The sequence below is a fragment of the Rosa chinensis genome, chromosome 1, assembly GCF_002994745.2.
Source record: "Rosa chinensis cultivar Old Blush chromosome 1, RchiOBHm-V2, whole genome shotgun sequence".
In the NCBI taxonomy this organism is placed as follows: Eukaryota; Viridiplantae; Streptophyta; class Magnoliopsida; order Rosales; family Rosaceae; genus Rosa; species Rosa chinensis.
Window position 1 is genome coordinate 53,954,370 of NC_037088.1, and position 141,707 is coordinate 54,096,076.

General features: G+C 38.3%; 15 protein-coding genes and 3 long non-coding RNA genes across 28 annotated transcripts; 12 read left to right on the forward strand and 6 right to left on the reverse strand.

The window, feature by feature from the left end:
* Positions 1-5,793: 5,793 nt before the first annotated feature.
* LOC121051015 lies at positions 5,794-7,138 on the forward strand. Its single transcript, XR_005804804.1, has 6 exons — positions 5,794-5,833; positions 5,937-6,055; positions 6,436-6,538; positions 6,660-6,756; positions 6,844-6,899; positions 7,015-7,138. It is a non-coding gene; the product is annotated as an uncharacterized LOC121051015 (long non-coding RNA).
* A 4,113-nt stretch (positions 7,139-11,251) lies between these two features.
* Positions 11,252-14,772, forward strand: LOC112189147 (tuberculostearic acid methyltransferase UfaA1-like). The gene is given in 7 exon segments (XM_024328422.2): positions 11,252-11,436; positions 11,511-11,604; positions 12,136-12,172; positions 12,175-12,271; positions 12,366-12,446; positions 12,614-12,719; positions 14,378-14,772. Coding segments are annotated over 7 exon segments (546 nt in total). The 5' UTR covers positions 11,252-11,377; the 3' UTR covers positions 14,450-14,772.
* Positions 14,773-16,530: 1,758 nt separating this feature from the next.
* On the reverse strand, positions 16,531-18,656 carry LOC112182297. Its single transcript, XM_024320734.2, has one exon. The coding sequence runs from the start codon at positions 18,534-18,536 to the stop codon at positions 16,758-16,760; it is 1,779 nt and encodes a 592-aa protein (XP_024176502.1). The 5' UTR covers positions 18,537-18,656; the 3' UTR covers positions 16,531-16,757.
* Positions 18,657-28,197: 9,541 nt separating this feature from the next.
* LOC112182298 (glycine-rich RNA-binding protein RZ1C) lies at positions 28,198-33,082 on the reverse strand. Of its 2 annotated transcripts, none has more exons than XM_024320735.2 (3): positions 32,885-33,082; positions 28,898-29,409; positions 28,198-28,701 (listed from the first exon to the last, which is right to left on the reverse strand). In XM_024320735.2, exons 1-3 carry the CDS (start codon positions 32,993-32,995, stop codon positions 28,470-28,472), a joined length of 855 nt encoding a protein of 284 aa, XP_024176503.1. In that variant the 5' UTR covers positions 32,996-33,082; the 3' UTR covers positions 28,198-28,469. The 2 variants fall into 2 exon arrangements, with proteins under 2 accessions (XP_024176503.1, XP_024176504.1); XM_024320736.2 differs by lacking the exon at positions 32,885-33,082 and adding an exon at positions 30,377-32,084.
* A 558-nt stretch (positions 33,083-33,640) lies between these two features.
* LOC112182299 (protein SEEDLING PLASTID DEVELOPMENT 1) lies at positions 33,641-37,481 on the reverse strand. 2 transcript variants are annotated; one of them, XM_024320737.2, is made up of 9 exons: positions 36,867-37,480; positions 36,278-36,492; positions 36,008-36,158; positions 35,700-35,891; positions 35,289-35,451; positions 34,928-35,172; positions 34,565-34,741; positions 34,326-34,487; positions 33,641-34,120 (listed from the first exon to the last, which is right to left on the reverse strand). In XM_024320737.2, the coding sequence occupies exons 1-9, from the start codon at positions 37,473-37,475 to the stop codon at positions 33,821-33,823; spliced, it is 2,214 nt and encodes a 737-aa protein (XP_024176505.2). In that variant the 5' UTR covers positions 37,476-37,480; the 3' UTR covers positions 33,641-33,820. The 2 variants fall into 2 exon arrangements, with proteins under 2 accessions (XP_024176505.2, XP_024176506.2); XM_024320738.2 differs by having other exon boundaries at positions 33,954-34,120; positions 34,249-34,487; positions 36,867-37,481.
* A 940-nt stretch (positions 37,482-38,421) lies between these two features.
* Positions 38,422-42,158, reverse strand: LOC112170780 (ACT domain-containing protein ACR10). 2 transcript variants are annotated; one of them, XM_024308140.2, is made up of 6 exons: positions 41,711-42,158; positions 41,127-41,348; positions 40,257-40,263; positions 39,550-39,886; positions 38,819-39,103; positions 38,422-38,686 (listed from the first exon to the last, which is right to left on the reverse strand). In XM_024308140.2, the coding sequence occupies exons 1-6, from the start codon at positions 41,862-41,864 to the stop codon at positions 38,549-38,551; spliced, it is 1,143 nt and encodes a 380-aa protein (XP_024163908.1). In that variant the 5' UTR covers positions 41,865-42,158; the 3' UTR covers positions 38,422-38,548. The 2 variants fall into 2 exon arrangements, with proteins under 2 accessions (XP_024163908.1, XP_024163867.1); XM_024308099.2 differs by having other exon boundaries at positions 40,257-40,362; positions 41,711-42,156.
* A 9,259-nt stretch (positions 42,159-51,417) lies between these two features.
* Positions 51,418-53,262, forward strand: LOC112169736 (probable cysteine protease RD19D). Its single transcript, XM_024306791.1, has 4 exons — positions 51,418-51,927; positions 52,314-52,433; positions 52,552-52,795; positions 52,985-53,262. Exons 1-4 carry the CDS (start codon positions 51,418-51,420, stop codon positions 53,260-53,262), a joined length of 1,152 nt encoding a protein of 383 aa, XP_024162559.1.
* Positions 53,263-55,069: 1,807 nt separating this feature from the next.
* LOC112183020 (stemmadenine O-acetyltransferase) lies at positions 55,070-57,452 on the forward strand. The gene is made up of 2 exons (XM_024321607.2): positions 55,070-55,877; positions 56,797-57,452. Exons 1-2 carry the CDS (start codon positions 55,070-55,072, stop codon positions 57,369-57,371), a joined length of 1,383 nt encoding a protein of 460 aa, XP_024177375.1. The 3' UTR covers positions 57,372-57,452.
* Positions 57,453-62,179: 4,727 nt separating this feature from the next.
* LOC121050955 lies at positions 62,180-64,371 on the forward strand. Of its 3 annotated transcripts, none has more exons than XR_005804508.1 (3): positions 62,180-62,546; positions 63,280-63,500; positions 63,885-64,371. XR_005804508.1 is itself a non-coding variant. In XM_040512565.1 (3 exons), the coding sequence occupies exons 1-3, from the start codon at positions 62,362-62,364 to the stop codon at positions 64,257-64,259; spliced, it is 612 nt and encodes a 203-aa protein (XP_040368499.1). In that variant the 5' UTR covers positions 62,181-62,361; the 3' UTR covers positions 64,260-64,362. The 3 variants fall into 3 exon arrangements, 2 of the variants coding, with proteins under 2 accessions (XP_040368499.1, XP_040368504.1); XM_040512565.1 differs by having other exon boundaries at positions 62,181-62,546; positions 63,280-63,331; positions 63,885-64,362; XM_040512570.1 differs by having other exon boundaries at positions 62,184-62,546; positions 63,288-63,331; positions 63,885-64,362.
* A 4,652-nt stretch (positions 64,372-69,023) lies between these two features.
* Positions 69,024-69,730, forward strand: LOC112169747 (mucin-7-like). Its single transcript, XM_024306802.1, has 2 exons — positions 69,024-69,108; positions 69,150-69,730. Exons 1-2 carry the CDS (start codon positions 69,024-69,026, stop codon positions 69,728-69,730), a joined length of 666 nt encoding a protein of 221 aa, XP_024162570.1.
* Positions 69,731-88,176: 18,446 nt separating this feature from the next.
* On the forward strand, positions 88,177-90,217 carry LOC112181708 (stemmadenine O-acetyltransferase). Its single transcript, XM_024320094.2, has 2 exons — positions 88,177-89,029; positions 89,549-90,217. Exons 1-2 carry the CDS (start codon positions 88,225-88,227, stop codon positions 90,094-90,096), a joined length of 1,353 nt encoding a protein of 450 aa, XP_024175862.1. The 5' UTR covers positions 88,177-88,224; the 3' UTR covers positions 90,097-90,217.
* A 6,845-nt stretch (positions 90,218-97,062) lies between these two features.
* Positions 97,063-99,083, forward strand: LOC112169753 (stemmadenine O-acetyltransferase). Its single transcript, XM_040512562.1, has 2 exons — positions 97,063-97,896; positions 98,415-99,083. The coding sequence occupies exons 1-2, from the start codon at positions 97,092-97,094 to the stop codon at positions 98,960-98,962; spliced, it is 1,353 nt and encodes a 450-aa protein (XP_040368496.1). The 5' UTR covers positions 97,063-97,091; the 3' UTR covers positions 98,963-99,083.
* A 1,299-nt stretch (positions 99,084-100,382) lies between these two features.
* On the forward strand, positions 100,383-101,775 carry LOC121051002. Its single transcript, XR_005804715.1, has 2 exons — positions 100,383-100,687; positions 101,362-101,775. It is a non-coding gene; the product is annotated as an uncharacterized LOC121051002 (long non-coding RNA).
* Positions 101,776-102,218: 443 nt separating this feature from the next.
* LOC112169762 (protein FAR1-RELATED SEQUENCE 5-like) lies at positions 102,219-104,377 on the reverse strand. Its single transcript, XM_024306818.1, has 6 exons — positions 104,374-104,377; positions 103,962-104,060; positions 102,889-103,646; positions 102,684-102,764; positions 102,528-102,590; positions 102,219-102,284 (listed from the first exon to the last, which is right to left on the reverse strand). Exons 1-6 carry the CDS (start codon positions 104,375-104,377, stop codon positions 102,219-102,221), a joined length of 1,071 nt encoding a protein of 356 aa, XP_024162586.1.
* A 7,229-nt stretch (positions 104,378-111,606) lies between these two features.
* Positions 111,607-115,009, forward strand: LOC112182317. 2 transcript variants are annotated; one of them, XM_024320781.2, is made up of 5 exons: positions 111,607-111,788; positions 112,721-112,966; positions 113,549-113,630; positions 114,350-114,416; positions 114,577-115,009. In XM_024320781.2, the coding sequence occupies exons 2-5, from the start codon at positions 112,843-112,845 to the stop codon at positions 114,628-114,630; spliced, it is 327 nt and encodes a 108-aa protein (XP_024176549.1). In that variant the 5' UTR covers positions 111,607-111,788; positions 112,721-112,842; the 3' UTR covers positions 114,631-115,009. The 2 variants fall into 2 exon arrangements, with proteins under 2 accessions (XP_024176549.1, XP_024176548.1); XM_024320780.2 differs by having other exon boundaries at positions 111,609-111,788; positions 112,738-112,966.
* Positions 115,010-115,560: 551 nt separating this feature from the next.
* On the forward strand, positions 115,561-118,044 carry LOC112182315 (vacuolar protein sorting-associated protein 24 homolog 1). The gene is made up of 6 exons (XM_024320776.2): positions 115,561-115,836; positions 115,972-116,048; positions 116,439-116,541; positions 116,779-116,900; positions 117,452-117,646; positions 117,732-118,044. Exons 1-6 carry the CDS (start codon positions 115,725-115,727, stop codon positions 117,810-117,812), a joined length of 690 nt encoding a protein of 229 aa, XP_024176544.1. The 5' UTR covers positions 115,561-115,724; the 3' UTR covers positions 117,813-118,044.
* Positions 118,045-120,073: 2,029 nt separating this feature from the next.
* Positions 120,074-121,368, reverse strand: LOC121052668. Its single transcript, XR_005809758.1, has 2 exons — positions 120,998-121,368; positions 120,074-120,749 (listed from the first exon to the last, which is right to left on the reverse strand). It is a non-coding gene; the product is annotated as an uncharacterized LOC121052668 (long non-coding RNA).
* An 8,017-nt stretch (positions 121,369-129,385) lies between these two features.
* LOC112182313 (cyclic nucleotide-gated ion channel 1) lies at positions 129,386-137,478 on the forward strand. Of its 5 annotated transcripts, none has more exons than XM_024320773.2 (8): positions 129,386-129,751; positions 131,002-131,061; positions 131,297-131,813; positions 132,011-132,196; positions 132,339-132,619; positions 133,347-133,461; positions 136,279-136,557; positions 136,726-137,478. In XM_024320773.2, exons 1-8 carry the CDS (start codon positions 129,660-129,662, stop codon positions 137,362-137,364), a joined length of 2,169 nt encoding a protein of 722 aa, XP_024176541.1. In that variant the 5' UTR covers positions 129,386-129,659; the 3' UTR covers positions 137,365-137,478. The 5 variants fall into 5 exon arrangements, with proteins under 5 accessions (XP_024176541.1, XP_040374011.1, XP_040374012.1 ...); XM_040518077.1 differs by having other exon boundaries at positions 130,861-131,061; positions 131,283-131,813; positions 136,726-137,445; XM_040518078.1 differs by having other exon boundaries at positions 131,283-131,813; positions 136,726-137,445.
* Positions 137,479-141,707: the final 4,229 nt, after the last annotated feature.

Genomic DNA, 141,707 nt, shown 5'->3' on the forward strand with positions numbered 1-141,707 from the left:
CCAAGATTCCATCGGCCTTGAGATGCTGGCAGATATCACGAACCCACATGTGATATTCAGAGCCAGTTGTTCCTAATGGAGCAAAGTCCAATTTATTCAGGTTACTCATCCTGAAAGAGAACAAGAAATTAGGGTTAGTTTCGGAGCGAAAAAAAGGCTACAACGAAAACAAATAAAATTTCTGAGCGTAGTCGCTTCCAAGAAATTAGGAATTTCCGAGTCTAGTCGCTTCCAAGAAATTCGATTCCAAGAGGGGTTGGATTAGATCGAAACAATGATGTTTGCGGTCGATCGTTTTATCTCAACAAACTGTAAGTGTAGAAGAATGGAGGTTGCAAGTCCCCGAAAAAGAAGAGAAATTAAATTTAAAAACTCTAAAAAAAAACGGGAACGTTTAAAAAAAATACCTCGAAATAAGTCGCCGGAAAATTTGACGGGAAAAAGTGGTCGGAAAAAGTCGTAGGAAAATGGCCTGAAAAGTCGACGGAAAAGTGGCCGGAAAAGTTGTTGACCGTCTTTGACCAGGGGTTGACCGTTGACTGTTGACCAGGGGCTGACCGAGCTGACGTGGTAGTGGGTCCCCCGGATGCTGATGTGGCTGTGCTGACGTGAATGATGATGTGGCTGTGGGTCAGGTGTATCAGTGGGCCGGGTCAGGTCAGTAGGCTTCTGGGCTCTTCTTCTTTGGGCTTGACTTCTTTTCCCTTTTTTTTTTTTTTCCTGGGCTGGGCTTGCTTTCTTCTCCTTTTCTTTTCTTCTTTTCTGCCGGTTCAATATGCAGCTGCTCAGGTGGCCGATTCACGTCTTTTTAGGCCGATTTTTGGACTTTTTCTTCCGGTTCCTGAAACTTTTGATCAACTGGCTTCTGCTATCAAAAGTTGGTGGAAATTGGAGGTCCAGAAGATGGTGAACCGGTGGAATATTTGCTGCAAGTTGTATGGAGCTTCCAGTGGCGGGTTCAGTAGGTTTCCGGCCGGTTCTTGGGGTGCCGCTGCCGGTTTTGGATTCCTGGAATCGAGTTCTTCAATGTGTGAGATGGAGGCAGAAAATGCTTCAAGGTTTTGTATTCAGATTCAAGGTTTTTAGCTTCTTGAATTAGGGTTTGGCTATTTGTTTCAGGGTTAGGGCTTCGTGTTGATAACGTGTTGAAGAGAAACTGAAATTGAGAGGAAATCGTTGTGTATTCTCATTGATAATAGGGGCCTCTTTCTATAGAGGATTACAATGTATAGAATCTCAATCATACAAGGAAAGTAATCGTACATTGAACAGGAATCTATATCCTTCTAATTTAACCCTATTACCACTAGGTCAAGTAACCTACACACCAAAATTTATCAAAATAATTATACACCCGTAACAAAATTAAATATTTACTTTTCTCATATTAATGACATAATATGTAAATTACCATTAACTACACTTCATCCGATTGTTTACCATGCCCAAAGCCTAAAATCTCTATTCCCTTGCAGGGGGAGCGGCCATATGGCCTAAGCGGACTCTTAATGTCCATGCGGAATTTTTTTAAAATTTTTCTGTTAGATAGTAATTGATGAAAACACCCCTCTAATCAACAATATGCTTCGCTCAGGTCTAATCTGTCTTCTACTTTACCCAGAAGAGGTGCCGAATATGTGACATGGTGCTAAAAGAGGTGCCGAATATGTTTCCATTCTGAGATTGGTCTCAAATTGAGACTGCAAGCCCATAGCAGGTGGGTGAGACATAAGAACTGGCATATCGTGTGCCCTATGCGCGACATACGTATGAAAGTTTCGGCTGCAAGCAGAGACTTTGCATTCATGTGGGTCAGACAACCTTGAAGCCCACCCCATAGTCCATAGATGGATGGCTGTGGTTCGTCTAATACAAAATGACGACCCTTGTTTGATTAAACTTTTTTATGCAAATTATATCAGAAAAAAATCACACAAAAAAAAAAGAACACCAAAAATTATAAATATAATTATACACCGGAAACAGTAAATATTGAGTTTTCTATATGACTTAATATGTAAAACACATTATTAAAAAAATAGTATTGTCAAAGGAAAAATTAATATGCCACCGCGTAGATGATACTTCCTATTGGAGATGAGTAGACGAATTATATGAATAATGCTCTAAAGAAGGTGTGAAAATGAGTTTAGCAACCCAAATGAAACTCTATTGTTGGAGTTGCCCTTAAGGAATATTGAGCAAATGAAATGGATTAATTGATTGATTAGAGGTAAGATTCACGAAAGAAAAAAATATACACAAAGGTAAGATAAGAAAATAAGAATTAAAGTGCAGGGAGAAAGATAAAATATGGAAAAAATAAACTCAGAATCTGGAGATTTGTCTATGATTTTTTTTTTTTTGGAATCATCAAATAAGAATTTTATTAGCAAAGGCCAGAACAGCACGAATACATATCAATCCCTGCCAACATAGGGCTAGTAAGACAACGATATGCTAGCACCATTCACTAGTACAATCTATGCTCACTTATTCCAAGTGAGCCTATAACCTATACAAAAGCATAGAAGATAGGCTAGGCTCAAAACAAAAAACAAAAAACCTAAATCTTCTCCTTGCCCTTCTCACTAGGGCTAGGAGGCTTGGTATGATACTCCAAGCAAGTCACCTGTGCAGTAGAAATCTTTCTAGACTTTGGGGGATTTTTATTTTTCAACCCCAGTGGTCTTCCTCTCTTCTTCTTTAGTTTCGGGATCTCCACCATTGGCTCTTTGGGCAACAAAATACTTCCTGGCGCCTCAGTAAGGCCAAGAGACCGAGCAGTAAACTTCCTAGGGAAGCTACGTATTTTTAGCTTCTTCAAAGGTGCATCCTGTAGCTCGATTTTTTGAAACAAATCCGGGAGCAGAATGTCGAGTTTTTTTAGAGAAGCCCCTGAGTTTGGAGAGCGGCCTCTCTTTTCTTTCACTGGCTCATTCTTGGCAGGGGCAGTGTTATGCTCTTGCCCTACATTCACTTCCAACTTCTGTGACACTATCCCATCCTTCACAATTTTTAGCAGAGATTGCACGGTCTCAGACTCCATGATCACCGTCTCTGCCAGTGCAACCACATCAAGTTCTTTCTTAGGGGGAGACGGCACTGCTTCAGGGACCATAATTAAAGCATTTTCTGGTGATGCAAGCACTTTCTTAGGAGGAGAGATTTTGTTTTTTTGAATAGCGACTGGGACAATTGCCAAAGAGTTATCATGTTCCTTGGCGAGAAATTTTTCCCACAGTATGACGGGTTTTCGTGGAGTTGTGCAATTCTGGAACAAAACACGATTGATCGGTGGTAACACCGGCGTTTGCACCCCATGAAAACGGAAATTACCCGCAGTGAAACTTAAAGATGGAGATCCAATCTCAAGTCTTCCAGTAGGCTGGAGCCTGTTTATGTTTTGCAAACTCCATGCTAACTGGGCAATTCTCTCCATCATGTATGAGAAAGTGACAAGAGTTGCACATACCAACCAGATTCTCAAAGAAGAAAGATATTTCCGGTTCCACGCCTGGCGCAAGACGGAGTTTCTTCAGGAGGAAGAAGGGCTTGGCTAGGTCATGAGAGACCCTAACCCTAACCTTCCCCGTCTTGTCAAACAATTTATCATCAAATTCCAAAAACTTACCCGCAACAGATGCGATGTCCTTGCTGGTATCAGGGTCCTCAAACGCCGGAGGAATATTCGAGATCTTCACCCAGAAGAAGAGCGAGAGAGTTCATGGCCACAGATTGGATCGGTGCCACTCCATCATATTCCTGCATCACAATGGGAGCATGATTGATCCTCCATGGACCTCCCAGGAGAACTTTGTTCTGATCTCGGAGTAGATCAAAACTCAGAACAAAATGGTTGTGTTCCCTTTCTTGAATCTTGAAACTCTTGTCGAGAACCCATACTCTCCTAAAGAATCTTCTTAGATCATTCAACACTGGTGGTTGTTTTGCCAGCGGCTTAGCCCGGAGGAAAGACTGCCTAGGGCGGCATTGCGCACCTCCTGTCCTTCGAGACAAATCAATGATTTTTTATTTATTTTTTGAAATAGTATCATGTTGATATATTAATACTCAGTTCAGAAATGATCATTACATACATATCCTCCCTCTACCATCTATGGGTAGATAAAAAGTTTGTGGTTCTTTCAAAAAAACAAAAAAGAGTTTGTGGTAAACTACAACGATACATAGATTAGGTCCGATCATTTGACGGTACTCATGCTCACTTATTTAAGCAAGCCTATACACTATGAAATAACATAGTAAATAAGCAAGCCTAAAGGATGAACTAAATCTGTCCAACCTGAACTATACTAGCTTTTAAGGCAGTTATCAATGCCTTAACGAACATCAATTTGGCTGAAATTTTTTAGAGATAATCTATACATTAGTACCTAAAAACTGAACGGTCGAGATGTGGATATATTCAGTTTTTCAGTCTCTATGAGTAGATCTCTTCTGCAAAATTTCAGCCAAATTAATAATTATTAAGATAACGAACTATATTAAATCAATGAACGAACCAAATCCGTCTAACCTAAACTGTTCATGTTTATAATAGTAAAACACGATTATGAATTACCTTAATAATTTTTAATTTGGGTAAAAATTTACAAAAATGATCTACTTATGGAGACATAAAAATCTAATGGTTAGTTTGCTGATATGTGATCAAAAAATGAATCTCACAAGCGATCCCTTAAAGTGGGGAAAAAAAACCGTTACTAAGTCCTCATAGATAGATAGGTAAATAATTGAGGAAGTTCTTATGATGCTTATTATGTAATCTGGGGTTGAGGTACCATGTTCCCTCATGTATTTTGTGATTTTATTAATCAAGGTTTGAGAATGCGGCCTGCACCGACCCTTAATAAAAATAAAATAAAAATAAAAAAAACTTCTTCAAATATGGAACAAGATCATTTTTTTTTAACTTAACAGATTTAAATGACTATTAAAACGGAACACATTACAAATTTCAAGCAGATATAGGGGAATAGAGAAGAAACAGGGGTGGAGGATTTTTTATTTATTTTTATATTCTATGCCTATAAGATTGGATCTTAACGCAGAACATATACAATAACACAATGTTCGACATCAAATACCCAATGCCACATTCTTCATCCACACAAAAAAAAAAAAAAAAAACCCAATGCCATTATGTGCAGTCACGGACCCATTTCAGTCTTTTCTACCACCTATATATTATTTGTATTTTAGGTTTTTTTTTCTTTTCCTGAAAGAGTACTGGACGACTGATAATCTCCACACATTCTGATTCACTGTAAGTCTGCAACCTAACTAATTAACTATATATCAAGTGGTAAACAAAATTTTCATCAGTCTATTCTGGTGGTAAAGAAAACGAGAGTGCAGCGTGTAGATATGAAAGAAAAAAAAAAAAAAAGATTTAAGCGCGAATATTATAGAGTATTGATTTCACATCTAAAAATTAAGATCTCGCAAATCTTAAGAGATGATTTAAATCTCTCTACGCTCAAGTATAAATGCAATGCTCAACGGTCACACGTATTTCGTATCGTCCAATGCAGAGGGCAGGTGGATGATGTGGAAACGGGATGTCTGAAAAACATGGAGTATTATTATATTATTACAACTACAAGTAGATGGCGGTGTAGAGGATTATATTGTTACAGGCTTACAGCCATGTGTGGAGTATTATATTGTTACAGCCATGAGTAGATGGCGGTGTGGAGTATTATACTGTTTATATTTAGCTCCAAGTAGACGGTGATCCAATGCTGTTGACTTTATACAGCACATATCATTTGGATAAGGGCGAACAAACCTGTTTTCCATCTCCAAGGTCTTTCTCCAGAATCTATCAAACCAGTGAATTTTTTCTCTTCAGGTAATTACAGAAGTAGTGGAATCCAGCTGAATAGGGAATTAGTGTTACTATTTTGCAGGTTTGAACAATGGCTGCAGCAACTGGTGTGCTTGGAAAAGGTTGTGCGCTCTTGGAGAAGGTCGCACGCCTATATGTTACTAGATTTCTGAGACAGTATATCTCTACAGGATGTTTAGTGTGAGTAATGCTATTGCTAGCTTTTGTTCTTAAATACACAACTATTTTCCTTGGATGATAAAATTTTCCAGCTAGCCAGTTAATTAGTTGCTTCCTTGGGGCACACTTGCACTAATGTTTTGAACCTTTTTCTCCGTTAATTAAGCTCAAGAATTGAATCATATAAATGACAAACTTATAGTTAGTAATCGCTCATCGATTTGCATTGCATTGCCATCTTTAGTTGGTACCCCTCTCTCTCTCTCTCTGAACTACTATGCATGAGTGATGAGCTCCATATGAAATCTCTCAAAGCACGTTGACAGAATTTGAGGCGATTCCCTTGTCAAAGAACTCTGATAAATGGTATATTGTCTGCTTTATCTTCTTATATATTACAGCTTATTAGAAGAAAGAATGGTGCAAACCTTTGAGGGAAGCAATAAAGGCTGTTCTTTGAAATCTGTTATTAAAGTTCATAACCCCGTTCAATTTTACTGGAAGGTATATATATGTATGCCTGCATGCATCGATCCTCTACTTTGTACTCATGAAGTTAAAATATACATGTATGAATTGATCAAAATTCCCTCAGTTTCACTAATGAGCAGTATCTATTTGTCAGGTAATGGACACGGGCAGATTTAGGCCTTGCAGATGCATATATCAATGGCGATTTTTCTTTTGATGATAAAGACAAAGGTCTTGAGAATCTCTTAATGGTAATATCATTCATCAGTTTCGGCTGCAAAATCGTTTGTTCATTTTGAAGATTAAATTCCGTCTTGCTAACCTTATTTAGTTTCCAGATTCTCATTGCCAACAGAGATTCAAATTGTTCCCTCTCAAAAATGAATAAGGAAAGGTACAAGCAATAACAATATTATCTGTTATGAATTTGCGTTTACTAAGGTATAGATAACAGTACGTCATCCAAATCATAACTACATCGAACTTGTTGGTTATATATACTTATATAGAGGAAGGTGGATGCCTTTGTTAAAGGAAGCTTGTTTAGCCCCAGCAAGATATCTCTTTCATCACGTTTCAAGGCAAAACTCTCTTACAGAGGCTCGAAGGAACATCTCTCACCATTATGATCTGGTAAACAATTTATGATCACCTGGATTTTTATTTTTATTTTTATTTTTTAAGAGGAAAACCTGGACGATACATGCCATGTTAGCTAGCATGAGACTCAAGCTCACTACTACTTTTTGTGTGTGGATCTAGAATAATGAATTTTTTTCGCTGTTCATGGACGAAACAATGATGTATTCCGCTGCTGTATTTAAGGTAAGAATAATAATCAGCTTCCTATAAGTTTACAGTAACTGATAGCACCATTTGCACGTACTGCATGCATGAAAGGAATTACATGTTTAAAGTATACACTTCCTTCTCCCTGTTACATCATTGAGTAGAAAGAAGATGAAGAGTTGAAGACTGCACAGCTAAGGAAAATCAGTATTCTCATTGAAAAGGTGAGTCTTCTCTGTAAAAGACTGGGTTTGACTTGTGAGGTCATCATCTACTTAAAGGCTATAATAATTTGTAGTAAATTACCCATATTTAAGTTAGTTTTCTTTTATTACTTTGATATTTGTGATTTTGCCTACTATTTTAAACAGTTCTGTTTTTGTTCCTTTCTATTAATCTAGGCTAGAATTACTAAGAACCATGAAGTCCTAGAGTTGGGCTGTGGTTGGGGAGGCTTCGCCATTGAAGTCGTCAAGCAAACCGGTTGTAGATACACTGGCATAACTTTGTCGAAGGAACAAGTGCAATTTGCTGAAAAGAAAGTGAATGATGCTGGCCTTCACGTACCAAAATTTATAGCTTTCGGGTTTTACATACAGGGGCGGAACCAGGATTTATAATCAGGGGGGCCCATACAAAATACAAAACTATTACCAATAAAATTTACAAAAAAATTTCTGTAAACATTACACATAGCAAGCAATTCATTTTTATGAATTATTTTAATTTAGAGTTGCTGAATCTCAAAATGTAAAAGAGCTCTAAAAATAAATGAGATATGTAAAAAAAAATAAATATATCAATCAATATATAAATATCTTAAACTTTTCGAGCGAATCTAGAGCCTTATACATCAATCTCCTTATATTATTTATTTTTCCCTTGCATATAAATGACTGTCATTAAATGAATTCTTAATAATTTTAGTAAATATCTAATGAGAGGTTTGTTTTTCTTTTTTAATTTTTTGTGATTTCATTATTATCTTCTATTTTCTTTAAACAAACTACTAACTTTTATAATAAAATATATTATTTATGATTACATTAATAGTATATATGCAATCTGGGGGGTCCAATCGGTTAAAAAACCTAAAATCTTAAATTTTTGTACAAACTCTAGTACTATTTAACTGATTTGTTTATTTGTTTAGGGGGGTCCGGACCCCTGCAGGCCTACACGTGGGTCTGCCCCTGTTTACATAATTGGTTTTTTTTTTTTTTTCAAGGAAAGAAATATATATCAGAAACACTTAGATGCATACATCAGCAATAAGTACATCGGAGAGCCATTGTGGCCCTTCCTCTATCCAAACTTGAAATGTAACAAACAAGTGTGTATTCCTAGCTAACGTGTGTGTTGTATGATTATATTTTCTAGGGTAATCTGTACAAACCACTGAAGGGAAGAGGTGAAACATTGTCTTCACCTCTTCAATTAGTTAAGACACTTTCTACCGAAAGATCAACCCCCTCTTTATTTAAATCAGAGATCACAGACTAGGCATCCAATTCCAGGATGATTTTGAAATATTGGAATCCAGCTTGAAGCAGTGCTTAAAGTCCCAAAGCAGCAGCATACAGTTCAGTAGCCTTAACACTAAAACATCCAACCATTCCTTTAGATACTGCAAGTAATAATTCACCATTTTCATCCCTTAAAATTCACCCAAACCCCTCAAATTTGAATCATCAGATAAATCACCATCTACATTTAACTTAAAGAAGAGGTATTGTGGTCTAATCCAAGAAGTGATAGGAGCCTAACATTCTGATTTCGAGCAGGAACAGCAGTAACAGAAAGAAATTCAAAATTAGAAGAAAGCATCTGAGATAGGATAAACTGAGCACTCACAAACTTGTGTTGAAATATTTCCTCATTTCTTGCTTGCCAAATTCGGCGACATAACCACACCAAAAGAGCCATCTCTGATTTAGATAGGAATCATAGGATACAGATCCTTCAATAACCCTTGTTGCCTACCTCCAATAGCACCACGAAGTGGGGAAAGAACCCAAACCATTTTTGCCTTTGGACAAGACCACAATGCATGAAGAATTGTCTCAGGAACCCTTTTACATCTGGAACAGAGTGGAGAAAGGAGCAGGTGCCTTCTGTAAAGGTTGTGTGCATGCACATGGCACTATGGCAGAATATCAGTCAGAGCTCTCCAAATAAAAAAAACGAACAGCAGTGGGAACTTTGATACTCCAAACATATTTCCAAAGAAGATTAGCTTGTGAATCCAAACTACCTTCTCCACCTGTAGACCAATCTCTTCTCTGAAGGACCAATCTGTAACCACTCTTGACAGTATAAAGGCCATGCTTGGTATAGTGCCAACAAGTTTGTCAAGGGACATGATGATTTGGTAAAGGCATAGAATGAATAATATATAAGCCCAAAATTTCACATCCCATCATTAGCAATTAGACAAGAGACCTGATTGTTGTTTACATATGGTGTCTTGAGTTTTATAAAATTTGCTGCATAATTAGGATAATTTTACAATACGGGTCCGGATCAAGGGACGACATATTTTACACAAATTTTGACACATCTTGTAAGTCATTAGATTTTAAAATGTTCAATGGTTTAGATTTGTTATTTGAATGATGTCAATACAACAACAAGTGATGTGGATAATGACATGACATTACATATTCCAATCTAAAATTATAATTGAATTTAAACTTTTCTTTACTAAAAGAAAAAAAAAATTAAATATTGTTCGTATTAGAACTGTACACAATCAAAAGAACAAAAGAAGAACAAGAATAGCAGAACAAACGCCAAGAGAAAGAAAAAAAGATTAAGGAAGAGTAGAAGAACAAAAGTCAAACACTGGAGAAGATCATCTTCTCCAACTCTACACTTTCATCTGTATCCTCCCAACTAGCTTTCCATTCATATAAAGTAGCCCACCCAGTTCTGATGTGTGTTCTTCCATCGTCATTAGGTGTAAAAAATTGAAAACAACCAAAATGAGGGACTTATAGGAGAGAAATTTCTCAATGGGTAAGTTGAGTAAAATCCACTTCATGGTGTTCTGTGGCTCGAGAGGTGTAGTACATACACCTAGCATTGTGGAAATATGCCTAGGATGGCTGATCATGGTATATATATCCTGCACATATCTCAAAACTCCCATGTGTATGCTAAGTGACACAGTTTCTAATTAGAAGTGATATTGATCACGATTCTTCATCCATAATAGTTTGGATATGCAATTGCTTCGATTATTCGATGGAGTTCTTCTTTCTAGCGTCCGACGTTTTTTCTCCTCTTCTTTATTTTTTATTTTTTTTGTTTCTTTCCTTCGATCGTGTATGTTATGTATTCTCTAAATTTTGACTTTTTTTTCTTTTAGATTCAATTATAATTTTAGATTGGAATATGTAATAATGCCACATCATTATCCACATCACTTAGTGTTGTGTTGACATCATTCAAACGACAAATTCAGACCACTGAACATTTTAAAATCTAATGACTTACAAGATGTGCCAAAATTTGTGTGAAATATGATGTCCCTTGATCCAAATCCTTACAATACATATATGTATGCCATATAAAAATTTACATACTTGACAACAAATTTTATTATTGGGTAACCATTTTACATTAAATTTGATAGTGTATTTTAGAAGGAAAAAAATTACTTAAATACAAACAATAAATAAATATTATTGTCAATTTTTTAAAGTATACGAAAATAATAAAAAAGTTGACTTCGAACCACTAGGGATAGTGGGGTGGTAGGAGCTCCCAATCTGGAACCCCCAGGTCTGGCTTTCGAATCCCCATGAGGCCTTGGTGGCCAGCTAATGGGTGCTTAATGCCCCGTGGCGTTCGAAAGGGATTAGTTCGGTCTGCTGGGATACCCCCCGAAAGGTGTGTGTGTGTGTGTTGCTAACTTTCTAATGCTAATCTCCCCCAATCAAAAAAAAAAAAAGTTGACTTCGACCTTTGTAGAAGTTTCAAGAACACCTACTAAAGTGAAGATTATGAATAACTCAAAAAGATTGAATGATTGATATGTGTAAGAAATAATTTTAATCAAACCAGGAAAGCATCAAAATTATGCTGCGTGACTACCGCGAATTGCCTCAGAACTACAAATATGACAGAATTATTTGTTGGTGAGTAATATTCCTAACAAATTTTTCCGAAAATATATTCCAAAACATACCTTGATCTATGTTGCAATTTTCAGTGAGATGCTAGAACATGTCGGCCATGAATTTATGGAGGAATTCTTTTCTTGTTGTGACTCTATGCTAGCAGAAAATGGGCTTCTTATTCTACAGGTAATATCTCATACAATATTATCTTAAGGTGGAATAAAATAGGGGCTGGGTATTCTTCTAATGGCTGGTTGTACCTCTTTTGAGTGGTATATGCATATAGTGCTGAACGTTTTGTGTGGCTTGATCTCGCCTAGTTCTCTACTTAATTTACAATCGAGAAAAATGTAGAATTTTAGCTATTGCGTGAGCTTGATATACATCTTGTTCAGTTTTGAGCTGTTGGGGCATATTTATTAATTGGCTTATATTGTATATACCATATGCCCCATTTAATATGTTGGATCGCAAGGTGTATATATGCAAGAGGTGATGCTGTCTCTGTGTGTGTGTGTGTCTACAGCCTTGAATATTTCGACCTCTCCATGTGAAGGATGAAGTTGCACTTGGAAGTTGGAAGAGAGTGTTGGCTTAATATATGATGTTTAGGAAATATTGGTTGCCTAACACTCTAATGTTCAACTATAACATTGATCAATACATATAAATTAATCAAGATTCTGTTAATGGTTAAGGGTGGTTGATCTTTCTCAGTGCACATTCTTTCCGGATGAGCGTTATGATGAGTATAGGGAAGTTCAGACTTCATAAAGGAGTATATTTTTCCGGGTGGATTGTTACCTTCATTAAGTAGGGTAACATCAGCTATGGTTGCTTCTTCCAGGTTCAGGTATGATCAGTTATTAATTAATAAGTACAATTTCGTAAGGTTTAATATTATACTGCAATTTCTATTTTGACTTATAAAGCTTCCATTTCTGCAGTGTGCAGCACTTGGAAAACATTGGAATTCATTATTACCAAACACTAGGATATTGGAGAAAAACATTCTCGGAGAGACATAGGTAAGAAGATGACCTAGTCAATTCTCATAATCATCCCAAACTTCCATGCTTGTACAACTATCGGTTTATATATGGTTTTTAACATTTTACAAATGGTTGTGATTCCAAGATGTTATAAAAGTTTTTTTAAGTTTTAACAATGGTGCAATGACTTTGTGTGTTTATAGTGAAATACTAGCTCTTGGATTCGATGAAAAATTCATTCGGACATGGGAGTATTATTTTGATTATTGTGCGGCAGGATTCAACTCTTGTACTCTTGGAAATTACCAGGTACATTTCTTTAGTATTTGGCATACATTCCTGCCAACCCCCAGTTTTCATGTTCATTCATTAAAATAGGGGCTAAAATTTATTTAGTCTGTGTATTCTACTCTAACATCATTTCAATTTTATCCAAAAACTCCTTGATCTCTCAATTTCTCTCCAATACGTTCATTCCGTTAACTATCCGTCTAAATACTCTGTTAAGTCGCTCACGCGACAAGCCCTTTCACGCCAACGAAGCTAGATAATTGTGAAATATTCAATATAGCTCTGTGCTTCTCCCTTCCTTTTTAGCTTTTAATTTCTTTAATTTATTTTTTTCTATTCTTTTCTTCCTACCTTCTTCACACCCAAAATCCAAAGCATAACACAACTGGATTCAAATTTGCTCACCACTTTTATTTTGTGGTGATATTACCACCCTATTAAAACTTACCACGTTATATAGAATTAATTAAATATTTTTTTTTAATAAAATATCATGATAAATTATAATTATATTTTATAACACGTGGTAATTTTGTATTAAGTGGTGGTATATATTTTAGTGGAGAGCAAATTTGAATCCCAATTTGAATCCTAACACAACTGCCACCACTACCACCATAACCACCACCAAGCTCTCTCTCTCTCTGAGCCCAACCACCAATCCCATTGCGGAAACCCCTCAACTTCCTCCAAAATTTCATTCCGACCCCAGACGATCCCCAACTTCTCCATCGACCCAAGAAACTGGACTTGATATTCAACCTAAACTTCTCAGCATACAAAACCCAAGCCCTCTCCGTTCGATTCAATTTCGAAAACAAACTCTCAACAATTCATTATAAGTCCTAGTCTTAGACTCTTAGCTAGGTATAACATTCTCACTCGTCATCAAGCTAAAGCACTCAAAAGCCTCATCAGCCCTCTTCATTTCACAGCAAGCACTTACTAGCAAGAATAGCGACGGCGAGGCATTGGGTTTCAATTTCGAGGCGGTGGAAGTCGATGTGGGATGTAACTTGATGGACAAGATGAGGGCTTTTGTGGAGGTCGAAGAGGGCGTGGGAGATTAGAGAGGCGGGAAGGTTGTGCGGAAGGTGTTCGATGAAATGCCACTGAGAAGTTTGGATGGAGTTAAGGAAGAGTGGTGGGTGATGGGTGGAGGGTCTGGTTGGCTAAGTGAGGAGAAAGGTGGGAAGGGAGATTGGTTTTGAAGGGGAAGATGGGTCTGGGAGTTTGGGGTTTAAGGGTCTGAGGGTTTAGGAGTTTGTAAGGTTTTATTGTTGGTTGAGAAAGATTGGGTTTTGATTTTGCGAACAGGAGAGAGAGTAATGAGGAAGAAGAGAGGACTTGAATGCAGGAAGAATAAAAGAAATTAAAGAAAAAAGGAAGGGAGAAAGAACACATGGCTATGTTGAATATTTCACAATTATTGAGCTGAGTTGGCGCGAAAAGGATTGCCACGTGGGCGGCTTAACGAAGCATTTGGACAGATAGTTAATGGAATGATTCCATTGGTGAGAAATTGAGAGATCATGGAGTTTTTGGATGAAATTAAATGTCAGGAACTGAAATGATATTGGAGGCAATGTACAGAGAGTGACTAAACAGATTTTAGCCCTTGAAATAATAAAAAATTATTCTTTTCATCATATACCCTCTTTGTGGTCTCTGTGCAGATTGTGTTTTCACGTCCCGGTAATGTTCTTGAATTCAGCGATCTATACAAGGGTTTCCCTTCAGCATATTGATTGTTCTGCAGAGTCTATGTTGAGAACAAACTGTTGCTGAACAAAAATGGTGTACAGATGGCTTATCTCTTGTGTTGGATTTGTATAAGCTTCCATGAAAAACTACCGTCTTTCTATATATTTTCTATTATTTGCTTTATCAAACTGTGGTCTTCTTGTATCATAATTCCATTGCTTGGAATTCAAGTTATCCGATCCATTAAATCTGGACAATTCTTAGGAAAATATCGATCCCACTTCCTTATGAAATGGATGGTATGGAACAAAACCAAATAGGAACTAATTTTCTTGAAGCATAAGAAACTTAAGGATGCATGTGAAGATTGCCTTCGGTTATGTTCAAGAGTACAAGAAATTCACTATGAAATGGAATTCTTCTTCTTGAGTGCCATTAATATTACCAAACAACAAGAAAAATAGAAAATAATGTCTTTATTGGAATATGAAGCATATATATTTGGTCCACCTAACATATGAGAGGACTGAACTCTGCTCCAAGCGATATTCAGCATAGATGTTATGTCTGTTCTGGACAACACTGTATGGCCTAGGCGGCATACTTACGATGATAAACAAATTGGGTCTAGTTGGCACTGGTTTGGGAAGTATAAGCACATTTTTGTCTCTCACAAGCATATGGGTTTACCTTGCAGATGTAAATTTGGGTATGATTTCAGAAATTTTGATCACAAAGTACAATAGCACTAGACCTCATATGCTTACTCTGCTTCCCTCTTGCTATCATGCATTGGTCACCGTCTCATTGAATTCAATGTCCCAAATGGTCTGTATATGCCATCAATAGTTGCAGAGTTTTGCGTTGGTGTTCAGTTCCCTGTGATTTTTGCAATTACTTCTGAAATCTTTGGGCTAAAGCACTATGCTACTTTGAACAATGTTGGGGTCATGGCTAGCCCAAAGCTTTGGGATTGGAAACTGGAAAGGAAGAGTGGTAATGGATTACGTTGTACTGGCGGCCGGACTTTGCTACAAAACTGTCCTGCATTACCATTACTGCAGTCAAATACTCACATTGCTTGGTAAGTTGGTGTTCTTATTTCCCTGGTTTCACAGCACTGACATTCATAAGGATTTCAACAAGGATGAGACAAGCAGCAGAGTCTGGAATTTTGGTGGCCTCAAAGTTGGAAGAGTGATCTAGCTCCAAAAATCTGTAATTTAATTGGAACGCAGCCCATGTAATAATTTAATTTGCTAGCTAAAAGCCAAAATTCAAATGATTGAGTTGAACACTGACAATTATAATAATCAGATTATTATAAGCGAAAGTCTCGTGGAAATTAACAGTTTATCCCAAAAGATCCATCTCAAAAACATGCATGCATGTGGAGTTTTACACGAAACAAGGATGGTGAAACCCCCAATAAAATGCAGAGAAATTTGTAATCTCTAGGAAGGTTCTGGTTTAATTGTAATTTAAACGATCAAATAGACTATTGCAATTGCAATTGCATTCATTTAAGAATACGATCGATGAAGAGGCGGATGCAAATGATGGATCCCTTAATGGATTGTCTCACTTAATTTGGAGCTAAACCAGTCGTATTGCATAGGATGCCTAATTTCCAATAGGAATATCTTCTAAACTAGTTTCCAATTGGGGTGGGGTGCCAATTCCGAGACCAAGTTACTGAGGCCTCCTGCATAGATAATGCAAACTAAGAGTTCTTCTATGTCATGTTCCACATATCCAAACACATAAAACATGAGAAATTAAGACCAAATAATCATACATAAAATACATCGCTAACTTATTGCTTTGTTTGCTATAAAATATCCAGGATTTTATTTGCAATCTTTAATATACTTCTTTTGTTTCTATTATACCTTAAAATTCAATATTCAACATTCAACATAAACCTGCTTAAAATTTTCAATGGGGAAAGCAACAGTTTTGTATAAGCCTAATAATCCACCGAAATTAAACCAAAAAAGTCTCCATCTTCTGAAAATTGTGAGCAAACCAGATTCTGTAGGCTTTGTAGCTTAGCCATGTATATACATGGTCATCCCTCATTTTTAGGGACCATAAAGATATGGACAAAGACTTTTCCGGTCAATTGTATATTACCAGTGCCCGACGCTCTCTATTTTATTGACAAGTTGGAGAAAAAGAAGGCTACACTGAAAATATCGACACTAATGTAAAAATCTCACACAAATTTGAAAGATCACACATGCATGATCTATATAGTTTCCTTTTCCCTAAACTCTAAACCTATTTCATGGGTTTCAACATGAAAAAATAACAAAAGAAAGCACAGCATATACATATATGCATTAATCTCTATGATCTTTCATTGGTTTGGTGATGGCCATTGGTGACACCATTTTCTCCCACGGCCATTTCAGTCTCAGCATTTTTTTCTGCCTCCTCTCTGAACTTCTTGTATATATCACTCTGGTAAAACTTCCTTGTCCTCATCACTAAAATCAGTGAAACCAGTGCCCCAAAAAATGTGGCAGCTGCAATTATAATAAAGGACAACTTGAAGCACTCTCCACCAACGCAATCCAACTCGTCCCCTTCTTTCCTAGTGAGCCCTGAAGCATCCAATTGCTTCCTCGCCTCCTTATCGTACACATGACCGGTGAGTTTCACGTTGAGCAGGTACAAGCCGACGGGGCTCGCGGCTGAACCGAAATTGTACAAGGTTGAGTAGTACTTGAGCCCGAAGAGCTCGGAGATTATGGCGAAGAGCAAAGGCCATTGGGCGCCGAAGCAAAACCCTATTATGACCGAGGCCAGGTAGAGGCCATTTTTAACATTGAAGGCAATGAGGAGATGACCAACGCAAGAGAGCAAGAGGGTTAGGGTTAGAATGAGAGGACGAGGGAATTTGTATCGTTTTAGTAAGAATTCAGAGTAGAATCCGGCAACTACTCGACCGAGATAATTCCATATGCTGACTAGGGACACGAAAGTGCTCCTGCTGCGGGTGGCATATCCCAACGAAGTCCCAATCTGACCCAAATTGTCAATTGCGGTCAATGTGCCCCCAACACCACATATGCACGCCATGAATAGTATGAGCATGTCAATGCTGAATAGAGCTTGGAGAATTGTGTAGTCCTCCCCTCTATTTGGTGGCTGAAAACAAGTTTTCCAACAAGATTGGGTAGGTTCCGCGGTGGACTCAGGAGCTTCATCCACTAATTGTTTATCGGTTGAGACGGCAGCAGGGATGGGCTTTTCAGTGACTATTTTGACGTCACCGTTCATCTCGAGTTTTTTGCTCTCCCAAATCTTGTACTCCTCAATTACAACCACCACGATGGGGAGGGCGAGCAAGAAGAGCACCATGGCGGTGCTGGCTCCGTACTCCCCTTGAGTGAAGTGCACCCTATTCTGTATTATGATCATGATCATCAGAAAGCCAGCGAGCCCGAGAGAGATGTACAACATGTTGTAGAACACCTTGACCTCGTTGCTTTGTCTGATCACCTTCATGATCCTAATAGTCTTCAGAAAGGCGAACGATATGGCAGCCGGAAGCCACCCGATGAGCAAAATCAAGGATCTGGTGTCGTCGTAGTAGAAAGCATAATACATCTGAGTGATGATGGCGCCGCTGAGGCCGACGTAGCCCTTGAGGAGGCCCAAAACGACGCCGCGGCTCTCGGGGAAGTTCTTGACGCACGTGACCAGCGAGCCGGTGTTGGCGAACGACTGGGAATTGGCGCCGATGCAAATGTAGAGACACATCTGCCAGACTTTTGGTCTGGCGATTTTCTTGGTGACGGAGAGCCAGATCATTAAGTATCCGAAGAAGTTGAGGACGGCGCCGACCACGAGGACCACCCACGGCGGCGTGACCTCGTTGAGGAGGCCGGAGAGGATGCCGACGTTGGAGCCCAAGTCTTTGAAGAAGCTGAGGAGGTTGAGTGTGCTTTGGTCGTAGCCGAGGACCTTTTTGATGTCGGGAGAGTAGAGGCCGAACATGTAGGTAGCGCCGGCAGCGGACATGATTAAAAGAGATGCAAAGACCATGAACCACCGGCCGTTGAGGACCTGGAGGGTCATGCCTTTGGTGTCGGCCCATCTGCCCGGACCGGAAACCGTCATGGCTCGATTGAGATCGATATGTATTAAGGTTGAACCAGAGAGAGAGAGAGCTGTGAGTACAGTTTGGTATGGAGTAGAGAAAATGTAAGGGAAATATATAGAGGGGAGGTCACGCAAAGAAGAAGGCAAGTGACAAACACAGAGAAGATAGTCACACCGAGACTTAGTTGACTAAATTTATAAAATGAGTAAATGGGAAGGAGTAACTTGCTGAGGAACAAGATAAGAAGGAGGAGCCCCTACTATAAATTTCATCTTATCCAGAGGAATATTATTGTGGGGAAATTAATTAGTGAATTTGTTTTTAGTTTGTGCAAGTGGATATAGGAGAGTTTCTTCCGTGCTCAAATTAAGCCGCCAATTTGGACAAAATCTATTTATCCAAAATGGATAAATAAAAACTAATTAGAAAAAACGGATAAAAATTCTAGCACCAAAATTTTGATCATTTATTAGAAAAATATTTATTTTGAATTTGGAACATTTACGTAATTTTAATTTTTTTAGCTAGATACACATCATATGAAAGATATATGCAGTATTAACTTTTTCTATATTGGTCAATTTCAATGATATTAAAGATGTTCTCAAAGGGTAGCTGCACCAGCCCCTTAAAAAAAAAAAAAAAGGGGAGATGTTCTTACATTAAACGTTTGCAATAGGTTTATTCATTAAAAATTTAGATTATACCCCAATCATTATGTATGACTCAATAACTTATCACTTTCTCACCTTTTTTTTTTTTTTACTCTTCTATGATTAGGGTCTCTCTACTCCTAGATATTATATCAAACTGTTGAAGTTTCCTTTCATTATACGAGTTATACTTTTTTCCAATACATCAACAAGATTTATTCATTTTTATCTTTTGGATATAAGCTTTTCTTTTCTTTTTTGTTGAAAGGTTGGATGAAGCTTTAACCAGGAAAAAGTCTCAACAATAATTAATTGGATTGATCAAAAAAAAAAAAAAAGTTAATTGGAGCGTTAGATGGTACTTTACTACCATCTATGATCAATAAGCTTTTAAATGTATCATTCCAAATGAGACGGGATATGTCAATAACACATGCACAATCAAATTCTACAACGTTGAAATTTCATAAGAAATGGAAACTTGTAGAATCTATTTACCTAATATGGTTACTTGCCCCCGGCCATTTGCTTTCTCTCAAAGAATGTTATACTAATTTTTTTATCACGTTTCAAATTTCTAATATTAGCGTCCAAAAACAAAAATACTCTTAAAATTAATCGCCGATGATTAAATAAAATATCAACGGCTATATCATTGATGATGAAATAATATGCTTAAAAGACAAACTTAACAGTTGAGCACATTTTGCTCATTCAAGGAATAGATTTTAGTAAATCAACCATATGTGTGGTTATAATTAGTTCTGTCCGAGTATTGTGTTTACCCAATTAAGTAGATGTTCAATTAGCAATTTTCGACTTTATAAATACATTGTACGTACGTTGTCTAATGAAAGAAAAATCTTCTAAAGAAATGAAAGTGATCGATTCGATAATGTTTCCCACTATTGTTTTGTAGGGTTAAGAAATTAACTAACGTAACCGTCTCTAAACAGTCGTGTACAGATACTGTAGATGGCAAGATATTTATAATGAGCATTCCCACACGTGCATTGCATCTGTAGAGATCTTCTCATCCTCGTAATCCCGGTATGAATCCGTTAATTAGTACGCACACGTCATAATTTATAAGACAGGTAATAAGCTGGTCATACATTTTACAATTTCTTTTATACGACTTACATATTTCAATTGTCATTTCTAAAATAATTTAATAAATGGAACCGATGCAAAACCCTAATATTAATATAATAAATAGAACCGGGCGTGGGGCGAGAGCCTCCCAGCTAGGCTGGGTTTTAAAAAAATAAAATAAAATAATCTGGAACGAAAGTGATAGAGCAATCTAGCAATAAGTGCAGATTGACCGACCAGTGATTAAATTCATCTATGAATCATCGTTAGTTAATTAACATTTTGAAACAAATCTCATGTCAATAAAAATTTGCACGTGCATATTCTTTGATGCTTTAATAGATGGGAAAGCATTACTACTTGCCTTATTTGCCATTTTATTACTTTTTGTAGCCCAGTAGGCCAGTATGTAACGTTTATACATGTACAAATAAAAGACGAAAAGAAAAAATTTCCACTTTTGTCTGCAGAAGAAATTGAATTATTGTGTAGATAGGCTTGACATTAAAATCCACCTAGTTGTTGCAATAAGGAGCATTTGTTACGTCCTCTAATGCTTGGTCACTCCTCTAATACTTGGTTACTGATACATGTTAATTAAAGATTAGCACATGCATGCAGCTCTAGTAGATGGGAAAGTAGTACTCCCTGGCGTCTTGCAGAGTTTGCCAATTCATTATCTGTTGTGGCAGATGCAAGTTTAATTTTTCGTTTTAGTGAGAGACGACGAATGTTAAATAATAATTACTGACACGTGTTTAGAGAACTTAATTTAGTAGCGGGATGTAATTGTAATTGGACTACTCACTGGAACCCTATTTGCCAATTAGTTGGGATTGTTTTGAAAAGCAAATATGTTAACACAAAATTTTGATTTTGTTTTTGCAGAAGAAAATTGGAATCTTTAAAAATATAAATGTCAATGCAGGTGCTGGATATTTTTATCTAGAGAATGCATAAGGACAGTTGGCGAATGGGGATGCATGCTTACCTGTTCGCGAGTAGCTGGGAACTCATTGCTGGAATTTTCAAAGTCAATACGATTGACCTTGAAGATAATGACTGATGGATCGTACAGATCGACATTCAAAATATCAATTATAAATTTGTATTTGTAATATAAACTATAAAGTGGGATTTGATTATACAAGTGACAACTAGCTAGGATAGTCGTATATATACTACGTAGTTGAATATTTCTCAAACTATTCATGGATGATTCCTATTGTCGTTGAAAAAATATTTTAAAAAATAATTAGAGCTTCTATGTTCTCACAACAAATACATTATCCATTAAGTGTCTAAACCCCTTCCATTAATGAATCTCTTTAAGTTTTTTTTATCATTTGTTCATATGGGAGGTTGACGGCAATGATATTTAATTTGAGAGCGGTATTTAAGTGTTTTTGTTACCTATTGTTGTTTTTTTAAAGAAATTATCGTAAGTTAAATGATCTCAATATTGACACAGAATATTTGTTATAGGTCTATAAGTTAGTTAAACGGGTGAAGAACAAAAAATATATAATTAGATTAGAATCAGATTAGTTAGAGCAGGAGTTCGGATGTGTGATCATACGGTCATACCCTTCAAATCTTGCTAATGTGTTGCGTGCCGGCCACCACGCGCGCATGCTTGTGAAAACTCCGGTCACATTTCTTTCGCCCTTCATTCTTTCCTTCGCTCATACAATCTTTGTACTCAACCCAAAAAACAATACAGCCTTCGTGTTTGTACCCTGTAATATATAATGAAGAACAATGCAGGTAGGAGTACATGGATACATATCCAAAAACTTGGTGGAACGACTCAAATGAACAACATTGACTAATTCTCCCTCATTGATTTTAGGATCTCTTAATTGACTTGGGCTTCTATATTGACGTATACGGTATGGTAATACTGACAATACATGAAAGAATTCAGCACTTTGCTTGTCGTGCATATACAAACTAAAATGGCTTGTCTTCACTATTCACTAGATCTAAATCCCTCTTGTCTAAAAACCAGTAGACACTTAATTTTTGTAGTTATTGCATATGGTGGAAGTGGAACACTGTGCACGCACAAATTAATGAAAACTATTAAAATGAGAGCTAGTTGAAGATTTTCTAATCAACAGTTATGGAACTCACTTTTCGATCACATTTCGATAAATCAACCGTTAGATGTTTCGATATTCATGAGTAGATATATCATTTCTACAAATTTTGAACCAAATTGAAAATCAATAATGCATTCATAATCGTGATTTATCATTTATAAACATGAATGGTTCAGGTTAATTTGACAGATTTGGTTCATCAATTAATTTGATCTAGTTCGGTACCTTAATAATTAACACTTTGAAAGAAAATTTTCAGAAATGCTCTAGTCATGTATACCTAAACATCCAAGTGATCTGACTGTTGATTTGCCAAAATGTAATCAAAAAATAGTTATCCCAAACTATTGATTAGAAAGTCTTTAAATAATCATCATTTTAAAGGTTCTCAATCATTAGAACTTCTCCCTAAATTATATATACATACATATACTTCTTGAGTTCTTGACGTCAAAAAGAAGAAACAAAGAAGTAAAGAAAAACTTTGTCAAGAAGATTCTCTCGGTTAAGGTGATGGCTAATGCCCACCTTTCCTCTCTACATTATGTCTCAAGCCTGAACGCGAGGATTAGCCATCACCTTGTACCAAACAATATTTACTCTACCTTAAGGTACAAATTTTGTTAGGTTTTAGTAGTAAATGAGTGTCTACGCCATTCTCATATTAACCTTAATCCAAAACCCAAACATGATCCATTTATATAATAAACTTCATACGCTGTCCATGTCTAACTCGTAAATACTTGCAATATTTTCATAATAATGACTATGTATTATATATATTGAGCTAGGAATTAGCACCTCCCTTATTCCACTCTTTAATTATTGTTGATTACTTTTTGCAAATATAATGCGATGTGAACATGGGTACTTCCGTCGCCGGTGACTAACAGATTGATTTTTTGACAAATAAATAGATCCTTATCATAGTATGTGTACGTGATTAACTAATTAAATAAAGGAAGAGTGCATTGTTATAATTATCAAATAATTGATAGCCAGCTTCATAAGAAACAATGTGTGAATGATAAGCCTTCAATAAACTAAATCAAAATCTAATTAACATCTCAAGGAATGCGATATATTGGATTTTTATCTTTATGATTGATTATTCAAACTTGCTGAAGGGCCAGCCTTGGCGGTAAAGATCCAACTTCTTCAATGGTATTTTAATCACCAAATTAGTTGATTAGTCGACCCTTAAGTTGAAGGGGAAAAGGTACAAATATAACTAGACAAATTGAGCCTATATATTAGGAAAGCGTCTTGGCAATTAATTTCCAATGGAACGAGCGAATATGCATGTCTATGTCAAACCCATATACCATTGTGAGGGCTCAAGATTAACCCGGTTAGTTTTGTAATACAAACTTGTTAAGTTTATTAAGCTTATCATACAATACTAACACAAATTCGAATCGATCTTTTGGTTCCCTCAGAGATTATCTGCATACAAATCAAGCAAATATGTAATTACTTATTCATTTGATTACAAGCACAATCACTTGAATGCTCAATCCAAAATATTTTTTTATTTTATTTTATTTTTTTCATTTCTTTGCTCAAGTAGATGATTCAACATATTCCGAATTACTTGATTTTTCGTATAGATTATTGTTAAGGGAGGCCTAAAAAATAAATAAATTTAAAGTATACAATTACATTGTCTGATTGATGAGCCTCATTAATTGGCATTTTCAGGCCTTCACTTGAGAGAAGTCAAAAGTTCTTACATTCGTATCAATAGTAAAAGTTAAGTTCTCATCATTCTTATCTCAAGGACTTTAAATGTTTAGATAAAAACAGAATTATTTGTTCAAAGTTGAGTGAGAAATTTGTCACAACAAAAACATATACTATATAAACGTACTCCTCTTGGGTTATGAAATTATTAAAAATATATAAATCGTAACGTACTAGAGAGAATTCTGCATTTCACACTATTAATGAATGAACAAGAAATGTCTTAATGGGATTAATTTACCTCAAGGAGTACCAGGTGGGTTGTCACAGCTGCGAAGTGCAAGGATCAGTTTAGTTTTGTGAACTATCTAACAACGAGTAGTCAAAGGATCAAAATCTTTGTCTTACCGAGGAAAATGTCATTCTCACTTTACTAATCTGATTGTACTTACTAATGGTTAGTTATAGTCATTTTTTTTATGCGAAGTTTTAGTCATATTTGAAAATACAATTTTCAATTTTCATTCATAATTTGACAACACATCATTCATTCGAGTACTAACCCTACGTTCTTGTTAAACGTAGGGTTAGTGAATGGATCGATCGAAAAGTGTGATCAAAGTCATGTGCATATGCATGTGCTGTGTGACTTTGATCACACTTTTCGATCGGTCCATTCAGTAACCCTCATAAGTTGTCATGAGGGAACAAAGAATAGTTTGAATATTAAGCAGACTAACTCGTCACCAAGTTCTCATACTATATACGATACAAACCAAACCAGAGGATTCATACTAGTGAAAGCTACAACATTTCATATATATGGAATCATATATACTAGTGTTTTCTCAGTACTCATTTTTTCACAGATTCAATCCGTCCATTGGTTTAAGCGAGTTAGATACCTTAACGATCATCATTTTGGCTGAAAATTTGTATAGATAATCTATACACTAATACCTAAAAACTGAACGGACGAGATGTAGATATGCGACCGAAAAGTGACCCAAAATTCAAACTTCACACGTTAATTTCAAAGCGTAGCTCCGCTCTAGATAGGATCTGTGTATATATATATATATATATTTTTTTTTTGGGTTACAACTATGTATTTTATATATTGACCCCTTATCAACTCTTTAATTATTGTTGGTTACTTTTTGCAAATATAATGCCATGTGAACATGGGTACTTCCAGTCTTCCATCGCTGGTGACTAACAGATTGATTTTTTGACAAATAAATAAATCCTTATCATAGTGTGATTAGCTAATTAAATAAAGGAAGAGTGTATTGTTATAATTATCAAATAATTGATAGCCAGCTTCATAAGAAACAATGTGTGAATGATAAGCCTTCAATAAACTAAATCAATATCTAATTAACATCTCAAGGAATGCGATATATTGGATTTTTATCTTTCTGATTGATTATTCAAACTTGCTGAAAGGCCAGCCTTGGCGGCAAAGATCTAACTTCTTCAATGGCATTTTAATTAATCACCAAATTAGTTGATTAGTCGACCCTTAAGTCGAAGGGGAAAGTGTACAAATATAACTAGACCAATTGAGCCTATATATTTGGACAGCGTCTTGGCAATTAATTTCCAATTGAATGAGAGAATATGTCTATGTTAAACCAAACTATGAGCGCTCAAGATTAACAGAGATTATCTGCACACAAATCAAGCAAATATGTAATTACTTATTCATTTAATTACAAGCTCAATCACTTGAATGCTGAATCCAAAATCTTTTTAGTCTTTTTTTTTAATTTTTTTTTTATTATGGACGAACATTTTCCCCCATTCCACTCCGATGTCAGTGAGATTTGAACCCATGACTTCTATGGTTGCTAACTAACAGGTCACGGCCTACTGACTATGCTCAATTAGATGATTCAACGTACATATTATGAATTACTTGATTTTTCGTATAGATTATTGTCAAGGGATGTCTAAAAAATAAATAAATTTAAAGTATACGATAATATTATCTAATTGATGAGCCTCCTTGGCATTTTCGGGCCTTCACTTGAGAAAAGTCAAAAATTCTTACATTCGTATCAATAGTAAAAGTTAAGTTCTCATCATTCTTATCTCAAGGACTTTAAATGTTTAGTTAAAAACAGAATGATTTGTTCAAAGTGAGTGAGAAATTTGTCACAACAAAAACATATACTATATACACGTGCTCCTGTTGGGTTATGAAATTATTAAAAATATATAAATCGTAAGAACTAGAGAGAATTCTGCATTTCACACTACTAATGAATGAACAAGAAAAGTCTTAATGGGATCAATTTACCTCAAGGAGTACCAGGTGGGTTGTCACTGCGAAGTGCAAGGATCAGTTTAGTTTTGTGAACTATCTAAAAACTAGTAGTCAAAGGATCAAAATCTTGTCTTACCGAGGAACATGTCATTCTCACATAGCTAATCCGATTGTACTTACTAATGGTTAGTTATAGTCGTATTTGAAAATACAATTTTCATTCACAATCGGACAACACAATATATCATTCATTCGACTACTAACCGTAGGTCGATTCTTTGTTAAATATTAGTTATATGCATGTGCATGTGCACGTGCCGTGTGACTTTGATCACACTTTTCGATCGGTCCACCCTCATAAGTTGTCATGCTTGAATATTAATCAGACTAACTCGTCACCTAGTTCTCATACTATATACGATACAAACCAAACCAGAGGATTCATACTAGTGAAAGCTACAACATTTCATATATATGGAATCATATATACTAGTATTTTCTCAGTACTCATTTATTCAGGGTCAATGCCGCTGTTCAAACGCAACAGTAGCCACAAGTACTTGCACATATATAAACTTTGGATAGAGATTGAATAATCTGATCGAGCATGATATGTTGACTATTTGAAGAAGCAAAGGTTTCCTCCTTGCACTGTGCCTAGTCAACTCCCTCGAACTTCAGGCACTGTTCTTTTCTGACGTGTGCTTTTGGAAATTTGACAAAGAAAATAAGAAACTGAGGCACAAAGCGATTCTGATCTCTTTGTTTTTCGCCTTTGAAAAGCAGACTAGATACCAAGTGTTTACACATTGAAACTGAAAGGGAAGAAAGATGGAAAAGTCTCAACCCACATGAATGTAATTCTAATCAGCCTAACATAAGGTTAGAAACGAATCAATAATCTTCAAAATTATGGAGCTGGATAGATTCGGTTCCTTGTATGAATTTTTTTTTTTGTTCTTTTTGTTGTCCTAGAGTGTTGTCATATCCAGCACGGAAAGATTCTAGTTGATGACATCTTAATCCACAATATATTTCTTTAATTGTAAGAAGCTTCTTGTTTGACTTTGGGGTTTGGCTCTAGAAGCGCCTCAAATTCAGACTCATGCTAATCTTCTTCCGGAGTTCTGGTTTTACTTGTAAAAGTAGAAAGTTGCTTGATGCTTTTCTCCTATAGCTACAACAGTGACAGTGGGAATTTTGACCCAACCTGGAATCCAAAGGCCCCTTGGAAAGCAGCTTCCAAGCTATCACCTCATGCTCAGTGATTCCTTTCATACATCCAGAAAACTCGAAAGAAATCATAAATACGCATTTTTACTACGTCGACGTATAATATGCCGCTTAAGCCTTAAGGGGAACTCTAGTCATTACAAAAGGCTGGAAACTTCTTCCGGCATTGTCTCCAATACGCGGGCGTTCTTCTTTTTCTGATGAGAGAAATAAAATTAAAAAGAAAGTTACAACAAACAAGTACTTCTAACTTACCTAATGAAATGCTGGTGACATAAAAAGCGACGAAAATATTACCAATTATCATAAAAAATAAAATAAAATAAAAGACATTTTTATCAAGTTCTTCAGCCACCAAGTTAGCCTCCTTATAAATATGCTTAAATTGGACAGACTCGTGATCTGTAGACTTTCTTATGGTCTCGTATTCCACAAGAGAACCATCCAGCCCAAATGAGTTAACCCGTTAAGAAACAAAGAAGTTTAAACTCAAAAACACCGCAGAGAGCCGAGCGTGTACCATTCACTGTTTTATCACAGTACGGAACTCAACTTCCAAATATCAATGCAAACACAAGGTCTCGGGACAATGGGGCTACAGAATTTCTAAGGAGAGGAAAAGATGAACACAAAAACAAATACCCAGGGCAACAACATGTCTTTTTTCCAATTAGAAGTACCCTAATTTCTTATCTTCCTTCATTTCTTTGTCAACAAAAGAATAAAAGATAGACGGAGAAAGGGTTACAAGTAATACTCAAACAGGCAACTAGTGAACGACAGTACATGCATAAAAATCCTCCTAAGCAAATTTTACTTTCAACATCCCACATCAAGAACCTAAAAGAGTACACAGAACACAGCTACAAGTTCCATGAAAACGACCATCCAACTTTTAGACATTAGTACTTAGTAGCGGTCAAAGGAAGATGGCCGCCCTCCCCTGCTAGGGCGGTCGTAAGGGCCAGCCCTGCTACGGTAACCTCCCTCATCTCTTGCTGGACCTCCCCTTCCATATCTATCACTGCCACCTCTTGCTCCACCATCCCTATCATAGCCTCTGTCTTTGCCATAGCCATTTTGAGGATAGCGATCAGAACCTCCATATCTGTCACTAGCAAAACGATCACCAGCTGGGTACCTGGAGAGAATAACCGCAAAAAGTAAAGCATAAGTGCTAATGTATAGTACTTTTTCTCCTACCATATATACATAAACACAACGTTTTATCTAAACAAAAGAGAGAATAAAAAAGGGGTTTTGTATACAGACAACTATAAGTCTATAACCAGACATAATGACAGTATGGAACAAAGCAGTGAAGAAGTAATTGATACCTGTCACTGACATAGCGATCACGGCTCCCATATTTGTCCTCCCTGCTGTCAAAACGATCCCTGTCTCCATAGCGCCCTCCATCATAACGGTCATCCATGTAGCGATCATGATCTCCACCAAAGCGATCCCCACGCCCACCAGCCCCGAACCTAGAATGTGAAGAGAATGAACCTCCCCCTCCACCTCTTCCACCACCAGCCGAAGGGCAGTCTCGAGCCCAATGTCCTGTACGCCCACACTTGAAGCATTCATCTTGGCCCACAGATCTATCACCACCTCCTCCGTAGCTTCTCCTGCCACCAGAAGAGTATCCTCCCCCTCCTCCTCCTCCTCTATAGCCATGGTCTAAATCTTCCCCTCCCATTCTGGGTTGGGCTTTGTTCACGGAGATGGTGCGGGCACCCAATTCCTGTCCATGCATCTCCCGGATTGCATCTTCCATTGCCCGTCGATCTCCAAATGTAATAAACCCAAAACCACGAGGACGCCGTGTATCTCTTTCCACCATGATCTACAGAAATTTCACATTAGAGATGCTCATACCCAGTGTTTACACAGATAGCAATAACATAAACAAAACAATTATAGTGTTTTGTTTTGAACACAATGATATTCGCAAGATTTGCAAGTTAGACAGCAAGAGCATCAAACAGCACAAAGACGGGATGCATTGCATTATCATACATTTAAAACCGTATGAGTTCATTACTCAGAAGATTAAGGATGCATTGCATTATGATAAGTATAAAACTAATTCCACGTTCTAATATGAATAATGCAATACCATTGAACTGACAAATGTTTTTCAAAGCATGATAAATACTGAGAACAAAAATCCAGATTAACAAATAGGATAGAACATTGCAAGTAGGGCATGATCCAGATTAACTGAGATTCACAAGCAATTGACAGTACTAAGGCAACCAAATTATATATAAAAGACAGTTTAAATTGGTACTCCAAAAATTTCAGTAAGCACAAAGGCAGAAAACTTCTACCAAAGCTCAAATAAATAGAACTTGGATGAGAACTGTCGTTTCCAAATTCCTATTACTGAAACTCACCTGCTTTAAGCAAAACTGACACAGCTATATACTTCGATCTACTACTAAAGAGAGATCTCATTCAGAAAATTACAATTAAGTCGCAGTAATTTCTCAAAAACTGGCAGAAGAATGAGAAAACTACGTACAAAGAAACAAACACACACATATACTTGTAAAAAGTGTTAAAAGGTATCAAGCAGTGATAAAGATCATCTTTTTATGCACCCACAAACCCACATCACCAACACACATAAAAGAGGAAAAAAATTTTAATTAGACCGATCAAGAACTGAGAGAGTAATTTCAGAATTTATTATCGTGCAAGTGACTAACTAAAAAACAATAAAATTGGAGACGAGATAGGGGTTTGTACCTAAAATACATTTTGCAACCATCTAACTGGTATTTAAAATTCAATGAGTTGATACTTACTTTCCCTTTGTAAATATCGATAACAGAGCACCTTGTTCATACTGGAATATTTCTGATATTAGAAGAATCCACATCTGACAATAGATGACCACTGACCTTGAATTCCCACAACATCAAATGAACTAGTTCCAGCATAAACTGATACCTAACCCGCAAACCCGCGACAAGGTTAATTGCATCTAGTCTCTACGCCCAGAACACTATCAAGTATGTCAGCAGTTACATTGACACCAGAAACATCCATCTTGTAGTCACAAAACCAATCTACCCTCAGGCAAAGCTACACAGATCAGCCAGAGAAAGGCAGCTCTTGCAGCATTTGATCTTTACACTATTCAAAATTAACAACTCAGAACACCAAAATACATCTAATTACCCGCAGCAACCATCTTTACTCTGCAAATTATAACCAACTTGTTCCATAGCTACCTAGCTCCATCAGTCTTTCAACAAATCAGCAAAACTAAACCAAAAGATTCCTAAACAGCCAAGATACTCTGTCCAAACAAAATGCTGATTCCCTTTCCAACATACAATTTAGTTATAGTAAACACCTGAAATTATATCCGTGTTCTGGCTTTTTTATTTTTAGAAATTCTGACAATTTTTTAGTACTTTCAAAATTCTTGCCCTCAGGTATTATGGAATCTTAAATCAAATTTGCAACTACAGATACACTAGAAACCACCGAAGATAGTAAAGCATTGATGTTGCTGAACTCAGACCTGTCCATGCGATATGATAATCAACACAATACTCTTTTCTGACACCTTCAAAAATGCAACTGATCTGAACAATGACTCAAAAGACCAACAGACTGCATTGCATAAACGTTGCCAAATGTGAATTTGCTAGACTGACAGTGTTGGAGACCCCAGAGCTGATGTCAAAAAACTCTACCAGGTCTAGATGATCTTCATTCCCCGCTAAACCAGCAACATTAGCTTAATCATCGCAACAAAACAATAACAACAAAAGAGTATTGAAGTAGTTCAAACAAAGTTCAAGTGCAAGGCTCAAAAGCAGCCCCATACTTCAAGAGTGCTCCACATTAGCAGATGAGAGGATCCCATTGCCGGCCAGAAGCAGTTAAGAGTCACTAACCCAGACTAACCCCCTCAAGCATGAACTACCTAAATTTGACACTTTGGAACCTCACCCGATCAGGCATCAGAAGTTTACTATATCTGAAAAACAAATTAGCAAGAGACAACAAAGCTTTGTGATTTAGCAGCCACTAAGAAACTCCCCACATAACAGATGATGAGTTGAAGTAGATCACCCTCTGAATTCTATGAGAAAAGAAACATATGAACATGGAGGAGGAGGAGAAACTATCCGGCTCAAAAATCATTCTCACAAGACAGACAACCTTCACCATCATGTTTTGAATCAAACCAACCAAAAATATTGGCAAGCAGATAGATATAGGGGCCTTTGGTCTACTTAGAAAAATAAAAAACCTTCTTGCAGCAAAAGAACCAAATCACTGGTTCAAGCAATACCATCTGAGGCTTCGGCACTTGATGAAAAGAACCCAAACAGAAAGCATAAACTTCAGTATGAGAAACTTCTCAAATTTGACACGTTATTTGACTTGCTGATTAGTCGGTCGATCCTCTAAGCAATACTTATGGTCCAACTTTCCAACATTACCACAGGACTTTTCTTGTGGAACCCAACCCCATCTCTTCCATGAATGAATACTCTGTTACAAAATAGCAGATGACACTAAATCAGGTCGCTAAGCTTAGCTGCCTTGAACCAAACTCCACAAATCCCGAGGCCATCTGCTAATGTTTCTATTTCCTGGCTTGAGATTTGTTGTCCCACCAGCTATAATCTACTACCAAAAATGACACAAAGTCTGGGAACTTGATGCAACCAACAAAAACAGCTCTACGTAAAACCCATCTATCACGGCATCAAAAGATCATAACCAGCACTCCAGAAAAACAAGAAAACAAATAAGGAGCATTAATATACAAAGTAAAAGGAAAAAAAAATTGTTCCAGACAGAGAATCATCAAACAGTATCAAACAAGTATATGATCTACAGTAGTGTACTATATCCATAGGATCTCACTGCTCAAGATCCCAAAACTACAGCACCTTGGTTTTGAACAGTAAATGCACCAAAACCAAAACAAAGATAAGCCATTTTATACTCCAAATACCTTTGCAAGTTTCAAATTTCATTTCAAAGAGAGAGTACAAAAAAGCTAGAACTTCAAAAAATGCAGATGCTTTATTTTTATTTTTATTTTTACGAAATAGCCATGAATTTTTCAATCAATGAAGCTAAACGAAAGCCTCAAATCGATTAACGGAACCATCCTTGAACCTTCTTTTTTTCTAAAATCCGTGTAAACATCCCTAAATTGAAACCGATTTTCATCAAAATAGTTCAAGGAAACAAAATTTTCATACAGTTTTCAAGCAAAGCAAAGCAGCTTAGACCTAGCAGAAAGAAAATTTAAGCATCGGAGGAGAAGGAATTGAGGTTACCTGAGATTCATGGACTTTGCCAAAGCGAGCAAAAGCGCTCTCGAGCTGATGCTCTGTGACGTCCCAGGCCAAACCTCCGACGAAGATTCGGTACTCTTCTTTTCCGGCCATCTCTCTCTTTTTCTCTCTCTCTCTCTCTCTCTGAAACAAAAAAACCCTAACCGCTTCGGCCTCTTCTTCTATTGCCTCGTCTACTTTGAATTTCTTTTTACCCTTTTCTTTTTCTATTTATTTACTTTATAAATTAGGACAGGCCCCATTTTTTTCTGTATTCTCACTTTAGTCCTCCAATTTTTGATTTTCAAGTTTGGTGGCCCTCCAATTTTTGCTCTATCCCATTATATAACCATTTCACTCTCTCAAGTCCAAAAGTTTTGCAGTACGCCGAAGTCAGAGGTAATAGAGTCCTAAAAGCTCTTCAATGTTTCCGAGTATTGAAATTTTGTAGTCGAGAGTTGTTAGAATTCGTTTTGTATGAAACACAAAACAAAATGTGACTAATTAAACGACTCTCAACTCCACAGTTTCAATACTCCAGAGCACTATAAAAGAGACTTCAAAGCACTATAGAGATAAATGTGCTATAGATTCTTTTAGAGTCTATACCTTTTTGTAGTCAAATAGTATTTCTCTATTCTTTTCAATATTAGGACAAGTTTCAAGTTCGAATGTCTGCTCCCTCCTAGGGGTCTGTCTAATTGGGCATACAAAGCACGGTAGCTGAATGAAAAAACGTCATGAGCAAAGACGAGAAAAGGAAAAAAAAACTGATCTTGATTCACTATATCAATGATGGAAGAAACAATTGCAAATAGTTACAGCTGTGAAATAATTACATAAATGGACGTACATAATTTGCAGGACTGTACATGAAATGGCACAGGTATCAACAAGTGATTGAAGTGTGTTAAAACTTCAGGCTTTTCCTCCCTAATTCTATTGTTCTGATAAAAGGGGGAGCCTAGTAACACTGCTACCTCCGCCACCACCGGTTAGTGATTTAGAGTTAGTCGGTTTCATAGAATTGGATTTAACAGGTTTCGAAGAACTCTTCTTGTTTATCCTCATGGGAAGAATCTGCAACCTTGGATTGCGCTTAGTACCTGAATTTTCAGCAGCCAACTGATAACTTTCCACCAGCTCCAGCTGTCTGGCAATTATTTCGGAGCGTCTTGGAAGGAGCTCTACGGGCTCTCCACCAGGAATCACTATATACTCGATTGCAAGTCGAACCTCCTAACACAAACAAAAGGAAAAATGGTGGTACAGTTAAGCAGATGATATATGTAAGGATCAAATGAATAGAAAAAATTGACACTCAAAATCAGACGTATTGAAAGCGAATGTGAAGTTGCATGGCGTACAACAGAGAGGACAATTTCTCAGAAACTGCCGGTAGAGGTATCCATAGAAAATAGGTGGGATGGGAAAGGAAATGCACCTCCAACGCATCGATCTCTTCTAAAGATGGTTTTCTTTTGGGTGCATCATCTTCAATTTCAATGTCAAAGGAATTATTGACAAGCTGCTTTGGCAAAGAACCAACTGATTCCATTTCAAGAATCGTACGAACTGCCTTCACGATTTGTGCCATGGTATTTGACTGCAAGATTAACATCAAATATGTGAATGAGCCGCAGCAAGCTTACAGGCAATAGAGATAAAGTACAGAGACATTACCTTCATGACAAATACAGGCAACTGGTGGAATTTTGCTACACCACGAATCCATGGGTTTTGCTTCATCTCAGAACTGGATGCTATAATTGCATCTGCTGTTCCAATATCATCAGTTACCTCAATTTCATCCTCAAGCCCCATCACCTGTGCTACTTGCAGTAGGTCAGCTTCAAGGATCTGCAGTCAAACAAAAAGGAAAGGATCAATAAAGATCATCTGCCTAGTCAACAACTATCCACAATACAATTTCTTTGGGGGGTTTGGGTCAAAAGACAAAGTGTAACGTTTGTCCTTCGTGGGTGTAGATTTTCCAATTAAAACAGAAAGTGAACCATGTGGAAACCAAGTATTTTACATTTTTACCTTGTATGTATATATACACACTGGTGAACTTCTCTTCTTCACAGATTTATCACTGCTCAATCTTCTAGACACATTGGGTGAAGGATCTAGATCTTCCTCGTCAGACTCCAAAACACTAGCAATAATGTCTTTAGTAACACCAAAATCTGATACTTTTTGATAGTTCGGTTCGGATATTTGAGTAGACATGCAAGAGTCATCAGCATCCGCATCAATACGACGAACTTCAAACAGAGGAGATTTCCCTATAAGCCAGAAACCGTCAAATCAGATAAGGTGTTCCCTAACAACTTCACTTCCAAGTGGAGTCTCTGAAACTCAGGTAATAAGTAGAGGTTCTAAATGAGAAAATGTAGAGTACCAGCTAGTATAGCATCCACGGTCGCATCTAATCTGTGATGAACTCGAAATTCTGTTTTAGATATAATCTCAACAGCACATGTAAATGTAGGAGGCCCCTTTCTTTCAAGAATTGTCTTTTGAACTTTCCTCTTTCTCGCTTCTTCATCTCCCAGGGTCACACTCTGCATTTACATGAAGAATTCCTTTAATCTATCAACATTTCTTATCCGGGAAATTCTTAAATTGGTAAGACCATCACTACACAATAATCATTGCAGTGGAAATGATGATTCATACAAGATAGCAACTTGCACGACTAATGGCACTTTTTACAATTATAAAATGAAAAACTTGATGCATAACAGAAACTTAATTGAAATATATGTATATAAATCCAATTCGAATGAATATAGAATGGATGGCATTGTACCTCTATACCACCAACAAGGATTTGTAAAGAAGGATTCTTTATTATATTGTCTATCGTCATTCCATGTGCTGTTCCAACTAGCTGAACTCCTCTTTGAGCAATAGTACTGGAAGCCAATGCTTCAAGCTCTGTCCCAATTTCATCTATTATAATGGTTTGAGGCATATGATTTTCAACTGCTTCAATCATAACCTGCATTAAAGGAAAAGGCAAAAGAGATTATAAACCAAAAGAGTTCCAAAAGTATAATACTACTTGGGAACTAAAGCAACAGTTGCATAAATAAGCCATATATTGTCAACACTCACATTATGCTGCATGTTCACATTAGGAACTTGCATCCTCCTTGCACGCCCTATTCCCGCATGAGGTACATCTCCATCTCCCCCAATCTCATTCGATGTATCCACAATGACAACACGCTTCATATGCTCATCCGCCAACATTCTAGCAATTTCTCTGCACCAACATATCCACACTAAATTCAAAACCACGTTCGCTCTTGATTCCAAGTCACAGTAGGAAAACAAGGAAAGTTCCAATGTGTACTGAAATTTGCTTTCGAGTAGGACATATACCTGATCAAGGTTGTCTTGCCAACTCCAGGAGGTCCTATAACCAAGATTGAACCACCACCCTCAACCAAGTCGCGGATGATCTCAGCACTTCCCGACACAGCTCTCCCCACCCGGCAAGTAAGTCCAATGATTTGCAGCTTTCGGTTTCGGATAGCACTTATCCGGTGTAATGAGTTATTAATACCAGAACGGTTGTCATCTGAAAACTCACTAACCTGGAAACCAAAAAAAAAAAAAAAAGTTGCAGCTACAATAAGTAAACACATAAATAAATAGTTACATCTCCATCTTCACAATAAACATATTCGTCAATCCTTTTCCAACTAAATATTAAAAAAAAGTTGAAGTATTGTTTAAATAAAGTAATTACCCAATTACTATTAAACCAATAAAAAATAATAATTAACCATCACTAACCACCAATTGATGATGCTTTATTAGATAAAAAATAAAAGTCTCAGTTTTCATAACATGATTACCCATGTCTCATATATCCTGCGGTTTCATTAATTAAAGTATTAATTAAAGTTTGAGGGCAGTTGCAACGGCGCTTATTAAAAGAACAAAAAAAAAAAAAAGACATGATCACCTTGGATACAGCGAGCCGGAGATCTTCTTGGCTGACAGGATATTCCGAGATGACCCAATCGCCGGTGGGAAACCTGGCAATCGGAGGCCTGCCCAAATCCATGACGACCTCAATGAGCCTGCCGATCTCCTCATGCCTGTACAGCTCGCTCTTCATCCTCTCCGGCAACAACTCCAGAAACAGCTCCAGCTCCGACGCGGCCTGGGTCTGCGACGTGGAAGCCGAGCTCCCCGGATTCGACGACGACCCATTGCCGGAGAAGAACCGATCCGACGGGCGGCGAATCGCCGGCGACGAGGAGTGTTTGGAGGAAGAAGCAATTCCCCTATGCAGGCCACGTGTTCGACGAAATGAGGAAGAGAGTGTGGAGACGAAGTTGGAGGTCTGGAGAAAACAGAGGGTGGAGATGGGGAATTGGGTGGCGGAGTGCCATGAGTTCTGGAGATCAAGGAGCACGAGTTGGGAGGTCAGAGCTGTCATCCTGTAACAGGGCTTGGATTTGGGAGTGATTGGGTTTGAGTTAAGGAACGATCGGCGAGAAGATTCGGAGGTATCTCCAGTGGGATTGGAGCATATTATTATTTGGAGGGAAAGTGAGGCCCACCACATAGCTTGAGGCTTGAGCAACCGTTAGAAGTAATGGAGTTCATCCACGTGGGGGCTGCTTCAACAGCCACACAATTTTTCTCCCCTTTTTATTTTATTTTCAGACATATTTTTCAAATTCCAAATTGATTTCTTTTTTTATCCAAAGGGAAAACATCACAACTGGTGTATGAATTTTAGGTATTTCTACACTTTGGTGTACCAACTTTCATAACTATCAGAATGGTGTATCAAGTTTGCTCCAATATTTCATTTTGGTGTACGCCATTAAATTTTCAGTTATCTTAAAAAAAAAAAAAAAAACTAACAAAGCTAAAGGAAAGATAAAGGAATTTTTTTTTTTTTTGCAAAGATAACGGAAAATTTAACGACCTACCAAAATGAAAGATTGGAGCAAACTTGATACATCATTCTGATAGTTATGAAAGTTGGTACACCAAAGTGTAGAAATGCCTAAAATTCATACACCATTTGTGAAGATATCCCTTTTCCAAATGGATGTCATTTATATGATAGAGAAAAATAGTATGTGGCCTGAAATGAGAATGAAAAAATAAAAATTGCACACAAGACTGAATGGCAAATCTCAGCACGCTTCCAGTCCCATCGGAACGGTCCCAAATGGGAGGAAATTTCTTCGTTCAATTTTGTATTTGGTTGACGGTAGAAACTTTGAATTTGCACCGACGTAGAGGAACAGTATCTCAGCCGTGCAAGAGTGCAGGTCACCAACGAAGCCTGCTCTTGCTGAGAGGTGAGAGCTATACAAAGCTCAAAGTACATCGCTCTGGCTAACCTAGAATGCAGAACTATGTACATACACTACTATTTCAGAAACTCATCTATGGTCAAAGATCAAAGAGAGAAGGAAATGCTGAAACATTTGTTATCTACTGAGCTGGCTAAGTATCTCTGATTAGCAATGCAAGTCAAGATGGAGGTATGCAACTGATAAACATTTTTTTTATTTATGCACAATTGCACATCATGATTTACACTTCAGTGTACACTTGATGCTCAGAAACTATTGCTGTACAGCGATGGGGATGCAAGCCGCTAACTAAATTTGGCTCAATCTATTCCCAACCCATCAGTATATTTCTTACACCTTCCTCAATTTTGTTCTTTGGCGCTGAAGGACAGACTCCTTCATCTAGCAGGAATCTGTAGACCTCCCACTCCCGATCTCGGATCATGTGTCTCACTATCTCAGCCTGAAATAAGTTGGTAACAAAACACCAATGAATGGTAGAATGACGAATTAAATTGGTATCACTCCTCATTACTGCAAAAGATGTAGGATATCATTGGCATAAGACACTCATAATGTTGGTTAGAGCTAATACCGAAAAGATGCGCGTGCTCAGATCTTTGAGGGCAAGAGAAATATCATAAAAGACAAGAGGCCGACCCTTGCCAGACAACTCAACTGGGTTAGCTACCAACAGCTCAGTGTCAGGGCCACGGTTCACCACAGCCACTCGAAGGGGACACAAAAGCTCCGTTCTCAAGCGAGAACATAATGCATCTTGCTTATTGGGGTCAACAATCTTCTTGCCATCTGCTTGCATTATGAACAAGTCCACCTCACAATTCCCTTTTGTGTTTTCATAGAATCGTCCATAAGAAATCTGATATTGAACCCAAATTTTACATACAGTGGTCAGTGTTGTTCACTAATATGGTAAAATATATAAACAAAAATAAAAATAAAAAAAACAGGAGGAAGATTTAATGGAATTTTATCGGCCAGAAAAGGCATGACCTCTTTTCTGCCGGAACTCACTACCAAATAGGTCTCGTGTAATATATCAAATATACCAACTTTACTTTATATATCTCTCTCTAGTATGATTTTACCTGAACTTTATTGAGCATGCAAAGTTTATAAAAGTTCAATTAGAAGATTGAGAGTCTACATCAAGCATTTAAGGTTCATCAAACTAATTAATTTTCCGCAAACTAACAGTTATTGTTGACAATGATGACGTTTGATGTGAATATTGAAACGGTAAATTGTGAAACAAAACCCAAAATATTTTTCTCCCCCAAACTACATAGCTTAAAAAACATGTACCTGAATGTCATAATCCTTTAGTGTTCTCATGATGTCATACACTAGACCTTTATGATCCGGACAGAATATTTGAACTAGTGTGTGAGAGGGGCTGAGGTTATTGTCCACTGTTATTGAAATGGGAATGGAGGCAACAGGTCTTTTTAGGCGTCCATTGGTCCGCTCTAAACTTAACATTTCTTCAGTGATTACAGAAGGAAGATAAGGAGAACCCTGTGAACATGCGGTAACTTTTGACTCAGCCAATTCAATTTCACAACCCAACAAGACATTCCCCAAGACAGCTTTCAGGCAATTAATTGTTTCATCTTGTCTTCTTTTTGTATGCAGCAGTTCTCTGATTGAAAAAGAGAAAGAATATGATTAGTCATATTTTAGGAGGAAAGATGAAACAATCTCAGTAGCGACTCTCAACTGATGTGCCCTCACACAAACATGATGATACACCAACACCTAAACTCCTTTAGTAGTAAGCACCAGTATAAAGTAACTGAAAACACAAGTCTAGAGAACCTAATTGAAAATGATGCAAACAAAAACTTGAAGGAACCACATGGAGGAACTGGTTCTCTTTTATTAGCAGTTACAAGTGAACACTGGCAATAAGTCTAGAATGAAACTTGGGAAGTAGATCTACCAAAAAGAGAAAAGGAAGGCAGAAATGATGCACCATTATAGATAGGGAAATGATGTCAAGAGTGACAAACCTGGTATCTGTAACAAAAAAAAGGTCCATCACTTTCCCATCTGGGGTAGTAGACACCTTCACTCTCTCTATTGTGAGCTCAAGCTCACAAAGAACCTTAGTGACATCTATTGGGTAAAAAGTATTAATAATAATCTCAACTAAATATATAGCAGCATACAGAACAATTTTTGCTGAAGATTCAGATGCATTAAAACAAGTAGGCAATGTAAAGGAAATAAAAACAAAGACACAGATAGAAACACCACTTCTACACGAAGTTACCCTTATGCACCACTTGTTCATTTCAACAGGATCCCTTGTTTGATCTCTTTTCTCTAAATGGGGATAATACAATTACTGATTTAATGTAGTCATCTATCCATAAAAGTATATTTACAATGTTAAGGCTTTAAACTGTTTTCTTTTCCGTCTAGGCCAGTCTGAAGAATAGTTGATAAGTTGTCCCAAGCTTTCATAAATTACTAATTTTGGTAATTCTAGTCTATTTTATATAAGGGAAATGAAAATTACTGATTAAACTCATTTTCTCTTATACCTAGAAATCAATAATCTTCAATCAATGCTCAAACACCGCTCTATAGTCTATATCAAGAACTCACAAACACCAAATAGAGATCATCGACTCTCTGTAATCACAGACAAAAATGAATTTCCAGCTAAACTGGTACTGGGATAGTTGCATTGAAGATTGAACAAGTTTGATGAATCATTTAGCACTAGCAAAGAACTGAAATTTTTTTGTTTACACCCAAATGAGAAATTTGAAATTTCTGAACTTTTGTCTATCTATGCAAAACTAAGCTATGAACAATCAATTCAAAGATAACAATTAATCATGCAAGTGACAATCTTGGAAATGAAAGTTTACCATGCAATAGGCCTTCCTGTTCATAAGAGCACCAGAATTTCAAAAGGAACACATCTAATGGCTTGGGCTGCTGGTTTTCCGGCCGGTAATAGTATATTCCAGAAGTTGTAAAATGTGAGGGACACACTTCTAACAATCTCTTTGTCAACAAATCCCACCTTGTTTCCGGTTTTCCCACCACCCAAAACACTACGTAGCACCACTTTCCATCCGTCGAAACATCTTCAAACACAAAAGCAACAAAATTGTAATTTGCCATTACAAATTCTATGATCCATAAAGAATGACCCATTTTCTGTTTTACAACAAAAGAGCCTAGACTGAAAGACGCATTCTTTGTTTCTCTTTAAAAGCTTGGATCCACCAATTAGTGTTCAGCAAACTTCAAGAAACTAATTACATGCATTCTCAAGAATTTCAGATCCAAATAGTAAACTTTCCAAGTAAAGACCTTTAAAACCTATAAACATCAGAACAAACCACGCTACTTTCCCAGCTCCAAATCCAAAACCCACTTCCAGAAAAACCTCAAATCACTCAGAGAACAAAGGAATTAAACTACAAGCAAAAAAAAAAAAACTCACCTCCTCTGCAAATGCTTATCCCAAAGAGCAATATGACCCTGCACAGATCACAGCCTAGCCCAGTTTTGTCAGGGCAATTCACAGTGACCACGGTAGGATCTCCAGCCTTCTCTGCCTGGCTAATTACCACCATGTCCTCATGCAAAATGCCCATTGCCGCCGAGCTTCTCCTCTGTTTTTTGCTCTGTTTTCCGGTGACTAGAAAACTCAGCAAAGGATAAAGAGATCCCAAAAGACCCAACTTGGGTCTGGTGGGTGTCTTCGGATTCTTGCTCCTGTTTTTTATTGAGCTAAACTAGTGCGAGATTCCAAATCATACGGGAGGATTTTTAGATCATATAGAATCCATACAAATAGAAGATAACAGATGCTGTTGGTCTCTATTCCTTCTCTGTTTTTTCCTCTCTTGGAATATCAATATCTCATACTTATTGTTGGGAGAGTGAGTGAGGTTAAACTATAAGGCTATGTTTGTTACATGGGACTGGACTGGATTGGAGTAACTTATATAAGAAAATAAGACTCATCCCACGTTTGGCACACATGAGGACTCAATTAAATGAGATTAGAGAGTCCCCGCATCAGCTCCCGACCTTCTTACATAGAACCCCCAAAACTCATCGGACTGTGGAAGCACGGGCTTCAACAACGCATTAGTCTCTCCTTCCCTTTTGCGCGCTTCAACCTCGTCTCTCCTTCTCTTTCGTGCTTCAGCCTCGTCTCTCCACTCTCGATCGCGCATCATCCTCCTTGAACTTCTATGTTCAATTTCTTTTCTATGTCATGCTCCTTTTGCTTTGATTCTGATTCCCTCTTCCCTTCAACCCTGTCTAGCTTCTTCTTCTCATGTATCTACTGTGATTTGTTAAATTAAAGACTATGGATTGATTTTCTATTAACAATTGTTTATGGGTTGTAACAATTGGTGTCTGGGTAGCTTGATTTGCTAAGAATTGATCAATTTCAAGATTGGGTTTTTTTTTCTTTTAACAATGTCTGTGTTTTTATCTTCTTCTTTGGTTGGTTGTTTTCATTGATTTTGAATGTTGATCAATTCTGGGTTTTTTCTTTCTTTTAACAACGTCTGTGTTTTTATCTTCTTATTTGGCTGTTTGTTTTCATTGATTTTGGATGTTGATCAATTCTGGGTCAAGTAACTGTAACTAGTCATGTAACTGGTCACGTAACTGAACATGTCACTGACCAAGTAACTGACCATGTCACTGGTCAAGTAACTGACCATGTCACTGACCAAGTAACTGACCATGTCACTGACCAAGTAACTGACCATGTCACTGACCAAGTATCTGTAACTGGTCAAGTAACTGACCATGTCACTGACCAAGTAACTGACCATGTCACTGACCAAGTATCTGTAACTGGTCAAGTAACTGACCATGTCACTGACCAAGTAACTGACCATGTCACTGACCAAGTAACTGACTGACCATGTCACTGACCAAGTAACTGACCATGTCACTGACCAAGTAACTGACCATGTCACTGACCAAGTATCTGTAACTGGTCAAGTAACTGACCATGTCACTGACCAAGTAACTGACCATGTCACTGACCAAGTAACTGACCATGTCACTGACCAAGTAACTGTAACTGGTCACGTAAGGGATACAATTTCTGGATTTGTCTTCAGCTTTCTCATTCCAATTTTCCTTTCTTCTCACAAACTCATAAAATTGTTCATGTCTCTACAAATTACCAACTTTTAGTCCAATACACAAACAAACATGAGATAGGACTATTTTGACTATTCTGCTCTTTAGTCCTAAGCAGTACCAAACATGGGTCATGTATTAACATAGCATATCCCAGGTTAGAAGAGTCCTAGACTATTATAGGAAATAAGGTGGGGGATAATAGTCCCACGTAACAAACACCACCTTAAGGTCTTCGAAACGTGGGGATTAGGTGGACTCGAGTATAATTGAGACTGATTTTCGAAGCCAACTTTTTTTGTATTAGTTTTCGACCGTCCTTAATTTTCTGCTATTTCATGAAACTAAATATTTAGTGTTTGGTAAAGCTCAAAGTAGACCACTAGACCTTATTCAAAAAAAACAAAAAAACTCAAAGTAGACCGGCATCGTCCACACAATATGGGAAGACCACTTATTTTGCATAAGCAATTAAACATATGTTAATAGATCGTGGGGCAACTGGATTTTATCAAATCCTCGAGAGTAAGACATTAATAGAATATTAAAATGGGAATATTCATTCAAGAAATTTTAGTATTAATAATAATAATGTTAGTGTTCAAGAAAAACCTAATTTGTGTTTAGCCCAAACTCTAGGTTACTTGACCTAGTGGTAATAGGATTTAATTAGAAGGATCTAGAATCCTAATCAATGTAGAATTACTTTCCTTGTATGATTGAGATTCTACGCATTGTAATCCTCTATATAAAGAGGCCCCTATTATCAATGAGAATACACAGCAAATTCCTCCCAAAATCAGTTTCTCTAAAACACATTATCAGCACGAAGCCCTAACCCTGAAACCCTAATTTCGTAGCCCTCAAATTCCAACATCCACCGCCCCACATATTGAAGCCCTAGCCTCAAGGAACCCAGAACCGGCGGCGGAACCACCGGAACCGGCCGGAAAGCCCCTGAACCGGCCGTCGGAAAAATCGGACCGGCCTCTGCCCCCTGCAGACACCTGCCGAGTCCTGCCGAGGTCCCTGCACATCCCTGCCGAGATCTGCCGAGTGCTGCCGAGCCCCTGTCGACAGTCCTGCAAGCATCTGCCGAGAGCTTTGCAAGCTTCCTGCCGAGATCTGCCGAGTGCTGCCGAGTCTCTGTCGACAGCCCTGCAAGCATCTGCCGAGAGCTTTGCACGATCCCTGCCGAGACCTGCCGACAGCCCCGCACACACCTGCCGAGCTCCCGCGCACACCTGCCGAGCATCTGTCGACATCTGCCGACAGATCCCCTGCACGCCATCGACAGCTGCCGACAGCCCCTGCCTAGCACCTGCAGGAGCCGCGCAGCAGCCCTGCAACAGCCCTGCAGCAGCCCCGCACAAGCCCTGCAAGGCTCTGCCACCTCCGCCTGCAGCCACCACCAGCTCAGCTCCGGCCACCGGCGACCACTGTCCGACCACCACATTCCGGTGATTTTTTCCGGTCAGCTACAGTAACTTTCCGGCTACGACTTTTCCGGCCATCTTTTAAGGTAAAATTTTCTAAAAGTTCCCGTTTTTGAAGTTTTTTTTTTTTATTTCTTCTTCTTTTCTCGGGGACTTCCGACATCCCTTCTTCTACCCCCCCCTTTCTTCTTCATGGGGGAGACCAATAGCCGAACTGTGGGGGTTCGTGCTCACTCCAAACTTGGAGCTTGTAGAGTCCTCCAAACTTAGAGTTTGTTGAGAAGAAAACGATCGACCACATACATCATTGTTTCGATCTAATCCAAAACCCCTCTTGGAATAGGATTTTCTTGGAAGCGACTACGCTCAGAAAAATCCCTAATTTCTTGGAAGCGACTACGCTCAGAAATTTAATAAGTTTTTCGTGGTAGCCCTTTTCGCTCCGAAACTAACCCTAATTTCTTGTTCTCTTTCAGGATGAGTAACCTGAACAAATTGGACTTTGCTCCATTGGGAACAACTGGCTCTGGATATCACAGGTGGGTTCGTGATATCCGCCAGCATCTCAAGGCTGTAGGAATTTTGGATATGATTCTCGAGCCTAGCCAGGACGTGATAACTGTTGAGCAAGCTCAAGCTTTGGAAGCAAATAGAGCAGCCTTAGAGGCAAATAAGGCGAAAGCCATCATCCTAATGACTCGTCATATGGATGATTCGCTCAAGTACGAGTATATGAATGAAGAAGACCCCAGAAGGCTGTGGGTCTCACTCGAAGAAAGATTTGGCAACGTCCGTGACTCCTTGCTTCCTGACCTAGAAGTGAGATGGCATAGCCTCCGCTTCTGTGATTTCAAGTCAGTTCTTGACTATAACTCGGAAGCACTTCGCATTAAATCCTTAATGGAATTCTGTGGTAAAGAGATCACAGATGCGATGTTGATTGAGAAGACTCTCTCTACCTTCCCCGTCTCTGCATTGATGGTTACTAAGAACTATCGAATCGATGTATATGCAAGACGGATCACAAGGTTTCATGAGCTCATTGGAGCTATGAATGTCGCTGAAAAGCATGACAATATCCTTGTGAAGAACTATAATTCGAGATCCGTGGAAACAGAGCATATTCCGGAATCCAATTATAATCGCACCTCTAAGAGAGGGCGCCAAGAGCGAAACCCTAATCTTAGGTATACTTATGGACATTCTGATCCATATAATCGCTCTACTTGGGAAGGTAACCGCCAAAATAGGCGAACACGGAACCGAAGAGGTAAACGTGGAAAGAGAGAGGGAGGCAACGCCTCTGGCCATGTTGGTGGCGCCACCAACACTAAGAGCCATCTAAATGACGCTTTCAAAGCGCCTCAATTAATGGAGTTCGAGCAGAGAGATGTATGTTCTCGATGTGGAGTGTCTGAGCATTGGGCACACATTTGTAGAGCTCGTGAAGAACTGGTCACCGCCTACAAAGCATATTGTGAAGCAAGAGAAGCTCACTATGTGGAACAAGAAGATCAAGAAAATGATCTAGAGTGAAGGGTTGCAGACTACAAATCTGGCTGGGATCAATAGATCGCCAATTCTGTTAAAGTCTTTATTTTCCAAGAGATGTAAGGCGATTGCCATATTACCTTTATTGGATTAGATTTTCTTTGATCAAAGAAACAATGATGTACTCCGTTGGCTTATGAATAAAATTTCGAGTTCTTTTCATTATGACTCAATTTTGATTCTGAGCATATGACTTTGTGACTACGATGGCTGGGTCATCAGTATTAATTCAAGGACATGGAATAGCCCAAGTTCCACTTGCCAAATGGCACCTTGATTATTGTCGCAAAAGCTCTCTACGCTCATAGGGAAAATCACACCTATGAATAGCCAACGCATTCCATGCGAAAATGCATGTAGAGAACGGAAATGAGTTCCTTTGCATTACCTCTAATGATTGCGAACAAAGACGCATCTTAGAGAAGTTTATGTGTCGCTCTAGTGGACTTTATGTCACTATTCGAGCTATTAAATCCAATAAAGTTATGAGAGAAGATCTCTTGGATTTAGACACATATTGGCTTTGTCACGACAGGATAGATCATCCTAGTCCTGATATGATGATCCGTCTACAAAAAGACTTCACATGGACATCATTTCTTTCGAGCGAAATGAAGCATGAATCAAAAGTTGATTCATAGACTAAGTGTGACCAACGCTGTTGCCTAGGGCACCGCCTCAGTCCACCACCAGCCTAGGGCTGGCGTAGTCCCTATCCATGACTCCATGGATGGCATCCATCATGGTGATGGCGCCCTAGGTGATGCTGCAATCACCAACTTGCTTCAAAATAACGTTTCAGACGCTCAGGCCTAACCAAAATTCTCATTGGTTGCTTCTAAAGCCTCTCGCTCGTTTTACTAAGCCCGTTCCTTAGGGAAATTAGGACTGAGACCGTCCTATGCAAAGGATATGACATTACTCATTCTGTTCTTACAAAGAATCCGTAGGGATTTTGTGGATTGATTTAACCAACTTGCGGACGCTTAAATATTTCATGATGTTGGTTGACACGCAAACACGCCGGTCACGTGTTGTGCCATTGTCCACCTATAAATGCTACTTATGCTACACTCCTAGCATATATCATGTGACAACGGGCTCACTCCCCGAATCATCCTATTCAGTCAATTGGATTTGACTATGCTAGTAAGTTTACATCGACGACTTTCGATGGATATTGCAATGGGTTTGATGTTGGACATCACATTCCCATATACACACCCAATTGGTCTCGCGGAAACGACTACGATGGTAGTCCGAACATTGGTAATGCGCACCAATCTTCTTACATCCGCTTGAGGTGATGCAATATCGCATGCAGCTATGCTAATTCGTCTACGACCTACCGCCACTCAATGTACCTCTGCGTTACAGCTAGTGACTGGGTACACGTATTTTGTACTTACGCATATTTGAGTGAGCCATTTATGTGCCAATTGCGCCGCCACAGCGCTCTATGATGGGTCCTTACAGACGAATGGGCAACTACGTTGGATTTGAGCTTCCAACAATCGTCCGCCACTTAAATGCCCTTGTTAGGCGATCTCTTTACCGCTAGATTTGCGGATGTCACTTTGATGAGACAGTCTTCCCGTCGTTAGGGGGAGATAAGAACACGAATGTTCAACAGGAACGACAGGAATTGTCGTAGTCTGTCCCCACTATGTCTCATCTTGATCCCTATTAAAGTGACGAGATCACACAAATATGCTGCAAACATGCCTGCAAGGAAGGACGTCCCTACGAGAGGACGTAGCGCCACCCTACACGGAGGTAGGCATGGCGCCAACGCCAAAGATAGTGGCACTCTGGCGTTACAGGCCATGGCCCCAGCTAGGATGCGTGGGAGGCCCGTAGGTTCGAAGGATACATTGGCACAAACCAATCCTCGATCATTGACACTCAAAATCCGTCTCATGAGAATCTTCCGGGTTATGGTTATCGTTGGGGGACGCCTCAACGTCAAACCCTATTCCTGAGAATATAGAGCTCTATGAAACTTACACTAGTGTACATGAGACGTGGGATAGAAACTCCATCAGAATTGATGATGTAGTTGCGTATTTTGTTACGCATGAGTTTTTGAGTTAGATGATATCGAACCACGCTCCGTTGATGAATGAATGCCAACGTAGAGAGTTTTTGGCCTAAATGGAAAGATGCGATCTAGGTTAAGATGGATTCTCTAACGAAGAGGAAGGTTTTCGAGCTAGAGATGCCAACACCTCCTAATATAAAAACCTGTTGACTAATGGGTCTTCGTTAGAAAGCGTGATGAGAAAAAGAGATGGTAATCTCGCCTTATGGCGCAAGGCTTCTCACAAAACGCCCTGGAATCGACTACGATGAGACATATTCTCTCGTAATGGATGTCATTGCACTCCACTACCCTGTCAGTTTGATAGTTTCCGAATAACTGAACATGCAGCTTACAAATATGGTCACTACGTATCTCTATAGGGATCTAGATACGGAATATACATGAAGGTTCATGGTGAACTTCATTTACCCAAGTCAAGTGGCTCTAGACCATGGAGCGCGTTTACAAAGAGGTTGAAACGCTCACTAAAGTGACTACTTGATTGGGAAGGGATATGCCCACGCATTTCTATAACAAGTTTCGGATTCCATCACGGTTCATGTTGGACATGATCTTCATTAGAAGCCCTTAAAGAGTTAAGGGAAACCGCTGAACACTTGAAATCTGAGTTTGAGATGAAGGATTTTGGGAGAACACGATTATGTCTCGGTTTGGAACTTGAGCATCGTGTCGATAGATGCTTAGGCATTTTGACAAGGTCAAGCCTTCAAGCACCCCCATGATCGTCCGTAGTCTTGATCCTGAAAAGGACCCTCTTCGTTGGAAGGATGATGACGAAGATATGCTAGAGGCAGAAGTGCCTTACTTAGTACAATAGGCGCATTATTGTACTTATCTCAATGCACAAGACCGGACATCTCATATGTTGTGAACTTGTTAGCTAGATATAGCTTTGCGCCAACGCGACGCCATTGGATTGGCGTAAAAGATATCTTTCGATATTTGAGATGTACGATTGATATGGGCTTGTTCTATCCCTATGAAGAGATGATGGATTCGGACCCATCGCACACCAGGTACGCCGCCAACCCTGGCTTGCATCCATTATCCCCATCCCAAAACGACAAGTGTTTTGGAAGGTTTTGCTGATGTTGGGTATCTGTTTGTCTCACACAATGGTCATTCCCAATCCGGTTAAGTGTTCACCATGGGAAAAGACCGTGATATCTTGGAGGTCTACAAAACAGACCGTAGTCGCTATATCTTCGAACAATGCAGAGATCATTGCTCTTCACGAAGTGGTTCGTGAATGTATATGGATTGGATCCATAATTACGCATGTTCGAACAATTGTGGTTTGAAGTCTACCACAGATGAGCCTACGAGCATTTAGATAATGCTACTTGTTTTGAACAAATGAGGCAAGGCTACATCAAAAGCGATAACACCAAGCATCATCAGCAACAACAGACACTCCTCGAGATCAAAGTGAACTAGGTTCGATCTGAGGATAGTGAGGCAGACTTGTTTACTAAGTCATTGCCCAATACCACGTTCGAGAAACATGTGGCAAGAATTGGCTTGCGGAAATTATCTGAACTCCCATGATCGTAGTCATCAGGGGGAGGTGCAGACATCAGGGGGAGATGTCTACATGTTTGTCTCGAATCGTGAAGGGTGTGTTGTGCTCTTTTTCCCCTTCGACCGAGGTTATTTTTGTCCCACTGGGTTTTTGTTACTCAGCAAGGTTTTTAACGAGGCAACGAGAGAAGCACCGCGTTTGGGCAACACAAGGGGGAGTGTTCAAGGAAAACCTAATTTGTGTTTAGCCCAAACTCTAGGTTACTTGACCTAGTGGTAATAGGATTTAATTAGAAGGATCTAGAATCCTAATCAATGTAGAATTACTTTCCTTGTATGATTGAGATTCTACGCATTGTAATCCTCTATATAAAGAGGCCCCTATTATCAATGAGAATACACAGCAAATTCCTCCCAAAATCAGTTTCTCTAAAACAGTTAGGACTTAAGGCCCATGCTTTTAGAGCTTTTTATAAGAAACGGTCGTGAACCTCCTCTAAAAAGTAAAAAATGAACCTAATGACATTTTACATTCATCAGTATTTTTAGATAATAACTTGATAGTTCATTGTAAGAATAATAAGTCGACTAATTTGGCACTCATCTCAATTAAGGTTCAACAAGAAGTTGTAAAATGTGAAAGGTTTATGATTCCATTTGGAAAATAGGACCTTAGACTCGATCCAAGGACTACCCTAATGTGAGTCATGTCCTAAATGTAAACCAACATTCCAAAAAGAACAGAAACCCTAGATCAACACATTCGAGAAGAGCACCCTACTTCACAAGCATAACTCTAAATCATAAAGGACAGTGATGGTGCACGTTTATTCTCGATTCTAACGTACTATGTTTGAAGCTCTAACAGTCCAAACTCCGTCACCTTTTCCACAAGTATTAACGATGCAACTACATAAGGTTTTCACAATTGATTCCCCTAGTTCCTATCGGGAAAAAAAAAAAAAAGTAACTATTAGTTTCTTTTTGTTAGATCCCTAAAGCTGTGTTCCCACTCAAAAATATATATTATTAATAACCCCAAGATACATTGGGCCGGTGTTGGATCAAACAAATTGAAACTTTGAAAGAAGAAAAGGACGATACAACTACGGTTGTTTTGGCCCAACGTGAATGCCTAGTTTTGGGCCAATGTTGGATTTTAAAAAAAACAAAAAAAACTAGGGTAACCAATTGTGAAGCCACACAACTAGGACTTTGCTGCGCAAAGCGACCTCCACGCGTTACATGCAGACGTTGGGTCCTGCATGCAACTCCGCCGCCCGTAAATGTCCTATTTACACCAAGACCCTTGGATTTGCAAATATCGATGTATAATCCGGGGACAAAACGGTAATAGTCGATGCTCAGAGCTGGACATAAAAGTAGCTAAAGAGAGAACAAAGAAGAGCCACCGAAGGAAAAATGGCCGGACCACCTCTACCTCCACCTATTCTAATGTGCTTGGTTGGTGTTGCAGTCTTAACCTGCGCACTAACTCTCTGTGTAGCCCTAGATGTCACCGCTCAAGACTCAATCATCCACCAAGTCACAGATCATGACAGCTCTCGAAAATTCTCGAGTGGTAGTAACCTCCTAGGAACCGAGAAAGAGTTCAAGATTTTCATGGAGAAATATGGGAAGAAGTATCCAACTAGAAAGGAGTACATGCACCGCCTCGATGTTTTTGCCAAGAACATGATCAGAGCCGCCGAGCACCAAGCTCTGGATCCGACGGCGGTCCACGGCGTCACACCGTTCTCGGATCTGTCCGAGGAGGAGTTCGAGGGGATGTACACTGGCGTAAGAGGTGGGGCCGGCTTAAACGACTGCGGTGGCGGTGCAGATAGTACGGTTGAGAATATGGATGTTAGTGGGTTGCCTGAGAGTTTTGATTGGAGAGAGAAGGGAGCTGTTACTGAGGTCAAGATGCAGGTGATTGGTTACATTTTTAAATTTTTAAATTTATGTGATGAGCTCTCTTTATTCTAGTTTGTTAATTACAATTTCGACATAGATTAAATCCTTATCTCGATCAGTGACTGCACATATGCTATAGATGTGTCTGGGTTGGTCATTCACGTACATTGTGTACACCTGAACTCAATTAACTCATGAAGGTACCACCGGCGCGTTTGTTTGATTGATTCTCTAATCTAATGCTTCTGAGATGTAAAATTTTGAACAAAAAGACCTGTCATTAATGGAGGGTGGTTGTGGAATTTGATTTTTTGTTATGGCTCAAACTAATCTGTAGTAAATTCTAAAAAAACTAATCTGCAGTATACATATGAGGCCTCTAATTAACTTTGTGGATGCAGGGTGGTTGTGGTGCGTGCTGGGCCTTTAGCACAACAGGAGCTACTGAAGGAGCCAATTTCATTGCCACAGGGAAGCTTGTTAGTCTCAGTGAACAGCAGCTTGTGGACTGCGATCATGTGGTAATTAGGCCTCTGGAATATTGTAGTAGTCAAGTTTAAGGGGATGATAAATTAAGCATACGTATATGTGGCATGCCTACTTAATTAGTTTTGTTTAATGTTTGTGCAACTAATCAAGTGCGATGCAAAAGAGAAAGATGCGTGCGACCGTGGTTGTGGTGGCGGACTTATGACAAATGCCTACAAGTATCTAATTGAAGCAGGAGGGTTGCAGGATGAGGCTTCATACCCTTATACGGGGAAGAAGGGTGAATGCAAATTCAATCCTGAAAAGGTAGCTGTGAGAGTGGCCAATTTCACCAATATTCCACTTGATGAGAACCAAATTGCAGCGAACTTGGTCCACCATGGTCCTCTTGCCAGTGAGTATTAAACTTGACAATATGCGATATATGAATACGCCTCTATATATCTGTCCATACATATTATTGTGCTAAGGGTCTTATTATCTGAATATGACGTACCATGGTTTGACATATGTAGATTTGTTATATGTATGAGGTATGTACACACACCCACTAAAACAAAAACCTTTACTGATGTGTATGCAGTTGGGTTGAATGCTATGTTCATGCAAACCTACATTGGTGGTGTATCATGCCCTCTTGTTTGTTTCAAGAGATGGGTGAACCACGGTGTTTTACTTGTTGGATACGGTGACAAGGGCTTCTCGATCCTCAGGCTGAGCAACAAACCGTACTGGATCATCAAGAATTCATGGAGCTCAAAATGGGGCGAACATGGTTATTACCGGCTTTGCCGAGGCCATGGCATGTGTGGGATGAATACTATGGTCTCTGCGGTTGTGACCAGTTCTAGAGCATCCTAGCGGCATTTCCCAAGATTAGCTAGTATAGGGTATATATTATGTGCACCTCTTTCTTTCAACCAAATTTGATGTTTCCGTTTCTACGTACAACATTATTGGCTTATAGCTGATATATTGAAGTAGAAAGTCTTACTTACATCATGGTAATAGCTTCCTTCTTGAACAATATGTTAGCCTTATTAGAGTTAGATAGTTCAGACTTCAAGTTTTAATTTCAGACTTGGAAGTTCAGACTTCAAAAGAAAGTGATTTGCATTTACCTCGCATGTTAGCTATTATATAATTTTACTTGTTATTAGGGAAAAGAGACCTTCAGAACACTATACTCTACGGTGATATAAGGCCCTAGCATCAGGCCTAGACAGCCACCTACGTCGACCTTGGCCATGCCCAACCTGGTCTTGAGGCTGATCTATTAATTTAACCCCATATTCCTCTTAATCTCCTTAATCAGATGCTTAGAAAGAAAGGTTTTATATAAAGCGATCATAAAAGTTCACAACTCTTCAACAACAATTTCAAAGCAAAAGTTGCATAGTAATTGGCGCAATAATTGCTAACTGTTACCAAAGTTGCATAGTAATCGACGTCGTCACCAAACACAATACATTTTTATAACACGTTTACTTAATTTGAATGGATAAGAGAATTGGTGAGTTAATCTTAATAGCTTCTATGATTATGGTTAATGCGTGAGTTCCACGGCAGGAAGCATTTCTTAAATATCACAAAGGGTGCGGTTATTGCCAGTTGCCACCCTAGCTATTAAACTCTTTGTTCATCTTGTAGACTCTTAGCACCCTAGTTATAAACTTTTAGATTACAATTTGCTTAGTTTACCCACTTATACTTTCTAAATTACCCTCAGGTGTAAAATTTCATTACAACTTTTAAAAAAATATATATATCATCTCATGTGTTCAATAAGACTGTTGAAACTTAATGAGATGTCCAGTAGTCCTTTACCAAATGGTCTCTCAGAGTTCGATAATCATACTGCTAGTTTTGATTTCGATTCAGGATAAATTGTAAACAATATCGCTTATGGTGAGTAACTAACATAATCAAAATGATTTATTATGGGAATAATTCATTTTCTCTCCCATTCAGGTTGTGTATAATTCAGGAATTTCTTCATTCTAAGTAAATGAACGTGCTTGATAGCCAATATTTTTATTTTATTAAGTTTTTATTTTTCGGTTTTAATTATAGTTTTAATAAGTCTCTCCTTGACGAAGTAGTGTTAGCTCAGTGGTTAGAGCACCCACTACCTATGTACGAAGTCATGGGTTCGAGTCACCATGGGGGCAGGAGTGAAACCCTTTGATCCTCTTTTTTAAAAAAAAAATATTAAAAAATAAAAAAAAAAACTCTCTCCTCCATTAACAACTAATATCCACATTGAAAATTGGGGCACAAGTTCTCAGGTGATTGGCCAATAGAATAACAAAGTGACAATCCAAGTTCCAGATTGGAGACTTGGTAACAATTCAATTGAAATATTTGTGGTGGTTTAGAGAATTTAATCTGGGTCCATGACATGCTTGAGTGGGAGTACTAAACCATAGGAAGTAGCTCTTTTCATTAAGGCTGCTCTTTAGTCAATATATGCAGCTAAGCATTGAAAAACCTACCTATTAAATCTGTTAACAGTAATTGAACTATCAATGAGCGGTGACAGCCATACTTGCTCCAACATTGACTCTTAATATTTGGTGGCTAATTAAGTAGACGTGTCATTAGTTTTCTTTATAAGGAAATCACCATATGCAATTGAAGTCTTAGATACTGATCCCACTTCGGCAAAATGGAGAAAATTGAGGTCAGTATCATTTCCAGAGACACCATCAAACCATCAGCTGCTTCCTCTTCACTACTTCACCCTCACAAGCTTTCCATCATCGATCAAATCACTCCCACAATGTATGTCCCGGTTATATTCTTCTACCCCATTACTGATCCCGTCTTCAATCTTCCTCGAACCTTAACCGACTTAAAAAACACTCTTTCCCAGACTCTCACTTTGTACTATCCACTATCCGGGAGGGTCAAAAACAACTTATACATTGATGATTTTGAAGCGGGTGTCCCCTACCTTGAGGTCAGAGTAAATTGTAACATGATTGATTTTCTAAAGCTTCCAAAAACCGAGTGGCTAAATGAGTTTGTTCCAATCCAACCATATCGCAAGGAAACAATATCTGAGCTTCTCCCCTTGCTTGGAGTTCAAGTCAACATCTTCGACTACGGAATAGCAATTGGTGTCTCCCTTTGTCACAAGCTCATCGATGGCGAAACAGCAAACTGTTTTCTCAAGTCCTGGGTTGCTGCTTTTCGTGGGTGTCGTGACAAAATCATTCATCCGAATCTCTCTCAAGCAGCAGTACTTTTCCCACCGAGAGATGACTTGCCTGAAAAGTATGTAGCTCTGATGGAAAGGTGGTGCTTTTGCGAAAGAAATGTTGTTACAAGGAGATTTGTATTTAATGCGAAAGCCATATCTGCGCTTCAAGATGAAGGGAAGAGCGAGTACGTGCCCGAGCCATCACGTGTTCAGGCCCTCACTGGTTTTCTCTGGAAACATCAACTCGCTGCTTCTCGGGCATTATCATCAGGTAAATCAATTTAGCAGCAAGCCTAATAATTAATAAAACAAGTAATTAATAACTTATTATTTTGGGGTAGTCTCAGATTAACAACTTTGCAACATTTCTTCACCAAGTTCTTACTTCTTACTTCTTAGAAGCCAATTATAACTTCATCTTTAAATAAAGGCCCCCTCACAACGTCTTGGTGTAAATTTCAAGTTGATCTGATTGAGTACATTGGATTTGGCTTCCATCACATCTAACAACCAGTGTTGTCCTCCAATAATTAATTGAATTTGGATTTACCGAATTTTTGTTGGCATAGAATAATAATTCGGGAGATAAGAAATAACTGAATCTTTCTTGGCATAGAATTTATCCTCTATATTACAAGGTTTATTGTTTTCACTTTCATACTCAAGTATTAAATAACCCCCGACTACACACCCTGCCCTTCTTTCGATCTGGGTATGAATAACCTTAACCAAATTTTACTTAGATTACAAAACTACCCAAACTGTGTTTTATTTGGAACCCAAGTTGAGGTGGTGTGATTGTCACAACAGCTTACAACCTCCACCAGTATCGGCTAGAACAAGATAATCCAATAGTTTGGATCGTATGCTGTGGAAGCCTGAATGATACGTCAAAAAATTAAGTTCATTTAATATTTTTCCGCTACCGATTTCATATTTATTTTATATTTTTTTAACTATATCACAAACATAGGTTTTATAAATGTGTTGACATGTTGCTCACTTTATGAGAAAACTTATGAACTTACAGGTACTTCAACAAGATTTTCTTTAGCAATCCAATTGGTGAACTTAAGGTCACGAATGAACATGAAAACGACGTTGGGATTTTTTTAACTACATCACAAACATAGGTTTTATAAATGTGTTGACATGTTGCTCACTTTATGAGAAAACTTATGAACTTACAGGTACTTCAACAAGATTTTCTTTAGCACTCCAAGCGGTGAACTTAAGGTCACGACTGAACATGAAAACGACGTTGGACAATGCCATTGGAAATATCTTTTTGTGGGCTCCGTCATTCCTAGAGCTAAATTATACAACACCAGAGAGTAGTGATCATAAGTTGTGTGACTTGGTTAACTTGCTCAAAGAATCTGTCAAAGAATATAACAGTGATTACTTGGAGACTTTAAAGGGTGAAAAGGGATACGGAGGCATGTGTGATTGGCTAGATTTGATGGAAGAGGGGAGTTCTATAGAACCAGCACTAGAGATTTATTCATTCTCGAGCTGGACTAGAATGTTTGACCAAATTGATTTTGGATGGGGGAAGCCATTTTGGATTGGAGTCACGGGGAAAGTTCAAACTACATATACCAATTCCACAGTATTAGTTGAAACACAATGCGACAACGGAATTGAAGCGTGGGTGACTCTAGATCAAAAGCGAATGGCTATGCTAGAACAAGATCCCCAGTTTTTGGCATTTGCATCTCCAACCCCCGGGATTTCAATGGCCTCTTCCGTAGGTATTGATTAAGAAAGATTATATATGGCTCGTGCAATGTTTCCATTTTGTGGTGAATAAGGCTTAAATTAGTTCACCAGCCAATCATTAAAAAGTTTATAATAAAATACAGGGCTTCATATTGACTGAGATTACTGCATCGAACTATTTAACCAAAGATTTTGTTGAATTTTACATCGGTTGAAGATACGTAATAGGCTGAAGCATGTAGGTAGCTTGGAGGAAAATAAAAATGCTTATATCGATCAGAAAACGATACTTGGTACATTTTCAGCACTCACTTTCCTGAAGCCGCGCATTTAATTTCAAACAGATGAAGCTTACAAAACAAATGGCATAGCTTGTGTAAACTGGACTTAATTTTCCGCATTAACAACATGGCTCAAATTCCTTGGCATCAAGCAGGTTTTAAAGGACATCAAAACTCTGTCAACTTGTACTAACATCATGTCTTTCTTTCTACCACATTAAAAGGGAAGCTAATTTCCTAACTGATATCATTGCCAAACTTGGCCGCCAACTACAAGCTCGGAGCTGGAATAGATCTCTTTCCCTGTTAGCTTCCTCAGCTTTCCTTCTGGACAATTTAGGGTTTGGTTGTTGTTGTGGGTTTCAGTTGTAGATTTTCTTTTGCTTTTTGAAAAGAAAAAAAAAAGACTAAAATCTACCGGTAACAATTATAAAAAAATAATTTAACCATCAGAAAAAAAAAAAATATATATATATATATATATATATATATTTTTGAGCCATGTATATATATACATATATACATATCCTATCTAGAGCGAGGTCTCGCTCTGAAATTAAAATGCGAGGTTGGAGTTTAGGGTTACTTTTCGGTCGCATATCCACATCTCGACCGTTCAGTTTTTAGGTACTTCTACATAGATCATCTCTGCAAAATTTCAGCCAAATTGATGATCTTTAAGGTATCTAACTCGGTTAAACCAATGGACGAACCGAATCTGTCAAACCTGAACCGTACTAGTTTTAAGGCAGTTATCAATGCCTTAACGACCATCAATTTAGCTGAAATTTTGCAGAGATGATCTATACATTAGTACCTAAAAACTGAACGGTCGAGATGTGGATATGAGACCGAAAAGTGACCCTAAACTCCAACCTCGCACTTTAATTTCAAAGCGAGGCCTCACTCTGGATATGATATACATATATATATATATATATATATATATATATATCCTATTCGGAGCGGAGCTCCGCTTTGAAAATTAATGTGTGAAGTTCGAGTTTTTGGTCACTTTTCAGTTGCATATCCACATCTCGACTATTCAGTTTTTAAGTACTAGTGTATAGATCGTCTCTGCAAATTTTCAGCCAAAATGATGATCGCTAAGACATTGATAATTGCCTTAAAGCTAGTACGGTTCAGGTTGACAGATTTAGTCCATCCATTGGTTTAAGCGAGTTAGATACCTTAACAATCATCAATTTGGCTGAAAATTTGCAGAGATGATCTATACACTAGTACCTAAAAACTGAACGGTCGAGATGTGGATATGCGACCGAAAAGTGACCAAGAACTCGAACTTCACAAGTTAATTTCAAAATGGAGCTCCGCTCTATATAAAAAAAAAAAAATATATATATATATATATATATATATATATAAATGAGTATAACTCGTTACATACACGAGTGGTCAGATAACTTAATATAATAATTCCCCTTTATGAGAGTAATTAACTCATAAAGTGCATGCTTTTAGCTAAAAGAATAGGGGCACACCCTAGTAAATTAACTCATAAAGTGCGTGCTTTTAGCTAAAAGAATAGGGGCACACCCTAGTAAATCTATAAATACTAGGTTATATAGTTATGTTCACCTCACTATATTTACTCATCGAAAAATTATATTCAATCACTTTGAATTTAGATTCAATGGTGAAAAGAAAAGTGACAAGGCAAAAAACTCTGAGAAAGGTCGATGAAGGCTGGAAAATGTACGTATTGTATTGGCTTGCTATATATATATATGCTTTTTACAGTAGAATTCATTATACAAAGATATGTAAAGAAGACCACATGTGAAGCACCCCAAACTTGAGGCATGACTAAAGTGATGGATTAAGTCGAAAATGTAAGTTTGCTGGATTTTTTTTTCTTTCTCTCAAGCTGAAGACTTCTAGAAAGAACTAAAAACGTAACCACCAAAATTTTAGTTGGGTTATCTTTAAAGGAAGAACACTTTTAAAAATCAAACTCCAAATTATTGAGAAATAGCTTAAACAAACAGACTAGTGAAAGAGTAAATTGAAACTTAGGAAAAGCAGCTCCATATAGAGGGAGAATTTCATATTCTTGAACAATGAAGACTCATGGTGAATTCTCTTCTCTCTTTTGTATTGGTAGCGAGTAGTGGGTTGATTGTCAATGAATAAAGAGTATACTCATTAGAAACAGAAAAGAACAGTGTAGAGAAAAGGAGGAAGAGGAGAAGAATACGTGTCTAGTTGGAAGAGGAGAATACAAGGGAGAGACAGATGGACGGAGGAGATTAAGCAAAGTGTCTCATAGCAAATTAGGTGGCTGGATGCTTCCAGTACTAAACTAGGTATTCAAGAAAATTAAACACATTTTTTTTTTTTTTGACAAAGCTAATAACCCAAACTAAAAATAATAAACCAATTTAAACAATACAAGTAAAACACAAAAACAGATGAGAATAAGGAAAACAATTTTCCTAAATTTAATACTAGGTCATCACAAGCCACGTACTGATGTACAGTTGAGTATGTGGCCAGGCTTGATCTTCTGTGCATATATATATGTATACTTTTGTCTTCTTGAGCACCTGAGTTGCAACTTGCAAAGCATCTTGCATTGATACTGCATTGTCGTTATCAACTGCGTTTTTTAGCTAGGTACACTGATGATCGAGGAAATAATCTAGTAATTTTGTCAATTTGGGTTAAGGACCCTTTTCTTTTCTTTTTTGAAACGAAGGACCCTTTTCTTATACCTATAAATTATACGAACCCTCTTCATAATCTAAAAAGAGCAACACGAGCAATTCAAGCGTGGTGAACACATGGAGCTCAGTATCATTTCTAGAGACACCATCAAACCATCCCTCGATTCCTCTTCACTTAAACATGTAAGCCCTTTCAAACTTTCCCTCGTCGACCAGTTGACTCCTGCAACTTATATGCCACTAATCTTGTTCTGCCCCGTTAGTGACCCCAAGTCATCGTTCAATCTCCTCGAAACCCTAACCCGGTTAAAAAGCTCCCTCTCCGAGACTCTCACTAGAACGGGCCATTTTCGGAACGGGCTAAAAACAACCTCTACATTTTGACACCGGTATTCCCTTCCTTGAAGCCCGAGTCAATTGTCCAATGCTCGATTTTCTTAAGCTCCAAGAAACCGAGTTACTGAACTGTTTCGTTCCATTCCATCCCATTTGCAAGGAAACTGGTGATGAGTCTCTGCTCCCGATGATAGCTTTTCAAGTGAATGTCTTTGCTTGTGGTGGAATAGCAATTGGGGGATCCGCTTCTCACAAGCTGTGTGATGGGTTGGCCGTGAACTCTATCTTTAGTCTTGGGCTGCTATTTTTCGTGGGGAGATTGACAAAATAATACACCCTAATTTCTCCCAAGCCTCATCTGTCTTTCCACCAAGAGATTTGTTGCCTAAAAAGTATCTAGATTTAGCAGATAGCTTTTGGTTCAAGGAAAACAATTATGTTACAAGAAGATTTGTGTTTAGTGTCAAAGCCATAGCCACCCTACAAGAAAAATCGAAGAGCAAATGCGTGCCCAAGCCATCACGTAATGAGGCACTCAGATGTTTTATTTGGAAACATGCATGGCTTCTTCTCGGGCACTATCACCAGGTATTGTCATATTAAATTATGACATTATTCCAACTCCATATGGATATTTTAGAACATATGAATTTCATCAATATTACAACATTTTCAGCGCAATCTTTGGTAATTTCGTTCATATATAGATATTTATTATATATATATATATCCATATCATGTTTCTTCTTCGGCATTCTCGATCATATAGGTACTTCACCAAGAACTTCCATAGTAGCGCAAGCAATGAACATGAGATCACGGGTGAAGCCACAAACGTCGTCAACTAATATCATTGGAAATTTCTTTTGGTGGGCAACAACAGTCGCGGACTCATCTAAGCTAGGAGAAGATCATGAGTTATGTGATTTGGTGCACCTGATTAATGAATCTCTCAGGGAGAAGAGGGATTTGGAGCCATTTCAAAGTTCAAATACTTTAATCAACTAGAACTCTAGAAGTCTTGCTTTCTTCAAAATCCCCACCAGAAGTTTATTTATTCACCAATTGGACCAGCATTTTTTACAAATTGGATTTTGGATGGGGGAAGCCTTTCTGGGTAGGGCTCATGGGGAAAGTCGGGCCTGAGTTTAGGAATTCACGGTGTTCATGGAAGCACAATGTACGTGGTAAAGGAATTAAAGCGTGGGTGACCTTGGAGGCAAAGCAAATGGCTCTGCTCGAAAAAGACCTTGAGTTTCTAGCATTTGCTTCTCCAAATTCTGGGATTTCAAGCATGTGACTCAACTTCTAATATGTTTTGGTTTTCAGATGAATCATTAAGGCAACAAATATTAATTAGTTCTTTCATTTTACACTACAGTAAAAATGATTAGTCATGACACGTAATTTACTAGCGTGCATTAATACGTGTCGTAAATGAGTATCATTTAAGGCGTGCATTTAATACACGCCATAAAACTCGCAATTTTAGAATAAAATTTAAGGCGTGCGTCGAAAGCACGCCGTGTTTATGTAGTAAAAAGCATTAGAAAATTTGTTAATTATCTCTCCCTCTCATGTCAAAGGCTTTCCCTTATCTGGTCTCTCTCTCTCTCGTCCGATAAAGGACGAAGATTAAGCCGTCGAGAGCCATCGATTTCTTCTTCTCCCAAAAGCCTTGAGTGCCGGACCTTCCTTTGTCTCATTTCTCCTCCCAAGCACCGCCGCGATGACGTTGACCGAGACGGAGGACGCCGTCGCACGGCCATCACCGATTACCAAGAGCTCGAGTCCTGAGTTTGCGAAGGTCAGATTCGTACTCCAAATCTTCCTTGTTCATGTTCGATTCTGCAACCGGAGAGCGTTTCTCTCTCCATCGGCGAACCAGTTCACAAGCAATTCGAAAGTCCAGAGGTAAGCTTCGATTTAGGTTTTCTGATCTTTCTGTTGAATTTGATTCTGTATTTGGATTTTGCATCTTTGGACCTTGAAATTTCCTTGTTTAATTTTCGATTAAATCGATTTCTGCTCTCTCTCTCTCTCAGAATTTTCGATTAAATTCCACTTAAGCTCTGTTTGGGGGTTTCAGAATAGAATTATCAATTGAAAGACTTGTGCTTAGCTGCTATTGGAATTATCAATTGCAATGCCTTAGCCATTATATTGTAGTATTCTCTTAAATGGTTGTTCTCTACTAGCTTTGCATCAGAAGGCATGTAATGTTATATATTTAATGTTCTCTAACATAAGCTTAATAAAAATGAGAAATGATACGGAAGTGAGACAAAAGAAAATCTAGTTCTCCTTTTTATGTCTTCTATACCATACATGCTTTGAGGTAAAGTCACCTGTCAATGATAGTTACCTTAATGATTTCTTGATAATGATTCGCTGATGATTAGAATAAGGTAGGTATATTTGGCAAAGATACCAGTGTACATCTTATATATCAGACCGTGCAGTTTATAAAGGTAGATGGATAAGAAGTTTTAGGAAATGAGTGTCATAGAAAGTTGTGTCTTTATGCATCTCTAAAATTCTGTAATTTCTAGGACTACTATAATAGCAGCTGGTATGAATTACCACTTTGCAGATTGACAGCTCTTCTAGTAGTATGTTTCTAATCTCATGTGTGGATGATGGTAAGATGTGTAGGCTTGCATTGGACTACTCAACTAAGCCGCGTGTCTTGGAAAGGGGTACGGTGAATCCTTCATTTCAGATCTGGGTCTGCTTTAGAACTGGGATGATAGGAAGAAAACCAAAAAAAGTTGCTGTTTCTTTTGTGCCTGATGGGGAATACTGGAGCTTGAGTTGGTTTTCCTTTGTTCTTCAATGATATCTGTTATGGCGATGTATATGACTGAGGTGAAATTGACTAATAAGAAGTAAAGGAATTGGAATTAGTGGGGAATTACGTACAAGTTTCCATAAGGGGTGCTAGTTGTAAAAACTGCTTTTTTGTTAGTGTGTTTGATATGAGTGAGTGAGTACTTTACAATGCATTGTAGAGTTATGTTAAACAACCGTGTTTTGCTTGTGGAAAGATTGTTAGTTTGATCTCTAATTCAGTAACTGTTTTGTTCTGAATTTTGAGGTTCATGGTTATATTTATATGTTCGGACTTTGGAACTTTGAACTAAAGAACGAACCAAGAATGGTTTATAGTTGATGGTAGAGGATTTCATAATAAGCTAACGAGATCAGGTAGCTTAAGAGTCTGGTATTAACTGGTTTCAAATCTTATCTCAGGTGGAAGAATCAAATTGGATGAGCAGAAAGATGGAAATGCAGCAATACTGTGCACATGAATGGAAGTCCATCTTAGGTGCAATAGCCGATTCCGAAAATTCTAAAGGCGGCTTTGACTGCAACATCTGCTCAGACTTTGCACACGAGCCAGTGGTCACCCTCTGTGGCCATCTGTGCTGCTGGCCTTGCATCTACAAATGGCTTCACGTCCAGAGCGCCTCCCTTGCATCTGATGAGTGCCTCAGTGCCCTGTTTGCAAGAAACAAGATTTATTTGAGGTGGAATGTGGCAATGTGCAGTGAATGTTTTGAGGCAATCCACCCCAGTGGCTTTACACTACCACTGTTCATTTTATTTGTATTGGTTTTGCTATAAGGTTCATTTGTGATTGCTTCCACAGCATTTGTTTGTATACTGCTTAACTTTTTATACAAGTGAAGGTTCTCTTGTGAAATTGCAACAAGCAAAGAATTAGACATATTTGTTATTCGTTTGGGTTATTATCGCAAATGGTACCTGAACTATATCTCAATCTTATCGATGGTACCTGAACTTCAATTTTGATCACAACCAGTACCCGAACTTTTCGATTTCATTTTAAATGATACCTAGAGCCACCTCCGGTCACTATTCCGACTAAAAATGGCATGGGAGGCAATCATAGTGATGATTTTTGATGATTTCAAGGGTTGCAATCATATATAGTGATGATTTTTTGGTAATAGACTTGTCTTGAACTTGTTTTTTAATTTTTTAGATTTGGCTTTTTTGGCCGGAATAGTGACCGAAGGTGGCCTTAGGTACCATTTAAAATGAAATCGAAAAGTTCGGGTACTGGTTGTGTTCAAAATTGAAGTTCAGGTACCATCGATAAAATAGAAGATAAGTTCAGGTACCATTTGTGATAATAACCCTATTCGTTTTTATTTATAAAGTTTTTGGGTGACATTGGAACAACAAAGAAATTTTTTATTTTTTTTATAAATTGAATTTACGGCGTGCAAAGCATGCCTTAAACTAAAATTTATGGCATGCTTTAAGGTCATTTACGGCGTGCATATCAAGTTTAACGGCGTGCTTTTAGGTCATTTACAGCGTGCATACGAAATTTTACGGCGTGCATTTAAGACAAAAAAAATTCCTTTTTTACGACACGGTCTATAAGGGCGCATTTTTGCCCGAGTTTGCACGTCATAAATTGTCATTTACAGCGTGCTTTGCACATCGTAAATGGCTTGTTTTCCTGTAGTGTTACTAAGAAAGGCATTATTATTCTTGTATTGCACTTACCATTATATATTTCGTCATAGAAGTTGTTGGCACGCATCAAATGCAGCTCCATATATATAGTGATAACGGATCAGTCTTAATAAACACACAATATATATAGGTATGGATTTGTGACCAAGAAAATAATGTTCAACCACCCTTGAATGTAAATCCAATGCCAGAGAGAATTATTATTAAGTTGAGGTGTTTTGTTTTCCACCATTGGATGTAAATTTAAGGGTTATTGAGCATAAATTCTTTGGTCAGCAACTGACCAGGTGAACACTACTGATGGATCTGCAGCTAAAAGGATAACCAGATGAGAAAAGTGACAATTACCTTAGATCGCTTGTATTGCACTTACCATTATATATTTCATCATAGAAGTTGTTGGCACGCATCAAATGCAGCTCCATATATATAGTGATAACGGATCAGTCTTAATAAACACAATATATATAGGTATGGATTTGCAGCTATGAGAAAAGTGACAATTACCTTAGATCGGGTCCAAAGATTGGGTACTACCTACTGATATGAGGAAATTTTCAAGTCATACACGTGAACAACTTATATTGAGTACCTAGGTTCTCAACACATAAGACACTGCTCAAACCAGTTTTTTTTTTTTTTTTTTTTTTTTTTCAAATGTGAGATCCATGTTTTGTTTTCACATTCTGAATAAGCCATTTGTCAAATGTTAAATTTATGTTTTGTTTTCACATTCTCACCACGCCGTCGCACATGTAGTGATTTCTCAAGCCATACACGTGAGGAAGTTATATTATTGGGTGACGGCGAGCACATGTGACGATAATTCAAACCATGTATATAGGTAACCCACTCTTATCATGATAAAGTTATATGAGCTTCATAACCAAAATCAATTAACAATAAATGGAGTTTACGTACCCAAATGAATTCTTATAAACATACAGACAAATCAAGTTATATTTTACTAATACAAAATTTATATTATTGTTTTTACATTATCATCAACAATTGTCACCCGATATTACAAAATCATTGAATAATTAGGCACCAAAGCGTAACATGACTGATAAATGAGTCTGTACTATTGACATGGAAACATGACCAATCTACTCCTCGCTGATTGATCTGGTCTATATAACACATAGAAGAGCCACGTACACACTAGCTGCTAGTTAATTAAAGTGGTGAACATGGATATCACTATTATCTCCAGAGGCACACACGAGCTTAACCATGCTATATATTAGAGGGGCATTTAATCTGCTCAAGTTGTTCGTCTAAACCATAGCAAATAACGACCTAGTGTTTTTCGTTAAGGTTGCTCTTTAGTCAAGTCAATGTATGCAGCTGAGCATTGAGAAACCTACCTAATTAAAGTTTAATTATTTTGAAAATATAAAATAAAGCATTGGTGGAATTGTCATGAGATTTTAAATAAAAAGGTCTCATATTCAAATCTCATTATTGTAGTTTTTTAATATTTTTAAAAACAAAATGAAATTTTGTGTTTGTAACGGGCCGGCCCACAATATATCGTGATCGGGCCTGGCCGGGCCCATTACGGGCTCGGGCCGGGCCGGGCCAATGGGCCAATATTCTTAGGCCCAGCCCGACCCGTTATTCTAACGTGCTCGGGTCGTGCCGGGCCACTAACGGGCTTGGGCCGTGCCGGGCCTCTTTTAAGCGTGCCGGGCTCGTGCCGTGTTCGTGCTTAGTGGCCCGTTTGCCACCTCTAAATTAAACTATCAATGAGCGGTGACGGCCGTATTAATTTACTCCTTCACGAGACTTAATCATTGGTGGCTAATTAGCTACCCACTGATGGGAGCAGCTCAGTTGTGCTATTTTTGTTTGTGCCACCCAGTTATGTCACTTCCATAATCGTTGTGGAAGGTGTTAGGGGAAGAAAATTGAAAATGGCGCAGCTGATCTCCTTTTGTGTTCGATGTAATCTAGGCCTACATTCTATGACAATTAATGTTTCTACATTTATAATCTTCTCTAGTTTACAGAGTAATTGATGTAACCTAGCCCTACATGCTATGACAATTGGTGTATCTACATTTATAATCTTTTCTAGTCTACATAGTAATTGATGTAAGAGAAATTCTTGCATAGGGGCTGCCACACCACGTGGCGGTGTGGCCCTCCAATCAGAAGAAAGAAGTTTTTCTTTTCCTTTCTTTTCAAAACTGCTCTTGGTTTTTAATGTGAAATACCCAAAATACTCGCTGTTTGGGCACTGATTGGGCCGCCGCACTGCCACGTGGTGCGGGTGCCATACGGAAGTCTCTCTCTATAATATCTAGCTAACTGTTACCAAACTTCAATTCTTTATAAACACTACATGTGTAACGAATTTTAAGTCGTACACGTAAGACTTGGATTATATCTACATGTAGCTACAATATCACTTAGTTCTATATATCTACATGTAGCTACAATATCACTTAGTTCTAAACACATTTGAGGTCTCAAATCATGCACGAGAGGTTAAATTTTTTTCAATGTGAGAAATATGTTTTGTTTTCACATTCCTACTCTGATAGCATGATAAATAATTTGAGCTTCACAACCAAAATTTGTTGACGATGAATGAAGTTGACCTAAATTATCATAAACTCATATATAAAGTTATATTTTCAAATGTAAAATTTACGTTATCTTTTTGAAATTTTTTTCTATGCATTGGCAGTGTAAATGAACCAACAAATCCAGCAAATCTCAATCGTTGACATGCAATGTTTTTTTTTTTAATTAAAAAAAAAAAAATGATTGATATTATCTAACCGTCTATTTTTATTAATGCAAGTTTTCACATTCTCCGTAAATGTCATTTGATATTTAAAAATTATTAAATAATTATGCACCATTGGTATATATATACTATTAAGTTTAAGAATTAGATTAAAGAAACAGAGTTGCTGAACCGTTTAATGATTATGTGATCTATAAGTATTAATACTGTACATACCTCCAACAATATGAAGTATTTGCTATCTCACCAAGCATAAGTAACACCCTCTTTGGGACACCCACAAGCCATGGTGGGGCCCAACCGCTACTTGCATCTTGTAGCCCTATGTTCAAGCTACGCTACGGTATCCGGAAGTCGCAAATCCGTCGCCGGGAAGTCACCTTTCCGGCCTTGCCAAGTTGCCTCCACAATATGCTTCTCTAGACTAGAATAGTGGTTTCTTGTCCCACATCTAAGAAAATGTAAAGGAGAAGCATTCCTTCACCTATAAAAGGAATGCCTCCTCCCACTTAAACACCATTCCAATCCAACTCCATTACACACTTTGTAATGCACTTGGGCCGCAAGGCTCGACACACTAGTATAAGCTTTCGAGTGGACGTAGTTTCCCGCTAAGGCGGGAAATGAACCACTATACATCTCGTGTCAATCTCTCTCTCTATCTCTTTCTTTACGTTAATTAGATCCCCACGGATCCAAGCATTAACATTGGCGCCGTCTGTGGGAAGCCAACACAAAGGCTTCGTCACCTACCACGAACTTTGACCCGAAAGTGTCGAGTCAACGCTCATTCAACATCAAATTGGGGCTGGTCAACGCCCGGCGGGGCAAGTCAACGCCCAACATGGCTGGTCAGCGCCCGGCGGAGTCGGTCAACGCCGGGCTAGCTTGGTCAACGCTGACCATGGTTAGTCAACGCTGAACTTAAAAAAAAAAAAAAAAAAAAAAAAAAAAAAATTTGCCGCTCACTACTCTGGACACCCAAAGATTTGCCCCGGGCACCCAGCCACTGGGAACCATCTTCGCTGCACTTCTCCTCTGCAGCCTTCACTGCTGCAGATCCCCCGCTGAGCCTCCAAACTCCGCTGAGCTCCTCCTTCTTCGATATGCCAGCAGCCATGGCCAAGTTGCTTCATCTACCTGCTGGGTCAGCGTCCATGCATCCGGTCTCCGCTAGCATAGCTCCGCCGGACTTGTTCCGCTGTACTTTATCAGCGGACAGACTGCCCAACCCTCCTTCTCAGCATCCCCAGCGCCTTGCTCCGCCCAACTTCCATCTCCGTCGGACTCAAGCTCGGACTCCGCTCCGCTGAACGCAAGCTCGGAACCTCCGCTCTGCTTTGCAGCTCCGCCGGACCCAAATGCAGCCCCCTCCGCTAGCCATCTTCGCTCCCTCTGCATTCATCCGCTCCGGACATCACTTCCGCCGAACTTAGTCAGCGGCACCGCTGAACTATACGACTCCGCTGAATCACCGCTGACCAAAACCTCCACCACTGCCCGGACAACCTCCGCTCCGCCGAACTGGTTCTCCGCCGAACCGGTTCCCCGCCGAACTGGTGCTCCGCCGACTCCACCAGCTTCAACTAGCTTCCTGCTCCGCTGGCCTACTCCCCCGCCAGGTTGCAGCTCCAGGTCCTCCGCCGGAAAGTCGTCCGCCAGGGGACCCCCGCCGGCATCACAGCTCCGCTCCGCCGAGATTCTCCGCTGGCCCAAAACCCCGCTTCGCCTATCCGCCGAGCTTCACAGCTCCGCTCAGCCGAGCTGCTCCGCTGCAAGTTCACCGCCGGATAGCTCCGCTCCGCTAGCCAAAAGCTTCCGCTGAGCTCAAAGCTCCGCTAAACTCCAATTCCGTCGAGCCTCCGCTGAACATAGCGCCGCCAAGCTTCATATCTCAACTTGTTACACCATCACGAGTTTACCACTTGCAGGCTCTACAGCTGAGCACCAGAAGGCTCCGCCAAGAATCATCTCCTCTGCTAGCAAGGCTAACCCAGCTGCCATCTCCCGCTAGCGGTCAGCGACCCAGCCCCGATGCCAGCACCCAGCGGTAATCCAGCAACATCAACACACCGCCATCGGCGGCAAGGCCGTCGGTCAACCATCAGCGGCGAAACCTTCAGCGGCAACCGCTAGCCATTCCCTTCCGCTAAGTACCATCAGCGTCAAATCCCTTCCGCTAAGTACCATCAGCGGTGAATTCCTCCGCCAAGTCTTCACTAGGCATCAAGGCTCCGCTCCGCTGCCCAACCCCCGCCAGCAAAATGCCTTCTTCCGCTAGCCACCTCCACTGGACAAAGGCTCCGCCGGCCAGGAACTCCGCTACCCAAGAGCTCCGCTCCGCTGGACAACGACTCTGTCGGCCAAAAGTTCTGCCATCCAGGCTCCGCTGATGTCCCAAAGCTCCATCATCACCGCTCTCCGCCAAGCAACCACCGCTGGCCACCATAGCGAGCCAAAGCTCTCCGCTCACCTCCATGGCACGCTGATCCGCTGGCAAGCATAATCAGCGCCAACCATCTCGATGACCCACCCTTCCGGTGACTCGTCTCCCGGCAGCTACCCAATCTTTGGGGGACCTCCCAAAAAATCATCTTCTCCCGCCAACACCAATGTCGCATAGCCTGACCTGCAACGCGGTGCCGCTGCAGAAAAGCTAAGTCCTTTATCCTAAATTACACATATATGCCTATGTATTAGGGACGCGGTCTGGCATGCATGCATGTCTCCAGTCAGTTACGTAGCATATACATACATATACCTATGTCCAGGCTCTATCAGAAATGGGTACTCATCATGCCTTTGGGACATTCATACATGTGTCTGCACGTGTCATTTACATAGGGCACAAGTGATTAATTATTGTTGTCCACACACTCTTAATCATTTGTTCCATGTGCCCACCAACACAAGTACCATCTACTAGACACATCAGTTACTCTCTCAGCAATTATTATATGCATGTACCGTGCACATTGTAAATAACTACATATATCTTCTGAGCATTGTACGTAGATTGCAAGGTCACAAGGATTAACATGTGTTTGGCTTATTTGCTTGTGCAAAATTATCAAATTCACATGTCTCACTTGTTAACGTCATCTTGACTCTATAATGCACATAGGCCATATCTCAAGTTTACTATTTTTTAAAGCTTGCTGCCATGGTTTTATAACCACTTCACCCATGCCATGTGCTACTAGGCCACAATGGATTACTTTACAAGTAATGACACTGCACCTCTTGCAAAGCAGTAATATCACTGGGGTCACCACCGTGACATTCTCAAATATGTGCACATATGGCACATAATCAATTTAGTTATATGGAAAGAGTACTAATCACTTACTTTATCTTATGTGAAGGAGGCATAATCACCGATCACCTCCAAAATTAACGAAGTCATCATCATTCTACTAGGATGCTTCGCCAAAGCAAGGGAGCTTCATGCTTGGACAACTCCAACATGATTTGGGTACATATATCGATTCCAACTCTAACTCGCTCCAAATCGGCATAAGATAAGTCACTACATCTTATCTCTTACGCTCTTTCAATTTTGAGCTAATGCCAATACCATGCTTTTACTACTTCTAAGCATGCTTATAGAATATCACACTTGATATATCTTTACATGCTTCCATAACTTTTAAGCATGCCTACAACATGTTATTAGCAACTTTACTACAAGTACATGCTATACACATATGCCATGCTCCTATTTAATTGCAACCCAATTAAATAAACATGGGACATAAACAAAATATTATTACTTGCTCTATGTGTTTATCATTTTTCATACAGATACAAACTTTACGAGTCTATGTTCTACGACCAACCGCCAGGCGGTAAGGCAACGCCTCATAATGACAATGACCGCTACGTGGCATTGCAGTCAAGTTCTCTTTCGAGAAAACAGCTAGGGACTAGTTAACACAGCCCACGGCAGCCATTGATCCGGCAGTTAACCCCGACGCTTGGGTATCTAAGATTGGGCTCGCTACCCAACACCCTCTGCTCCGCGCAGCTCCCCTCATCAAACAATTTTCCGACCATCCGGAGGTCTATAGCCAGGAGTGGGGGACTCCTCGCAGGGCCTAGCAGGGGCCCACCCGAAAGGGCAAAAGCGTTCGCTCCAACCAATTCTAGATGGACGACGCACTCGCACTAATTATGCTTGATATACGGCACGAAGCTACGCTTTGGTATCAACCCGCGAGAACACCCTCCTTGACTGGGGACTTCGGGGACTTGTACATACAGCCCAGCATAATTAGCAACGGCCACGCTCATGCCTCAGGGCATCACCATCGAGCTACCCGTTAGTGCCTCAGCGGCACCGCCGAGCTTCCGCTCATGCCTTCCCGGCACCCCGAGCTTCCGCTCATGCCTTCTCGGCACCCCGAGCTTCCGCTCATGCCTTCCCGGCACCCCGAGCTTCCGCTCATGCCTTCCCGGCACCCCGAGCTTCCGCTCATGCCTTCCCGGCAACCCTTGAGCTTCCGCTCACGAGCTTTCCACTCATGCCTTCCCGGCACCCACGAGCTTCCGCTCACGAGCTTCCGCTCATGCCTTCCCGGCACCCCCGAGCTTCAACTCATGCCTTCCCGGCAACCCTTGAGCTTCCGCTCACGAGCTTCCGCTCATGCCTTCCCGGCACCCCCGAGCTTCAACTCATGCCTTCCCGGCAACCCTTGAGCTTCCGCTCACGAGCTTCCGCTCATGCCTTCCCGGCACCCACGGGCTTCCGCTCATGCCTTCCCGGCAACCCACGAGCTTCCCGCTCATGCCTTCCCGGCAACCCACGAGCTTCCGCTCACGCTTTCCCGGCACCCCCGAGCTTCCGCTCATGCCTTCCCTGCAACCCCCGAGCTTCCGCTCATGCCTTCCCGGCAACCCCCGAGCTTCCGCTCATGCCTTCCCGGCAACCCCCGAGCTTCCGCTCATGCCTTCCCGGCAACCCCGAGCTTCCGCTCATGCCTGCCCGGCAATCCTCGAACTTTACACTCATGTCTACTCGACACACAACACGTTAATGGAACATTGAATTCTTCTACCATCTGTCGCCCGTGACAAATTGAATTCTTTTCGCGTTCCATTAACACGAGTGACAACCAAACAAACTTAAGCGTTCACGTATTCATCATTCACGAATTACAAACGTTTACCTTCGCAGCGCTCATACAACTTACATTTATCATAGGCTCACATGATCATACGCGCTCTCGAGTTTGTACGTCATATTTGATCGTACTCGGCGCCATTCGCATGTATACATCAACATGTATCACGCACCCCATACGCTCATATATGCCAACGCATATCATTGCAACTCACATTTGTTGCCCAATGCAACGAGCATTCTACATATGCCTGTTTTTTGTCTTTGTTGTGCAGGTTCACGAGTCCCTTCTTGCTTACGGAGTTCGGGGACTTGTAGGGGCTCCGTGCCGCCCGGTTACTTATGCTTGATGACATCGTGGTTATAACTCCCCAACCAAGAAGCTCCTCTTACTTGGGGACTTCGGGGACTTGTACATACCTCCAACAATATGGAGTATTTTCTATCTCACCAAGCATAAGTAACACCCTCTTTGGGACACCCACAAGCCATGGTGGGGCCCAACCGCTACTTGCATCTTGTAGCCCTATGTTCAAGCTACGCTACGGTATCCGGAAGTCGCAAATCCGTCGCCGGGAAGTCACCTTTCCGGCCTTGCCAAGTTGCCTCCACAATATGCTTCTCTAGACTAGAATAGTGGTTTCTTGTCCCAGATCTAAGAAAATGTAAAGGAGAAGCATTCCCTCACCTATAAAAGGAATGCCTCCTCCCACTTAAAAACCATTCCAATCCAACTCCATTACACACTTTGTAATGCACTTGGACCGCAAGGCTCGACACACTAGTATAAGCTTTCGAGTGGACGTAGTTTCCCGCTAAGGCGGGAAATGAACCACTATACATCTCGTGTCAATCTCTCTCTCTATCTCTTTCTTTACGTTAATTAGATCCCCACGGATCCAAGCATTAACAAATACATATGTGAGTTTCACTTTTAATTATGACCCGTAGTCTTGAATCATTCATTTTATGTCATATCATAATATATACAAATAACTAATCAAAACATTAATAGTGTTGTAGAGAAACTGAATTTGAGAGGAATTTGCTGTGTATTCTCATTGATAATAGGGGCCTCTTTATATAAAGGATTACAATGCATAGAATCTCAATCATACAAGGAAAATAATCATACATTGAATAGGAATCTAGATCCTTCTAATTTAACCCAATTACCACTAGAGCAAGTAACCTAGAGTTTGGGCCAAACACAAATTAGGGTTTACTTGAACACTCCCCCTTGTGTTGCCCAAACGCGGTGCTTCTCTCGTTGGCTCGTTAAAAACCTTGCCGAGTAACAAAAATCCAGTGGGACAAAAATAACCTCGGTCGAAGGGGAAAAATAGCACAACACACCCTTCACGATTCGAGACGAACATGTAGACATCTCCCCCTGATGTCTGGGCCTCCCCCTGATGACTACGATCATGGGAGTTCAGATAATTTCCGCAAGCCAATTCTTGCCAAATGTTTCTCGAACGTGGATTTGGGCAATGACTTAGTAAACAAGTCTGCCACATTGTCCTCAGATCGAACCTGGTTCACTTTAATCTTGAGGAGCTTCTGTTGTTGCTGATTGTAGAAGAATTTAGGCGATATGTGCTTGGTGTTGTCGCCTTTGATGTAGCCTTGCTTCATTTGTTCAACGCAAGCAGTATTATCCTCATAAATGCTTGTTGGCTCATCTGTGGTAGACTTCAGACCACAATTACTGCGAACATGCGTAACTATGGACCTAAGCCATATACATTCACGAACTGATTCGTGAAGAGCAATAATCTCTGCATGATTCGAAGAGGTAGCGACTAAGGTCTGCTTTATAGACCTCCAGGATTTCGCAGTCTTTACCATGGTGAAAACATAAACCATTTTAGGAGCGACCTTTGTGTGGGTCAGAGAGGTACCCAACATCAGCAAAACCTTCCAAAACACTTATATCGTTTTGGGATGGGGAGAGGGAACGTGGTCCACCATATGTGGCGTTCCTGACACTAGATGGGTCCGAATCCATCTTCTCTCTGTAGGGATAGAACAAGCCTATATCGATTGTACCACTTAGATATCGAAAGATATCTTTAACACCAGTCCAATGGCGTCATGTTGGCGTAGAGCTATATCTAGCTAGCAAGTTCACAGCGAATGAGATATCCGGTCTTGTGTATTGTGCTAAGTACAATAATGCGCGTATTGCACTTAGATAGGGCACTTCTTCGCCGTCATCTTTTGGACGGAATGGATCCTTCTTTGGATCAAGACTACGGACGACCATTGGGGTGCTTCAAGGCTTAATCTTGTCAGTGTTGAAACGCCTAAGCATCTTTTGGGTATAAGCTGATTGATGAATCACGATACCATCTCTACGGTGCTCAAGTTCTAAACCGAGGCAAAATCGTGTTTTCCCAAGATCTTTCATCTCAAACTCGGATTTCAAGTGTTCAGTGGATTCCCTTAACTCTTTAAGGGTGCCAATTATGTTTATGTCATCGACATAATTCGCTACTATTGCAAATCCGGAACTTGTCCTTTTTATGAACACACATGGGCATAGTTCATTGTTGACACATCTTTTTCCAATCAAGTAATCACTTAGACGGTTATACCACATCCGTCCGGATTGTTTCAATCCATATAGTGAGCGTTTCAATCTAATTGCAAAAGCGCTCTGTGGATTGGAGCCACTTGATTTGGGTAGTTGAATTCTATCTAGAACTTTCATGTATATTTCCGTATCTAGATCCCCATATAGATACGCTGTAACCACATCCATAAGCTGCATGTTCAGTTTTTCAAAAACTACCAAACTGACAAGGTAGCGGAACGTTATGACGTCCATTACGGGAGAATAGGTCTCCTCGTAGTCGATTCCAGGGCGTTGTGAGAAGCCTTGCGCCACGAGGCGAGCTTTGTACCTTACAATCTCATTTTTCTCATTACGCTTTCTAACGAATACCCATTTGTGACCAACTGGTTTGGTGTTGGGCGGTATTGGTACAACATTGCCAAATACCTTTCTTTTCGCTAGAGAATCAAGTTTTGCCTGGATCGCATCTTTCCACTTTGGCCAGTCAGCTCTACATTGGCATTCATCAACGGAGCGTGGTTCGATGTTATCGGTTCAATAATCTCACGAGCCACTGAATACTCGAATACATCATCAATGATGATGGAGTTTCTTTCCCATGTCCCATGTACACTAGTGTAATTAACAGAGATCTCTACGTTCTCAGGGATAGGTTCTGACATTGAGGCGTCCCCCAATGATGTCTCTTAGACATAACCATAATCCGGAACATTCTCATGGGACGGATTTTGAGTATCAATGATCAAAGGATTTGTTTGTGCCTCATTCGCTCTCTTTCTAGGGCGAGTATCCTTCGAACCAATCGGTCTACCGCACTTCCTTGCGGGACCTGCTACCATAGACGCCACATCATTGCCATTCTCGGCAATGGCGCCATCTCCTGGTGTCACAGGAGTGGCGTTATGTCCATTATTTGAGACATCAATCCTTGCAGGCACGTTTGCAGCAGGTATGTGTGATCTTGTCACTTTGGCAACATCATAAAACGCATCTGGCAGAGTGTCTGCTACGTTTTGGAGCTCGATTATTCTTCGCACTTCAAGTTCGGACTGTGCGGTACGGGGATCGAGATGAGACATAGTGGGGACAGATCACGAAAATTCCTGTCGTTCCTGTTGAACATATGTGTTCTTATCTCCCCCTAACGATGGGAAGACTGTCTCATCAAAATGACAATCTGCAAATCTAGCGGTAAAGAGATCGCCTGTCAAGGGTTCAAGGTAGCGGACGATGGTTGGGGATTCATATCCAATGTATATGCCCATTAGTTGTTGTGGACCCATCTTAGTACGATGTGGCGGCGTAATAGGCACATAAATGGCACACCCAAAAATGCGTAAGTGCGAGACATCGGGCTCATATCCAGTCACTAGCTATAACGCAGAGTAAGATTGGGTTGCAGTGGGTCATAGATGAATTAGTGTCACTGCATGCAATATTGCATATCCCCAAGCAGAAACAGGGAGATTGGTGCGCATAACCAATGTCCGTGCTATCATATGTAATCGTTTGATAGCAACTTCTGCGAGACTATTTTGGGTATGAACATGGGGAACTGGATGCTTTACATCAATCCCCAGTGACATGCAATAGTCATCGAACATTTTCAATGTAAACTTCCCAGCATTATCAAGTCGAATCGACTTAATAGGATGATCTGGGTAGTGAGCCCGTAGACGGATAATCTGGGCGAGGAGTTTAGCATAAGCAGCATTTCGAGTGGACAACAGTGCGACATGTGACCAGCATGTCGACGCATCAACCAATATCATAAAGTATTTAAAAGGTCCGCATGATGGTTGAATTGGTCCACAGATATCCCCTTGGATTCTCTGTAAGAACGGAATGAGTATTTTAGGATCCTTTGAGTAGGACAGTCTCGGTCCTAATTTCCTGAAGGAACAGGCTTTGCAAAATGAGCGAAGGGCCTTAGAAGCAACCGATGAGGATTTTGGTTGGGCCTGAGCATCCGTAACGCTATTAGAAGCAAAATGTGTGACTATATCTCCCATCATGGCATTGGAGCCATGGAAATTGGTGTGCGTGGCGTCATGGCCATAAGGAGAGGTAACCATGGCGTCATGCTCATGGTTGGCGCCATTGATGGCGTCATCACATGGGACTTGGGAAACCCTATGGCGCCCCAAGACGGCTGCAGTGCCAGAAGCTGCAATTGTTGCGGTCTTGCTAAGTCCAGTAATCAATTTTTGATTCTTGCTTCTTCTCACTCTGAAGAATGGATGTCTGTGTGAAGTCTTTAGTATACGGAGCATCATGTCACGACCAGGGTGTCCTAGTCGGTCATGCCAAAGCCAATATGTGTCTGAATCCAAGAGATCTTCTCTTATGACATTATTGGATTCAATTGGTCGAATTGTAGTGACATAAAGTCCACTAGATTGACACATAAGCTTCTCTAAGATGCGCTTTCGTCCGCAATCATTAGAGGTAATGCAAACAAACTCTTTTCCTTTCTCATTATGAGTTTCCGCATGGAATCCGTTGGCTCTTATATCTTTAAAGCTCAATAAGGTTCGATTTGCCTTAGGAGCGTAGAGAGCTTTAGTGACTTTAATCAAGGTGCCATTTGGCAATAGGAATTGGGCCATTCCATGTCCTTGAACTAAACCTGATGGTCTAGCCATTGTAGTCACAGAGGAATATGTAGGCAACATCTCTAAGAATAATTGCCTACGTCGTAGAATGGTGTGCATAGTCGCACTATCCGCAAGACATTGTAGTTCATCCATTCCTAAAAGAAAAGCTCATAATTAAAAATGAGTCATAAAGAAAAGCACTCGACTTTTATTAATAAGCCAAACGGAATTACATCATCGTTTCTTTAACCAAAAAGAATCTAATCCAATAAACTAGCTAATGCAAAACAATGGTAGTCGTCTAACTCCTTTTGGTAATTTCAATGCAAATGTGACCAGGTGAGTAGAGAGATGTCGGTGGAGCAAAGCTCGCTTAAGTACCACTTATCTCAAAACCTTCTTAGACATCACATTTACATTGAGTACGCCTCTTTGAAGAAATACTAATACCATTGGTATCTACTATAATAATATGGCAATTGCCTACATCTCTTGGAAAATAAAAAGACTTAATCAAAATCGTCAGTTTCTGGGTCTTGATCCTTGTAGTCTTCCACCCTTAGATCGAGATCGCCATCTTGATTTTCTTGTTCCATGTAATTTGTCTCCCTTGCTTCACGATACATCTTGTATGCGTTTGCAACGTTCTAGGATGCTTTACATGCCCTTGCCCAATGTCTAGGTAGTCCACATCTGAGACAAGCATCATTATGGTCAGGTTCCCTTGATCGAAGTGCTTTGGGAGTGATATGAAGACGGTTATTGCCTTTGTTGGCGTCACCACCATAACCGGAGGCTTGGCCTCTCTCTCTCTTCACATGTTTACCTCCACGGTTCCGTGCACGCCTATCTTGGCGGTTTCCTTCCTCTTTAGGGCGAGAATATGGACCAGAACATCCAGGATTATCCCTACTCTTAGGGTTTCGCTCCTTGCGTCCTCCCTTGGAGGCGCAACTATAATTAGACTCCGGATTTGACTTGGTTCCCACGGGTCTAAAGTTATAGTTCTTCACAAGTATGTTGTCGTGCTTTTCAGCTACGTTCATGGCACCAATTAGCTCATGAAATGTTGTGATGCGTCTAGCATTGACATCAATCCGATAGTTCTTGGCTAACATCAATGCAGAGACGGGGAAGGTGGAGAGAGTCTTCTCGATCAACATTGTATCAGTGATTTTCTGTCCACAGAATTCCATCATAGACTTGATACGAAGTGCTTCAGAATTGTAGTCAAGTACAGACTTGAAATCACAGAAGCGGAGACTATGCCATCTCACTTCTAAGTCTGGAAGCAGGGAATCACAGACGTTGCCAAAACGCTGCTCGAGTTCTACCCATAGTTTTCTTGGGTCTTCCTCATTGAGGTACTCATTTTGGAGCGCGTCATTCATGTGTCTTGTCATGAGAATAATGGCTTTAGCTTCATTCGCCTCTCTCTTAGCTCTATTTGCTTTAAAAGCAGCAGCTTGTTGAGTAGTAAGCACGTCCTCACTTGGCTCTTGGATCGTACTCAGGATCCCATCAGCCTTAAGATGCTGGCGCACATCACAGACCCACTTGTGGTATCCTGCGCCTATTGTCTCTAGTGGAGTGAAGCTCAACATGTTCAGGTTACTCATCTTGAAAAACAACAAGAAAATAGGGTTAGTTTCGGAGCGAAAAAGGGCTACCACAAAAAACTATAAAATTTCTGAGCGTAGTCGCTTCCAAGAAATTAGGGATTTTCTGAGCGTAGTCACTTCCAAGAAAATCCGATTCCAAGAGGGGTTTTGGATTAGATCGAAACAACGATGTATGTGGTCGATCGTTTTCTTCTCAACAAACTCTAAGTTTGGAGGACTCTACAAGCTCCAAGCTTGGAGTGAGCACGAACCCCCACAGTTCGGCTTTTTGGTCTCCCCTATGAAGAAGAAAGGGGGGTAGAAGAAGGGATGTTGGAAGTCCCCGATAAAAAGAAGAGAAAAGTAATAAAAACTTCAAAAACAGGAACTTTTAGAAAAGTTTACCTTGAAAAATTGCTGGAAATCTTGACAGGAAAAGTTGGCCGGAAAAGTCGCCTGAAAGTGGCCGGAAAAGTCACCGGAAAGTAGCCAGAAAATGGTTGATCGGTGTTGACCGCAGGTGCTGACGTGGCGCTCTGATGCTGACGTGGCAGGCTGACTGGATGCTTATGACGCAGGGCTGACGTCAGTGGGCTTCTGTCTTTAGGCCGAGATCAGTTGTGCTTCTGGGCCTAGGGTTATTCTTTCCTTTTGGGCCGAAGCTTTGGGCTGCTTGGCTGAGTTAACTGAGGTAGGCAGCAGTTCGGCGGTGCAGTCTCTTCAGGCGGCCGGTTCGGCAGTTTCCAGGCCGGTTCAGGTGATGGTTTTTCCGGTTCCCGGAATCTGGGGACGAGGTGCAGCTACTGACAAAAGATGGCAGTGGAAGGTGGACTGGAAGATGGCAAACCAGGCAGGAGATCTCGGATTCTTCTTGGGAGGCCTGTTTGGTCTCTTCCGGTGGCCGGTTCAGGTCAATTTCGGCCGGTTCTGGGCTCTTGGAGGTGAAAACTTCAAGGTGGGCGGCGGCGGTTCCTGGGATTTGAAGGCTACGAATATATGGTTTCAGGGTTAGGGCTTCGTGCTAATAACGTGTTGTAGAGAAACTGAATTTGAGAGGAATTTGCTGTGTATTCTCATTGATTATAGGGGCCTCTTTATATAGAGGATTACAATGCGTAGAATCTCAATCATACAAGGAAAGTAATAGTACATTGAATCAGAATCTAGATCCTTCTAATTTAACCCTATTACCACTAGAGCAAGTAACCTAGAGTTTGAGCCAAATACAAATTAGGATTTACTTGAACAAATAGTTAATTATCCAATTATATCGAACAAATGATTACTTGTAACAACGATCAAAATAATCATAAAGAATCGTCTACCAAGTTGAAATTATATGAATGACATAAACAGAATACAAATAGCAAAACCCTTTCTTTTCTTTTCTTTTTTTAATAAAAAATAACATAATAGTTAAACAACCACTAACATGTGTTGAATTTCTTACAAAGAAATGTCATATTTTCTCTTTTGTGGAAAGGAAAAGAAAAAGGAAAGAAAAAGAATTGTAGGCTAAGGGTGGAGGACATTGTCATAATTTCACTTTGTAGGGGAAAACTTAACCAAATCCGACTCACATCCACATCGGCAACAGAGAGTGACTAAAAAAGAACTACACACTTCAAAAAGCTAAAAACCATACAACCAGAAAAACTTGAATAAGGAAAAATAAAAATTATGACATTCCATTTCTTGTTGCGTTTTTGCTCGGCCAAATCCAAATTTCATGACCCAATTTACACTCTCTCTCAATCTCTGCAAAACTGAGTGCTTCCCGTGAAACGTGCGCAATAAGGTACCTTTCTGGTCTTTTCTTTGTAATGCATTCAAGTCCTCTCCTTTTCATTTTTCCTGTAAATTTTTGTGGCTTTTGGGTATGACTTATGCTTGTGGATCTCAAATGGGCTTGTTTTGTTTTTGGATTTTTATGGAAGATTACATTGAAAATGTTGAAAGTGTTATGCCTTTTTCCATGATTCAGTGTTATTATTATTATTATATATGTATTTTTTTTTTTTTATGATAGAGGTACTGAAATTTGTTAATGACCTCAGAAAGCTCCAGAAATGGTTGTCATAACGCAAGAATTTACCAAAGAAATCAGCAAGGTAATATCCATTTCAGTGCTTTTTGGTTGCCCGTGGGAACTTTTCCCATGTTAGACCGCGTCTACTTTCTTAAGTTTTAGCAGAGGTTACATGGTGTTCTCTGCTCTTGTTCAAGTGGGAATTTCTCAACTTGTTTTATTGTCCATTTTTTTGGGGTCTGTTTAGTTGGCTTAAGATGCGTAATGGTAACTCATGTTGTAGAACCATGGGTTTTATTTGTTCATTGTTTAGCCTTTTAGAAACTATCTCTGTTAACGTTAGAAATCAAAGGCTCTAATTAACGTTAGAGAAAGAGAGAGAAGAAAGAAAGAGAAGACACAATGTAAGGCGGGAGACTACGTCCACTTGAAAGCTTAGCTATGTGTATTGGGCCTTGCGGCCCAATATGATTACAAAGAAAAATTGTAATGGGATGATGAGTAAGTGGGAAGGAGTCCCCTTTTATAGGGAAGGGACGCTCCTTCCTTCACTTGTTTTCAAATGTGGGATGCAAAAACAACTATTCTAGTCTAGAAAGCATGTTGTGAAGGCAACTTGGCAAGGTTGAGAATTTGGCTTCCCGGCAAGCTCTTGAGCACTTCCGACTATCACGACGTAGCTTGGACATCGGGTTGCGGAATGCATACAGCGGTTGGGTCCCACCATGGCTTGTGGGCCCCCCAAAGAGGATGTTACATATGCTTGGTAACATAGTTATTTCTCCATACTAATGGAGGCATGTACAATCTCTATCCTTTATTTGTTCATTTTTTAGCAGTGTCCTAAAAATCGGGCTAGGCAGCCGCCTAGGAGCTAGGCGCCTCCACCCCGTTCCGATTCTGGCCTAGTCGATCGAGCTAGGCGTTGGGCAGAAAGTCGGCCGCCTAGGAGGTGCTGGGCGGGTCTCTCTGGGCGGTCGGCTATTAAGTGTTTCTGTGTTTTATTTTTATTTTTTTTAAGTCTTCCACAAAACACAAAACCAAACCCGATCAGAAACCTATACACCAACCTTGCTGCATAGCCTCTCTCCCTCTATTCTCTCTCTCTCCGGCACGGTGCTTTGAATACTTTCTGGGTTTTCAAGTTTCAGTCTTCAATTCTTCAAGCAGCAAAGCAAACGTCCTTAAGGCTCAAGAAGATTTCTGGGTTTGACACTTTGATTTATGGGTTCGATACTATGTCTAACAAGCAACCTGGTATTCAAGAGATAGAAGAGAGTAAAGAAAGAAGAAAGATGCAGAATGCAGACCAAGTGATAAAGAGAGATGCTGGAGATGAGAAAGAAGACTAGAAGAGAGATGAAGAAGATGAGAAGTGTGGGGTGGGGGTGGTTTGTTTTTATTCTTTTTTCTTTTAAAGAAGTGATGTAATAGAGCTTCATATTAAATTTTTAATTGCCCACTTTTTTTAAGTTTCATTATTAATTAATATGAGAAAGCATGAGATAATTCATGCATACTACTATATTAGGTGATTAAAAATTATTATTTACTAAGTATATGTCATAAAATAATTAAAAAATTAAAATAAAATAAAAAAACCGCCTAGGTGGGAGGCGCTAGTTCCTGAGTCACCGCCCGACTAGCGCCTAGCGTTTTTTAGAACTTTATTTTTGAGACATACATGTCTGGAAATTTCAGGACATACACTGTGTGGCACTTGTTAGGTGCTCGTGTGTTATGCGTATAAGCTTACAATAGTATAATAGTATTAACAAGAAAGATATTTTCCATGGAAGAAAAAAAAAAAATGGTAATTCGTTTTACAATATATGCCATCTTAAAAAGTTTTGTATGTCTTAAGAGCTAAGCTGCTAATCCCCTGGTAACTCTAAGTGTGGAACTCTCATATCGGGTTCGAATCCCGCCGACGCTGATTGATGTTTAAATCACAATCTATTCTTGATGGCCAGGAGAATGAAGTATTTTGACATGACCCTTGACTTAGCTGTGTATAGGAGAGGATATGATTTCTCTCACTTATTGGGAATCGTAAAACTCGTGTGTCCTCAAGGTATGCACACATGAGATACCATAATCTAAACTTCATAACCAAAATTAATCAACAATGAATGAAATTGATCTAAATTTTTATAAACTCATAAACAATATCTTTATTTTTTTTATGTGGAATTCATACTCTCAACAACATATATGTTATGCATACATATATCTGACAGTTATTGATGAGATAGGAAGGTTACTTATAACTCATATATTATCAATTGGGCAATTACAAGGGGCCTCCCTCAAGTGAGGCCTAAGATTTGTAGTTTCAATCCTACATGTCATATCATGTATGTAAATCTAATTATATGCATTCCTATGTGAGTAATTGCATTCTAAACACTAAAAATATGCTAATCTCTAAATCAATTATTAAGTAATTAATCTATATTATAATTATTTCGTAGGAAATAAGCGAAGTTGCGGAAACAACATAAAATGAGAAGAGATTAGAAAAAAAATTAGAGTTTTCGAGGAAAACACTCAAATGAAATTATCAACAGTTCAACACGATCAACGACCATCTCTTCCTTACGCGCGGCAAGATATTTTTTTTCCTCTGTTCCTTTTTTTTCTTGCCACGGGGCCCTTATCTCTATTCACCCCCTGTGCAACAACATAGCGACAACCCCATTAATTATCCATACCTAGAGGTGGCCCGGCCCGACCCATTTTAAGCGGGCCTAGTCATGCTTCGTGCCGTGCTTGGGCCCGCCCATTTACTATCTTGCCGGGCTCGTGCTGGCCCATTTACTTAAACATTAAGCCCGGCCCGGCCCATGACCCGAGCCCATATCATGCCGGGCCGTGCTCGTGCCGGGTCAATAACGGGCCGCGCTAGTGCCTATCCACTATAAAGCACGATTTTAAAATCTTAATTTGAACAAATAAAAATTAATTTTATTTAACTATTTAGAAAATTAAAATAAATTAAGTTCTACAACGTTTTTCTTAATCTTAGCTTTTTGAGATTAGATTTCTAATAATTTTTTATATTCCACTATAAGAAAGAAAGAAGAAAAAAAAACTCAAAATATATTGTTTTTAGTATATTATTGTGAGATTAATCTTTATTAATATAATGAAGATTTGGTATCTATTATTCTTTCCTTCATTCTATAGTTGTATTATTATGAGATTAGTCTTTATTAATAAACATATATTTAATATTTAGAAAAAATACTTATGTCAAAACAAGGATATAATGTTTTGTTTCATTATTTTGACAATATAAAAGAAAACATTGGTGGAATTGCTATGAGATTTTAAATAAAAATGTCTCATATTCAAATCTCATCATTGTATTTTTTTAATATTTTTTTTAAAAAAATGAAATTTTGTGTTTGTAACGGGCCGGCCCACAATATGTCGTGCTCAGGTCGTGCCGAGCCCATTACGGGCTTGGGCCGGGCCAATGGGCCAATATTCTTAGGCCCAGCCCGACCCGTTATTCTAACGTGCTCAGGTCGTGCCGGGCCACTAACGGGCTTGGGCCGTGCCGGGCTGCTTTTAAGCTTGCCGGGCCCGTGCCGTGCTCGTGCTCGTGCTTAGTGGCCCGTTTGCCACCTCTATCCATACCCATCTTTTCCTTTAGTAGGGGCCGAGAGGACAGAGCCGAACCACACCACCATAATTCCCAACTTTTCTCTTCTTGGCAACTACCACCACCACCCTTCCATTAATGTCACTCTCTTTTTCCTCATTTTCTCTCGGGCCCCCTAATTTCTTTTCACTCCATGCGCAACCACACAGCGACCACCCCATTAATTATCCATATCCATCTTTTCCCTTTAGGGGAGCCGAGAGGACACACCTGTACCACACCACATTAATTTCCAATTTTCTCTCTTCTTCGCAACTACAACAACCACCCTTCCGTTAATGTCATTCTCTCCTTTTCCTCATTTCCACACCACCAAATCACATCAATTCCACAAAATTCAAAGAGAAAGTTCAAGCATCAAGAGCTTCATCACCATCAAATTTGCATAAAAGTGGAGAACCATAAATCAAGACTTGTCATAATTGCTCCATAACAAATTGTGACTTGTTCTTGTTACTGCTTTTCACTTTTTTCTCTTTTTATTTTTGATGATGGATAGTGAGTAGTTTTATTGTTGGAGTCTAGGATTGTGTGCCCTAACCCAAACTTTAGGTAAACAATGTTTATTTTAATGTAATGATGCAATTCAATATGGCAGATGCTCATATCAATTACTGTTGGGTTAAAATGCATGCTTAGGAGCCTAATCAACTCTTGGATGTGTAGTTTGAGCATGTTTAAAACGGAGTTAGATCGAGGCTTGACTCTCTATAATTCCTAAGCTAGAAACCCTCAATTTCGTATTCGAGTGATTATAAGCATGGTGATTTACACCCGCTGCATGATTGCATGGGCGGATTGCTTAGTAGTATATTTCTTGAACTTTACTACAATTAAAGTGAGTTAATGACCCTTAAATTGGCTCTACCTCTCTCTAATTGAGTTAGTGTGACCCTTAAAACGACACATTAATACCGAAATATATATGGTGCTTGAGCCTTGAATCGCCTTGGATACAACTACCACCAAAATATGAAATTTGCATCTACATTAGATTATCTTCCGATACATAAAATTTAGGTGAAGGAGCCTCCCTAGCACTCAACATTCTCATATATATTGTTTACACTTTTATTAGTTTCTTTGCATTTTTATTAGTTGCGTTACATTTCATTACTTTTTTATTAATCAAAAATCAACTCCTAAAATATTGAACTCTTCGTCTCATTATAAATAACCACAACTAGGCTCTTAGTTTTGATTAGGCTTTGGTGAAAACCAAAGTCGAGCATTACGAAGGCTTGTTGTCTTAGATTAGCATTTTTATTTGTTTTGTTTTTCTTTATTTGCTTAGTGACTTTAATTCCGACTACCCAAGGATGAGTCAGCCACTAATCCCCATGGTACGGACATAATATTTCTCTATTTGACAATTTTTCCCCGTGGGTATCAAGTCAATAATGCAATTTTTATTTTCAATTTCGTATAATATGTCTTGATACATCTTAATTTGGAACACCAACTTTACCTTTTTTTTTTTAAAAGATTTCAGAGGATGGATCAATGACATTAATGAATAAGGCCATCTCCAACATATGGGTCTTTTGCCACTTGGACAACTAAACGGTTACTTTTGACATTTTTGTTTACTCCAACCCATGTGCTATTTCAGACGTGGTCTGATGTGGCAAAAGACAGATTGGGAAGGCTGCCAAATTTGACACACCAAAGGCAAACAGTCTTTTATTTTTTTATTCTCTCTTCTCTCCTTCTATCTTCTGTCTTTCCTCATCTCTCTCGTTCATTCTCTTCTTCATACCCAGTATCTACTATGCAGACCAAAGCAAAATCAAGAAGGAGAAGAAGATAGAGATTTCAACAACACCCTCTTCCTAATTTCTTGGGTTTTCCAAAAACAATAAAAAAGACAGAGAACAAATGTTTTCCCTAGTCTATTAAAGCCCTAATTCTATCCCCAAAATTTCTTCTCTTTATCTGATTCTCTGGGATTAATGGCCCCCTCGCAAATCCACCCGCGACAAAGCTATGAGGAAGCAACTCGCCAACAAAATTGCTCAGCTTCGTGTTTTCCGGCGAAGTTCTTGCAATTTTCGGGTACCCGCAGAGCCGCTGTCCTCCTTGGTTGTCCTATGCTTCTGGGTTCGTCTCCGACCTCCTGAAGCATGGATTGGCACCTGGTGGAGCTTGATCCCTTGAGTGGGTTGAATTGGTGAGTTGTGGTATACGCTGCCACCAGGGTATTTCCTTTTGGATTTTGAGAGAGAAACCCAGAAGAAGAGCGAAGAGCGAAGACCTGAAGAGAAATAGAGGAAAGAGCAAAATAGTTTTCTTTTTGTTATAAAATATTTTTAAAAATAATAAAATAATATTTAAATATAACTAATCCATTGGACTAAAAATTTGTCAAAAATGACCCTGACACATCATCATTCAAATTCGAATTTGACACAAATTTTTTGACTAACCCTTTGGAGATGCTCTAAGTGCTTCTATTCAAACCTCCACAATTGTTATTTGGACATTCTCTCAAAATTTGTGTTAGTAAAAGTTCTAATTTACCCTTACGTATTTTCAATTTCATATATTATGTCTTGCTAGATTATAATCTTGAAACACCAACTTTACCCTTTTTTTTTTTTTTTGGATTTAAGGGGATGGATCAGTGACATGACCAATCTACTCCTAGCTGATTGATCTCGTCTATATATGTAACATAGAAGAGCCACACATTAGCTACTAGTTCATCAGAGTGGTGAAAATGGAGATCACTATTATCTCCAGATATACTGCGAAACCATCTTCTTCTTCACTTCAGCATCTAAAACCTCACAAACTTTCCCTCTTCGACCAGCTCACTCCCGCAACTTACGCCCCAATTGTCTTGTTCTACCCCAACTCATCATTAACTACCAATCTTTCCCAAACCTTAGTCCACTTGAAGACCTCTCTATGCGAGACCCTCACTCTCTACTACCCATTTTCCGGCCGCATCAAGAACAACCTCTACATTTATGATTTCGACGCTGGTGTTCCATACCTCGAAGCTCGAGTCAATTGTCGCCTGCCTGAGTTTCTTAAGCTTCAAGAAACCCAGCTGCTAAACGACCTCCTTCCATTTCTTCCATTCCGGAAGGAAACGGATCACTCAGATCTGCTTCCCTTGCTTGCTTGTCAAATCAATGTTTTCGCTTGCGGTGGATTGGCAATCTCTGCCTCCGTGTCTCACAAGATTTTCGATGGGGATACGGGAAACGCTTTTCTCAAAACTTGGGCTTCCATTTTTCGCGGGGCTCGCGACGACATCGTACACCCTGATCTCTCCCAAGCCTCCCTGTTCTTCCCACCAAGAGATCCATTGCCTCAGAACTATCTGGATTTAATGGACAGCTTGTGGTTTAAGGGAAGCAATTATGTTTCAAAGAGATTTGTGTTTGATGCCAAATCCATAGCCACACTGCGAGCAAGATCGACGAGCGAAAACGTTCCCAAGCCCACACGTGTGGAGATACTAACTAGTTTTATCTGGAAACATGCAATGGCTGCTTCTAGGGCACTGTCATCCGGTATATATATATATATATATAGGTTTTTTGTTAGTTGAGGATATCCTTATCTAAGCTTATGGAACGGATTTCCAGTTTTTGGCTACTTTTCGATCATATATTCATATCTTAACAATTCAGTTTTTAGGTCCTAATATAGAGATCAACTCTGCAAAATTTCAGCCAAATTGATGATCGTTAAGGTATCCAAAACTGCAAGTTACACGAACAACCGAATCTGTCAAACCGGAACCGTTCGTGTACATTGTTGTAAATTGCAGTTTTGAATGCCTTAACGATCATCAATTTGGCTGAAATTTTGCAGAGATGATCTATACGTTAGAATATAAATACTGAACGGTTTAGATGTGAATATGTGATCGAAAAGTGGCCAAAAACTGGAAATCCGTACCTAAGCTTAGGTTAGGATGTGCTTAGCCAAGAATGATATATATGTGTGTGTGTGTGTGTTTGAGTTACTTAAAGGAAGTGTATATAGTTAATTGCACTCAAAATTTTCTCCCAACTTTTTGGTAATAGGTACTTCACCAAAGACATCCATAGTCGTTCATGCAGTGAACATGAGACCGCGAATGAATTCACAAATGCGATCGGATACTGTCATGATCGGAAATCTTTTTTGGTGGGCCGTAGCTGCCGCTGACGCTTCTGAGGCAGACGCTCATGACTTGCGTGACTTAGTGAACATAATTAAGGAATCAATCAAGGGATTCGATAGTGAGTATTTGGAGAGTTTGCAAGGTGAAGATGGTGGATTCGGAACCATTTCTGAGTTTTGTAATCAGCTTGAGGCTATGCTTTCCTCAGAAACACCGGATATCTATGCATTCACAAGCTGGGCTAGCGTTTTAAAACAGGTTGATTTTGGTTGGGGGAGGCCATTTTGGATCGGAGCCATGGGGAAAGTTGGTCCTGCATTTAGAAATCTCACTGTGTTCGTCGACAGACAATGGGATACGGGCATTGAAGCATGGGTGAACTTGGAGGAAAACCAGATGGCTCTGTTAGAGAAAGACCCCCATTTTTTAGCATTTGCTTCTCCAAATCCTGGAATATCAAGCATGTAACTGTCTATGTTTTATTTCGAAGTCAATAATTAAGGCTTAGAATACTAAGCTATCAAATTGTAATCGATTAATTTCTGGTTTATTACTGTGTTAATTAATCAATATCATTTGCATTCATGGATTTGTACTCAAGAAGTTAGATTGTTCTGACAAGTAATGGATGAAGACGTTGGTTGTTGCAGATTCATAGCAGTCAATAATAGATCAGTACGTACGTAGGGACGGATTATTAGCTAGCATGCATCAAATGCAGCTTCTAATAAATTTCAATATATGTATGTTTAATGACACCGTACGTAGCGTCAGAATTTTCAATATGCATCAAGGCAATTAGCCATGTTCGGAGCTTAATAACTATCAAACATCTTGGTTAAGTGATTATGACCACTCGGTCCACTCTAGGATCTCGATCATTTCTTTTTATGTTTACAGTTTACTCCAAAGAGGAGAGATTCTAACTTGATTGATATGAGATATATCGCTCGCGATTAGCTAGGGTTTCTCACTACATATTTCCATCATTCGAATGTTAAAGCTCTAAAACTCAGGTATACATGCACACACGCGCGCGCGCACACAAACAAAGTTCAAATTAGTGATCCTCCAAACTAGCGTCAGCTATATATTGTTCAAAAATCTCGCAGTGTTCGTTAAGCGACAATGGGATGGGGGCATTGACGCATGTGTGAACTTGGAGGAAAACCAATGGCTCTGTTAGAGAAAGACCCCCAGTTTTTTAGCATTTGCTTCTCCAAATCCTGGGATTTCAAGCATGTAACTCGATCTCTAGGTTTTATTAAACAGGCTTAGAATATTATAAGCCATCAAATTGTCATTTGTAAGGGTCTAATTTCTGGTTCATTACTGTGTTAATTTTGCAATATCTTTTGCATTCATGGATTTTTACTCGAGAAATTAGATTTTTCTGACAAATAATAGAAGTAGATATCGATTGTTGCAGTTTCATGGCAGTCAACGAAAGATCAGTACGTATTGTTCGGTTGATAGCTAGCATGCATCACATGCAACTGTTAAATGGCACTTTACGTACGTAGCATGCATCACATTAAGGCAATCAGGGGCAGATGCAACTGTTAAATGACACCGTACGTACGTAGCATTCATCACATTAAGGCAATCAGGGGCAGAGCTATTTAAGGGCCTGAAGTACGTGGCCATGGCACCTGCCAAATTTTTGACTGCATATGTAATTGATGTTTCATTGTAATCTAGTTGAATCGAGTTTCGGTACACACAATTACTAATGTTGGCACTATGGCTGTCAATTTCGACACGACCCGATAACACGACTCGAAACCCGCACGAAATAAAGCGGGTTGAACCCGCACGATTAAAAAGCGGGTCGGCAGCGGGTCAACCCATCATGACCCATTTAATAAACGGGTCGGCCACGGGTCAACCCGCCAACACGAAGTGAACCCGTATAACCCGATTATGCTATACTTCTTCTTGAAATTTTGGACGTTGGGAGTATTTGATCATAGGATTGGAAAATTTGAAATATTTTGCTTCATCATTATTGGATTTAATTATGAATTATATATAATTATTTATATTCTTCGTCTTATGAAATTTTTAGTGAATTTAATCAATTTATGCATGTTTTTAGTTAAATGGGTATCAATGTTAACCCTTAAATGGGTCATTTTGTCCAACAGACACGACCTATTTATTAAATGGGTTAAGCGGGTTGGAAACGGGTAACCCGTTTAATAAATAGGTTGGGTTTGGGTTTAAATTTTCGACACGATTAATAAATGGGTTGGGTTTGGGTTTGTCTTTTGTGACACGACATATACCTTGACTCGACACGAACCCAACCCGACACGACCCATTGACAGCCCTAGTTGGCACCCTCCAAGTGATTGACTACATATCAAAATGTCATTGGTCCCACGTGTCTTATTTGATTATTGAATAAAGTTTGTATTAGTACTCATACAAAACGTCGAGACAGTTGGGCTCAAGTAATTGAGTCCTATAATTATACAAAACATTATACAAAACAGCTGTTTTAATTTTTTTAATTTCTTTTCTGATTGAATTTTTATAAGTTTTTTTTTATAAATTGAGAGAAAATTAAGTTGCACCTCTAGTTTTCTTTGCAAATTTCTTTTCGTTGTTCGTCATCTCCGATCTTGGTTTACTCTTCATCTTCCTGGTCTGCCTGGGTAGTGAGGCATCTGTTCTGTTTGTGGTTGCTGGTGGTGGGGTTTCCTTGCAGGATGGTATTGGAGTTACGCTGGATGCTGTTCTCGAACTCGGGACTCTAATCTGGTGGAAGATCGGATTTTTGTGGCAGTTGGGCCTCGCTAGGGGCCTAGGGATGTGTTCCGGGAGAAAGTCGATCTACGGAGGCCGTCTTTTGGTTTCGAGGTCGGATTTTGGCACATGGCGCTCTAGGGATGTGTACCTGCTTTTGGACCCATTGGACTGGGTGTGGGCTCGAGTTTTTCTTTTTTATTTAGTTTTTGTTAGAATTTCTACTCTTTTGAGTAGGGCTGGGTTCGGTTCGGTACCGGAGCCGCAGGCCCAAAACCACTTACCGTACCGGATTAGTTTGGTACATAAAATAGACAACCATTACCGGCCACAGAAGTCGGTAGTCGGTATACCGAGGGACTCGGTTGGCAGCGATTGGTTGGGCCTTCAACTGAGTTTATGCTTGGGCCAGAATCTCCCACGACCCAACTATAATTTTGAAAGGCCCAAACCTGCTTTGTACATAAAAAAAACATGAAAGTCAATAAGATCATCCTCTACCACACAAAGCTTCAATTTCAAGCTACAGCTTTCATTTGATACTAAAACCACTTTTAAAGCAACAACAATTTAACACTCACCACATCAACCTCAAAACCTCATTTTTTCTCCCCCTTCTCCCATTTCTTCTTATCAACCAAATTGAATTAACACCAAATCAGATAGCACACTGTTCAACAACAAAAACCCAAAATGCATGCACTAGAATCAAACCCAAAAACAAAAAATTCTCCAAAAACCCAACAGATCCAGATCTACGAATCACACAAAACAAACAAAAGCATTGAAATTGGAAGCAAAACTAAATAAGCAAATAGCAGCGCACCTATAAAATGCGGCTCGTACTCACCAGCAATAAGAAATCTGGGAATGAATCGAATGGATTTGATGTGAAATGAAATCGAATGGTTCGATTGAAGGAGACACTGTCAGGTTCGATTGAAAAAAAATTATATACACCGATGGTGCAAGTGAACTAGCAAATCCAACAGCTCTCAGCTGTTGATCACACACACACATATCACCTAATTCAATGATTTCACTATATATGAGGGAGGATCAAGATCGAGAGGACATCCTTACTTTAAGTATTTGAGGATTTTCACTATTTTACACTAGTATATAACCTAATTAAATGATTTCAAACATTGATCCTTTATATTCCTATGCAAGAATTGTGTATATAAAAAATCAACCAAATCCATGATCATGTGGTCACTAAAAAGTTTGAAACAAATGTCATCCGTTAGATAAAATTATTACGAACATTGTGCTAAACAAATGGTTAAATGTTTTTTGATTTGGCTAATTTTTTGTAAGACTCGTATGTGTGTAGGTAGCTACATAATGAATGGTCTGATTATTAAAATACATGCTAAAAATAAAAATATCCTCACTTTAAGAGCTTAAGGACGTTCTCTCATGATCCTCCCTAGCATTAGACCAACTTTTCGATCATATTTTTGGAATCTTAATCGTTCAGTTTTTAGGTCATAATGTGTAGATCACTTCTGCAAATTTTCAGAAAAATCGTTGATCGTTAAGACATCAAACTAGATTACATCAATGGACGAATCAAATCTGTTATATATATATATATATATATATATATATTCCATTAAGCGATCCTTTTTTTGGCCTTTTTTAGGGATAGAGCATTAGACCAAGTTTTCGATCATATTTAGCATCTCAACCGTTCAATTTTTAGGTCCTAATGTGTAGATCATTTCTGCAAATTTTCAGCCAAATCGTTGATCATTAAGGCATCAATCTAGATTACATCAATGGGCGAATCAAATCTGTCAAACCTGAACCGTTCATACTTATAATTTTAAATTGTCGTTTTGAATGCCTTAATGATATTCAATTTGGCTGAAAGTTTTCAAAAGTGATCTACACATTAGGACATAAAAACTGAACGTTGAGATGCCAAAATATGATTGAAAAGTTGGTCTAATGTCCTATCTTTAGAAAAGACAAAAAAAAAGGGATCCCTCACTAGAATGGCTATTCTAGTGAGGGATCCCCTTTTTTGGCCATTTTAAGATCGCTTATTGGACCCACTTTTCGATCACATGTTCACATTTTAACCGCTCAGTTTGTAATTCTATATGAGTAGATCATCTCTGCAAATTTTCAGCCAAATTGATAATCATTAAGGCATTCATAACTGCTATTTACAATTATAAACATGAACGGTTCAGGTTGGACAGATTTTGTACGTCTATTGATTTAATATAGTTCTATACCTTAACGATCATCAGTTTGGCTGAAAATTTGCGAAAGTGGTCTATACATTAGGACCTAAAAACTGAACGGTCGAGATACAGAAATACGATCGAAGAGTGAGTTCCACAAGGTATCTCTTAAAATAGCCAAAAAAAGGAATCTCTTAGTGGAAAGGCCCTGTGTGTGTGTCTCATATATATATATATATATATATATATATATATTACACACACATTTTTTTTTAAAACAATAGAAAACATATACATAATGCACTACAATAGGAAACATCAATTTTGATGGCTAAATTCGACCGGAAAAGGCATTTTTCTGTCAGGAATATGTATTTCGAACTAAAAATCTTCGTCAGTGGTGGTTAGGAATATTCTTGTTATAAATGCTCTACTACCAACTAGTCGTCGGAATAACAAGCATTTTCAACCACATGTTACTGTCAATTTATGTTGGTGCAAGTACACATCAGTGCCATATGATATTTAAAATTATTGAATAATTATGCATATGTACGTGAGTAATGTGACCAATCAATGTGCATGTACATTCTATTCCCTAAGCGCTTCCTGCTACCCTAAACCTTAGCAAACACTAGATCTAACTCCGGCCTACTAAATCGGTCCCTGCTCCCAGTTTCCGCTCCGCCAACAATTCTTGTCAACCACCTCGATGTTCATCATGTCCCGCATCGACTCAATGACCAAAAGTTTTGCCGCCTCACTGGCCATTACTGTGAGGCCTGGAAATTTCAAGTGTCACTTTTGAGTTTTGACGAATAAGTTTTTAGTTGTTTCCTAATCTTCAACATATCTCTTATGACAATCCTTGCAAAATTATTATTTGAAAAATTTGTTCAACTTCTATATTACTTTTTATATAATTATCTCTTTTCTACAATTTATTTTCTTAACACATTATTTTCTTAAGTTAACAATATTATCCAATATCATTAACCTCTCTCTACAGAAATTCATCGATATCATTAAGCCCAATTCTCAAAAGTAGTTCTTTAACAAACAACCTTAACCTTTTTATGCTAGAAAACAAAATCTCTCCTTTCTTCTCCTCCTAAAGCTTCTCTTAGCCCTATTTACGTCAGCCAATTTGCATGCCTTAATGCACCTAAAATCAAAGCCTCTGATCGAAAAATATTCTTATTCAAAGTTGGTCATTATTGTCTCCTCTATAACATATCCAAAAATGAGCGCGATCAGATATGTAATGAAGTCTGTACATCGATCTGAGTAGAGGTTGCTCAGAAATCAGCAGATTTCGAGCGTCAGCTTTTCTTTATCCGCTTACCCTATCAGGATTCCTCAAATTTCTTTGGCATTAATTCTATTAAGAGGTAACATCATTGTTCAGCTTATATTTCTTTCTCTCCCAACCAATTTTAGAACTCAATATACTTTATTGAGTATCCTTCTCAATGAGGTTCTTTTGTTTTACCTTGCATGTTTTAAATTGGAAGTGGCATTCCTTGATATTTGACTGGGCTTGGCCAATTTCCAAGGAAAATATGACCCTTGAAACTTACTCAATTTCGATGCCAAATAGTGGTCGGAATTAAATATTCTTATTGGAAATAGTTTTTTTTCCGACCACTACTATTCTTTGGAAATAAGTCCTTGAAAAAAAATGGATTGGCTAGCAACCAATTTTTTCCTACAAGCAATAAATTATTTCTAACAAACATCTTTTGTCGGAATACTATTTATCGTTGTTGAGGAGTAAGAATTTCCGACCACCGAAAAATTATTTACGACCATATCTGGCTGTCGGAAATATATCTTTTTTCAAGGGTTGGTCGGAAAAAGACTATTTCCGATGATATTTTTTCCGAGGACCACCGACGACACCTAGCTGTCGGAAATAGTTTTTTCTGACGGGGAAAGTGGTTTTTCCAACCAAATCGCACCCTTGAAAATGACTACTATTGTTGTAGTGAAACTCCACCAGGCATGTTGGTGCCTTCAGAAGTTATGATGCTAAAAGAACTGCCAAGTACAAAGAAGAAGAGAGGGAGGCCTTTGGGTTCCAAAATCAAAAACTCTAACTCAAAGAAAGTATCTACTGATGTACTCAGGTAAACCCCTTAACCCTAGCTTTAAGGTCATGGAAGAAATATAGGTAGGTGTGGTAGGGGGCAGATGTCTTGCATTTTTCCATAGTTTATAGGCTCACTTTAAATAAGTGAGCGATTAGTTCAAATATAGATGGTTTGTTTCTATGCATCAGAGCAGTCCTCTTACTACAATTTCTTGATCTATCTAGTCGAAGGCAGCAAAAAAATATAGAATGGCCATTTTGACATGTGATTAATGAAATCCATATTTCTTTTAAAAATAAAAAAATAAGTCTGTACTATTGACCTGGAGACAAGACCAATCTACTCCTCGCTGATTGATCTGGTCTATATATGTAACACAGAAGAGCCACACACTAGCTACTGGTTCATCAGAGTGGTGAACATGGAGATCACTATTATCTCCAGATATACTGCGAAACCATCTTCTTCTTCACTTCAGCATCTAAAACCTCACAAACTTTCCCTCTTCGACCAGCTCACTCCAGCGACTTACGCCCCATTTGTCTTGTTCTACCCCAACTCATCATTAACTACCAATCTTTCCCAGACCTTAGTCCACTTGAAGACTTCTCTATGCGAGACCCTCACTCTCTACTACCCATTTTCCGGCCGCACCAAGAACAACCTCTACATTTATGATTTCGACGCGGGTGTCCCATACCTCGAAGCCCGAGTCAATTGTCGCCTGCTTGAGTTTCTTAAGTTTCAAGAAACCCAGCTGCTAAACGACCTCCTTCCAGTTCTTCCATTCCGGAAGGAAACGGATCACTCAGATCTGCTTCCCTTGCTTGCTTGTCAAATCAATGTTTTCGCTTGCGGTGGATTGGCAATCTCTGTCTCCGTGTCTCACAAGATTTTCGATGGGGATACGGGAGACGCTTTTCTCAAAACTTGGGCTTCTATTTTTCGCGGGGCTCGCGACGACATCGTACACCCTAATCTCTCCCAAGCCTCCCTGTTCTTCCCACCAAGAGATCCATTGCCTCAGAACTATCTGGATTTAATGGACAGCTTGTGGTTTAAGGGAAGCAATTATGTTTCAAAGAGATTTGTGTTTGATGCCAAATCCATAGCCACACTGCGAGCAAGATCGACGAGCGAAAACGTTCCCAAGCCCACACGTGTGGAGATACTAACTAGTTTTATCTGGAAACATGCAATGGCTGCTTCTAGGGCACTGTCATCTGGTATATATATATATATATATATATAGGTTTTTTGTTAGTTGAGGATATCCTTATCTAAGCTTATGGAACGGATTTCCAGTTTTTTGGCTACTTTTCGATCACATATTCACATCTTAACCATTCAGTTTTTAGGTCCTAATGTATAGATTATCTCTGTAAAATTTCAGCCAAATTGATGATCGTTAAGGCATCCAAAACTGCAATTTACACGAACGAACCAAATCTGTCAAACCGGAACCGTTCGTGTATATTGTTGTAAATTGCAGTTTTGAATGCCTTAATGATCATCAATTTGGCTGAAATTTTGTAGAGATGATCCATACATTAGAATCTAAAAACTGAACGGTTAAGATGTGAATATGTGATCAAAAAGTGGCCAAAAACTGGAAATCCGTACCTAAGCTTAGGTAAGGATGTCCTTAGCCAAGAAGGATATATATATCTGTGTGTGTGTTTGTTTGAGGTACTTAACATATATATAATTGCACTCAAAATTTTCTCCCACTTTTTGGTAATAGGTACTTCACCAAAGACATCCATAGTCGTTCATGCAGTGAACATGAGACAGCGAATGAATTCACAAATGCGACCGGATACTGTCATGATCGGAAATCTTTTTTGGTGGGCCGTAGCTGCCGCCGACGCTTCTGAGGCAGACGCTCATGACTTGCGTGACTTAGTGAACATAATTAAGGAATCAATCAAGGGATTCGATAGTGAGTATTTGGAGAGTTTGCAAGGTGAAGATGGTGGATTCGGAACCATTTCTGAGTTTTGTAATCAGCTTGAGGCTATGCTTTCCTCAGAAACACCGGATATCTATGCATTCACAAGCTGGGCTAGCTTTTTTAAACAGGTTGATTTTGGTTGGGGGAGGCCATTTTGGATCGGAGCCATGGGGAAAGTTGGTCCTGCATTTAGAAATCTCACTGTGTTCGTCGACAGACAATGGGATAGAGGCATTGAAGCATGGGTGAACTTGGAGGAAAACCAAATGGCTCTGTTAGAGAAAGACCCCCATTTTTTAGCATTTGCTTCTCCAAATCCTGGAATATCAAGCATGTAACTGTCTATGTTTTATTTCGAAGTCAATAATTAAGGCTTAGAATACTAAGCTATCAAATTGTAATCGATTAATTTCTGGTTTATTACTGTGTTAATTAATCAATATCATTTGCATTCATGGATTTGTACTCAAGAAGTTAGATTGTTCTGACAAGTAATGGATGAAGACGTTGGTTGTTGCAGATTCATAGCAGGCAATAATAGATCAGTACGTACGTAGGGACGGATTATTAGCTAGCTTGCATCAAATGCAGCTTCTAATAAATTTCAATATATGTATGTTTAATGACACCGTACGTAGCGTCAGAATTTTCAATTTGCATCAAGGCAATTAGCCATGTTCGGAGCTTAATAACTATCAAACATCTTGGTTAAGTGATTATGACCACTCGGTCCACTCTAGGATATCGATCATTTCTTTTTATGTTTACAGTTTACTCCAAAGAGGAGAGATTCCAACTTAATTGATATGAGATATATCGCTCGCGATTAGCCAGGGTTTCTCACTACATATTTCCATCATTCGAATGTTAAAGCTCTAAAACTCAGGTATACATGCACACACGCGCGCGCGCACACAAACAAAGTTCAAATTAGTGATCCTCCAAACTAGCGTCAGCTATATATTGTTCAGAAATCTCGCAGTGTTCGTTGAGAGACAATGGGATGGGGGCATTGACGGATGTGTGAACTTGGAGGAAAACCGATGGTTCTGTTAGAGAAAGACCCCCAATCTTTTAGCATTTGCTTCTCCAAATCCTGGGATTTCAATCGTGTAACTCGAACTCAATGTTTTATTAAACAGGCTTAGAATATTTTAAGCCATCAAATTGTAATTAGTAAGGGTCTAATTTCTGGTTCATTACTCTGTTAATTTTGCAATATCTTTTGCATTCATGGATTTTTACTCAAGAAATTAGATTTTTCTGACAAATAATAGAGGTAGATGTCGATTGTTGCAGTTTCATAGCAGTCAACGAAAGATCAGTACGTATTGTTCGGTTGATAGCTAGCATGCATCACATGCAACTGTTAAATGACACCGTACGTACGTAGCATGCATCACATTAAGGCAATCAGGGGCAGATGCAACTGTTAAATGACACCGTACGTAGCATTCATCACATTTAAGGGCCTGAAGTACATGGCCATGGCACCTGCCAAATTTTTAATTGCATATGTAATTGATGTTTGTAATCTAGTTGTATCGAGTTTCGGTACACACAATTACTAATGTCCGCACCGAGAAATGATTCTGTGGTCCAGGACCACCACGTGGCATGCTGACATGGTGGTCCGAACCAATACCCGCGCGACATGTGTACGGCTGCTCAATTGACAGAATTCTCAATTATGTTTAACGGTTCTGTCATCTCTCCGTTTCAGAACTAATAAACTAAAACATAAATAGAAGTCGAGTAGAGAAACAACCAGTGGAAAAAAAAAAAAAATAAAAAAAATCCCCAGATCTAAACTGCTTAGCTCTCGTCTTTGTCAGATCTGAAAACTTCCAATCAGAATTGGCTCGTGGGTTGGAGCTGAGTGGAAAACGATTCCTCTGGGTGGCGAGACCTCCCAGAGCCGATGGTGCTTCGGGAAGATTCTTCGAAGCTGGTGTTGATGGTGCCCTTACGGCGTCGTATCTACCGGATGGGTTTTCGGAGAGGACACGAGGGGCAGGGCTGGTGACGGCGATGTGTACGGCCGACTTGCCCTATTTTACTTGGTAAAGAGGAACCATTTGAACAGATATCTGCAATTTTAGATTTTGTAGCAATCTGGGATTATGCCGACTTACCCATTTTCTCTTCTTATCTTGTGATTACGTCGACCTCAATGCCTATCTTTAAAGGGACTCCAAGCATAGCTATCTTTAGCAACTTCCATTTTGTTCATGATTTTGTGACCAAACTTATGGACTCAGCAATTTTGTTCTATCGGATTTTGCCTTGGTTTTGGAAGGTTAATAATAATAGGGATTATATCTGTAGAAAACTGGAAATCTCCTTGATAATGCATTGTCATTGTTTAATAAGTTGTTTACGTTGTTCTGATTTTTTTTGGACTTTCTCATCTTACCTATATATCATGATGGACTTTAGTAAAATCTATGTTACAGGGGTGATGTTGTTCAAGTTGACACTTGGGTTAGTGCCCCAGGGAAGAATGGTATGCGGCGTGATTGGATTATCCATGATTGCAAAACAGGACAAATTTTAACAAGAGCCTCCAGTTACTTATTTTCTCCTCTTTTCTTTGCCAAAATAAATTTAAGAAATGTTTTTCTTTGGCACATGGTGCAGATGCAACAGAGTTTTTGACAATTCAGTTAGCTAGTATGATTGCAAAGTTAAATGGTATTTTAAATGTTTATTGATTAGGGTTGTGATGTTTTTGCAGTGTGTGGGTGATGATGAATAAACTGACTAGGAGATTATGTATACACAAGTGAAACTGTTACACTTTGGGGGATATGCTCTCCTGAGAAACTCTAGCAGTCTGTTTCATTCTTTGGGGGATATGCAGTCCTACTTTGTTGAATGGTCTTCAATGGGTTATAATAATAATGTGCTTCAAGGAAGCACCTTAAGTGGCTCAACATCAACAAATACAGATGACAGACCTTACATTTACAATCCAATGAAAAAAGGGATAAGGGAAGTTTGGCAGGATTGATGGAAAGCTATTTGATGTATACACAAGTGAAACTGTTATTGATGGAAAGCCCCTTCTGGTTATGTGGGTAGTTTTCATCTGCATGTAATGTGTGACGTTAAATGTTAAAAAAAGGTTGATGTTGTTATAATTGATCAACGAACTGGTTTATTTGAGCCGTTGTTTTTACTTGTTTAATTAGGCAAAATGGGGCACAACATAAACCCCTCATCTGATGATTTTAGAACATGCACAAAAAGATCTTATTGATAAAATATGACTGTCGCTAAAAGGCCATTTGTCAATCACTCTCAAAATAAATAGCTTACATGTCATTTTCTTTGAAAAAGAATTGATCAGTTTACATTCATAGTTCTGGAAACATAGACCATAACAAAAGGTAGAAGTTGCCATGACATTAGCTTCAAATAATCTCTGATCATTACACAAAGTTTATCTGGACTCAAAATATGTAGATGTTGCAATATGTGGTCTCTCCCATAGTTTCACCCACCTACACCGAAAATATACATGAAATTAAACAATAAGACATGCCAAATACCTACATTAAAAGTTAGATTTGTTTGAGAATTAGCATTACCTTATGGTAAATAATATGGCATATGACTTGAACCTTGCTGCTGCTCATCAGTTGTTGAATGCAACTCCTACATTGTACATTAGTCAAAGATATATTAACTAAAAAAGCCTAAATGTGACAGAAAAAGGTTAAACAAATTATCCAAACCTGGCTTGGTTGAGAATATGATCCGAATGGATGGTTTGGGGCATAAGTGCTTCCAGATGTATGCTATGATCATAATGTACGGTTAGAACTTTTAATTTAGATTAAAAAAAAAAATGTCTAATTAAGTAATTGTAAGTACTTCAACAATGAGATCAACCAATACCTGACTCAAAAGCATGCTAGTAAAAGAAACATTTGGCTGATAGAATGCTTTAGAATCAGAACCCTACAATAAATAAGAAAATGTTGCATCCTATAAAATTAGCTTACATAATTTTTAGTATCAATGAGATTCAAAAGAATCTTAAAACTAACATACCATTTGGTCAATCCTACTTGTACTCCTCAACACATTCAATGTGTTAAAGAAATTCGAATCATATGGTACGTGAAGGGAGGCCTGTAAATTGGAACCGGAAAGCACATCCAAACAATACATTTTTCCAATGGTTATTAACACCCACAAAAGGAGCACAAATCATGTTGTACCTGTTGGTTCTATATGTAGTATCAAAAACTACTACATCTCCGAAGCACTCATAATCAAGTCTTGATCGGCCATCCCTCCAAAAGAAATTTGTCATTCGATTTTCTTGATCCACTTGCACTGAGTAAAAGAACATAGGATCTTCAGTTTGCTTACGCTTGAAAAGATTGATTAAGCTTTGAGCATCTCCAGCCTCAAACATAGCCATTTTCTCATTATTCACAAAATTATAGCAATCTCTCTTCGTAAACCCAACATTCTGAGATCTGCCAACTTCTTCAGCTAAATATGAGTATGTCTTTATGGTCCCTATACGAGCATCACGCATGGTCTTTATCACCCCTTTATGAGCTTCATACATTTTTCTATTTGATCTTAAAAAGGGTCTCTCTTCTGGCTTAGCAAGCTCATCATTGTGCTCAGCATGAAAGTGAGAAACTCTCCACATGTCCTCTGCTAATGTAAATCGGATCATGGCTTTGCAACCTGTTCTTGTATCTAGCCTATCAGCCCTTTTGGTTTCTGAAGGATCACTATCCTGTTGAAAACCTTCTTTTGAACACATGAAGTTAATTTGTCGAACAACATTCTTTGCATCTCTTATCTTTTTTCCCTTTCGAACACTAAACCCAATTCTTGTAGCATAACTGTTATAGAATTCATAGGCTTCCACTTCACTACACACCATCTTTCCAAACAAATCATCTTCATCGAAACTTCCTTGACGATTCACAATGCTTGGATCTTCCCGGTTATTATCTTCATTATTCTCATCATCACTTTCCACATCAATGACTATAATTATATACAAGAATAAGAAAAGAAAGTTAGAACCAAAGTAGTGAGGCAGGTAGACATGGCAGCTAACTATATATCAACCAGGACTGTACGTAGTATTTTGCTATATAGCTTTACTCACATTCTGACATCAACAATGGCCATAAAAAAAAAAGGGCAAAATACTGTTTAGTCCCTGAAGTATGGCTTCGTCCTCGATTCAGTCCCTGCCTTTCTAATTTAATCCCAAAGGTCCCTGAACTCACAATTTTCAGTCCAACTGGTCCATTCCCTCCATTTCCTCCGGTTGCTCGATGACGTGTCAGTCATTACTTGCCACCTTGGCGCCACGTAAGACACGAAATTTGTAAAGTGACGAGAATGCCCCTGCTTCAGTTTCTTCCAAAATTTCATCCAAAATGTTAAGTTTCACTACCACAACAAATCATGAACACAAGATCGAAACAATCAAAAGCAAAGGAAAAAGAGCAAAGCAAAATTGGAAATACCTTGAGGGAGAAATTTTTGTGCGGTCTCGGATCTTTGCTTTGTTGTGTTGGACGAAAGGTTGATTGAAATCGCCTATTTCATTTGAATGCAAGGGCTTGTGCTTTGCCATCGTGGGTGTACTGAGCAATTGCTCAGGCTGGGATGAAGAGAAGAGGGTGATGGTACGGCGGTGGGATGTGGATGCCCATTACAATCGACACCAAGCTTCAATTGAAACATTAAAATCAGAGCATACCCATTTGCCTCATTAGCCTAGATTTTCTGAAAGTGGATGCCCAAGAAAGCAGTTCGACCATTTGGGTGTCGGTAAGGGATGCGGGTACAGGCCGGGAGTCGGGTTGGCGAAAGTTGGAGTGGTGGCGAGACCGAAAGTAGGTGTCACTATCGCTGTCGCCGGGAGCATGTGGCTAGATGATTTTTCGAGATATGAATGGCTGCCAGATGACTAGCTTGTGATGAATCACCGAGAGGAGGTGCTGATAAGTTGTTACCGAGATGCTGGCCGGAGATGTGATGGTTGAGGCTGACCCGCCGGAGGCCTACAAAGGTGATTGTGACGGTGGTGAGCCATGGAGGCAACCGGAGTTCATCGACTGTCAGAAAGAAAAACTAGAACCCAAACCTCTCGTATCTCTCTCCCATCTATGATCCCAGAACCATGAAATCTTCAGATTGGAGAAATTGAGGGTGATGGAAGTTGATGATGACCAGCTGAAGAGAGAGAAGTCGGACACCCATGAAGGTCTGGGTGTCCAAAGCAATAGTGGCTGCTGCTCTGTCGACGTGTGAACCTACCTCCGGGGGTCGGCGGACATCTTAGAGGTTGGGTTTGACTCGCTGGAGGTCGTGTGGGCTACTTTTGAGCATCGCAGACGATGGAGAGGCTGCCGGTGAATTGTCAGAAGCCGCTGAGCATGATGGTGGTGGAGGTGAGGCACTGGTGGAGGAGAGAGAGAATCTCAGATCTGTTTTCTCTCTCCTTGAGTTCTCTCACGCTAGGTCCAAAACTATCGTAATAGAGGCCAAGGGCATTCTCGTCACTTTACAAATTTCGTGTATTACGTGGCGCCAAGGTGGCAAGTAATGACTGACACGTCATCGAGCAACCGGAGGAAATGGAGGGAATGGACCAGTTGGACTGAAAATTGTGAGTTCAGGGACCTTTGGGATTAAATTAGAAAGGCAGGGACTGAATCGATGACGAAGTCATACTTCAGGGACTAAACAGTATTTTGCCCAAAAAAAAAATATATATATATATATATATATATATCAACCAGTACCGTAGTATTTTGCTATATAGCTTTACTCACATTCTGACATCAACAATGGCCATAAAATATATATATATATATATATATATATAAATATAAATATATATATATATATATATATATCAACCAGTACTGTAGTATTTTGCTATATAGCTTTACTCACATTCTGACATCAACCAATGCCCATAAAAAAAAAAAAAAAAATCATAATGCTTTATAGCTTCAATACTATTATGCATGTATTACCAGTTGGAGAATCTTCACCATTTGAAGAGGATCATATATACTTCACTCATATCCACAAAGAACTACCGTTAACTAAGGAGTATGGTGTGTATTCTGTAAAAGATGGGAACATCAAACAAATCTCCAATCTAAAGGGACTGCTGTGTTTAAGTCATAGCATATGAAGGGACTGCATGTTTAAGTATGCTATGACAAAGATAAAGAGATGGAAATTAAGAAAGGAGTTGCCTTTTCAGTTCTTCTCTTCTGAATGGGAAAAGCTGGAATCACAGCGGTTGCCAAAAAAAAATAAACAAATCCCCAATCTAAACCTACCAAGGCCACCTTCATCTTCAACAAATCATTCTGGTTTTTTCCAACAGCTAAGGATACAACAGCGTATCCCAAATTTAAAACCAAGCGTAACCTTAAAGTGGACTAAACATTCAATCCGATCCCTAATTATATATATATATATATGTCGATTGCAAAAACGATCCTATAGCTAGATATATCAACACCATAAATTACATATAAAGAAGAATGAAAAAGAACATCAATAGACCTGCTTTCAAGTTTCAGTAGTTATTTGAATGATTTTTCATTGATGACAACGTAGAATAGGGAGATAAGTTTAACTTACTTGAATCAATTGTCATTGAAGATATTTGCTGGAGACCTCTCTTCTCCCGCTTAAGGGTTTTCAAAAGAATAGGTTTGAGATTGACTGTTCAGTAGAATATAAGTGGTTTAGGTTTTTAGGTTTCAGACTCTTCAGTTCTAAACGGCAAGCAAACGGAACCGTTAAACATAATTGAGAATTCTGTCAATTTAGCATTTGTCCACATGTCACGCGGGTATTGGTTGGGACCACCATGTCAGCATGACACGTGGTGGTCCAGGACCACCTAATAATTTCTCTGTCGGCACCCTCCAAGTGATTGACTATGTATCAAAATGTAATTGGTCCCACCTATTTTATTTGATTATTGAATAAAGTTTGTATTAGTACTCATACAAAACGTCGAGACAGTTGGGCTCAAGTAATTGAGTCCTATAATTATACAAAACGTCGATCTCCAGAGGCCGTCTTTTGGTTTCGAGGTCAGATTTTGCCTCTAGGGATGTGTACCTGCGTTTGGACCCATTGGACTGGGCGTGGGCTCGAGTTTTTCTTTTTTATTTAGTTTTTGTTAGAATTTCTCCTCTTTTGAGCGCTTTGAGAAATGTCGCCGAGCGTACCCATAATTTAGATGCACATTTGACTTCTCATCGTGGGTATTTGGGTAATGGGTAGTGTTGATTAATTTTGGATGAGCTATATTGTTTACTTAAAATTATTGAATTATTTAGGTAATGATGATTTTTTTTGACAACTCTACTAGAGCGTAACGAATTTCGCTTATCTATAAAAGAGTTTTATTATTCACCATTTTTTTTTTTTTTGAGAAAAAACTTATATGTAAATTCTAAAATTTCAAGACCCAGTCTCAAAAAAATAAAAAATTTGAGGCCCATACCTTTGAAGGCCATGGGCACAGGCCTACTTTGCCTAGTCCTAAGGTCCAATAATGTTTTTTTGTTTGTTTTTTTTTTTTTCGAAAAGAATTCAAAGCCTTTTGCATTACATAAGAAAGCTTTTCCACAGGTAGTAAAGTAAACAGCTCGTCGCTTCCACAACTAACAATATATTCGAACTACACAACTACGTCAGTTAGCAAGGATTCCCTCTGAATACAGTCATTATCTAATTGTAAGTCTCCAACATCCAAGGTCGGGTAATGTTACAGACGTGGTGTTATTCTAACGTACTCACTAACTTGTATATCCCAATTTCTTTCGGAGGTCCTTTCAGGTCCAGGAGAGGAGAATGGAGGTGTCCGTAGTCACTAACTTATAGTACTCCTCCAGTGACGACGACATTGTTGCTTCATATCGTCCCAAGTCTCAGACATCCAATGAAAATGTGTGTTCTCAAGAGGGTGGATGATGTTTGTACCATCTCAACTTAGTGACTTCCAAATGACAAAACCTGCTATCTTACGTAGACCTACCCAATTCTACTACCCAGTGTTTGTTCATGGAGACGAACCGATCGATGCATGGACTGAAGTTGCTGGAGTCGCTAAATCTAATAGCTAGGGAGCCATACTCGTGAACCCCATCATCAACATTCCATCCTGGATGTGAAGGATGCGCATTTGCAGTGTAGTGGTTTTGCTATAAAAGGAAGATGTAGATAACTTGCATCAGATGCTAAAATATAGAAAACAAAAGCCAAACGAAAATCCCTAGAGCAACTCGTAAGAGCTGGAAGTCACTATACGATCCCTCTTCAAGGGAAGAGAGAGAAAGTTGTTGCTTTGCTTGTACTAGTTCTGTTTTCCAAAGTCTGAACATCTTCTGGATCGTACGTACTGAGAATTATCATTTTGTTTATGTTTGTTTCCGGGATAGATTGTCACTACTACAAAGTTGGCTATAGAACACTGATAAGGGCCTCTGATATGAGTTGGTTTCTAAACTAGTCCACTTTGGTACTGTTGGGCTTCATTAGTGCCTTTGCATTTCCAAGGCATCGAATATCAGTGGCCCAGTACTCGAAATCAATAGAACAACACAAGAAATAATCGAAAGGGCCCAGCCTTTTATGCCAATATTGGCGCAACCTACCTCTATGTCAGAAGACGTGGGTTAAAGTCATGGCCTAAACCTCTTTCCGCACGACATGACGTGGATTAAGTCATGGCCTTGATCTCATTTGACACTACGCTTCTTTCTTTCTCATTTGATTCTAGAATTTTGCATGTTCCTATTTGTGCAATTGAACAATCATTAGTTGTTTAATTCAGTCTTATCGGTCTTTGATTATGAAAGTAAAGATGTTAGTTTGTGTATGTATTTGTTTCTAAGATATTCCTCATCTCCCCTCTCACTATCTTCCCTTTTGCTAAGAATTATTTTAAATTTATATTTTCAGTGTTCAACGTGATTGACCGTGATGGCAACAAAATCAGAGACAAGGTCATTGTCAATTATGTACAAATTATAGGTACTTGAACAGATTGTTCTAATGTTTACTGTCAAGTAGTCAAAGAGTTGTAGTATCTTGCTCTGAAGATGAAATCATACTCTTTTGTTAAGCCAAATTATTTTAAGGCCAGTTGAGTATTGCTTCCTAGGTACATTTATATCCCATGTAAGACTCAATTCACTTGAAAGCTGTGATATGTACCCAATGAGTTATGCTTTTGATTTGTTGGAAGATGCATGGATCCTTCAATCATGTTCTAAACCCTGTTTTACGGATTTTGTAGCTATGGAGTTTATGTAGATATTTTTGCCTTGATTTTATCATTGATCTGTTGGTTTAAATTTCCATTGATATGAAAGGGAGGAAACAATTTAATTGTCATTGTGTTATCTTGAAATTGTGGAGAAGCACATTTTAGGATTGATTAACATAGTTGCAGATACAAGGATTGGCATGGACGACACTCCTTTTTGTGTTATTGTTACACACACACACATGCAGATACAAGGATTGGCATGGCCGGCACTCCTTTTTGTGTTATTGTTACACACACACACACACTATATTTATATTTGAATTACATAAGTCTTTGCATTATATTCTCCTTTTTGTGTTATTGTTAGCTCCACACACACACTATATTTATATTTGAATTACATAAGTCTTTGCATTATATTCTCCTTTTTGTGTTATTGTTAGCTCTAGGACTCTTCCTATGCAGACTTCTCCTTCTATTGCAAGTGTACAAGCTATAAGTGATATGTCTTGGCTAATAACAATACGTTGAATATATCTTACGTCATCTTTACTTAATTGTATAGATAGAGTTGATAAGTTATATAGATAGACTTTAGAGTTTGATTGTATCTACCACTGTATATATAACATATATATATATATATATATATATATTGTATCTACTACTGTATGTAACATATATATATATATATATATATATGTTCAAGATACGATGAATGTAATTCTTTTTCTTCTCAAATTCTTCAGTTATGAAGTACAGAAAAAATGGTGTATGAATTTATTGGTTCATTGTACTTGTTACAGGGTAAGAGGCCAATGGAGGAGGAGATTTGCCATTGCTTTATGTTGAAGGTATTACTCCTGCCTGCTCCAAATGTGTGGTTTCTATTATAATTGAACTGAGTACATAATAGTTTGCTTGAAGAAAATGTTGTAGGAATGTCATAACATGTTTTGTGGTTTGTTCATTTCAGTTAATGACCAGGTGGCCTTGTCAGAAATGGATTTTGTTTTGAAGCAGACTCTGAACTGGGAATGATCATTCAGCCAAACAAATGGAATGCACAATCTCAAATTAAAAGGTATGAATGTCAATTTTTTTGATAACTAGGTTAGTGCAAGTTATATGTTTGTTCATTGATATGTACTTAGAATATGCAGTCGTTGAATTGGCAAGGGACCAACCCAAGCTTAATGACTATCTAATGAAACTGTGAAGAAGTTGAGAAGTTGCACGAAGTAATCTGCGGAAGACCTTGACACAAAAATATCATTCAGTTTTTCTTTACTGGTGAAAGAAATGCAAGTATAGGCTTGTAAGTTGCAATAGGTTTCTTTATTAGGTAATGCAATAAGTTGTAGTTACATTTGTAACAAACTGTAGATTTTGATTGAATGCGATGATGTATATGAATACTGTATATGTATATGAATACATCTTCTTGTATTCAGCTATTTAATGGTTTTTATTAATAATATATTTTTTTTTTAATAATGTGGTATTTGAAGACACCGTTCTAATGGTTGGTTAGTAATTGGTGTATAGCTAAAGTTGGCAACTGTCATATCAGCTAACATGACAACATTTTGTCTATGTTGAAAACTTGGGCACTGTTTGTATTTTGGTGCTCTATGCTGCAAAGGAAACCCCAGCAATCACCACTGTCATGTTATTGGTGGCTACATAGTGGCTAATGAAGATTTTGGTGGCCTTTGTGAATAATGAGCACCCTTATTGGAGGGTGTCCTATAAGCATAATTCTAGTAGTGTGTGTATACAACCCTCATCACCCACACAAACCCGACACCCAGAATGTACTCAGCAAAGTGACATTGAATTCTAGATTACTAAGAAAGTGTTTTAGGCACTTGCCAGTTGCCATGCATTGATTAACAAATTCAAATAGAAGTTTTGAGTTTGACTCAATAATGACGAATTGTTATAATGAGAGAAAAAAAAGTTAGAGGAGATGTCGCCATCATTTTCTATGTCTATTAGCATTGTGTTATGAGTTTTGTACGGATTTTTTTTTTTTTTGCCGATCTTAATGACTGAAAATATGAGTTTATAAGATAGATCGTTTAATATGACATTGCTGAAATATCAATGAATTACCATTCTTTAATAAAAAAATTAGCTGCCATAACCGAACATACATGTACATATGATATCTAACACATTATAGACCAAGTGATTTATAATACATATGTGAGTTTCACTTTCATGACCCGAAGTCTTGAATCGTTCATTTTATGTCATTCTTTATATATCATATCATTATATGTACAAATAACTAATCAAAACATTGATAGTTAATTATCCAATTATATCGAACAAATAATTAATTGTAAGAAGGATCAAATAATCATAAAGAACCGTCCGTTAAGCTAAAACATATGAATGACATGAAAAGAACACAATGTTCTTTAGCAGAACTTCTTTGTTTTTTGATCAAAAATAGCAGAACAGTTAAACAACACGTGTTCAACTTCTTGCAAAGAAATATCGTATACCCTTTTCTTTTTTGTGGAAAGGAAAAGAAAAAGGAAAGAAAAAGAATTGTAGGTTAAGGACTTAAGGGTGGAGGACATTGTCATAATTTCACTTTGTAGGGGAAAACTTAGCCAAATCCGACTCACATCCACGTCGGCAACAGAGAGTGACTGAAAAAGAACTACACACTTCAAAACGCTAAAAACCATACAACCAGAAAACCTTGAATAAGGAAAAAAAAATAATTATGACATTCCATTTCTTATTGCGTTTTTGCTCGGCCAAATCCAAATTTCATGACCCAATTCACACTCTCTCTCAATCTCTGCAAAACTGAGTGCTTCCCGTGAAACGTGCGCAATAAGGTACCTCTCTGCCCTTTTCTTTGTAATGCATTCTAGTCCTCTCCTTTTCATTTTTCCTGTAAATTTTGTGGCTTTTGGTATGACTTATGCTTGTGGATCTCAAATGGGTTTGTTTTGTTTTTGGATTTTTATGGAAGAATGCATTGAAAATGTTGAAATCTTATGCCTTTTTCCATGATTCAGTGTTATGCAATTTTTCTCTTTTCCTCCGGATCTAATTTGCCTAATATATGTCATATTCTAGCTACTTCTCTTTTGGATTAAAAGATTTTGCCTTTTGATTGTTTTCATTGAACATCAACATCAATGAGATAAAATGTTAAGTGGGTAATTAGTTTGGAAATGTGTTAATGGTTAATAAATCAAGCTGAAGCTGTTTTGGTTCTTGGAGCAATAGGTTCTTTATTGAATCATCTAATTTTGAATGTTGCAAAGAGTTGTGGACAATTTATGCTGGGGCGTGGTGGGTAATATTGAAAAAGCCCCAGTTTCTGTATGAGAGTTGAAATGTGATTTCTTTACAGCTACCGTGATGTGGGTTCTATTGAAAGACTCATTTTTGAATCTGGGTCTGCGTCCAATGATGACCCAGTTCTTGCAATACGCAATTGAGCTGGGTCAAAATGGGTTTTGGAGCCTCTTTATATTTTTTTCGAAGTATCATGAGTTCAGGTACTCATGAGGGTGCTGGATAGAATTGAGTTTGGAGGTTTTATGCTTCAAAAACAATTAAGCTAGAGGAAAGTAATTCTTGATGATTCAACCGGGTCTATACTACCTTCTTATTAAGTTGGTTATGTGCAATTGTGGAGCTTATGGTGTTACCAATTTGCATAAGTTTAACCACCATGTGTTGCATGGCCCCTGGTTCTTCTTCATTTACCTATATTTGATCTGATTTTCCATTGGCGGTGCTTCCTGGTACTAAACAGTAAAACCTGCATTCTAGGTGACCATTCTGTTAGTGGAACTTTGGAAAGTCTCTGAAAGGAAACACTCGTCCTCAATTTTGGGAGCAGTTGCATAAAAGGAATGGTCACTCAACTTGGAGATAATGGAGATGCGTACTGGAAATTCCCGTTCCAATAAAAAGCAATCTTTAGAGAATAACAAATCTGCCACTGAAGAGAAAAGTCCTGCAGAAAAAGAAGCAAACACTTCTGTATTTGTCAACTATGGTAAGTTCATTAGATACTAAGTATTCATACTTGTATATGTATCCGTGATTTTTTCAATGTTGGTGTGACACCATTAAACTAACTCATAGTCAGAAATAATTCCTACTGTAGAATAGACATCTATGTTAAGTCTGTTCAGATATTATGCACACTTTGACTTTTCAAAGAATATCTTCTATTAGTTAGTGAAGTAATCAAACTCTTTTGGGTTACCATATTTGCCTATTTCCAAAACCACCAAGTGTTCATAATTTTTCCCCTCTTTGTTCACAAAAGTAATACTCCTAAGGTAGATTGATGTTCCATCTTGACATCACTTGCGGCTCAGTACTGCCCTGTAAACCATCTTTTACAGCCGAGTTATACCAAAAGGGGTAGCATTGGAATTTGGATTTTCATCAGTGTGATGGTTTTTCTGTTTCTTTTTACCCTGAGGGTGGGGGAAAGGAGTCGTAAGCAACGATTCCAAAGTAACCTATCCCCCATTACCATTCCTTGCAACAAACAAATTAGTTTTGTCATTACATGATTGATGTTGATCATATTGTTCTTTCATGATAATAAAGCTAATTTATCATGTAGCTGCAATTGCTTGGCATGACAGTAGAAGAAAGTGGGTCGGGGATCAGCAGGTGCAAAGAATGGCCAAGGATCCAATTATAAGGTATTTTCTCCTAACACAATTCTTGGATAGAATGGGGTTAGTTGGTGTACTAGTCATCGTTAAGAGTTTGCAACTTAGAGTTTAAAAACAAAGAAAAAAGTGGAGAGAATAACTGTCACTACATATTATTAGGTAAGAATGAAGCAATTAAGACTGGTATGTCAACTAGAACTTGCACCTCACTTGCTGATCTATAGTTTGCAGATTTTTCAAAATATCTCCTCTAGTTCTTTTGTTTGGTGCGTGCCCATATTAGTAGCTTTGTCCACTTACTTTTGTTTAATCGTAGCTGCTAAAAAAATGTCTGGAAGATTAATGCAAAAGCTATGTGCTGCATATTATACCTCCATCATAATGATTAATGCTATCAGTGGCTTTGCCCAATTATTTTCTGTTGAATTGTTGATTGCACTTATGTTCGGATGTCTGTCACTCTGTCAACTAGAACTTGCACCTCACTTGCTGATCTATAGTTTGCAGATTTTTCAAAATATCTCCTTTAGTCCTTCTGTTTGGTGCGTGTCCATATTAGTAGCTTTGTCCACTTACTTCTGTTTAATCGTAGCTGCTAAAAAAATGTCTGGAAGATTAATGCAAAAGCTATGTGCTGCATATTATACCTCCATCATAATGATTGATGATATCAGCGGCTTTGCCCAATTATTTTCTGTTGAATTGTTGCTACTTCTTGAAGATAATGTGGAAAGTTTATGTTGCAGCTGGTCAACAGCGTATGAGGATCTACTTTCAACCAATGAGTGTTTCCCTGAGCCAATCCCTTTAACTGTAAGTTTGAAACAGTCACATAATTATGCACACACCTGTTCAATAGAATCATGAGATATTATTAGGTGTAACTGTCTTCCATCTGTGTTTCCATGTGTTTCATTTTGTAGGACAAGATTTTGCATGTATTGTGATTCTAAGCAACTGGTACATTGTGCAGGAGATGGTAGACTTTTTAGTTGATATTTGGCATGATGAAGGCCTGTTCGATTAGGCAGTCCAGAAGAGATCAAAGTTGACCCTCTACAAAACCGTGATTAAGGATGATAGTCTAAATCCTTGTAGCTGATTAATGCCATGACGTGGCCATGCTTTGCCACATCAGAACAAAAGTAAATCATTATAGTTCCCCAAATTCTTTGGATGATAAATCCAGATACTGTTAAATATTGCCAATACTGTGGGAAAAAAGATATACTTCAGGTCAGAATGATGATTTATGAATAACTTCCCAGACAAATTAATTGTGTTTCTTACTATCATCGGATTTGCGGTCCTACTGAGGACCATGTAGTTCTACTTCTACTTCTTTTTATGAACTGCAACCCTTAATAATTGTAGGAATTTGAGGTAATCAAGTAAGGATGCAACAATAGCTTTTTGTCTCTTACTATGTCTTCAATATCACTAATGACCATACTGATCAATGGTAGTGCTCATAAGGCTATGATTGCCAATTTGGTATTGCTTTGTTGTGAACTCATGAAGTAAAATAGCTTCATCATGGGTGTGGTAAACTGGATTAACTTTAGAACATTTTCAACGTAATTGGAAAATCTCAAGGCAGATGGGATTAACTAAAAGGGACACAATTTCGTTTCACTATACAGTTTCTACAATTTTCTTGCCAGTGTGACACTTCTTTTGTGTCCTTCTTAATTTTTTTTTTTTAAACATTTATACCATTATCAAACGTTTGGATGAGCAGATTTCTTCTATTCTTACAATGATGAGAATGGTTTTCTTAATTTTGGACACCTATTTTCATAAGCATACTTTCAATATGTATGCAGTGAACTTTATTTACGGAAACGAACTTAACATGTTATGTATGTACCACTCTGGCCTTTCGAATTTTATTGGATAAGAAAGAAAAAAAAATGAGACCGAAAAATAATTAAAAATTAAAAAAAGGCGCGCGGGGATATACTGGGTGATGGGTAGTTTCCTTTCCACGAAGGTAAACGCGGAGACGAAAAGTCTCGGTTTCTAGAGAGAAGAACAAGACCAGATTCCATCTCAACATAGTTTTAGTTTAAAAGCGTTCTTTGGTTTTCTGGGGATCAGAAGGAGCTTAGATTTTTGAGAATGAAGAAATTCAAGAGCATGTTGAAGCCGAAGCCAAACCCAACAGAGCAAATCAAGGATTGGCAGAGACGACTTCGCCAGGAGAGCCGCAACATTGAGCGCCAAATCAGAGGTGATCATCTAAGTTTCTGTTGATCAAAGTTTCGGTTTTTATTGGGGGATTTGGTTTTCTTGTCTTATTGGGTGACATGGGTTTGTGTTGTTTTGGTGATTTGGTCTAAAAGATTGATGGTTTTTGTTTTGGTAGATCTTGAGCGAGAAGAGAAGGTGGTACAGAAAGCTATTAGAGAAGCTGCAAAGAGAAATGACATGGGCTCAGCAAAGGTAGCGTGAGTTTTTCAGTTGAAAATGTTGTTTCTCAATCATGAATGACTCGATAGAAAGTTAGAGACTTGATGCAAAAAAATTTGTGTTCTTTATCCCAATGTGAATTGGAAGGGAAATTTTTTTGCTTGGTGGGTCTTTTTGGTTTGTGAATTTAGATCACAATGTCAATAATGTCAGTATGGTGTTTTTATTCAGTAGAATCTTTTCAGCTATTGATCTATTTCATGTATTTCTCAAGTGAATTTTGGGTGTTTTAGCTGCATTTGTTTTGCCATGTAGATTGTAGAATGCTGATAGTCTGTTCCTCCGTGTACTAGATGTGTGCTTGTGTTAGCTTGAACACCCATGTGAATTCTATGTCTTGATTGATCTGTGAATTATTTTCAGTCACTTGCAAGGGAGATTTTGGGGTCGAGGAAAGCTGTAAGTCGTCTTCAGGAGAATAAAGCCCAACTGAATTCGATAGCGATGCACCTGGGAGAAAGTGTTGGTATTGCTTTGTACTCTTAAACAGAATTCTAGTTCCTGCATGACTATGAACATATGTAAATGTGTACTGTGTATTCATTTATAAGCTAATTGGCATGAACAATCTAATAACCTGGTACATGATATAAGTACATTATACACGCCGTCCCCTTTTATCTTTTATGTTACTCCACAATCCACCCCCAGCCCCTTTTCCTTGGTTGAAATCAGCCTTATGATATGTTTTATGTGCTTGCAGCACTTGCCCGTACTGTGGGTCATCTATCAAAGAGTACAGAGGTCATGAAGCTTGTTAATGAACTCACGAAAGCTCCAGAAATGGCTGTCACAATGCAAGAATTTACCAAAGAAATAACCAAGGTAATACCCTTTTGGTGCTTTTTGGGTTCCTGGTAGAACTTGTCCAACTGCCTCTACTTTCTTAAGTGCTAGTGGGGCTTATCTAGTGCTGCCTCTGCTCCTGTTTAAGTGGGAGTTTTATCTCTTGCTTTATTGTTCATCTTTTTCTTTCTTTTTTGTTCTGTTTGTTTATTCGGCTTCAACTCCTTTCCAGTGGATTATGCCACATAATTTATTGCTGTTCTATCCAATGATTTGATTGAGAGACTTGACTGTTTTCTTTTTTGTTATTCTCTAGAATGATAGCAAAATTTATATTCTTTAATCAATGAACTGTGAAACTTCACTAGATTAGGGTATTTACTTAATACAAAGATGTGGAGAGAATGAATTATATCTGAGCAGTGAGCCACCGTCTGATGGATCCCTGTTTTTCAAACCATATTTTCAAAAATTTGAAGATAATGAACCATAGCTGAAGTTTCAGGAAATACACTATATGGTACTTGTTAGATGCTTGTGTATATTGATTTTCATGAAATCATTACGTGTAACACTCTTTGGTCATACAGGCTGGGCTGATTGAAGAAGTTGTAAACGATACTCTTGATACAGCATTAGATTCGGAAGATATAGAAGAGGAAACTGAGGAAGAAGTTGAGAAGGTTCTTAGTCAAATAGCTGGTGAGACGGCTGCCCAGCTTCCTGAAGCTGTCAGGAAAGAGAGGATCAAGTTACCTGCCCAGGGAGCTAGTGGTTCACGAGAAGTATGTGTTAAATAGACTCCCATTTCTAGTTTTTCTTTCCTCACAAGATTCAACGGACCTAAATTGTTGTTGCTAACTCGTGCAGGAAGAAGCTACAGCAGAAGCTTCAGATGACGAGGAAGAATTGGAAGTGTTGAGAGCGCGGCTTGCTCAAGTCAGATCATAATTGCTCATGAAACTGTTTCCCTTGTTTCATTGGCATTAGGAAGAAGTGCGGTTGTGCTTATTCTGTAAAGGCTATTAGCAGTACCTGTAATGATGTTTAGATACAACTTAACAATAGCATCAACTCAAATATTCGTTTATGAAAAACAGAAATTTGTTCTTCTGTAATGAATGTTATATTACAAGGTTCTGTTTATTATAATGCATCTAGATCAGATGCTTTTCAGGGTAAAGTAATTATAATTTTTATGCATATGTTCGTGCAAGAAGCTAAACTATAGTCATCAACTACTACAGTACTTCTACCACCTCCGTGCTACTGCCATATTTTAACTTTAAATCGCCTTCAAGAAAATAAGGCCCAACTGAATTCGATGCACCCGGGAGTAAGTGTTGGTATTGCTTTGTACTGTCAAACAATATTGGGTTTTTATCACCACTAAAGTTAAAATTTTCTTGCACAAGATAAAATAATATCAAACTTTCAAAAGTTATCAAATAGATATCTAGACTTGTAAAAATTGATCAACTTCATATATCCGTCCATTTTTCATTACATCTCTATTAAAGCTAAGAGTATATACAATCTTTCACTCAATTTTTAATTAGAAATAACAATATTATCCTCTAATTCTTTCTCGTTCTCTTTTTATGTTCTCCTTCTTCCTCGTTCTTCTGCAATCTGTAACTGAAATTCAAAAGTTTTGCAGAATTAGAATCCGAAACTGAATATAGAGATGCACAGATGCAAAATTAAGCCCAGAAATTGAAGTGATTTGTGATCAGAGGGCCATCAACCATCAATATCCCAATCTTCTTCTTCTATAGAATTAAAATCTTCCATTCAATTTTAATTCCACCATCGATCTTAGAAACAAATAAAGTTGGGATGTTTCCCACCTTCTAAAGAAACAAAGAAAAATTTGGGGGGGGGGGGGGGGGGGGGGGGGGGGAATCAACAAAGTAAAATAAAAAATAATTGAAAAACAGTTTTTGTGTAAAATATTATTATGATCCTACAAAACACTGCATCACACGTGATTAATTTTAAGAGAGAGCTTACAAAAAATAAACCGAGGTATCAAGTTGATTTGTTTTTAAAACTTTAGGTATCATTTTAATCACTTATGAAAGTTGAGTATCAAGTTGATTTGGTTTTAAAAATTTAAGTATCATTTTTTAAAGTAAGATATCATTTTGTCCGGTGCAAATTTTTTTTGACCTTAGTGGTGATAAAAACTCAATAATATTCTAGTTCCTGCATGACTATGAACGAATGTAAATTTTTAACTTTTAAGCTAATTAGCATGAGCTGTCTGAATAATTTGGTGCATGATATAAGTACTTTATACACGCTCTGTCACCTTTTTATCTTCTATGTAACTCCACAATCCACCCCAGCCCCTTTTCTTTGGTTGAAATCAGCTTTATGATATGTTTTATGTGCATGCAGCACTTGCCTATACTGTGGATCATCTATCGAAGAGTACAGAGGTCCATAAAGTTGTTAATGACCTCACGAAAGCCCCAGAAATGGTTGTCGTAATGCAAGAATTTAGCGAGAAATAACCAAGGTAATATCCGTTTCAATGCTTTTTGGTTGCCCGTCGGAACTTTTCCTGAGTTCTACTGCCTCTACTTTCTCAAGTTTTAGCAGAGCTTACCTAGTGTTGTCTCTGCTCTTGTTTAAGTGGGAATTTCATCTCTTGTTTTACTGTCCATTTTTTCGTCTGTTTAGTTGGGTTAAGATGCGTAATGGTAATTCATGTTGTAGAACCCTAGGTTTTATTTGTTCATTGTGTAACCTTTTTAAAACTATCTCTATCCCTTAGTGAATGAAAAGTGAAAGTACATTGAATTAGGACATCTAAATCTTTTGGATATCAGGATGAATGGTATCCAAGCAATTAACCCTGTGACTGGATCCCTGCTTTTTTAGCCATATATATGTTTTCAATAATGTGAAACAAATGAAGCATGTCTGGAAATTTCAAGAAATACACTGTGTGACACTTGTTAGGTGCTTGTGTATTATGTATATAAGCTTTTTTTTTTTTTTTGGGAGTAAAAGAGGTCATCTATTATGCAGCTCAACAAGCAGTACAAGAACAATCCCCCCTTATGGGGGCGACAGAAAGAACCGTTATGTAGAAACTACTATAAAGCCAACCCTAACTAAAAGAGCAAACCAAACTAGTAATCTCCTAGTACACCCACCTTCTAGGATTAAGCCCAAACAAAGAAAAGTAGTGCCCCGAGAAATAAAAATAACGCCCAATGGGGCCCAACAGAGTCTCTCTTTACTTTGTGTTCTTTTCTACTCAAGTAGACAGAAAAGAAACTAAAGCCTCCTCATACAAAATAAGAAAGCCCACTTTTAGAATAAAAATAAAAAATAAAAAAATAAAAAACCAGGACCCAATTGAGCCCACAATAAGCCCAACATCTTGTTTGGAGCCCAAACACTCAACCTACTTGAAGCCCTAGCATCTGAGCTGCCGCACACCCAAGCCTCAGGATCAGCACTGTAACGCCCCAAACTGCACCTCACCAGCTTAAGCACGTAACAGTGCCGCGAATCTCTAAAACATAAACCGAACGCTCGATTTACATTCTAAAGACCGCTAGGCATTTTATTTGAAAAACTTTTTGTAGAAACACAGCGGAAGCTACAAATACTTTTGAGGTGAAAAACTTGAATTTGTTAAAACCTATCTCATCCGTCCAGAACTTGGATAAAAGCTAACGTGAGGTACGAATCCCTATGAAAAGAATTCAACTCATTTTGACACGAGACTAGATTTCAACAAGTCCTGAACACGAAGATTTCGAAGTATAATTCAGATTGGAAACCAAACAAAGATTTACCGAACTTGTTCCACACACCCAGCTCCATCCGCTACTGTCCCGTCACCAGTGCACAGTACCTGCATCCATACTATTGTAGGGGTGAGCTTTCGTCCTCGCTGCTCAACAGGAACTCTAACTCAACTAGGTTTGAAAATCAATAGACCAGTATTGGGAGCGCTCCAGTATTCGAAACATACTTAAACCAAATATTTTAAAAGAACGACAAACTTTGTGAGAATGCTTTTTAACTCGAAAATCGATGCATGATACAAAATTGAATACGCGCGCTGAATCTTACCAGATGGCCGGTCCCATAGACCCACTACACGACCTTACCTCAATTTACTTCATCACCAGGTAAGCGTAGCGAGAGCGTCCGCTACCTAGCTACGCACACGTACCGGGCCCGTTATTACTATCGGAATACCCGGACGACCGGCGTAACTAATCCTCCGGAGGTTTTGGGGATCGAACCCAAGGAAGTCAGAGCCACCTTTCGCTCTCAAGCCATCACACATTTTCTCACGGATTGGTTAGTATGCATTGCATTTGAACTTAACCAAATCGTACCACTTAACATGCATCGCTTAAATAACAATATATAAGAAAACAACTAACCGAGGAGAGTCCTGAATCCCTACCTGGATTCCGATGCTTTCTCTCACGTACTCCGAGAGTTGCGAACCTTCTGTTCCTCGGGTAACTGGAGTCCTAGATTCCGACATTTCGATAGTTAATAACTTTTGAACAATTAAACGAAATCTCGACGATTAATATATCGTCCAAACCAACTTTTCATGGTTTGACCAGGAGTTGACCAAGGTTTGACCGACCTTTCCTGGTTTGACCAGGATTGACAAACTTTGACCATTGTTTGACCAATCGTTAATGGTTCGATAATTACCTAAATTATCAAACATTGACTTGAAGTTACGTTATCGACCAAACATATATTGAGTGCACCCGATTACTAAGGCCACCCAATATATATATACTTATATATTAATTTCTTTCACTTTCTATCCATTTAACATAAGTACAAGCATAGAACATGTTTCCAATTTCATCAACATTTTATCTCAATCACGCTACACTTGGTCTTTTACTTCCATTTCGTATCTTGTCGCATAGTAATTACACGGAATTTACTATGGACCACCCAATACTTTCCAATTTCCATATAAGGTGTACCCAAACTACTATGGACACCCAATATGTTATTTTTCTTTCTTTACGCTACCATTTCACACAAGGTGTGCCCAAATTACTAAGGACACCCATACTCACACTTGACCATTTTCACCCTTCACAACCATTTCCTGATTCACAACAAAACTCAATCCACAATTATAATATCAATAGCATATTCAACAGCACATTCAAACATAAACTCCAAACACCCAGAACTATACAACTCGATTAGACTAGGCAAAACACTACAGTTCATCCAATATGCCAAACGTGCCAAAAGTGCAGAACCTCGATTTACCTTGGGTAGCACGAATTGCAGGTGGAAAACCCAAGCTTCTACTTCAACTCCTTCCCGAAACCCGGCTATGAATACACTGTCAAATTGATGCCCACCAATTCACAGCTTCTTGTTTTGATCTCGAAACCGAAACCCGACTGACGATGAACTGAGGTGGAGAGCGAACCAAGAGAAACCAGAGAAGCCGCCGGCGTCGAAGAACAACGCCGGATCACCAGCAGCTGAGACGGTGGCCGGAGTAGCCGAAAATTGCAGAACTCGCCGGAGGAGACACAAAGCTTCCCATCGTCGATTCTTCTTCTCCGTTCAGTGCATGGACGATCAGAGGCTACGGTGAGGTAGGCGACGCAGAGATGAAGGGAATGGAGCTCGCGCGCCGTCGTGGGGTGGCCGGACGTGAGAGTTCCAATCAGGTTCCCTTGCGGTCGTTTCCGGGTCGGAGGACTGTGGTCCTCTCTCGAGACTTCTAGTTCATTCCTCTGAGCCCAGACCCATTTATAAACTCCCTCAGTTAATCTTCGATGGCTATGATCAAGCGGTGGCTAACGGATGGCCACGATTGCACCGTTGATTTTCCTTTTTACTTAAAATGAATTTCTATAACTTTCCAACTTTAGAAATTCATAACAAATAGTTTCCATGTCCGAAAAATTCCCTGAAAAATCACACGAACTCATCGTGTCGTGTACTTTATTTTCCAACTCTCACATTGAGGATTTCACTTTATGAAATTTTCTGAAAATTTCCTCGAGCACTTTAACTTTTATCGAAATCGATGAGAAAATTATCGAACTATTTCACTTAAGCTCGATAAATTTTTCCGGGGCTCACAAGCACTGCCACAAATGGCACTTCCACAGCTTGAACATCCACCACCGCCGCTGTACATGCCTTTGCTATCGCCGCACCTACTAGCGTTCAAGCCACCAGCACCATCCACATTAAGGGAAGACAAATTCGATACCATTCCTACTGCAGGGCCCGCCACCGTCAGATCCACCCAAAAGCTGGGGACACCCATTCTGGTCCCATTACCCACGACCGCGTCCAAGAACCATGCACAGGGAGCACTAAGATCTCCGGCCTCTTTCATCCACTCTGCAATTCGAGCAACCGAGACCCCATCTCGAACAAAAACATCTTAGTTGATCACCAAGCACACCACTCGATCTGTGCTGCCGACCCTGGTCGCGATACTGCGTCCGCAGCAGCAATAGCACTAGATCGAACCCGACACCCGCATAAAACCATCATTGCCCAACGCAACAAGAAAGAGAATAAGTAGCCTAGAGGCCACCATGGCCACCCTTGACAGGCAATAGGGAGATATGAGAAGCCACCATGAGAGGTTTCTCAAATCCTAGCAGAGCGCTAGGTCAAGGAAAGATTTTTTATCTAATGTCTTCAAAGTTTTTTTTTTATGTGTACAAGCTTACAATAGAATAATAGTATTAACAAGAAAGATATTTTCCTTAAAGAAAAAAAATTAATGGTAATTAGTTTTGCAATATATGTCATCTTAAAAAAGTTCTATATGTCTAGAAGTAAGTTGCTAACTACTTGATAAGAGCCTTTAGGTGTGTAACTCTCATACCGAATTCGAATCTCTCCAACACTAATTAGAGTTTAAATTCCAATTTATTCTTGGTGATCATGGGGAGGAAGCGTTTTGACATGATATCTTAACACGGATTAGTTTATGAGCTTAAAAAGTCTTTTATAATACCGTGCATGTGATATCTAAAAACAAAACAAAAAACAAGAAAAACAAAAACTAAACTAAGTTGCTAGTTGAATGAATTACTTGGCATCAATCTTCGAATGCTATATTTTCTTTGTAAGAACTTCAGATGCGTATAATTTCAGATACTATGTTTGGTTTTATTCATGCATTTGATGACTGTCAGCTCTATCAGATTCATGTGTTATGGTCTACAAATCTATATCAGAATCATGAACTCCAGAACAGAGGCTTGATGTTACTAGCAGACTGATCTGCTGGGAAGCTAGGATACATATGCTCTCCATTATAGCTAATGATGTTGACATTATTGCTTGGATAATATTTTGGTTGGCATTGCTGCTGCTATTTGGCGCCTCAACTCCAAGTAGCTATGCTAGTGACTTTTCTTTTGGAAGTCCATCAGCTCTGCCCTTCTTTTAGTTGCCAGTATAAATTTGCTAATTCCTTACAGACCAGGATATGTCGGATATCCAAAGAAAATAAAACAAACAAACCAGTACGATAATAGGCGTAGTACAGTCGCGTTCTCCTGATCAGCTACTGACCAGACTGATCAGAGATAATTTGGTCACTTTAATCGAACAGTTAACAGATCTCATCCCAAATCACATCACTTACCTATCAACTGTTCAATTTCTCACTTATCTTTATCAGGTTTCCCCACCCTAGAAATCTGGAACTAACTTTTGCAATAATTGTGTTGGAGACGGTATGATTCCTCTCACTTATCTTTATCAGGTTTCCTTTTTCTTTTTCTTTTTTGATAAGATTTTTATCAGACTTCCTTTTTTTGTATAAGGTCTTTATCAGGTCTCCTTTTCGCAATAATTGTGTTGGAGAGGATATGACTTCTCTCGCTCAATTTTTTTTTACGACAGATTTCTCGCACTCATTGGATATCGTGAAACTTGTGTTTTCACAGGCTTGCACACATGAGTCATCAGATATAATAATCTAAGCGTCATAATTAAAATTAATTATGATTCAAATATTAATTAAATGAAGTTGATCCAAACTTTTATAAACTTATAAATAATGTCTTCATTTTTTTTTTACGTGGAATTCATATTCCCAACAATATGCATGTTATGTACACATAAATCTTACCGTCATTGATGAATAGGAAGGTTATAACTCATATATTGTTAATTAGGCAATTATAGGGGGTCTCAAGTACGAGACCTAAGGTTTGTGACACCAATCTTATTTGTCATGTCATGTATGTAAATTTAATTTTTAGTTTCAATTTCACATAATATATATTGTCACATCACAATCTTGTAACACTAATTTTAACATTTTATATTTCCCTTTAGATTTTAGAGGTGAAACAATAACATTAATGAATTTAATTAAGTGACGAAAAAAATATTGTTTGTTCATTTTTTGCCAAATTAGAATGTACCTGTAAATTGAAATTTTTTTATAATATATTACGTGTGACATACATATAATTATTACTCAAACTACTTTATTCTATTGATAATCTTATTTATTTACCTTAATGACTTAATGAAGTACTTTTTGTGGTTACCAAATGAGTATTTTCAATGAGTAAAACATTATATAAGATAGGACATATATAAAAAATATTATACCTCTATAACTTATACCATGCGGATATCTAACTAATAAAAATAAGATATACTCGAAAAAAAACTAATAAAAATAAGATTAGCGTTATAGCTAACCATATTCTAAACAGTTAGAACTCTAATGACTTAGATTAGACAATAAGACAAATCATAGCATTCAACTTAGTATACTCAACATGATTTGAAAATATATTAAAAAAGATAAATCAAATCAAAATTCAACTTAGCCATTAAAATAAATCTAATCCCTCAGAAACAGAAATCGAACAAAAGCACTGACCCTATATAAATAATAAAATAAAATAACGTAAAATGATTTAAAACAATCAGATTTTGAAATGATTAAATTATCTTTTTATCAAGAATTACATCGCGTGATAAATAGATAAAATATAGGTTTTTTGTGTATTTACCCCATTTTTAGAGATTTTTTTACCACTTACCCCATTAAGTTTTTTTAATTCTTTCTTACCCAAAACACTTTAAGGAGGTCTTCCCTAATATTCCATTAAGATTTTTTTTTTTTTTTTTAATTTTTTTTAATATCATTTTACCCTTACTCCTTTGTTACTTAGAGAGAGAGAGATAAAATTGAAGAGAGAGAAACCATGGGGGACTTCACCGGAGTCCGATCACAGGTAGCCGGAATCTGGTCAATTTTCGCCGGAATCCCGTCAACGTTTGCCGTATTCCGGTCACCGGTCAACGTTTGCCGGATTCCGGTCACCGGCTACCGCCCACTGGAATTTGCTGAAAATCTCATCGGATTTTTTTTTTTTGCACCGCACCCAATGGACATCTATTACCCCTCTATCTATTGCCCCCTAATAGAGGGGCAATAGCGTCTATTGCCCCCCCCCCCCCCAATAGAACTTTCGGTAGCCGGAATAAGAAATAAAATTCCTAAAATTAGACAGATAAAACTTTGATTAAAGAAAAAAAACGAAGAAATTATATCAATTTTAAAACGTCTATTGCCTCCCAATAAACGTTTATTGTCCCCCAATAGATGTTTCGATTACCGAAATGAGAATTAATTTTTCAAAAATTACACAAATATAACTTTGATTATAGAAAAAGAAAAGAAAAGGATATTACATTAATTCAAAACGTCTATTGCCCCCAATAGACCTTTAACACACTTCTATTGGCCTAATAGAACTTTTTTTTTCCTTCCATTCTGGGCCTTCTGCCCCCATTTTACCAAAAAAAAAATTGATTTGGGCACCTTGCAACTTCCCACAATTTACTGAAATGAATACTTGCCATTATCGATTCTATGGTCATTTCCTTGCAACTTTTCACTCAGGACACACAACTCCCTCTGTAAGGCACAAAATCTGAAGAATCGAATTCAAAAGACGCTTCAGACCAAAAAAAAAAAAAAAAGGAAATTGAAAAGTTGTGAAACTGTTTGGGCAGGTGGATTTAACTGCAGGAACAAAATCAGCCATGGGCCATGGTTGTTAAGTCTCCTCTCAGTCTTAACCTGGGCATGTCTGCTTCGTTCGTTCACCGCGCAGGGACTGGTTCTGAGCAGTGTGATTCTTTGACTTGGCCATTTCTGCGATTCAAAAATCAAAGAGGAAAAAGAAACAATTGGAAGAGGAAATGAAACAGAGAGTAAGAATAAGCAGAAGAGGAAATGCTCACTCGCCAGCGCCAAACTCAGTGCCATCTCGTCCCCAGCAGCGATCGTCTCAGGCGGCAACTCGAACGCATCGACGACAGCATCGCAGCGAGGCGATGTAGAGTGCCATGTAGATCTCCACGTCAACCCGATCCAAAATCCTTATGCATCGTCATCATCACTGCTTACCGCAACGTCATCGGAGCTCCGATCCATGAGCACAACTCACTTGATCTGCCCGTTAACAGCAGCCTCATTCCAATCGAGGGAGAAGACGACAATGGAGCAGAGGAAAACAGAGGTGCCATGCTCTCTCTTCGCGAGTCAGCAACTGAGACGAGGCCGGAGTAGCTTTGAAAAGGCCGGTGACGATTAGCAAATTAGGGTTTGATGAGGGATTCAGAGATTGAAGAAGAAGAGGGAATTTGAGAGAGAGAGAGAGAGAGAGAGAGAGAGAGAGAGAGAGAGAGAGAGAGTGGGGTGAGGGGGTTGAGTGGGAATATGTAATTCATTAATTAGGTTGAGGGCAGAATAGTTATTTTGCTTTAAAATAAAAATCTATGTGAGATAATTTTCCCTTATTTTAAGACTTTGAGTCAATGACCCATATATGTAAAAGGGAAAAATTCACCAACGGTATCTGGACACTTTGGTGACTTTCAAAATGATACCTGAACTCTGAATGTTATCAATGTGATACCTGGATTCATTATTTCGTATCAAAGTCGTACCTACGACCAATTTCCGTCACGGAACTGTTAAATTTTGCACGTGCGATGCACGTGAGTCACTAAATAAAGATATAAGACCGATTTACCCTCAATTTTTTTTTTCCTTTTTCTTTTTTTTTTTCTTCTTCTTCTTCGACCTTTCTTTCTTTCTTCTTCCTTTTTGGTTTCTTCTTCCGCCGTTTTTTTTTTTTGGTAACACTTCTTCTTCCCCTGGTTTGAATCATCAAGATTCAAATCATCTCAGGTTTGATCTCGCAATATTCTCCGTTCATTGTCTCCTTCTCAATCTTCTTTTCATTTTTCTATCTCCGGATTCTCCTCTGTTGCGCCGGATTCTCCTTTGATTTTGGATCCGAGTTCTGGATTCATCGCATAATGGTCTCGAAGAGCTACTCAAGAAGAGCTACTCCTCCATCACGATCAGCGACCACTGGACTCCACCGCCACTGAGCAACTGGCTCCTCCTCCGCCGCTCGAACACCTCCCTCTGCCTTTGCCGACCTTCACTCCCAGCCCGCCGATCAAGCGCGCCACCAGCCTGCTGACGAAGGTCCAAAAATCGAGGATGCAAGGGGTTAGGTTGCCCATTACTGAAGAGGACGAATCCGTCCACGCCTCCTCCTCCCCCGACCGCGACATCACCATGGAGTTCGCCGCGGCACTGCGGAGCCAGGTGGCAACACCAGCAGCGGCGGTGAGAACCAAGAAGACCTTGCAGAAACTCTGATTTTCATTTTCCATCACCACCCACAACCACACCTCCACCAAAACTCGAACTCAAACTCAAAATCCATTAATATCAAGTTATTTAACTACAACAAAACACCAGCAAGTTTACAGAGAACCCAACCAAATCCAAATCCAAAACCAAATCCCAATTTCAATTTCAATTTCGTCCTCCAAAATGAAGGACAGAGTTTTCCCGAAGCCTCGCTTGTCGAAGATTTGAAATCGGCGATGGAGTGCGCCGCCGATCCTTTCGTCGAGGTCAACTACGTCGGCGCCATGTGCCTGAAGAATCGGCGAGTGAAGTCAGAGAGATGATTGAGGGGAGAGGAAGAAGACGAGAGGTGGAGGGGTTAAAAGACAGATTTAATGGCGTCTAAAGGCAGAAAGCAAGAAGAAGAAAGAAAGAAATATCGAAGAAGAAGAAGAAGAAAAAGAAAAATAAAAAGGAAAAAAAAAATTTGAGGGTAAATCGGTCTTTTTATCTTTATTTAGTGATTCACGTGCATCGCACGTGTAAAATTTAACTGTTCTGTGACGGAAATTGGTCGTAGGTACGACATTGATACGAAATAATGAATCCAGGTATCACATTGATAACATTCAGAATTCAGGTATCATTTTGAAAGTCACCAAAGTATCCAGACACCGTTGATGAATTTTTCCCTATGTAAAATGACATGATATTTAAAATTAAGGACACAAATATTAGATATCATTTGAGCCGGTACACATGCATGAATAGCAAAAGTTTCCCGACTTTGGCACTTTGCACAACCTATCACGTCCCAGATGAATGAAAACGAACCCTTGGCATCAATAATTTCGACTCTGGACGTTTCCTACCGCACTAAAGTTTTCTGCACACGATGGGTACACGTGTATTAATTGCTTTCCCTCTCTAACAGTCTGAATAACTATCTGACCGATAGTGTCCACCGTATTGAAGGATCTCATAATTTCTCTTCCTCTTACCCAATCTCATGCCAAGTATATTTTCTGGCCGGATTACTTGTTTAGACTGCTTTCTTTCTTTGGCTGATCGGTTCATATATACAAATTTAGCTTGTCAAAATTTTCTTGATGGAAATAGAGAGGACTAGCTCAGATCCTCAGTCTAGTCCAATTTCAAAAATGACTCGCTCGCAAGATGAGGAAGACCCCGCTAAATCAAGGTTAATTTCTCTTTTATTTCTTCGGTTAACTAAGAGTAGTATGATAGATTTGTAGTTTTTACCAAAAAAAAAAAAAAAAAATTAGGTTGATAGGTTCTCTGAATCTGCATCTTCCTTTTCTTTTTGTCTTTTGCTTTTGTTTTGTAGGTTAAGGGGATTTGAATGTACAATTTCATAGAATAGCTGGGTGATTATTAACTCACTAAATTATTTAGTAGTCGTCCATTAAAAATTTTAGGCTGGAACTCGAATACAAAAAAGTGGAATTCAAAATCAGTTTCAAACTAGAACTATAATCAATTATCAGTTTCATAAGCTCTCTGAATCCGAATCGCCGAATCGGCTTCAAATCTTCTATCCCCAAACCCCTGTCTCTCAATAAAGTTGTGACACCGGGCATTTCATTTAACTGAAACTTAACGCCGTTAGCTTGTACACAACATTTTTTTTTTTCCTTTTCAATATTGAACTCTCCTTATCTAAAGAACACGACAAATCAGTTCACTCCCAAACTTTCCATCATCTTTCTCTACCGGTTTTCTTTCAATCTATATATACAGATCGATTCTTCCTTTTACCTCTGGCAATTTACCCACTGTCCCGCTATGGATTTTAATCCCTGCATATTGAGATTTATCTACAGATCGAAACATGAAAAATTTCGACCAAAAGTAATTATGAAGGATTTTAAACTTGAACTATTTGATGATTCTGATCGAATCTAAACTTGGAAGAAAGATAAAGAATCTTTTGCGTTCGGGTAATTTGATTCTTGAAGCTAGATTTTTGTCCAGATCCATCCATGAATGGATTGGATTGGATTATATGAAAGATTAATTGATACTTGGGATTTGATTACGTTTTCATACCCTTCAATGGGCCTATCTCTACCAAAATGAAAAGATGGTTGCTGGAGGTGGTGGACGATCATCCTCAGAAATTTCATAGACAAGAGTTATTGAAAAATAGAGAAAGAGAGGCACCGGTTGTTTGAGAGTTGCGGACTACGAAAGTGCGAAAGAAGAAGAAAATATGAACTGTTTCAATTTACTGTTATAATTTTTTTTTTTTATTATAAAGAAGAATTAACACAGTTTAAGTTCTGTTAGGTAGTGGGACAGGTGTCACAATTTTAATGGGAGACAGGGGAGGAGACATGAATTTAGAGACAGAGGACACCATTCAATTTTGTTCTAAAATTCTTTTCCATTTTTGAACTGTTTACTTTTTATTGTCATACCACGTGTCAGGTGCTATATGAGTATATCAGAGAAGATAACAAGGCTACTTCAATGCCTGTTTTGTTCATGGTGAGTTGCGATCTCATCAAGTCTTATATTCCTTTACATTCCAGTGATCAGTGGACACTTTGGTAATGAAGATGCCTTAACATGGAGAAATAGTCTTGTGATTAATCTTTTGTTTTCTCTCCATGTCAAAAAGAAAATAGATATCAATTTTTTGTATTCCATGTTATACCCTATATACTTTTTGTTAGTATCTACGCTATTCTCAAGTATAAAAAGCACAGATTGTTATTATTAGGTTTGCAACATGTTACGACGGAGTATGCACGACAATACGTGTGATGCTAGAGATACTTGATAACTCATGGCGGAAGGTCCGAAGGAACGTAACGATACTACGTGATAACTTATGGTGGAAGGTTGATAACTTAAGGTGGAAGGTCCGAAGGAACGTGAGGATACTACCTGATAACTTATGGTGGAAGGTCCGAAGCAACATAGCAAGGTGGAAGGTCCGAAGTTTATGGCGGAATGCAACAAGTGTAATAAGCTCATGGTGGGATACAATATTTGTAACATCTTGCGTGATTGCAGTCTCACAAGATCCTTTATTTTTTTATATTCCAACTATAAATGAGGAAGAAAAGTGCCTCGAAATGGACACCAAGTTGATGATTGTGTTACTCGTTTTGCGATCACTCACGGACATCATTTTCATATGGGACATTAAAAGTCAAAATTATAAGGCTGCAGCAATAGCTAAGATATGGCGAGCAGTTGCAACAGACTTTTTTGCTATACTTCCCGTCCCACAAGTAAGTAATCTTAAATTGTACTTGTCGGTTTAAGGTATCATATATGGCTAATCGATTACAATTACAACGGATATGGTTTATTTAGATCCCCTTATGATCTGAAGTTGAGATAGATTATCCCATTTTGTGTACATGATTATGTTGGCTTTAATCAGTTTGTCACTCATTTCTAATTCATTAAATTTTTATGTGTTTAGGTGTTAATAATAGTCGTCCTTTACAGACATCAAGAATTGGGATATCTGAATGTGTTTCTTTTCATCCAATATGTACCAAGGATTTATCGACTTAGTCAATCGTTTGACAATCTTAAGCGGAGAAGGGACACCGGATTATGGGTCAAAGTTGCATTCAATTTTTTTCTATACATCCTTGCTTGTCATGTAAGTTTGAATTATTTTATCATTATATATATGAGGTTCTTATCTTACATTGACATATTATTCTTTTTTCTCATTTGTTAAGAGTTTTACTTTATTGTTTTTTAGCAATGTTTTTGTTAGTAACTAATCTGCTTGTCTTTAGATACTTGGAGCCTCGTGGTTTTTCTTTTCTGTTCAACGAGAGATGTTTTGTTGGCGCCAAACTTGTGTAGAACAGAAGACATGCAGAAGTAATATCAAGTGCAACGAAAATAGTTCGAGAAATGTCACAAAACTAGATCAACTTTGTCCAATGAATCCACCAAATTCTGCCATATTTGATTTTGGGATATTTGTTAATACTCTGGGAACTAGTCGCAGAACACCAATAAACTTCTCAACGAAGTTATCATACTCTTTCTGGTGGGGAGTGCGAAATATAAGGTTTGCATTCACACACACACACAAACATGTGTCCTAACTGATATAATATTGAGCTAAAATAATTTTACCACCCTGAACTTTACAATTAAAATCAGTTGTGTCCCCAAACTTCTAATTTGATCGTATGTGCCATTGTAGTGTTGTACTCTCCAAGTTGATCAATTATGGGCAATCCTTCACTAATCTATTAATTTATTCATATATTTTTGTACATCCAAACTAGTTTTTAGCATTTAGTTATGCAAGAAACACACTATTTACATGATCAAGGCTAAAAGTTGGCCCTAAATAGGCATTCACTGTCACAAATTTGTGAAGAAATTAAGGAATTAGTTTACTAATGATTATGATTGATCATATTAGAGAGTATAAAGGCATATGTGACTAAATTAAAAGTTTGTGGGCACAGACGATTTTAGGCATAAAGTTCAAGGAGGTAAAATGAATTTAACTTTATAATATTTTATCAATTAAGAATACTCATGCGGTAAATATGAAAAATACCTCATTAAATCATTAATGTAAATAAATATTAAAGTAGTTTTAATGTAAATAAATATTAAAGTAGTTTGAGTATTAATTATATGTATATGATACGGAACATATTATAGAATTTTTTCAATTTACTTGTTCATTCTAATTTGGCAAAACATGTTCTCTTCACTTATGATATATAGCGCTAAGTAGAACATATAGATTGCTTGACCCTTTAATTAACCTTTTGTAGTAATTTTGGCACAAATCTGGAAACAAGTACTTATTTGGGGGAAGTTTGGTTTGCAACTCTAATTTCGGTTATCGGCTTGCTACTCTTTGTATATCTCATTGGAAATAATGTTCAGGTTGGTAATGAATCTCTCTATTTGTTATTTTAAATTATCTTTGTTAATTTTTGTAAATTGAATATGATAGAACGCAATGAGAATTCCTAAATTAACAGTTGGGTGACCAGAGCATTTATAATTTAAATTATCAATTATACTCCTACGTATTATCTACCACTATAAATTTGAAAACTCTCATAGACTCTTTATTATAAATATGTTGTCGTTAGAGACTCTCATAATGTTATATGAACCAATATTTTGAGTACTATTTAAAAATTACCTTATATGATAGAACATGTGCTTTTCTACAATTAACAAATCATATAGTTTTTATTAATGATGTAATTATACCACATAAGTTGTTGCAATGAAATATTATTTGGGTGCGCCTATTGCCAACCTATTAGTTTCTTAGTTCACTGTATGAACATTTTGAATTACTGACAAACTATATTACCCAAGTATAAAATAAATAATAAGTACACTAACTTTTTAAAAGCTAAATTTGTAAGGAAAACTAAATACATAATCAATTAATTAAATACAAAGGCACTTAAACTCTCATTGGATAACATTAATCTTCATCTTCTCCACCAAAATCTGATTTTTTTTTCTTTCCCTTCTCATCGTTAATCAGTTATCAGTTCACAAAACTATTAGTATTAACTTCATCAAAATCTTTATAATACCCACTGTGAACACTGAAAGTAAAAAATTAAAACACACACAAAAAAAAAATCTATTCTTCATTGTTCACAATTGTTCATTTACTATCTTTTCAGATGGATTGAAATAGACAATTATTGAAACTGAATGAGAATATTAAAAAATGGAAGTAAATCAAATTATGATTTTGTTGGGAAAATATAATATATTTTAGTTTTTCTTATTGGTATAAATTAAATGAAAAGATTTTCATTAAAAAAATATTTTTTAATTGGATATGTCATATAAGGATATTTCTGAAAAAATAAATGGGTTAGAGCATCTTTAGCAGACTCTCTATTTTGGCTCCTTAGCTATTTTAAACCAGCTTTTTATCTATTTTAGCCGCCGCACCAGACTCCTACGTGACTCTCCATTATAATTTTTAGCTATATCGCTCATAAATATAGAAAGTGAGATGATGCTCTCTATAACTTGAAACATTCATTTTTAATTATTTTTATATAATTCATAAATACATTTAAACTATTCAATATTCATTTAAAAAAATTATATAAAATCAAACCTAGCTAAAATAGAGAGCACTTAGGCAGACATATTTCTAAAGTAGCTAGCTAAAATGACTTTTTAGCTATTTTGGCCAAAATTTGACTAAAAAATGACTAGCATTGCTAAATATACTTTTTAGATAAGTAAATCTAATATTGAATGTAAGGTGTAATGAGCAAGTAAGGTGAATAAAAAAAATAGTAGTGGCAATAACTGCACCCATATTATTTATTTTAGACAATACCTCTTTTCTTTATGCGAGAACAGGTCATCAATTCCTTAAATTTAGCAGCAGTACAATAACAACACACTCCTACGGGATCGACAATAAGATTCGTTGTTTAGAGTAGTACGCTACAAAGCCCGCCCCTAATAAAAAAGTTAACTACCTAGCAAGCCCACATTTTAGAATTAAGCCCAAAACAAGGAAAAATTAGATCTCCAAAGAGAATTAAATGAGATAACAAACTATCTACTTTCCTTGTCGCTCTCTTAACTAAAAAAAATAAATTGAAAAATTAGGCTCGTCATTTATTCTTAAAAAAGAAAGACTGACCCGCATAAGTATTAAACAAAAGGCCCAATAGACCTTATGAATGCAGACCAGCATTCCACACCAACAAGTTCCACCATAGCAAAAACTAGATGAACAGTTCTCTTCCATGAAAACACAGATAGTACTTCTTGGTTTAGGTAATTCCTTTTTTTTTTTTTTACCCATTTAATATTTGAGCGTTGATAGTATTCTAATAATTGCTATTTAATACTATAATACTATTCCTTTATCTATAATATTTTTCTATTTCCCACCAGTACCATTTACCGTATTGATATTCTATTATGCTCGTAAAAATTAAATCCATAACCTTTATAATATTAAATTTTTCTTAATCTATTAATGTTAAGCAGTGAAATTATGAGTAGTCAGTACAATGAAAAAAAAAACATAAATGAATAATTTGAGGACAAATTATTAGTAAGATAAAGTAAGCTAGAACTCATCCACATCTCACTCACGATTCATCATTTTTGTATCGTTAACCATATACAATGAATAGGCAAAGGATGAGAGCATCTGACATAGTCACATTTAGATGCACACATCTATTTTTACATTTCCATGAGAATGAGTAATATAATAATTACCTTGACTGGAGAGATGAAGAGATAGTACGATCAAATAAACTGCTTATTTAGTTATTTTGTCCTGTGTGCGTGTTTTTTTTTTTTGGTAATCTTGTGTGTCTTCTTTTAATGATGACTTCTGTAACCAAAATGAGTTAAATCAAAATTATTTGAATATTTGATTACTATCTTAAGTGTCGAAATTATACGAGACAGACTATTCCTCTTTATAATTTTCACTATTTTGAATGACAAATTTTTTTTTATTAACTTATTTTTTTCACAATTAATCAGAGAAGATAAATTTTGAAGTCAGCAAGAAACTTTGTATTTGTAAGGTTGAGTACTCGGGCAGGATCCATCATTAAAATAAATTTTAAGAATTTTTTATTTGAGAGAATTATAAAAACTTTGTATATGTGTGCATACATATTTATAAATATACCGTGTGGTGGAACTGAGCTAGCTAGCTTCTTGTTTGTCGTGAGACAGACATTCATGCAAATGAAAACTATGAAAGAGGAGGAGGAAGCTAAAAAGATGAGGCAAGAAGCTGAAAGGATAAGGCAAGAGCTTCTCCATCAAGAGAGACGCATAAATTCGTGGATGCACCGACTTAATTTCCCTGGGTTTTTGAGGGAAGAGGTCGAGAGAAAAATTAAAGGAAAGTTGCAAGAAAACAAAGAGGCTAATCTTGCTAATGTATTGACTCTATTATCATTTATGGATTCGGACCTCCACAGAGATGTAAAGTGGCTGATGCTGGAAAATGTAAGTCTTCAACCCATCTTTCTCCACGTGTTCACTGTTGACTAGTTGAGTGTTCTTGAGTAGTGTTTTTTCGATTAGGAGTGTTCTTAAGTAGTTGTCTGTGTATGGATCATCACATATTTTTTCAATTATGAAAAGCCAGCTAAGCGCGCGACAACTTACATGCAGGTGGCAGTTATTAAAGATATGGGTCGGCGTGTGTTGTCTGAAATTTCTGAGTTGATGGAGATAGTGGAGTACCCCGAAAATACTTTGATTGTTGAAAGGGCCGGACCCTTGGATCGCATGGTTGTCATTACAGAAGGGACTATGGGGGTCTACAAGACTAGCACGAACCCTTCTCCATCAGCAATCATTCAAGGGTCTTTCGACCAAGTGAATGTCTACGGACAGATACAACTAGTGAGTTGGGCACTCTCAACCAACGGAAATCTCGACAGCCTTCCTATCTCAGAAGAAACCGTCAAGTGTCATACCAAAGTAGAAGGATTTGTTCTCACAGCCAGTGACTTGAAGAAGGTCCTCTCTAAATACGGCGTAATCCAAGACAATGATTCTGATCAAGATCATGTGGAAATTAGTAATTCTATTGAGGGGGAAAGTTCTTCTAGTATGGGATCAGCAATCCTTGTAGCAACAGATCAAGATCATGGGGAAATTAGTAATTCTATTGAGGGGGAAAGTTCTTCTAGCCTGAGATCAGCAATTCTTGTAGCAACAACAGCCTCTCGTTTCCGGCGACGCCTTCGAAGAGCGAAGCCTGCATTACATTTAGATTTCGATCCCTCTAGCTACAAAGGAATGTGAGAACCTGTGGAAAAACGAGTTTGATGCTAATGTAACCACTGTATTTATTGCACAAAACTAATCAATTATGATCAGCTGCTATTGGTATTTTTCATATATATGTTTTTTTGCATTATGATTTATGAATTAATACATTCATTTTCACCAATAAACACTATATGACATAATGTCATGAACCCTCTCAGGCTCCAAAGCAATTTCAACTTTGGTCGGATCATTACTATCAATCTATCATGATACAATTAAACTTCCAAAGTCATTTCAAGTTCTCGGCCTCGCCAGGTCCAGCTTGCCCTCCGTGCACGCGCAGCAGCTGATCAGAGCTCTAAATCTCTTCCCCGACTCAGATGCCAACATCGTCGACGGCAGAGATTCGTCCCCCGTCGCCGCCCGGGAAGAGCATCGTCGAGAAGCGGTTCACGGTCCCCAACGTCGTCGGCGAGTCTGGGGTTTCCGTCGACGACCTCGGCCACCACGCCGGTTACTTCAAGATCGAGCATTCTCACGCCGCCAGGTCAGGTCTCCAAACGTTTCAGGGTTAAGGAATTCGATGCTTTCTGAAATTTCACATTGGAATTTGAAGTCTTTAAGGGGATATTGCTTGGATTTTTAATATGAATTTTAGGTCTGATGGCTAGCTGAGCTGAAGTTCTATGGAAATGAGTTTGAAATGTGGAGACAAATTTCTGATTTTGATGCTGTTTAGTTTTTGCTTGATTGTGCTTATCTAGTGCTGTCTCTGCTCTTGTTTAAGTGGGTTTGTTTAAGTGGTTGGTTAGTTTTAGAGCCATATGTTTTCAATAATGTGAAACAAATGAAGCATGTCTGAAGTTTCAGGAAATACACCATGTATATATAGCTTCTTGAGATTTTAGGTGTAACACTGTTTGTTCCTACAGGCTGGGCTGTAAACGAAGCTCTTGATACAGCACTAGATTCAGAAGATATAGAAGAGGAAACTGAAGAAGAAGTTGACAAGGTTCTGAGTGAAATAGTTGGTGAGTCGACTGCACAGCTTCCAGAAGCTGTCAGGAAAGGGAGGACAAAGTTACCTGCCCAGAGAGCTGGTTCTTCACAAGAAGTATGTGTGACAGACTGTTGTTGGCTTTTCTTTGTTTCTTGAAAGCTGCAAGGGACTTACTCTTGTTGCTAATTTGTGCAGGAATAAGCTATAGCAGAGGGTGAAGATGATGAGGAAGAATTGGAAGTATTGATTGCATGTCAAGTGAGATGACAGTCTTTTGTGATGTGTATTTTGTAAATGTTATAATTACTTCGAGCTTTAGACATATAAACTTACAATAGTGTAAACAGGAAAGATATTTCCCCTTAAAGAAAAAAAAATTATTGGTAATTAGTTTTGCAACAAAATGTCATCTTAAATATTCTCTGTGTCTAAGAAGTAAGAACTAGTTTGCTAGTTGAATGAACTACTTGGCATCTGTCTTCCAATGCATATATTTTCTTTTTTGTAAGAACATCATATGATTATAATTAATATCAGAAACTATGCTTGGTTTTATTCATTTGATGACTTTCAGCAATAAGATTCATGCGCCTTGGTCTATCAGATTCATGAACTCTAGATCAGAGGCTTGTGTTGCCAGGAAGATATGCTGTTAAGGATATATATGTCTGCAGTGTAGCTCATGATGCTGACATTATTGTTTGGATGATAATTTGATGGTCATTGGTATTGTTTCTGAATTTCTATTTCATATTTGGACTTTTGGAGTCTTAACCCCAAATAGCTATCCTAGCTCCGCCCTTCCTAATTGCCATTCTTAAGCTTAGATCTATCTTTGCCTCATTTGCAAGTTCCTGATTGCCCAGAAGAAATCGGATACCAATGCTATATTACACAAACCAGTAGAATAATAGGCGTAATAGTTGGGTTGGAGACGATATGATTTCAGTCACTTTGGTTTATCCTACAACTATTGCTCTATTTTGTTGACTATCTCCATCAGGCCCGGCTGTGCCAGTGGCGCTTTTATCTTCCTCCATTGCTCTAGGAACAAGAAACTTTTGCAGTTTTTTAGCTCTGACAATTAGGGTGTTGTGAAAATCAAAATGAGTTCTTATTTGAATAATAGTAAAATAACAGTTTTGGAGTACTAAAATTCAAACAAAACATTATCATGTTTATAGATCCACTATGCCTTATTGTAACCTAAAATGAGGTCTTCTGTGAAAATCAAAATGAGGTCCTTGTTTTAAATGATGGTAAAATCACACTTTTGGAGTACCAAATTTAAACAATACATTATCATGTTGATTCTTGGTCTCAATTTGCGTTTCATTGGGGGAATTTGAGGTGCAAGTTGTTCTTCCCAGTTGCTGCAAAAACCTCAGGATTTATGGCTATGCAATTTGCGTCGGAGCCCTCGAGTTTTATTGCAAGGGAAGATTTGTGTTGGTATAGTTTCATAGAAGACCTGTAACCCAAAATTGGTTCTTCACGTCACATGGTATCAGTTTCGTATCAACGAAGGAAAAGAAGAACCTGTGAAGGAAAGAGAAAGGGGAACAGGAATAAGAATTGTAGGCCATTAGATTTGGATTTGAGAGAGTCATTTGTCTCCATCTGCTTCAAAGCTTAGGAAGCTCAGTGCTCAAGATAGGAATCTCATACCTTGTCTCCCTCTTTCACCCAATCTAATGCCTTGCTCTGGGTTATATATTTAGGCAGCTTTCTCGGTTTGGCTATTTGGTTCATACACAGAAAGTTAGGTTCTCAAAGTTTTGTCATTGGACAGAGAGGAATAGCTCAGATCTCTTCAGTCTATTCGAATTTCAACAATGTCGACTAACTCGCAAGATGAGGAAAACCCCGCTGGACCAAGGTTAATTTCTCTTTTGTTTTCATTTTTAGAGTTTCTATTGGGAACTCCAAATCTGCTCACTTGACCTCAGTCTATTATGAATTATTAAATGACATATATAACCTACTATAAAATGACTATTAAGGACAATAATTATACCAAAAAAATATTATATTTATTTTATGTAGACTTTCCAATTCAATAATATTAGATTGTATTCCTTATTATTTTCCTTATCTATTTTTATTTTCCAATTTCACTACATACTCATTAAAGCATTCATATATATTTAATAAGAATTTAAAATATGGTTAAGATCATGTGACATAAAAATGTATGATATATATGTTGAACGCATATTGGTGAGGGAAAACAAAATAAATCCCTCTTATGTTTTATGACCTAAATCTAAGTCAATCCATTATATTTGCAAAAAAAAAAAAAAAAAAAAAAACTAAAAATATTTAAATAATTAATCATGTGGTACAAAAAATACAGAAAAATAAATAAATATTAAAAAACAAATGATTTTTTTTTTTTTGCACAGCTAAAATAGAAATTTTTTTTTTAAAAAACATAATAGTTCATGGCATTAATAAGACATTAATTTTTGAAACTCAAGTTTGATTAAGAAATGTATATTTAGTTAATATTTATAGAGTGATTAAATAATTGAAATGACTAAATTTTTTATTTTAAAGATAATAATTTATTTGCAAATTATATTAGTGAGGTTATTTGAGGAAATTTAGTGAGGTTTAGTGAGTAAATTTAGTATTTGAAAATTTGATAAGAGGTGTAAATAGCATAGAGGTCAAGTGAGTAAATTTGGAGGTTCCAATAGAAAAACTCTTTCATTTTATCTGTTGCTTTTGCTATCAGCAGATTTGAGTATATAATTCTATTGAATAATTGGGTGATTATTAATCTCACTAAATTGTTTAGTTTTCAACTTCTTGTCCATTTTGATTTTTTAATTTTTTATTTATCTATACTATTATTAAGAGAAGAGGCTTTGTTAGCCAAAACTGAAAATTTTGACAGATTTAACCCTGAAATATTAAAAAACCTTGAGAATAAATTAAATCATAAGGCTAAATAGGACAATTACAAAATAGATTTTTATTCAGAAAATTAAAAAGAAATGATTCCACCACCCCTACTTTTCTCTCTGCAATAACTCCCACTGAAACTATTTATTCTGCAGATAATTTTTTTTTTTTAAATTAAAATTTTTCTTACACATGCAGAGCATGTGATTACAGACTAGTATATAATTATTGGAGCATAATTGAATTTTTCTCTAATTTAGTCTTAATTAAATTCTCAACTTTCACCACTTTGGATACAACGTTTGCACATGACATATTTTCAACGTGAGTTGACGGAATCATTTATTGACAATTAATTTAGATAGAACTCTCTCATTTTTTTTCTTTTTTTAGAATTAACAATTTTAAGCTGCAACTAGATGATAAAATATGAAATTCTAAATCAATTTCAAAGTAAAACTAAAAA

Coding starts and splice junctions, on each gene's coding strand:
- LOC112182297 (XM_024320734.2), bottom strand. CDS start 18,536: ATGACGGTTTCCGGTCCGGGCAGATGGGCCGACACCAAAGGCATGACC.
- LOC112182298 (XM_024320735.2), bottom strand. CDS start 32,995: ATGGCCGGAAAAGAAGAGTACCGAATCTTCGTCGGAGGTTTGGCCTGG. Junction 29,410..32,884: donor GCAAAGTCCATGAATCTCAG/GTAACCTCAATT, acceptor AAATTTCTGTAG/ATCATGGTGGAAAGAGATAC. Junction 28,702..28,897: donor GATCGCTATGTCAGTGACAG/GTATCAATTACT, acceptor TATTCTCTCCAG/GTACCCAGCTGGTGATCGTT.
- LOC112182299 (XM_024320737.2), bottom strand. CDS start 37,475: ATGTGGTGGGCCTCACTTTCCCTCCAAATAATAATATGCTCCAATCCC. Junction 35,892..36,007: donor ATGTGAACATGCAGCATAAT/GTGAGTGTTGAC, acceptor CCTTTAATGCAG/GTTATGATTGAAGCAGTTGA. Junction 34,742..34,927: donor TGTGTATATATACATACAAG/GTAAAAATGTAA, acceptor GTTTGACTGCAG/ATCCTTGAAGCTGACCTACT.
- LOC112170780 (XM_024308099.2), bottom strand. CDS start 41,864: ATGGGCATTTTGCATGAGGACATGGTGGTAATTAGCCAGGCAGAGAAG. Junction 40,363..41,126: donor ACAGGAAGGCCTATTGCATG/GTAAACTTTCAT, acceptor TTTACCCAATAG/ATGTCACTAAGGTTCTTTGT. Junction 39,887..40,256: donor TTTTTTGTTACAGATACCAG/GTTTGTCACTCT, acceptor TTTTTCAATCAG/AGAACTGCTGCATACAAAAA.
- LOC112169736 (XM_024306791.1), top strand. CDS start 51,418: ATGGCCGGACCACCTCTACCTCCACCTATTCTAATGTGCTTGGTTGGT. Junction 52,434..52,551: donor TTGTGGACTGCGATCATGTG/GTAATTAGGCCT, acceptor CAACTAATCAAG/TGCGATGCAAAAGAGAAAGA. Junction 52,796..52,984: donor CCACCATGGTCCTCTTGCCA/GTGAGTATTAAA, acceptor ATGTGTATGCAG/TTGGGTTGAATGCTATGTTC.
- LOC112183020 (XM_024321607.2), top strand. CDS start 55,070: ATGGAGAAAATTGAGGTCAGTATCATTTCCAGAGACACCATCAAACCA. Junction 55,878..56,796: donor TTCTCGGGCATTATCATCAG/GTAAATCAATTT, acceptor ATGAACTTACAG/GTACTTCAACAAGATTTTCT.
- LOC121050955 (XM_040512565.1), top strand. CDS start 62,362: ATGACGTTGACCGAGACGGAGGACGCCGTCGCACGGCCATCACCGATT. Junction 62,547..63,279: donor AGCAATTCGAAAGTCCAGAG/GTAAGCTTCGAT, acceptor GATGATGGTAAG/ATGTGTAGGCTTGCATTGGA. Junction 63,332..63,884: donor GCCGCGTGTCTTGGAAAGGG/GTACGGTGAATC, acceptor ATCTTATCTCAG/GTGGAAGAATCAAATTGGAT.
- LOC112169747 (XM_024306802.1), top strand. CDS start 69,024: ATGGCCAAGTTGCTTCATCTACCTGCTGGGTCAGCGTCCATGCATCCG. Junction 69,109..69,149: donor TCCGCCGGACTTGTTCCGCT/GTACTTTATCAG, acceptor CCTCCTTCTCAG/CATCCCCAGCGCCTTGCTCC.
- LOC112181708 (XM_024320094.2), top strand. CDS start 88,225: ATGGAGATCACTATTATCTCCAGATATACTGCGAAACCATCTTCTTCT. Junction 89,030..89,548: donor TTCTAGGGCACTGTCATCCG/GTATATATATAT, acceptor TTTTGGTAATAG/GTACTTCACCAAAGACATCC.
- LOC112169753 (XM_040512562.1), top strand. CDS start 97,092: ATGGAGATCACTATTATCTCCAGATATACTGCGAAACCATCTTCTTCT. Junction 97,897..98,414: donor TTCTAGGGCACTGTCATCTG/GTATATATATAT, acceptor TTTTGGTAATAG/GTACTTCACCAAAGACATCC.
- LOC112169762 (XM_024306818.1), bottom strand. Junction 102,765..102,888: donor ATTATGAGTGCTTCGGAGAT/GTAGTAGTTTTT, acceptor TCCAATTTACAG/GCCTCCCTTCACGTACCATA. Junction 102,285..102,527: donor CTAGCATGCTTTTGAGTCAG/GTATTGGTTGAT, acceptor TGTACAATGTAG/GAGTTGCATTCAACAACTGA.
- LOC112182317 (XM_024320781.2), top strand. CDS start 112,843: ATGGAGATGCGTACTGGAAATTCCCGTTCCAATAAAAAGCAATCTTTA. Junction 113,631..114,349: donor GCCAAGGATCCAATTATAAG/GTATTTTCTCCT, acceptor TTTATGTTGCAG/CTGGTCAACAGCGTATGAGG. Junction 114,417..114,576: donor CTGAGCCAATCCCTTTAACT/GTAAGTTTGAAA, acceptor TACATTGTGCAG/GAGATGGTAGACTTTTTAGT.
- LOC112182315 (XM_024320776.2), top strand. CDS start 115,725: ATGAAGAAATTCAAGAGCATGTTGAAGCCGAAGCCAAACCCAACAGAG. Junction 115,837..115,971: donor CATTGAGCGCCAAATCAGAG/GTGATCATCTAA, acceptor TTGTTTTGGTAG/ATCTTGAGCGAGAAGAGAAG. Junction 116,049..116,438: donor ATGACATGGGCTCAGCAAAG/GTAGCGTGAGTT, acceptor AATTATTTTCAG/TCACTTGCAAGGGAGATTTT.
- LOC112182313 (XM_024320773.2), top strand. CDS start 129,660: ATGGAAATAGAGAGGACTAGCTCAGATCCTCAGTCTAGTCCAATTTCA. Junction 133,462..136,278: donor TCATTGGAAATAATGTTCAG/GTTGGTAATGAA, acceptor GTCGTGAGACAG/ACATTCATGCAAATGAAAAC. Junction 136,558..136,725: donor AGTGGCTGATGCTGGAAAAT/GTAAGTCTTCAA, acceptor ACTTACATGCAG/GTGGCAGTTATTAAAGATAT.